General features: G+C 38.6%; 1 protein-coding gene across 1 annotated transcript; it reads left to right on the top strand.

Annotated features, from left to right (window-relative positions):
- Positions 1-20329: 20329 nt before the first annotated feature.
- On the top strand, positions 20330-102011 carry stxbp6 (syntaxin binding protein 6 (amisyn)). The gene is made up of 6 exons (XM_084742438.1): positions 20330-20645; positions 34594-34814; positions 85339-85469; positions 85615-85780; positions 99928-100085; positions 101827-102011. The coding sequence occupies exons 2-6, from the start codon at positions 34661-34663 to the stop codon at positions 101848-101850; spliced, it is 633 nt and encodes a 210-aa protein (XP_084598564.1). The 5' UTR covers positions 20330-20645; positions 34594-34660; the 3' UTR covers positions 101851-102011.
- The last annotated feature ends 25899 nt before the right edge of the window (positions 102012-127910 follow it).

Genomic DNA, 127910 nt, shown 5'->3' with positions numbered 1-127910 from the left:
ACACACCAGCAAAAGGTCACAGAGTTTGAAGAATGAATATGCAACGTTTTTTTTTTCTTCTGTCCTCAGTATGAAGGATCAGTAAATGAAGTATTATTTTTTGTAACTAATGTAAAAACACAAACGTTTTATAGAATTGTACAGTTTTTTTTTTTTTCTGCTTTTTGGGAAAGAGGGGGGAAGCCATCTGTCAACATGTGTAGTATTCAGATTTGTGCCTGCTTATGTTGTGGTCTTACTGAGTTTCCAGATGAAGATATATATGAATATATATGAAGATAACACTAGTCTCAAACTCCAGGTTTGATTAAGATATTTGTCGAGTACATATTATAATTTTTTTTTTTAAATACAGATACGTATGCCTTCTTAATGTGCTCTTTTTTTCTTGCATTTGTTTCATTTTATTGATTTTCTTCTTTCTCTTCTGCCACTCGTGGATCATGATATCCATTTGTGTGTTTTTAGCTCGTTCTTTAGACTGACAGTGATACTTAACGTGATGCAAATTTGATTTGCTCAGCGTCTTTTTGAAATACTCCACTTATTTGTCTGGTTTTGTCACAGCTGAAGTGTGCCATTTAATAATGTCCATATGAAGGAGACCCACATTGTTTTAGACCCTGGAGTTTGAGACAAATCAGCAAAAGTTAACAGAGGTAAGAGAAAACCAAGCCTAGTCTGTGTTTATTTTCTCTGATGTTGTTTTTGTTTGCCTCCAGTGTCGGGAGCAGCAGTGCATGTCCTGCTGCTCTGTTTTCTGACTGTAAAAAATGCATTTATTTTAAAAAATAAAGTAATTTTTATTTAAAGATAATGTCCCCTGTCTTATATTTGTCCTACAGCAGAATGTCTTAAGGGATGAGACTGGTGTGATTCTTTATTTTACCTTTTGTCTACAAATCCCATGAAAAGGCCAGAGCCAACAGTGCATTGGGGTTGGGATGTTGGAGCTGATCCCCAAGAACATCTGTAGATATAAATCTGCAAAAACTGGTCTCAAATATATCTTTTGGGTTTTTTTAAGTATCATTAATTTTCTAAAACAGCATGTCTGGACTGCAGTTTTCAACAAATGTTACCTAAACAGGAGTGAAATGTGCCTTTGATGGATCTGTTTTCAGTTCAATACACACTCTGTATGCCAGTGAGTATTTACAGCAGCAGGATGCAGTTGGGCTCGGCCCGTGTTTATGGTAATGAAGGAATATGTCACTTAGATTAAGGCTGTGGCTCACTGATTTGTGTTTTTGTCAGTGGAGGTCTATTGCACAGAGGAATAAATGTTATCAGGCTTTGGCTGCACAGCTTTTAGGATCAATTTATTGTTGGGTTTGGTCTTTTCATGGGATTTGTTGGCTATAAGAACAACGTAGATTGTTATAAAATATGCCATCAGTCATTAAAATACGAATCAGTCTCAGAGGCATTTTTAGTAGAGAACACATAAAACTTGAGGGGAAAAAGTTTCTGCTCATGTCTCCTTAGGGTCTCCATATTTTAGTCCTCTTTACAGGTGCGTCATCAGATCAGATCGTCAAAGACCAGTGATACTTTTTAAAACTTTTAAGTACATTTTGCTGATAATACTTAGTGGTTTTGAAGGCAGGGCTTTTACTTGAGGTGGAGTATTTTCCCAGTGTGGTATTGTCACTTCTACCTAAAATTGAAAATGCAAAAATGCAGATGTAGACTTTATGATTGTGCAGCATTACATTGAGTCAGCATCAAGCAAAGTAAAATGAAACCACAGCAGGTTAGAGATAAGAAAAAATGTAATAAACAGTAAAAGAGAGCAAGGATTGCTGGGCAGACAGATTTTTCCCAAGGTTATGTTTTAAAATAAGTCAAATTAAAGACTTGAGGCTGTACCAAAGGCATGTAACATTGTTACTTTCTTTTATTCATCGACTACTTATAGCAAACAGTGAGAAAGCAGGACTTCAAATTCAAAAAAATATTTAGGCCCAGTAAGACTTTATTTTTCAATATTTCCACTTTCATACAGAGGTGATGTGATAAATAGTAGCTTACATCAGTGTGAACAGACTGGTATAAAATTATACCATGCATATCTTACATACTTTCTGCAGGTGCATTGGTTATGTTATCCCACTAGAGGGCAGTGCACAACCATCAGCAGACTCCTCCCCACCTCTGCCTCCACTGCAGTCTCCATGCTCTGTGTATTCCAAACTTCTCCAAAGGTTTCTTTGCCCAAAATCTGACATGTTTACCTGGCATCCCGGCAGAACACCGAGTGCCAGATTGAGGAGAAGATTAGATCAGAGAACGCCTGCAGACAGTCTGTCTATTTGCAGGCTTTTTGGCCACAGTGGATGCGGCACATGTCCGTCTGTCACCTGCTGAGCAGCTGGGATACGGAGGTGTTGGTGGCCATGATGACTAGGAGCTGCTCACACCACCTGATGTCCACAGTAGTATCGTGTAGATTGGCAGAGTGGGAAGGTTTTAGAAAAGATGCTGATGATTGTGAGCACAGGTGACAGTTTAAAGGTTGAACAATTTGCTAATGTGAGATCAGATGAGGTCAGATAAACAGTCTGGAAAGGAGGATAATCACTGAACACAGGACCTCAAACTGGACCATCATCAAAAGCTATTAATTTTACTTTTTCATGAAGTGTTAGTACTATAGCAGTGATTGTGGAGCACACATGTATGAAGGATTTCACTGCAATCAAAAAACTACAATACTAATCTTGTCCTCTGTGGTTGATGTGATAAAAACCTGCAGACTTTTCAGCCTTGTCGGCACCTTATATAAAACCTAAAATGTACATTAGGCACATTTCATCTAATAATTTAGCTTTACAGTAGATTCAGCCCTAAAGTATCGTATCATTAATAGCTGACACTACATTTCACCAGCCCATGAGCTTGTATCCACCCTCTGGTCAATTGTGCGATTAGATGAGGTGTGCAGCATCGCAGTGGAAACAGTGAATTGAATTATGCAAGAACATCCTGTTCTTGTGCAAGACAGGTCTCAATACAACACTTAAACTGGCAGTTTTGACAGCAGTAAATTCCAAAAAAAGCTTTCCAGGCACACACAGCAAATCAAGAATCATTTGTAGATAGGATTTAGAGTTGGAAGCCCCAAGGGGCATGTGAGAAAAACAAGTCCGGACTTCAATTTTCTGATCAAAATTGTTTTCTCTCCTGTGTTTAGAACTTGAGAGGAGGTGAAAAAAAAAGGTTGTGCCAGAATATGATCCTTAAATTGTAATTTTTTGAGCCGCAAAACAGGTGGGAAGGAAAGTTTTTTAATCTGTGCCAAAAAATTAAGAGCCAAAGGAAAGACATGACCGTTCTACAAGGATACAAGGATATTTATCATTTATAACAAAGTTGCATAATGTGATGTAGTTTTCTGTTTGAGTGATTGAATTGGATTGAAGTGATTATATAAAAAAAAATCTAGAAAAAATAATGTTGGATATGTAGGGGATATACAGACATATGTGCAGGAGAATGTTGTACTGCTGTGGTCCATATTTTGAGCTGTAAACAAAGGGAATATGACAAATTGTCATCACTGATCAGCAATTTAAAAGGCAATGGATAGTGAACGTCTGAATCTGAAGAGACATTGGGCCATATAACCCAGGCTCAGGATGCTAAGCAACTAAAGAGGTAACTGGTATGTTAGCTTAGGACAAACAGTCAGATCTTACACTTCTCCTTATCATACTCAAAATGCTTTTGTGTTTGATATAATCTGTGTGAACACTACACAGAAATATGTGTTCCAGTGAGCATAATGTCACATAACATTACTGATTTAACCAGAATTTTTCTGAGGTCGAGTGAAGAGACAACAAGCTTGATTACATCCTGCATGTTTTACTTCCAGGCTCATAGCGTTTAAATAAATGTGTCCAAGATGTATGTTAACATTTCAGAGATAATTTACACCTTTCCTATTATATCATGTAACACTATCAAATGCTACTGTTAGCTAGGAAGCGGTTATATGCTAATGTTAGTGGTTATGTACAGGTAGCTAATTGGTTATCAAATATGTTGTTTTAGCTTTAAATATGGTCAGATGTCCCTCCAGATTTTCACTATCCATTGTCTCTTATGTTGCAGATCAGTCGGGAGGTGATGAAAAGATAAAATTTTGTCTGATTCTCAACTTTCCACCTGGAGCACAGCTGCCCGCCGCACCCTGTGTGTGACCTCAGAGGAACCTTAAGAATATGGTGAATTCCTTTTTTGTAACTATTCTATTCTTTAATGTTCCTTAAATAGCCCATATTCAAGTGGTCCATTGTGTTCACAGTGTGTATGGGAAGTAATGTCTCAACGATGGCTTGGCCCACTGACGTGGAATTCCTCAGACCCTTTGGGAGGACGGGGTGGATGGCTGCCTCGATGTGACCAAAAAGAAAAGCAGGAGGAGACTTGAGGATGACATTTATAGATCGTGCTCCTAACAAACAATTAAAATACAGGAAGTCACAACATAAAAGAGGTAACACAATGCAGGGAGCAGAGTCGCACCTGTTGCCATTCAGCGTGGCAGCTTCCTGGTTGTTGAATCAAGTGCAGAGTTCAGTTTGAAGGAAGTGCTGCTCTGTTTTCCTCATTCCTGAAGTTCACAGCCTGTTAAAGTCATTGTTAATGTCACGGGCATCTCTTTCTAGGAAAGTGTTTCTGACATTCTCCCCTTCCTCCTGAAGCGAACGCAGCGCGATAGATAATGTCAGCCATGACAGCAGATGTGCTGATTAGCTGCTTTCAGGTAAGCCTTGAAATTTCCTTGAAGAGAATTCTGTCTCTTCTCTTCAGACCAGCGTTTTGACCTTGTCTAGATCAATTGTTCTTTACCCTCTTTTTCTCACTGCTGTCGCCAAGTGTCAAGAAGTACATTTCATGATGGCTGGAGATAAAATACTTGCTGCCAACATGATAGGAAGTGAAGACATCTTGCAGGTTTTTAATCATGCATGGCCCAAAAAAGAATGAATCTTGCCAACTTTGATGATCCCAGATTTTTCATCATCAGAAGGCTGATATTTTTGTTGGTTTTATTGACATTTCTTGACAACTATTCTATGGATTCCATGTAGTTTTGCACAGACATTCATCGTTCCCAGAGGATGAACCCTGATAACTTTGGTGAACTCCTGAGTTTTTCTCTAACACCATTAGGTTTTGGATGACATGTCTCTACAGCTATTGGATGGATAATGATGATATTTAGTACAGACATTCATCTCCCTCTCAAGGTGAATCAACCCTTTATAAGTCCCACCTCTTTTTGCTCTGTGCTCCAATAACAAGTTTGGCACCCAGCATAACCCATAGACGTATTACACAAACTACAGTCTGACTCACCGGATGCTCATTGGTGGCTTGTGTCAAATGACATCACAGTGTCCACTATCTATGTTTTCAAAGCCATGGGGAAGCATGAAAAAACTCCAAACTTTAATCTATGCACTGAGCCAAGCAAATTAGCACATGAGATGCTAAAAGTATGAACGTAAACAAGCAGCAATTACCTTTTCTTTTGCAGAAATAGTCCACCAAAATAAGAGGAGTGACATTCCATCAGCCTCAACTGAACTTTGTGTTTAGTGCTAATAAGCTAAAGCTATCATGATAGCATGCTAAACTAAGATGGTGAACATGCCACCTCACTGAGCCAATGTTCAGCCTCACATGGCTGCAAGTCAGGCTGCAGCCTTGTGGTCTTGTTAGGTTTTTATGACATTTCCCTTTAATTTGCTTTGGAAACAAAATGCAGCACTTCATATTTTCTTAATCAATGTCATTACTTCATTTTGCAAAGTAAATATTTTTTCAGCATAATTGAGCGCCCTGCATATTTTGGTTTGTGAATCAAAAACAAATGTCATAAACTTTAATCACTAAGTAGTCTGATGTGTTTCCAGCGTGTGTGCCGCATTAATTCCCTTATGTGATTTTTGCAAGCCAAACCATTTTGGAAGCCTAAGCTGCACAGAAACACACATTTTTCTCTCTTTGCTGGAAAAATTAATGTAATGCTCTTTCAGCATACTGAAAAGTCCTACTTGATAAAAGGCAAATGCCATGTAAACAATGCATGATTCATTCTTTTTGTCTGGTCTCTTCCTATTTCTTTTCAGCTTTCAGTCCTCTCGATATGTAAAATGACAACGGACTGTTTGTGGGCTTGACCTCTTGGATTCACACATTAAAGCATTAAAAAATCCACCCAAAAAAGAACTCACATGTGTTATTCCCATTATGTTGGACAGTTCTGTCTAGATATGTTTCCATGGAAAAGCCCCGGTCTGGGCTAAACACTGGAGGGTGCCAAGACTCTTATCTTGATGTCATCAATTACACTCTGGAGCTGCTAAAGGCTCTAGAAAACATATGTTCAAGTCAAAGCTCTGTGAGGTTCAAAGGCTAAATCAATTCTATAAGCTCATCCATTTCTGCCAATGAGTTAATCCATATCAAGTCTGTCAGATTGTTATTAGTGTATTCCAGCTGTTGACAGATGTAACAAGTCTTCCAAATACCGTGGGGGGATTCTATTTCAGGGAGATTTTATGAAGGGAAGTTTACATGTTGGTCATTGTGCTGAAGTCTTGGCGGCTGACTCATACTGTTGTATGAAACTGTTTCATTTATTGCTACGGGAGACTTTATCCATCTCCTTGTCTTAATATAAACATTAAAACAGTTCTATATCCATAAACAACATTTGACACGACCACATCTCATCTGCTGGATGCTTACTGGAAGCCTGAGGTCATCCACCTTGTTAGTGTTTCCTTGAAGTCCAGGACATCACGCGTGCAGTTGCAGAAATTACAGGCATGTCATTAAGGTCTCTGAGCTGATCCGGAGGGTGTCCTCTCAGCTGATGAAGTCATGTCACATGGTGTTTATAGAGATGAGATGGGTCTGTTGTGAGCCAAGACGCTTGCATCATCACTTTCTGCAGCACGCGAGAATTTTATGGGTCATGCATATATACATAGGCATACACAAACTGTGTGCAACAAATTGCAGCTAAAGCTACAGATGTCGTGCATTACAGCTCACGTAACATTTCAAGTTGAATCCTCTCTCAGGCTGTTTGCTGTAGGAGTCTTTTCTAAAGCAATCCACTTCTCCCCCAGGGACCTTTTGGCTTTAAGCACTGTTGCACGAAATTGGGTAATTTGCATCGCCTCACTCACTAAAACCTGTTTTGTTTTGCTACAACTTTTTTTTTCAGCCCAGTTAATGCAATTTAAAGGGCTGTTGTTGTTGTTAGGGAATACATTTGGAACAAACAGACAAGTGTCGGATTTCATTTTTTTTCTGTCGGAGGCGGTGGAAGAACCTGTCTTTGCCTGAGGCATGATGGGAGCGCAACTCTGCTGACTTGTCTGACAAGGTAGAAACAGATGTATCCTGGGAGATATTTTGTCAAAATCATAACATGGCAAGAATCAATAGGAATCTTGCTTTTGAAAAAAAGACAAAATATAAGAAAATGGGGTGAATAAAAAGGCTCAATTAGGTCATTGGAGACATTTTTTCAATAGAGGCATTTTATTTAGCATGAACTATTCCTCAGTGCAACATGTTGAGATAAATCGGGCGTTTTTAAATTGATCCCCTTTGATCAGTAGTGTTAAAAAGGCTTCTAAAGCCATTACCTTTTGGGACCTCATTGATGCCTTCTCCCTCAATTTCATCTCTCTGTTTATTAGCAGTTTTTCTTCAATTGTTCCCAGATATCAAGACAATAATAAGAAATAAGTCTGTGTTAATCCCAAAGTCTCAGCGCACCAAGTGTCCATCTCTGTATCTCTACATTATCTCCCTGTGGTGTTATGACCAAGACAGTGTGTGACACCAGTTGTCCTGCCAACAATAAAAGACCAAATGAAACTTGCAAAATGAAATTGGATCCTTGGCTCTTTGTGTTACCCAGAGGGCTCTGCTCATTGATCGGCTAAATTAGCTGATTTTGACTGCTATCTGGCAGTGAAATGATAAAGGATGGAGAGTGAGTGGGTTACTGGCAGACAAAGACAGAATACAGAGGACTTGTGGTTGGGTCAGACTGAGCAAAACCTTAAAGGGACAGTTCATAGTTTTTGAAGTGGGGTCGTATGAGGTATTTATCTATGGTCAGTGTAATATCTACAGTAGATGGCGGTTGGCATGCCCACTTTTGGAGAAGCAAGGAAGTAACAGTCCTGCTGTAGGAATATAAGCAATGTGCAGTAAAGCTAAACTAAACTTTAACTGCCTAAAAAAATGACTCCCCAAAAGAATTAATATCAGTTTGAGCATGTGCTCTGTTTAGAATATATATAACGCTCTCCTGCCACTTCTACAAACTGGGGGTGACCGCCATCCATAGGCAGATAACACACCGATCTGAATTATCCCTTTAAAACTGAATAAACTAAGACAAGAATGTAGAAATACTTTTAATGAATGAGTTGCTACACAATAAAATTATGTCTAAGACACACAACAGGTCATATTGAAGGATTTTTTCAACATAATGTGGATTGAGAGACTCATTGAGGCTTCCAGATGCCTGAATTGTTCATAATGACAAAGGTGACTTAGTATGTTGAAGAATACCACACACAACCACAGCAGCCACAAATGCACACACTTCACATGCCCATCATTCAACTGTCTGCCTGCCGTGATGGAGATGGATTTAGTTTGCGTTGTTTAATGGTGTGTGGCTCCATTACAGAATCTTTTGCCCGTGCAAGTTGCTCTGAAATCTGACTTCAGCGCACCCCGGAGAATCAACTTTGATTCAGGATGGCTTCTCCTTCTGAAAATCCTGTCTTCACTCCTGAGTTAAGCTGCTGCCTGTGGGCAAAGGGAGCTTAACTGTTTCTCCAGTGTTGGCATGATGATAGCAGACGAGGGAAAACTGAGAACTGACTGACTGAAACACACCTCACATTTACAAAGTCTTTTGCTTTCCACTTTGTGTTTCCTTTGTACTCTGTTGTGAAGCAGCTGTAGGGTAAGGGTTTACTGCACAATTAGTATTTCCTCCTACTAACTATCTTCCTATTCATACCACCCCACATGTAGAAAATGAGCAATTACAATCAACAATGCTGATGTAATGTTAATGTCTTTCATTTTATGAGGTGATCTGATATGAAAAAAATACAAAATGAAGATTTCTTTGTCATTATACAACAGGGTTGTAAAGCAACATTTAGTTGTAGTTCTCTTTGCTCTCTCTCTTTGCAACTCATAAAACAACATTACAACATTACAAAAATTATATGGATTGGTTGCAGAGATAAAAATAAAACAAACTATTTCAAATGGAGGAGGATAAATTAAGCAGTCTCTCAGCCTTTTGTTCAGATGCGCTGTTGTCTGGTGGTATTGCAGTGGACACTTCTGTAACTCTTTCCAGATGGAGGTGAACAGGGTGTGGCTGGAGTGAGTAAAGTCTTTTCATATGGTTTGAGCTCTGTGTAGGTGCCTCACCTCCCTACCTATGCTCTGTACAGGGGTACCAATGCTTGTTCTGGGGTTCAATCACCTGCTGTAGGGTGTTTTTTCTGACCTGGTCCGTGCACATCCCATGCCACTTTGTGATGTTTCCAGTCAGCAGTGGTGAGGGACCTGAGTCCCATGACTTGACTTGAGTCAGATTTAAGTCACAAACTTGAGGACTTGAGACTTGCTTGACTAACACTGATAAAAGACTTGGGATGCATGACTTGAGTTTTGAGACAGACTTGAAATAGATGACTCGAAAGGACCTGATCTTTTAATTAGATGTTTGCATTTTCCTAGATATTGAGAGGTTTGATTTTTGAAACATAATTGACTGATTTCTAGTGCAAAGTGCACAAACCTGGCAACCTGCCAGCTCAAAAATCAGTGACACAGTCACCACAACATCCGACTTCATCCATCAAAAAAACAGCAAAGAAGGGTACATGGACGTGATATAACCAGACACAGCTAACATAACTGTGCTCATCTTGCTCCTGTGTGCAATTCTTGTAATCGAACTCTCCATTATTGTTCATTTTGGAGGCTTGTTATTGACACAAAATGTCAAATATCAGTAACATTTATAAGGTGTAAGGTGTATTGTTGAAAATGAAGCTCAACTTTTTATAACCACTGTCTTTTAACTGATTTAACACATGGAAACTGGAGAGGATCATGACAATTCTGTAGGAGTTGACTTGAAACTTGCTTGACCTGAGCATGACTTGACTTTATTTGCTTGACTAATAGCAGAGACTCAACTTGACTTGCTTGCTTCACAACACGATAACTTGTTCCTTGCTTGAAACATGAAGTTTAAGTTTGCAATGTTGTTTTTTTATGTGCAGGAGAACCAGTTTTTCAAAGCACAAGTTCTGGTCCTTTCATACGTCTTTCACAAAGTCCCCCGATCTTTTTGGCTTTAAGGTTGAGGTGATACAGTGCAACCATTGATCCGTGAAAAAGAGAGCTGAATGCAGCATTCTTTGGTTCAAGAGAAAGAAAATCTCCATCTCACTGTAGGTTAAAAATAGAGTCTTGTCCAACCAGTTATGTTAAAGGTAAATTGAATAATATTACAAGATTAGACCTCCCTCTTTCCCTAATCAACCTAGTCTGAATTTAATTAGGTATTGATTTTTTTGTATTAAAACCAAATGTGTAATTGATTGAACAACCAGCTTTTATTAGTAATGCAGAGACCAGAACAGGGATTAAAAGCAAATTTCTTTGGTGTGTTTTATAAAGCGACAAAGCAGCTAAGATTGATCCGAGCATGAAAGTCATTACTTGCGGCTGGTCGGGCATTCACATGATGGATGGTTGATATCTTGCTTCAGATCTAATTAAAGCGGCTGTTTTTGGCAAAGGAATATTCCAATGACAGGTCCCAAACTTCTCACTTTAAAAAAAAGAGTTGTCAAAAGATGATGTCAGTGTGAGCGGTTATGAATAGTTTTAAAGAAGTGACAGGTCTTTGTGTTCCAGCAGTGCCTGAAAGGTCATATGGATAATTCCTGTAATCTGACAGATCTCCTGGCCTTTTGACAACCACCGACCATGAATGACTCATTGTGAAAGAAATACAGATATGACATAGACAGTATGTAATAGTCATAAAAAGTGGTTCTGCTCAACACAGAGTTCCCTCTGAAAAGACAAAACATGACATAAGTTGGCTTCTTGTTGTGTATCTAATGTGATTTGTAGGGACCACATGTGAGAGATATTCTATCAGGCACTAGCAGGTATAATCAATACCAGATCCGAGTTCTTAATATTTTCTTATTTCACACCACTTAAAGATGATCAGAGTGGATTGTCACACTTGACCTGGTTAGATGATGTGCATGAAGAGTACAGCAAAGACACACAGGGCACCACATGTGAGAGGGGGCACCAAAACAGCGTCACACCGCTCTACCTACTGCATGAATAAACCCTGCAGGGACACACTCGTCCTTGGCTCACACTGCTGTCTTTCAGAGGCTGAAGTGGGCTCAGCCAGAGTGGAGATACTGGTATCATGTGAAAGCAGAAGATCAAAGAAATCCATTGGTACCATTGGCTAAATTTTCATCAGGTAAAAACTGGCATGAGCTTTTTTTTTTTTTTTTTTTTTAAAAAAGGGGGATCCTTGACCTCTCCTCAAGATGTCTGAATGAAAATGGTCTCCCTGTGTGGCAAAAACCACACAGTTTTTTGTATGCAGTATAGATTTGTGACTTTTGTCTATTCTAAAAATGGTACTTGAATATTTTTGCATGGGGTCTGGTGGTCCTAAACAGTGTTGGAATATCATAAATTGGGTCTGACTGGAAAGCTGAGACTTGTGTGGATTCAGTGAGTCCAATGTGTTCATGGGTGATGACATTAATTGTATCATTGTAGCCACTTCATTATAGTGAGACCAGTTTTTGAAATTTGACCTCACTGTATAAAATTATCTGTCCATTTTGCTCTGTGCTTCAGTTGAGCAAGCTTGGTAGTAAGTTGACTAATGTTTGCAAAGCGCTGCTCAACTAGCTAATGACTGATGTGGATTAGCAAGCTAGTTAGCCAGCATTTTGTTAAAGACCAGAACACTAGCTAGGTAATGATTGATGTGGATAGAGGTCTGTGGTGATTAACACAAGTTTCATTCAAAAAAAACCCAATAACACTGACTTCAAGACAAGGGAAGGGATATGCTAGTATGTTAACTCATTTCTGGGTTTTAGGACTGATTCCTGCAGCTATCTAGCTAGCCAGCATCTTGCTAAAGAGCACGACACTAGCAAACTAGCTAGTTAACAATTGATGTAGATTAACCAACTAGTCAGCTAGCATTTTGCTGGCATAAGTTAACTTAAAATTAGTTTTTCTTTTCAACGTAGATAACCCTAGCAGATAGCAAAGTACAGGAAATAGGAAATGAGAAAGTTGAGTGAGGTTCCAAAAGGGATTTAGTGAGGGTCAAATGCAGTGGCATTGCACACTCAAAAAGAAACTGTCCACCTCCCTAAATGTAGCGAGTTCTACGAAGTTACCAAGAACCACAAAACTACTCTGATGAAAGAAAACCAAACATAAACTGTCTGATATTCTCTGCTTGGAACTAAGACATAAGATCTCAAATGAAAGCATGCAACAACTCACACACTGTGCACCCACACACACGCTTTTTGATGTAATGTATGCATGTCAGCTCGACCACAATGAGACATGTTTTTCTCGCTAGTGAGCTCTCTCATGCAGCTCTGTAAGCACTGTCTGATGTGTGTGTTTCATGCCGCACACTGTGAGGAGTAAACAACAAACCACATGAATTCAGTGTTTGATTAGTGCAGCAGGCAGACAGAGAAAAAAAAAGAACATAGAGACTAATAGAGAGCGTATTGGGGAGTGTGTGTGAGTGTATGGAAGCCATCTGGCCATGTGGGGAGATGAGAGGCAGCCGGTGGTTGGAGCAAAGGATCCCTCGCACCGTTCCATTCCTCTATCGTCAGATCTCCATGTTTACCCTACTCTCCACAGGGACTGAGGCACCTCGTTCTCCCTAATCCAGCCAGCCTGCACAGCTCCTCATCTATAACGTCACATGCTGGAGGGATGTTTATGTTTTCCAGGATTTTGGGAGGAGGGATGGAGGGTGTGTAGGGAGAGAGGGGGGAATGAAAGGGGATGGAGCCAAGGGAGAAGGAGTGCCAGGTAGAGAGCTCTGACAGTTGCCTCGGTCTCCTGTGGGAGTGCTTTTAATGGGGAAAAAGTACTGATTGTACTTGAGGAGAGGAAGCACAACGCCGATTAACTTCTCAACCCCACGGATTATTTGGCGGGTCCATTATTAGGAGATCTCTACTCGAGCCCACACTAGCACTTTTTAAATTCCAGACAAGACTCCAAGGTTTCGACTGATGCCAAGTACGTCATACTGAGTTACAAGGAAATATCTATAAAGTGATGCAGAAGGCATAATTTTCCATTTCATGTAAAGGGGCAACTTCAGCTTCTTGGATATAAATATTTCACTGACTGTAAGTGTGAAATATTTGGTTTAAAATGTGTATAAATAATGCATGAGTCATTTAAAATGTTTCTAATATAGTGGTGCAGTGGAGCCTAAAAAGTGTAACTTAGATTTTACTAATATATAAGTGATGAAACACTGCAGCAAGTAGGTACAGAACACAATGTTAAAGAACAGCATGAAAACAATTCTTTAAAGCAGAGGTGGGAGACAGGCCTCCCCAGGCAGGCTTTAAACTGTTTCATGGGAAGCTCAGCGAATGGAAGTGAAAAAAAATATTGCATTAGTTATCAAAAGGAGACACATAGAGTAGCCTAAATGTGTGGGATTTGGTTAAAAAGAAAAGAAGATACAGCAACCTTTCTAAAACAAATCTTGAGTAGACTCATACAAAATAATTCCTGTCAGTCATCACTTATGACCCATAAGAAGTGTGTGGTGGTGTTATTTTGCTGTGTTCAGGACATGTCGGGGGATAAGTCTTTCTTTCAGCGGTGTGTAGCCCCCAGCCAATAACAGCACAAATGGTGTGAGGTCAGAGCTCAATAAAAACTTAGCGACCAATGAATACATTGTTGTCTCACTCCTTCTCCTCTGCTGACTGTTTGTGAGAGCTGGATGAATGTCCACAGGATGAAGGATGATTTTGGCTGCACTCACTCAAAATCCAGAGGTGTTTTTATTTGTGCTTTAGAACGTAACCTCTGTGAAACAGTGCCTACTCGCTAATGTCAGTCCCTCACTTTATTTGCTGAGGGCTTTTCCACTGCAACTTAGCGACCATGCCACACTGATTTTTTATTGCCATGACAAAATACACAAAGCTGTGCCAAGTTGCACCTGAGCTGGACTGTCTCCAGATTGGGGCCAAAGTGTGTCTGACCTGCCTCCAACTGGGTTATTGTGACATCTCTTGTAATGACACGCCTTTCTCCCCCTCACAAAAGTGTATGTGGGAACACTCAATTCATGTCTGTGCAGGAGACCAGAGAGAAAGACATTTTGAAGTGAAGCTGTTTGTACTTCCAGGTATCTGCTTTAGTTTACAGCATCGTGTTTGCTTTTAGCTGCATAGGAATCGTGTTACTACTGAGTTACTGCTGGTGAAAACCCAACATTTCCTGATTTTGCTGCCTCATAATAAAAGCTTTTGAGTAATGAGATAACAGGCAACATTTAATGTGAAGAATTTATGGGAAATACAATATATTTAGCCACTGGTATCAGTTAAAAGACACACCTTCTTGTGGGTAGCCCTGTTGTAATAGTGATGCAAATCCCTGCCATGCTTGGCTGGTATGCTGAGTCAAACTGAGTCAAGCCGAGTCAAGTCACGTCTGCTTTTCTTCTCTCTCTCTTGTGAATTGAACTGGGGAGTAGGGGCCAACTCTGAATGGTGTATTTACAAACAGAAACTGACAAATCCTGCATATTCTACCTTTAAAGCTACTGTACTTAATAGAAAATACATGGAAAATCTTAGGAACATTAGTTTTAAGTGGATAAAAACTGCACTCAGGTCAGTGAAGCACAGCTGCTCCATAAAATGACTCATGGAAAACTAAACAAATAACTCCTCGTTAATTCCAAAGTTGGACTAAACATTAAACCACTCTGCAAATTTGGTCTGGTGCTGAAAGAGAGAAATCAGACAGTATTTAGTATCTGCAGTTGGTTACTTTTCCACCACCATTTCCTTCCCACAGATTCCAGTCCTATAACACATCGGGGAAACTTTGAGCCACGTGGGCAAACCTGAAGGATGTTTTCAGTCTCTGCGGTGTGTCATGCATCCAAAAGTTAACCTCAGCAATCAATTGAGCAATGAGCAGTGTCAAGCTTTCAACATATTTGTTGGGCAATCGTTTTTCAGACTGTTATTGAGAGTGGTAGTGCCGTACACCAAACCTGCAAACAAACCTTGACTCGGTTCAGTGTTTTGCCTCTTTCATCAGAGCAAATCACTGGCCAGTGTTTCCCCAGAGAGACTTAGCTGCCTGAATTCCCAAACTCACAAGCAGGAAACAGCTAATGCCCTTTTAACCCTCTCTGCTTGTGTGCATCTGTGTGTGAATGCATCACTTTTCCCTCTCTGGTCTCTTTTTCCCTCAACCTGGAAAAAGTGACTCATTACAGTGAAAGTGTTTGCTCATGTGGGGGAGCACAGAGGTACACTTCGGTGTCACAGTCCAGAGAGTCTATCCAATCCTTTCTTGTTGCTGTCCCAATGGCTTCGCAGCAGCAAAACACAATCCCCATCCTGATCCAAATTTACACTCAGCAGAAGAGCCTGTGTAAATCAAAGTGGATTGTCTGAAGGTAAGCATAAAAAAATAGTCTCAGAAGAGTCAGAAAACATTTTTCAATCCTAAAATCTTGAAATGAACTATTTCCACATGCTCCACCAGATGGTTGCGCAGCTTGCTGTAGCGTGGAATCACAAAGCCAGACAAACTGTAATGTGATCCCAAGGAAGCGTCAAAGCCTGGGCGAAAAAGAAACATCCATATTTGATTACTGGTTTGCCAACTGCCAAGTATGATTTTGTACCATTTCTTTTGGATTAGGAAGTAATTTGTCTTGGAGCTTTAGCTGGTAAATAAATTGTATTCATAAGTGTAAAACTGAATTGCATCTGGCATTAATACTGTTCACAATGACACCTTACAAGAGCTTAGGTGTTGCAGCGGATTTGTAAAGCCAGACAAATTCCTGCAAAGTGCTTTCAATAAAATCAGAAACATGCATTTTTGATTACAGGATAGTTGTCTGAAAGTCACAAATAGATTTGTTTATCTTTTATAATGTACTTGATATCATGGTTTCAGAGGCGGCAAAAGTACACACAGTCTTTAGTAGAAGTTTAATTACTTTTGTAAAAATAACTGGTAAAACAAGAAGTACTGATTCAACTTTTTTACTCAAGTAAAAGTGAAAAAGTACAGGTTCTGAAATGTACTTGAAGCATAAAAGTAAAAGACTCGCCCTTTGAAGAACATTTTTGCCAGCTTTTTCTCTGTGAACTGAACCTCCCATTTTCTCCACAGTCAGGCTTGTCTGTCTTTTTCACCTTGTTACGTCCTTTACATAGTCATCTTGTTACGTCTTTTGTCTTTATATCTTTGATGTTGTTTTTCATCTCGTTACGTCTTTGTATTGTTGCGTCCTTTGCATCTTTAATTAATACTTATTTTTACTTTGGTTTTTTGTCTTTCGTGTTGTTCTTGTGCTTTTATGTCTTTAATTACCAGGTGGCCACTAGGCCACACACTCTATGTAATTTTTAAAAATTGCTTTACGTAATTTATGTTGCTATGTTGTTGCTTTGTCTTTTCAGCCTTTGTCTTGTTGCATCTCTTTTCATTTTATGTCTCTTATGTTCTCTTTTGTCTTGTTACATCTTTTGTATCTTGACAGATTTTTAAGTAGGTTTATTTTCTTGTTGAATCTTTTATGTTGTTTTTGTCTTTTAGTCTTTTGTCATTAAGTCTTTTATGTTGTCTTTTTACCTCTTTTACATCATTTTACATTTTGTTGTGTCTTTTTTTGTCTTGTTATTACTTTTACATTGTTTTACATCTTGTTATGTCTCTCTTGTCTCATATCTTTTTGTCTTCTTACATCTTTTGTATCTTGTTACATCTGTTTTGTCTTGTTACATATTTAATGTAGTTTTTGTCTTGTGTCTTTTTTTTTATGTCTTATTATGACTTGTGACCTCTTTAACATCTTTATCATCTTACTTCTTTTCAGTCCTTTACATTGATTTCATAATATTATATCTTCTACATGATTTTTCATCCTTTTACATTGTTTAGCATTGTTCATCATTGTTAATTCATACTGTAACATCCCTGTTTTGTGTTGTTATATCTGTCATGCATAATATGCACTGATGGATAAACCAAGGAATCATCTTTTCTATACGTTATTGTGCCATCAATTTAGGTTGCAATCTATCTTGATGTTGGAAAAGTGATAATAAAATAAATCAATAATCTTCCTCAGACTCACTAAAACTAAAGTAATTAACCTGTTCTGAAAATGTAAAAAGTGGAAAATACAGATATTTGTGTTAAAATGTAATGTGTAAAAATCAAAAAATGTCAGAAAAATAAATATTCAAGTAAAGTACAGATACCTGAAAACTCTAAAAAACAGATTTCTACTTACTCACACATCCCACCTTTGCATGACTTTCTCCACTGACCCATACACATCTGCTTCAGTACAACTGGCCCTCTGCTTAGCATGACAAATAAAGATGGCTCAAAAGCTCATCATATCCCTCTGCAACATGTTAATGATCAGCTGCAAGGACCCAGAGGCAAAGAAACAGAAGCGCATAAAACTTGAACTATCTCAGACGAGCCAGCGGTGTCCAAGTCTCTTCAAAATGAAGACAGAGCTTATAAAAGAAGCCAAATCAACGAGGGGAGGAATTAGAGCTCTGTAGGGAATTTGGATGTCTCACGAAGAGCCAAGCAAAACATCAGACAGACACAGTCACACACACAGACAGCTCCACTGCCTCTGTGTGTGTGAATTCCCCGGGAACAGATTTCTGTTGGCATGGCTGTCGAAACAAAAGCTGGTAGTCAACAGCTGCTGGTAGTTTAGGACAGTCTTGAACATTGACACCTCCCACGCATCCAGCAGTGAGCTATTGGAAGATGTTCAAGCAGTGTGGGCCTGTCTAAACAGGCAATTCAAAAAAGTTAAGCTACTTTTTTTTATGGTGATCCTGGGGAATGCCCTCGTCACTATTCATTAAGTCACATTGTGGGACGCCTACTATAATGTGAGATATTTAAGGTTTGAGTCACACAGACAGGGTGATAAAAACTTTTACTTTAGCCACCATTATTTTTCATTTTCATTACATTGTATGCTCATAAGGTTGGATGAAGGAGGAAGTCACTGTTATGAGGTCAGTAACCTCATCAGGTGAGCTACTTTCATTTTTTCAAGTGACCTGGGGAAATGACCCAGTTGTTGTTTATTCAGTCACACAGCGGGAAGCTAGATATGTGACGCTATTTATGGTTTGATTCATGGAGATAAGCTAATGAAACCATAAAATATGATTACTTTACACCAGTTTCATGCTATAATACCCCTATAAAGGATCCTATTCAGTTACATTGGTAGTGTAAAACTGTCTAAACAAGTGATTACAATAAGTTCATAATGAACATGTTTACTGATTCATTGTGTGGGACACCCACTATAATCAGAGATACTTAATGTTTGAGTCACAGAGACAAGGCAATAAAAACATTTTAGTCCACTAGCTAATATTCCCATAGGGGTTGGGAGTGTCACTGTTAATATAAGTCTAAAAACCCTGTTAATCAGTAAGCAAACAGGATTTTTCAACTGCTATTCTTATCACGTACCTGTTGGGACATACAGTTGTAATGCAGTTAATACAATATTTGTATAGTGTACATACATAGCTTAAATCCTCTGGAAATGAGCCTCTTCAGTTAGGGGAAACTGGGGGCAATTGTACCACACCCAGTTCCTCCAATCACAAATAAGCAGAGTGATGACACTTCATGACATGCTCAGTAGCATTCTCTCTCTGCCTGTGGAACAGCAGCAGGATCAGTCCACCGCCGCAAAAAAATCATTTTAGGTATTAAGTTACTTCTCCTGTAGATGACTATTAATTTATACTTACATCAATTTTATAGGTTATTCATTAAAAATGAACATGAACAACCTATGCTAACAAAGGTATAGCTATAGCTAGCATCTTATATAATTTGGGAAGAAATCATATTCATGGATGAAATAATGTTTTCTTCATCTTTAGTCACGTTCATTGACTCCCTCCCTAACCCTCTGTTGTATGCGATGTAAACCATCTTTTACAGGAAGTTACAGCAATTAGCTAGCAACGGCTAGCAGGAAGACCACCGTTATCTTAAATGAATAATGGATTTCCCTGGGTTAGAACATTGTTGGGAACATTTAGGATCATGCAAGTACACAGACTAGTGTTTTTAGACATTTTAATGCAGAAATGTACACATTATAGGTTTAATTAGTGCACATACTACATCAAAGATGACCAGTAAATATTTGTGTCTGATTAAAACAAAAAGAAAAATTGGGTGGTGCTTTCTCTGTCAGTGCTATTCTGCAGAATAGGCATTGCATGTTATCTGTATTGTAAGATGCAGTGAAGTGTAAGTTGAAGGATAGTAAATGTGCTTATGAATCACATTGCTTGAGACATGCATGGTTCAGCAAAATGTTTCAGTTTAGATTTGTTAATTAATTGGTTTGGATATGTATATGTATGTATGTAAGTGTGAGTACGTGAGTAAACGTATGTGAATATGTATATATATGTGTATCTGTATTTTTGTTGTTATGTATTTTGTGAGTCAATAAAATTGGCCAAAAAGATGACTAGTCTGTGAATTATGAAATAATATTTTTATTTAAAAAGTTATAATTGCCTCTGGTCACTCCTTTTGTAGCTCATGTGACAGCTTTTTATAACTCTTAGCTTGAATCATCTGGAAACCAGCCTCTTTAAGTACACTTGCTTTGAGTTTTAAGTCTTAAAAACCCTACACAGGCTGCTGGCAAAGCGTCATAGATAGACAGTTGTGCTAAATATGTTTTTATGACTTTACTATACTACATAAACATCCACGCAACGCCTCCATTTACACCATTTAGCTTGGGTATTTTCTTCTTCGTGCCTTCTTCACACTTCAAAGAGACTCCCAGTGCTACGTGGTGGTGTGACACTGTACGTGATTGGCGGGAGGGTTTGTGTGTCTGGGAACCTGCTACTGGTTCCACATACACACTCACACAACCGCAGTCACCAGTCAGACAGACGGTCTGTCCTCCGCGGAAAACGGCAGCAGGGAAAACAAACTCTCCTCCCGCCGCTCGCACACCAACAACTGTCGCAGAAGAAGTGAAGTCGACGATGTTATACGCGAAATGCTACCGTTTATAGTGAGCGGCAGACAGCTAACAGTGAGGAAGAGACTGGTGAAAGTGGGCGAACTGTGACAGCGGCTGGAGAAATTAACTGAAGGATCTGTGGACTACACGTGGAAAACGCAACGCTGAAAACACATCGGTGAGTAACGTTAACTCCAGACTGCACTTCTGTTTTAGACAGTTTGAGTTTTTCGCGTTAAAAAAAAGTTTAATTGAGGCTTTGTAGTCACAGAAGAACACTTGTTTTCGTGATATTGATGAGTGATTGGCACTAAAATGCGTCACAAGCAATCACAGCAAGTGCACGCGTGCGTTTGTCTCATTAAGTGCGCGTGCTGGTCTTGTACTATAAAACTTAACGTGTCCTGAAGTTAGTGTCCTCTTTCAAGATTTTATGGTCTAAACGTTTTATTGTTAAATATTTCTTCTGCGCTTTCTGAAGCAAGCTTGATGATTCAAGTATTATTGTCTTTGACAAAATCAGGATAAATCAAGATGGCTTACTGCACAAAATATGTCATTTTTGTGTTTTAAGGTGTCCGCAGAGTGGGGCTGGGCAATACGAGACCAGTTAGTCATAGATTTTGGATATGGCATAGGTGTTGTCTTTTTCTGGCTTTAAGGTCTAAATAACAGTAAATCATTGCAATTTTATAAACTTCCCAGACTGTACAAGCCTGTACCCATTATTTTGGCTCCTATACCAATATCAGAGTAAAAAAAAAAAAAAGTTATTGATATACGAACTGATGTTCCTCATATAGAATATAACATATAGAATATATACGTAAACACATTTTGCAGTGATCCCTCAAACATGATTAACACTCGTGACAAAGATAACTAAAGGAAGCAGGATATTTTACAGTTTAACATGTAAACGTTATCTAAGGTGATATCAGGGCATTGAAATGAAACCTGTATTTTTAGTAATTAGAAATAAAAAAAAAACACAAATAGAGAAAATATATGTGTATAATAAACCTGAATTGAGGAAAATGTTTGAATATGCATAAAAAGCTGCTTATACAGCTAACAAATTAAAATAATCTGCATTATGTTTTTGGGGAAAAAAAGTTTTCATATCGATGCGTATGAGACAACGTAAATGCTGATACTGATATAGACAGATATAGTTATAATATGTCAGTATCGGGGCAATTATGTTGGTCAACCTATATGTCAGTCGGGCTCTAACCTTATTTTCCTTTTGTCAGGTTTTATTAACTAAAGTGCTGTTTTTCTAAATGTCTCTACTGGACTTTTGGAAGCAAATTTGGTGATGAAATGTGCTTCCTTTTGCTTTGACAAAATTTGGATAATTCAAGGTGATTTACTGCACAACATTAGTCATATTTGTGTTTTATGGTGTCCACTGAGGTGAACTGCGCCTCCCTGTTTTGGATCTGTCTTTATGAACTAACTGAAGCTGTAGTCACAGTGTGCTGAACTAAGTGCATTCTTGTGTCAGGCCTTAAATTGTCCAATATTTGATCAAAGTAAGCTTGGCCCCTGCCCTGTAAATGACTTGGAAGTGTAAATATTCCAGTGAAATTCCTGTCAGTCCAGACAAGTCAATTTGTGTGTTGTCCAACTTGAAGAGTGATGTTATTACTGTAGGCTGTGCCTCTGTATCATCAGTCTGTTTGCTCATGTGATCACAATATTAGTCATAAGATAATATAATCCTCCTAATCCTTAATGCTTCAAAACATTATTTAAAGCTCTAAAGTAATCTGATGATGGTGTTTTGAACTGGTGCTAATGAACCATATGGAGTGAAGTATTTATCATCCCTGATGCCAGCGGTTTCTCCAACAGAAATAATCAATATGTTTGATTAACATTAAATCTTAAATGTTAAATACATCGTTTGAATCAGCATTTGCGGGTGTTTTTCTCTAGCGCTGCACAATGAGTCCAATTTTTTGATAAAGGAAAAATGTGTGACCAAAGAAACATTATAATGAAGGAGTGTAGTGCTGCAGAGATGCCCTGGCATAAAAATCCTGTTCTCCAGACGTAAGAAAACATGGTAGACCCTAACAAATGTCACATCATCATGAATTAAATTTTTTCAAAGAAAACGAAAACTGTGATGCAATTTTTTTTAACCATATTGTACAGCCCTACTTTACTCTTAGTGAAACAACACATCGTGACCATATATCTCGGCTAAAAGCAGGTTTTTGGTGCTGTGTTTTGAAATAAATCTTTGGTGTACGTACTTGTGTGTGCTAAAGTAGACCTGACCCAAGGCAAGTGCAAACTTAGCAGATGCTTAGCCCCCAGGGGCTGCTTAAGGACTACAAAAGAAGCTGATCACAAGTTGATGTTCTTATATAAAACCATTTCATATCCAAACATCAGAAACATCCTTATTTTGGCTGGTATGGTTTGGTCTTCTTGGACTTATCACTATTTTCTGACATTTTATAGTCCAAACACTGAATCAGTTAATCAAAAAAACTAATCAACAGGTTAATCAACAGTGAAAAGAATTGTTAGTTGCAGCCACTTCACAGTAAGCTAATGTTGGAGCTTGTTTTTGTTAGAGAAAGAAACCACGTTTGCATTTTCTTTGAATAATTTTGTTATCTTTCTAAAGTTTTACTTTATTATTGATTATTCTGAGGCTTTATAAATGCTTGGGCTGTTTCTTTCTTAAACCCAAAGATAGAAAAAGCTAGTTGCATTTAAATGCCAGTATCTCTGAAGACCAATTACCACTTGTCTCCGCTGCTGTATCTCTGTGACAGGTTGGGACCTAGAAGGCTGTTTGGTTCAGATTAGCTATGAGGCTCCTAATCTTACCCTTGTGTCTCCCAGTAGCCTTAAGTAACCCACTTACATTAAAATATGTCTTCTTTCTTTGCAAGAGTTCAGGGCCTAATTTGCTCTGACACACCATAAAAGATAAGCTTATACCTTTGCCCATACTTCAGTGTCCAATTACAGTCAGCATTGTGTAAACTGTCGAGCTGGCTCCCTCCCTGAGTGTCCACCACCTCAGCTTGTTCGGTTGCCAAAGAGGACACATATCCTTGAAAGCAGACATAAAGACATGAAGAGCGCTGTTTCTTTAGTGGATTGTATAATGAAAAGAGGAACAGATACCAGCCTGTCAGTGTTTCTGACAAAATGGCACTAAGATTTGGAGTCCCTGAGGAGTCTGAATCACTGACATTGTGGTTGCTCCCAGGATTACAGAAACGATGATTTCTGTATGACAATCATGCAACACCTCTGTTTTGCAATACACTTAATGGAGAAGTAGAAAAATAGTCTGCCTACCTCAGACTTTTTGCTGATTTTGCTCTGTGTAAATCATCTAAATCTATTATACTGGCCATGCACGCTGACACAGGGCTGTTGCTTTTAGCTTATCCTTATGCAAACGAATTGTACATTCACTTTTGTATTGTTAATGCCGCAAACCATTGCCTCAGCACATACAGTAATTGAGCCGTTGTGGTAATGGTCCCTGCAGTTGTATTCAAGACATCTATTTGTAAGTGCTCTATGTTTGCTTTTCTGCTGGTGCTGTTTACCCACCACAATCTCTTCCAAATGTTATATTGCCATAAGGTACTGGGCTATAAAAGATGACCTCATTTGGGGGCCTGGCATGTCACTCATTGATTCGTGGTTAGCCCATGCCTCCTTGGCACTATATAACCTTCAGTAGCAGCTCAATCACACAGTAAATTGAATGGGTCCTTTTCTGTCTTTCCTTTTTGAGGCAAAAGAGTAAGATCCTATTCAACAAGCTGCTTCGATGGAAAAATATTATTTTTTTGTGATATTAATAAAATCGGCATGTGTAGTAGGTGTGGAAAAAAAAAATCTTATTGACCATGAATCTTTCTTTTATGATTCTTGAATATTTTTTTTTTTGATTGCCTGGCATTTTAATACATATAAATAACTAGTCCTTAATCTGTTAGCTCAGTGCTAATGCACAATAGGAATTGCCATTAATTTGCTAGCGTAAATTAGCTTTGTGATTGTGGTAATATTAACAAATGATCCATTTAAGTTCACATGTACAACATAAAAAGATTTGTGCATTACTTTTACTTTTAAGGCATTTAACATGCTCTGTGGAAACAAATTAACAGTTGCTGACTTAATTTTGTTAATTCAGTCTGTTACTCTGCAGCTTCAACATACCACACTAACGAGCTACGGCAATCTCAAAAGGTCAAAATTAAAACTCAAAATTCCCAACTGATTTTAAATGTACAGCCGCTACTGGGTGGCACATATAGCCTGTCTGTCTACATTTATATTTTCTAATTCATTATTCTTACAGCACTAGCTTTATGAGCGGGAACAGCTAAATGCAACAGTGAACTTCAAAAAGTATTTTATTTACCCCTTTTATATGCAATATAGCGATGATGCTGCTGAAATAAAACTGTAATGTGCATTGTTTGTTTCTCCACAACTGTATGATTCAACATTTTCCCTTGGGTTAGTGTTACAAAAGCAAACAAAAATTGCAATAAATTGTGATATCAAATTGTAATAGTTTAGAATAGCAATGCATATCGAATCAGCACCCAAGTATCCTGATGATGATCTTAAGTCAGAAATGGTTTTCATCCTCTCTCATGCTCCTCTTCGAAAGTGCACCCCTGTCTAAGAGCATTCCAGACAAACTGCTGCACTGCTCCCTCAAGAATAAAGTGGCCTACAAATTACAGTAGTAGCATCTCTCTGAATAGCCAATTATAGATGCTTAAATGGGTTCCCCCCGGTCATTATCTGAAAATCAGTTTGATCCCTATGCTGAGCGCAAACTTTTTAACCATGCAAAACCTAGAATCTCTCTACTGCTCAATTAGACGATGTTCTGTCCTGTAATTTCTTGTCTCGCCAGTATTTTCATGCACATAGTAAACTGTTTGATTCACATGAAAAGAGGAAAAACTGACTGTTTTTCACCTGAGTGCGCTAAAATAAAGCATTTGGAGAGAGCAGCTCTGAAAGCAGTGTATCTGAGTGTCAACAAAGAAAACACAGCACTAGATGCTGAATTTGGAGAACAGAATGGTTGAGTTGCAGCATTGCTTGTCATTTCTGTTTGGATAGTTTGAGTTAAGTTAGAAAGTGGTGATATTGTTAAGTATTGTAGTTTCCAGTGCCTCAGCCCTGTTTACTTGTTTTCAAACCCTGTCTTTACATACCACGATGGCAGATTTGACTAAATCAAACAGATTTGAAGATTTCTGGATGTCTGAGATGGCACAAGTGTTAATGAGCTTTGCTGTCTGGCATGCATGATGAGTTGGTTCTGATGGAGGGATTTGGTCTTAGATTTTAAATCTTGGACAAATAAATCAGGCCTGAAGTTTTTCCCCCATCTTGAATGAGCTATCCTGTTCTTTTGCTTGTTTAAGCCTAGTATTCACAAAAATGGGCAACTGCTATTTCTATTGTGCACTCTTCTTAAGGTTAGTTCACGTAACAAATTCTTTGATTTAATGTTTCACAATCCAGCCCCAAAGTTCTGTATAGCTACCATACAGGGAGAGTGCAGGAAGTGCAGCTTTAGAGTTCTACAATGTAGAAATACTGCAAAAACTGTGGGCTCTTTATTACTGACTTTTTCTTTTCTTTTCTTTTTCTTGTCTAATGAAATGCCAGAGAGAGTTCTTCCTCAGCATGAGTTGGAAAGTGTAGTTGTACAACATAATAATTCTTGGTTTTATTGGCCCTTATCAAGCAACGTGACTTGTAAGTGACCTGTGGCTGAAATATTTTTACTGCGCATGGCAAGTCTGAGTTTTGTCGCTTATTTGTAGCTCCGATTGGATTTTAATACATCACAAGCTGGCGTTGACACCACAAAAGCAGCAGGGTAGACGGTGTAATCTCTCAATTATTTTATGAGAGGTAACATTCACCATCTGTTCATGTGGTGATGTTGGATGCTGCCTGCTCAAAGTGACACTGTCGTGTGACATCACTCTCTAAAGATGTAATCTATGAAGATGTGTGCACTGTGGGAGGTTTTTCTGTAAAATCAAGGCCTTGTACAGAGCCATGAGTCAACATGAAAGACATGCATGCATGAGAGGCTGCAGATGAGCCAAAGTGTTTCATTTCTTTTATACATCTTTGAGAGTGCAGCGAGGAATGAAAGAAACTACTTTGTCTTTGAAAGTTTCCAAAGTCAGTCAAATGTGAGTGGGAGGAGTAGATACAGGGGAATTGCTTCTAGAAGAGGATTATATTATCTGTTTGAGTTGGTTATCTTGCCAGATATCATTATGTTCCAAATTTTGAAATGTCGTTCTTTTGTACATCATATTCATTCAGCTAAGGTTTAGTCTACACCCCCATCTGCAAATCATATCTCTAGCATTGCTTTCCCTCTTGTTCTCTGCCTTGTTGCTGTCTTACAAGCAAAAATGCTTGTTGACACTGCAGTGCACCTGTGTGTGTTTGCTGAACGTGTGGATTTTCCGTATACTACTGAGAATCACTCAAATACTGCGGGCCTCCAGAAATATGTTGTGAAATATGTTTAGACATGTACAGTGACATGTTTGATTTTTGTGTGCTTAACCCTTGCTCTCACCTTAACCTTAAAGGGTAGCATCAGTATTTTTCAACCTAGACCCTTTTTTTCCCACTTTTTGAAACTGGTCCAGTATTGCGAGAGAGTGCTGAAAAAGCAAAATGTGATCCAAACAATGTGATCCCTTTGGGCAACTGCACACTGTCAAAGTGTGCAGTTGTGTTTGCTACTGACAGGCCCAGATTGTTATATGAAGTGTCTGACAACATGATGAAAAGGATCAGTATAAAAAGAGAACTTTTTACAGAACTTTTTATGTTTTATTTAACTAGAAACAGCTGTTTTATTGCCTTTGCCAAACTACCAGCCTCCCTTTGCAAAACTGTAATTTCAACATTGTCATCCTCATTCAAATTTGACAGAACCAAACTAAAACTCACCAAAAACATATTGGCTCTTCTTTCCACTGTTTCAACAATCCTAAAGTCCGGTCTGATCTAAATAAACCCTTCATTCATGGTGTTAGATGTAAAAATATTGCAAAAGGGTCGGTGTGTACTGCCAGAATATTTTCACATGTACCTCTGTTAATTGTTTATTTCTACCAAACCACCAGAGTTGGTGATTGTTGGAACCATAGAAAGATGAACCAAGATGTATTTAGTGAGGTTTTTTTTTCTGTTAAGTTTGAATGAAGATAACCGTTAAAATGTTTTAACAATAAGTTGTTTCCAATTGAAGCCATAATATGAAACATTTCCATATTAAAATGTCTAAAAACACCAGTTACAAATTTTGTTGAGTTGTGCATTTTTCAATATGCCAAATGTTTCCAGCAATGTTCAAACGCAGAAAAATGTGTAATTTATTCAAGGTAACTTCCTGCTAGCTGTTGCAAGCCAGTTGCTAGTTGTTATATCTTTTGGGAATACACACAATAAGTTGGATTTGTCAAAGAGTGAAGGCAGTCAGCACATGTGACTAAACGTAACATGAAAAAACTTTAATGTTAGCTCACCCATGAAGATTAGTCATGTCAGGTAAATTTTCACCAGCAGTGGTGGTTGTTTAAAACTGAAGGTAACTCCCGTGATCCCATGCCATTTCACAACATCATCAAGACCCCCTAGAATCGGAATTTACATATTGTGTGTTTAAACAAAACTTACCTTAATCTTTTTAAAAAAAAGTCTAGAGAACCTTTCCATAATGATGTCAGACACTTAGGAGGTTGTCAGTAAAAAAAACAAGCTCTCTTAGACAGCTGAAGTGAGCAGTCATATGAAGCAAAGGGTTGGAATTGAACCCACAGCCACTGTAGAGGACTGAGTACATGGGGTGCACAAGCACAGATTCAAAAATTGCTGTCCCTCTTAGTCACTGAGACACATAGTTTGAAAAGTACCAAAGTTAACTTTTAACATGATTCAAGATTCTGTTGTCGATCTCACAGTCCAAAAATTGTTGGTCCTCACAAAGGTAGGACAAGCTCCCACACATACACACAAAACCTACATGTCACTGCCACACCGGTTTTCAGTTGTCCTTAAGTCAGCCTTAGCTCGCTGGTCTACAGCCATACTGTATCGCATTACTTCATATCTATGTGAAAGATTTCTTATGACTCACTTTCTAAATATTTCTCACACCAGCTGCCAGCATTTTAATTACATGAGGAGCAGAATAAATGTACTCAGTAATTCCTTCCTAGATGGATTTTTAGCCTGTGCCGAGTGAAGGTTTGGCTCTTAGATTTTATGTCTCTCTGAAGGAAATTGAAGACACCTTGAATTCAGCATGATAAGCCCTGTATCATCCACCTGTCTTTTGGGCCCCTCTCCTTTGCTTTTGCAACCGTGGCAGTTTCCCATGGGCTTGTGAACACAATCTGGAGAACAGCGCTGTGTTGATGCTGTAAGAAGTGGCTGTGCAGCTAACTCAAAGGCCGCACTCCAATGAGGTCCCAGGAGAGCTGTGAGCACGGACTGAACAGATTTCACATTAACACACTGGGCAAAGGGGGACCAAGGGAATGAGCAGGAACAGTGCTGCTCCTCTGACTGCTTGGCAATACACAGCCACAGTTAATGAAGTGTTTTTGAAAGGGGTTCTACTTGGAAATGGGGTGATAAGCAGCCGTAAAATATATGTACGTCGTTTTCACTGCCACAGCAGCTCCTTGGCTCCCTCCAGTATGACTGCTCAGCCCAGCACTCTGAGCATTGCATAAGACTGCTCAAAGTCAAACCATAAGCTATGCATTGTAGCTGGCCACATTTCACTGCCTAGAGGCTCCTGTCTGCCTCCTCCTCCTCTTCTTCCTCCTCCTTGTTTTCTTCCTCGCATCCCCCATCCTCTTATCCCTCCTTCCCGTCATGCTTCAGTGGGCCACCTGAGGGGGGATATGTGCTCCCCTTTGCCTGGTGACAGCTTGCAGGGAGATGTGGGCAGCCTTCACAGCTGGAGGAAGCAGGAGAAGAGGGAGATATGCTACGGATTAGGGCTTCCACAGAGAAGAACTCCGCTGGGCTGATTTGCTACTAGAGAGCAACAAGACCAGTGACTATTCAACAATTAACCTTGATTTTCTGTTTTTTGTTTTCTTAATTATACCATCCAGTAATTAAGAAGGAAAGGAGGCATAAGAGGATAAAATACCAAGAGGAGGGGGTGAGCAGTTACTATATATGTAAATGAATATGAATACAGATGTATATAGTATTATAATGCATGTTTAGGTTGGTTGATGCACAAAATTATGATAGATCTCACAACTGTGCAATAGTTTTGCCGCTTAGCAAGGAAATACAAAATTCCTAATCAGAAAAAAACTATTAGTCTCTAATGTTTGTTGTGTAAAAGCATTGAAAGCTCAGCTAACATTACTGCTGAAAATGTAAATGCTGAATACATTCTGAGCTGGTCTCAGATACTCATTGTTATATTCAGATGTCAGGTCTTTTTAGTTCATCTGTACTGTTTGTGCACTTTGAGGCTAGACTGGCATAGTACAGGTTTTGCAGTCTTTATCGGAGCTCAGTGTGACATGCACACACAGCTCGAGGCACAGTTTTGAACAGTTTTTATATGCTGCCTTCCTGGCCAGCTTAAAAGGCCCTGATTGACCAAGCTTTCCTGCCTTTGACGGAGTATTCAGTGAAAAACAACTTTTGCAAAATCCACACCCTTTGATCAAGGGTGTTGTATTTTTTTATGAAAGTTTAGGCCTGTTTCCGAGAAGTGATGGATGTTGGACATGTTTTAAATTCCAATGAAAGGCATATATATATTAGCCTCTCTAATTACTCTCCACAAAATCTTGGCCCTGGTTTTGTTTACTGTGAAGTCTTTCATTGCTGAGCAGAGAGGAAGGGAGATGGATAGAAATGGATGACACTGGATAAGAAAGTACTTGTAACAGGAAAAAAGTGCATGAAACAAAGTTTGTAAGTGTAGAACTAACTCAGTGAGCCTTTCAGATGTCAATGTTTGTCTTTCACAGATCTACACAATAAAATCTTTACAACATAATGCAGTATCATACCGTGGCCTTATAATACGTTCTACCTTTGCGAATCTTGTAATGACGATTTTTGTGGGTGACTGTGTCAGAGAGGTGATGATTTAACTTCTTTTGTCGACCTCCTCTACACATTACCCACATTATCTTTGCCTGTGATGCTATTCAATATGAAACCACCACTAAATGCTGTCTTAGAAATTACCACATAGCTGACACACTCAACAAAAGCTGAAGAATAATAGCTTCACAAAAGTACTACTTACAGGAGGGCTATTTATTAGATTACAATATATTGTAGCCGTGGTATTGTTTCCAAAGCTTTTATGTTCCACTGCTGTTGAAGAGTTCCTTCTGGCCTGACGTAATCCTGCTGCAACAATGACCACCAGTCGACAATGGCAGCCTTTCAGTGTCTAAGTTTGGGGGAGGAGAAGTCGGCTTGTGCATTTTTTTGTTTTTTTGCAAGTCTATGTAAACCGTGTTCTTTGCTTGTTTTGCTTTTACAACCCCAGTTCCATAAAAGTTTGGGCACTGTGTAAAACATTAATAAAATCGGAATGCAATGCAACGTAGTCTGGATGGAAGCACATATTGCTCCAAAACCTGTATGTATCTTTCAGCATTAATAGAGCCTTCATAGATGTGACAATCAGCCATGCCATGGCCACTAACACACACACATCCATACCATCACAGATGCTGGCTTCTGAAGCTTGCACTGGTATCTTGATGGTCCTTTTCTTCTTCAGGACACAATGTCTATTTTTTCTGAAAACAATCTGAAATGTGGACCTGACAGACCACGGCACACTTTTCCACTTTGCTTCAGTCTGTCTCAGATGAGCTTGAGTCCCAAAGACGTCTGTAGTGTTTCTCGATGTTGCTGAAAAGACAACATCTTACTTTCACGTTGCATGGCCTTAACTCGCATTTGTAGATGCAGCATTCCACAACTGTCCCAGTCTTTTGTTGCCTTTTTGAAATGTTTTGCAGGCATCAAATTGAGAGTAATTGTACATTTACAAAAAAAAAACCAATAAATTTATCAGTCAGAACATTAAATACCTTGTCTTTGTTCTTTATTCAATTGAATACAAGTCGAAAATGATTTGCAAATCATTACATTCTGTTTTAATTTAGGCCCCCAACTATTTTGGAACTGGACTTGTATCATAATCAGGGAATGAAACTTTGACTCAACTCATTTTAAAGCTTGCTGCACTGTTAGTAAACAAGTTTGTGGTCTGTTGTTTATTTGCGAGCCAGTTTGATTAAGGCATTGTTTTGCAGTTTGGCCTGCCTCTCCTCGTAGTAAAAGTAATTCATCGACTGGTTGAAACTGACAGATAGATTGGGTGCATCATGGTGGCCTGTGTGGTATGTGTTTGTGAGTGCTTGAGCATGTGGCTGAGAAAATGATTAAGCTCCGTAGTCCTCATGAGAGCATTTGGACCTAATTAACCCACTTCTTTATGACTGCATTCTACATTTAAGCACAGTTAGCCCAACTAAGCACAGTATTTCCCTGACATACTGCTGTGTCTCTCTTGTGGTATATTCCCAGTCACCAAGATATAACTTCACTTGTAGACATCAGTTTGTAATAATAGAAACATGATTGCTGCTCTGTATCAGTGAGACTTAGCAGTACTGTGAACAGCTTCAGCTGAAGTCATTTCATCTCTACAAGTGGCAGGGCTTCCAGGGAGAACATTGGCAAAGCATTTAGAGAGATGGAGCGTGCAGACTGGCTGCAACACAGAGAGATGCAACCATTCTGAGTCTGTCATTACTTAAATGTTCCATACACTGTGAGCAGTAGAGAGTGTACAAATTCAGATTAGTTGTGTGTATGCGTACTTTTAGAGGCTGAGGGGACTGATTGGCCCAAGGCTAAGCTGTAAAATTTTGCTTGTGTCTTGGATCGGAGGAAACATGTTCCTGTTATGTTGTTGTTAGGGGTGTGTATCTCACCGACTGAGACCGATTTGATAAGTATCTCGATACATGTTCAACGATTCGATATGTCTTACAGTGTTTCCTCTAGGATTTTTCAGCAGCAGGGGCAGGCGTTCCGTTTCTCTTCTTAGAGAAATATTTCAATAAACTCATCTGAAAAATGCAGCGGGCCACCACTCCTAAATGAATGTAGAGGAAACACTGTCTTATAAATCTTTAAATGGCCAACGATTTGGTTTTATATGATTCACCTCTTTCACAATACAATGCAATACAAGACAATACAGTGTGTCAGTCTTTACATTTTGATTCAATTAATGCTACATTTGTAGAGTGCTGTTAGTTGCAAAAAAATCCTGATAGTTTTACTAAATGTAGTAACAGTAGAGACAGAAAGAAGGAGACTTTGCTGTGGTGTTAACATATTGTTATGAGTCTCATGTGTAAATGAGGTCCTGTAGCCTAAATGACAATCTGTGAACAAACTTTAAAACTGTTTAAAATATCCGTATTTCTGCAGTAAGATGATCTGCTGCTCTGTTTCATATGAAGAGTGCTGTGGTTTTGATTAGTGTGGAGGAACAGAAAAGTCTCTGTGGGTCAGACTTGTGGCTCTGTTCTCCGCTGTCAGACACGTTTTGCATAAATGATCTGCAGCAGTATTTCTCACCTTTCTTATAAAACCCAAACTTATTCTACACTTGCACGTTATGAAAGTTTGGTGGTGCGACGCGGTACAATGTCACTTCTGTCGCTGTTTTCAGCGCCGTCTGTTTTAAGTAAATGAAGAGGAGACACAGGAGAGGGTGGGTGGGAGCGCTTGTTTTTGTGAGCGCGGCAGCAGGTGTCCAGCGAGAGAGGTGCAGGCAGACACAGTGGGAGAGAGAAGATGGAGGAAAGTTAACAGTGGCAGCTCCCTGATGCCAAAAATGAAACGTATGCACATCCTAATGAGATGTATCAATACGCTAGTGTTGCATCAATTTGTTTCTGATTCGTGTTCAGCTTTTTACTGATATAGGCCGTCTGAACCGATGCGCTCATATCTTACACATTAAAGTCTGATGCATCGGATGCATGAGTGAATCGTTACACCCCTAGTTGTTGTTGTCATGTTGGCTTCATACTAAGCTTTCAGGCATACAATAGTATGTTGGTAAGGAACTTCTGAACCAGGCAGTGGCTGTGTGTTGGCTAACTCTGGTAAAAATGCTAAGACAGCTTCAAGCAAGACAGTGGAAAAGCCCTGTTTTCTCCAACAGCAACTTAACCAGCTAGCTAATGAATCACCTGAAGATGTCAATGAAGTTGTCGATGCGTCACTTAAGATTTTGTTATTCATGTAGAGGTGGCCGCAGGTATGCTATTATTAGCTGTACCATCATCCAACTATTAGATGTAGCACTTTTTAGTGTTTGGTTAGATGTTTGGTTAGACTTGCCAGTTTTGCATTTTGCTATACAAATATTTGAGCAGGTTGTTTGGGACATGTTTCAAGACGTGTAAACACACTTATAACTGCTTTTGTCTTGCCAGTGTCCTGACTCCCTGTGACTTACACTCCCAGGTACCAAAATTTGGTACTGTTTGATTGAACGTGGATCGGTACTTGGGAGTACGGATGTAATTTGGTTGGTATCCTTAACAGTACAAACTTTGGAAATGTTTTCATACTTTTCTCTATTTTTTTCTTTAATCTAGCTAAAATGCCAGCAACTAGTTTTGTGCTGCCTCATTTGAATGAACGTCCCACCTGTTTGTACCTCTCCTCCTACCTGTGCACTGCTCTGGGCACTAAAGACCCACACAGATGCTCAAAGTGGATTTCAAAGTCATTGCACCAACATAAAAATAGGGCCTTACATATTAAGGCACAAACAGTCGTATATCTCAAAACATGGGCAAATAAAACCAAATCTGGAGGCAGAGGCAAGTGGGAAAGTGTGTTTTTTTTGTAATGTAAGTGACTTTTGGAGAGTGAGAAACTGAGCCTTTTGTGTACTTTTAGACATTAGCCTGGTCCATCTTTTCATTTTAATGTGTGTTCTGTTTTCCTTCCTTTCTTCTCCTCTTCAGTGAAGAGTGGATCTTGTCCTCTCCACTTTAACTGTTTGCCAGCTGCTCACTCCTGCCTGCTTCAGAGATGAGTGCCAAGTCAGCCATCAACAAGGAGGTCTTCATACCCCATGATGAGAAGATGCTTGCTGCCGTGCAGGTGAAGCGGAGGACCAAGAAGAAGATCCCCTTCTTGGCTACTGGTGGTCAGGGAGACTACATGACCTTCATCTGCCTCTCAGGTCAGTCTTCTCTTCTCTTCTGCATCTCTTCTCTTCTCTTCTCTTCTCTTCTCTTCTCTTCTCTTCTCTTCTCTTCTCTTCTCTTCTCTTCTCTTCTGTGTTTGCCTATATTTAAGTGTCTGTGTCAGTTGTGTAGTTGCGACCCAAAGTCACATTTCAACACGTCTCCCTTAATTCTCCTACTAATGTTCACACTGATGAGCATGTTTACGTTTCCTCTGCCAAAAGGATGACACGGTAACTTAATTTACTTCTGGGCTTTAGGTCAATCCTTTTTAAATAGATTAGATTTAAGCTGAAATTGAATAATTGTTTCAGCAGAAATTGAGGTTTAAATTATTTTGTTTTTTTCCTGTTTTAACGTCGGCTGAGATATTGCTTGTTAATTGAATTAGCCATGCGTATTATTCATGAGGAGAATAGCTAGAGCCCATTAATTTCAGTATTTTAGTGCCAGCAAAAGTGCTTATGAAGATCAATGACATTTCTTAATCCTACCATTTTAATGTGTATTAGGCTCTGCGTTGGCAGCAGTGGATCACATCACTTCAGGTTCAAAGTTACTTAATGGTGACTAAGAGGAATTTATCAGTATATCAACATATCAGTTTAGCACAAAGGCCAGTACAGTCTCTCTCTGTGGGAGATTCAAATTCAAGGTTGTCTTCTTATTCTAGCCTCTCAACACCGAGCTTCTGTGTTTACACTTTGAGGTACAAACACATAAAAGCCAGTTATGTTGAGTACAAGTCATGACTTAACCTCAGGTTTCTGAAAAGGATCAATGTTCTTCTGGAAGGTTTATGATAACTCATTTCTCCTTTGATGTGGAAATGAGTGTTGGTTGATATTCACTTGTTGTAATGTCAGTCTCATCACGTCCCTAGCAGCAGCCTTCACCTCTGTGCCCCGTTTGAGCTCCGCTGCTCCAATCCGTCAAGTCACTGGACGTCCTAATTGCTTAGGCCGCATGGCATAATTGAAATGCATGAATGATCTGATCTTATAGCTTCCTTGATTTTTTTTTTTTTAATGATTAAACGGAATACATGACATGATGTAGACAGATTAGAGATTGGTCTTGAGTGGAAAGCTACTGGTTTGAATCCTAAACATGGCTGGGAAAATTGGGTAATCAGCAGGATTTTTTCCTACTTTTGAGCCCTGCTGTCTTTGTATATTGTAACTCAATCTTTACTTACTTTTGTGTGTCTGTAGTCTTGACATTGATAGTCTGGGCGTCTGCTTTTCATCAACAGTATAACATAGCAAATAATACATTTTTCACATCATTGGATATCAACACTGGCCAAGGCCATCCTGAAGACTGTAGAGAGGCATTTGAGTGTTTTTCTGCAGAGCATTCATGTGTGAACATAGAGGACCTGTGTGTGTGACCCTGTGTTAGCAAGCAGTCCCCTGCTGATGTTTTTCACCCAGACACCATACCAGCTTTGTTTACTATTGATTAAACTAGTGATTTTAGGACCAGAGCCCACATGGATGTCTTCAAATCAGTTTTCATTTATATGAAAAAGAGGAAAGAAGTAAATTCACCCATTTGAGAAGTTGAAATCAAAATTTCCCTGTCTTGTTTGTGCCATTGCACTCAACTAATTGATTAATTGAGAAGTTTTCATCACTACCAGTGACAAAAAGTAAAGTTCATTTTCTTAAGTACTGTACTTAAGTATACATTTGAGGTACTTGTACTCAACTTGAATATTTTCATTTTATGCAGCTTTATACTTCAATTGCATCTCAGAGGCAACTATTGTACTTTATACTACACTTGTCTGTCAGCTTTAGTTACTAGTTACTTTTCAGATTACAATTTTTCATACCCTTCCTGTCCAGTTAATATATCTCTAAATTTTGTGATTTTGAATGTAAGTGATTGTGATAAACTGAAGGATGAAGTGTTCCTTATGGTTTGAGAAAATCCCCCTACTTCTTAAGCTAAATAAACTATTTAAAAACCCTCTTGGATTAGCTGAAAAATGTATTGCCACAAAGCTGAAAACACATGAAAACTTGGCTTTCTAGAGTTTTGTGGTTCTCACAGGACAGTGACCCTACAAATATATGATGACCTTATAGAGTATAATGCATTACTGTAAATGAAATTACCCAACAGTATATAAAGTAGTTGAAATTATTTCCTCCTTAAACATTTACAGCAGCAAAACACAACATGCACATTAAGGCCTGAGTGATATTAATCCAAAAGCCTGATATATAAAAAGCTGCAGACTGAAAACAGTCCTTTCAGTCAGCTGATATTGAAAGGTATGGCTGAATATCTCCACTCTGTCAGAGACGGGAAACAGAGACTGATCCTCACCAAATACAGGCTGAGTGACCACCACCTGGCCATAGAAACAGGATGACATCGACATGGCCGCCCAGAGAGGAGCTGGTATGTGTTCACTGCTCAAAAGGATAAATAGAAACAGAGATGCACTTCCTCCTCCACTGTGAGAAATTCTCTTCACTAAAAGACTTCCACTGTGGAGAAATAACCAAGATTAAACCTGTCTTTGAAATATTAACCCCTGAAGAGAAACCGGCTGTTCTCCTGGGTGAAGGGACAATGGCTCCTCAGGCAGCTAAATATGTTTCTGCCTGCCACAGCTTGAGGGACTCACAACCAGTGTGAGTTAAACTGTAATATACTGCAGTATAGAACTCACACACAATAATGACACCTATGTCATTAATATATATATATATATATATATATATATGTATATATATATATATATATATATATATATATATATTTATATATATATATATATATATATATATATATATATATATATATATATATATATGTATATGTATATATATATATATATATATATGTATATATGTATATATATATGTATATATATATGTATATATATATATGTATATATATATATATATATATATATATATATATATATATGTATGTAAGTAATATGGAATTTTGTGTAAACTGCTTGGCAACAACGTTTTTTTGTTCATGCCAATAAAGCTATCTGATTTGTGATTTTATAATAATAAAACATTGACTTGCACTTGTAAGTATTTTTAAAAGTGGGGTATTAGTACATTTATTTAAGTAAAGGATCTTAATAATTCTTACACCACTAAACACTACTTTAGAAGACTCTCAGCAGCACATATCAAAGTAAACTTTGCTATACAAGATCAAACAAAAACACACCCAAACTTAGGCAAATGGCAGATTTAGAGCTGCAACGAATAATCAATGAATTGATTATAAATCGATTATTAAATTAATTGGAAACTATTTTGATAATCAATTAAGCGGTTTGAGTGAGTAAAAGTTCTTTGAAAATTCTGATATTCTGATTCCAGCTTCATAAATATGAATATTTTTCTGTTTTGTTTTGTTTTTTTCTTTACTCCTTTGCGATGTTAAACTGAATATCTGTGGGTTGTGGGGAAAACAAATCATTTGAGGATGTCATCTTGAGATTAGAACAGATTACTCAACAATGAAAATAACTGTGAGCTGCAGCCCTACTGGATTTGCCCATTCATTACGCACTTAACCTCAGGTTATCTTATTGGGGCTGCTCATTTTTAACACTGCAAAGCTTTGGCGATGCTGGAATGTTTGTTTTCTATGTTGTGTGTGTCTGTGTCAGTGTAACCTGGACAGAGAGACAGAACAACTGAAGCAGTGTCAGTCTCAAATCCTTAGTGGTGCATTGTAGGATAGCCAATGTAAACTAAAGTTGCTATCAGTGGAGGATTTCTATCCTGTGTCTCTGCTTCATCTGGTTGGAGCAAGATAAGTTTCAATCAGTAACTCCAACCTTACAGATGGAGAGGTTTGTTGTTGTTGTTGTTGTTGTTGGACTGTGTGACTAAAGCAACTGTGGGCTGTTGGCTTCTTACTTCATTTACTTTTTATATAACACCACTGAATAGGTGCATCTTCTGTTTTGCTCCACGGGGGATGTAAGTGGGAGTCAAGGTTCTGTGCTATTGCATAGGACTGAGAAAACTAAATGCCATTCATTCGCTGCCATCTTTGCTTATTATGAGCAGAGACATCAGGCAGGTTCATCCTTGTGTTGAAAAGCCTTTTGTTGACTCAATGTCATTCATCACTTTTAAAGGAAGAAAATTTTGTGTCCTTTTATCTTTGAAAGCACAATATTGTGTATGTGTGAATAGTTGTTACATAATGTTCTAAAACAAATAAATAATTAAGACAGTTTAAGGTCACTTCTACCACCGCCACCATCAAATTTATATCTTGTCATTGTTGGCCTATTAAAAGTTTTGTGCTGTCTGCTCTATGCTAACAGTTGCTTGACTAAGCTGCTGTTTTGTATCACATGTGGGAGCACAGTAGTGAAAACCAGCACTGTTATGTAGTTCACTTAGTCATGTGGCATTTCTTAAGCCAGCCAAGGATTGTTCGAGTTGTGTGTGTGTATGTGTGTGTGTGTGTTTTTGTTCCTGTGCATGCACTGTATAGCCAAACCATGAGTGTGAAACCAGGCTTAGCCTCCCAGCACATTGGAGATACAACAAGGCTGGTGTGTGTGACGTTTGAGTGTTCAGCTTGTGTGTGGAAGCACTGTGTATGTATTTAAGGGTGGGGGAAGGGGGGTCGCTGACAGTCTCATGGCTACAGTAGCAGATAGTTGAGGCCTGAGGGCCATACAGTGGCAGAGTTATGTAATCTGTGGTATGTCACGGCTAAAGGAAGCCTGCAGTATGAGGAGCTGTATAGACAGCCATAGGCACTTCACTCTCTAGTTGAGCAGGGTGCCAGGATGAAATACCAGACCATCATGGCTGCTCTTATTATGCTGTAATACGGTCATAAAATCTGACTGAAAACAAAAAACAAGATTCTTTAAACTAATATGAGTCAAAATGTCTTTACTTGTAGTTTCAAAGTAATGACTTGTGAAGTGTCTTATCTGTCTGGAATGAATAACTGGCTTGTAATATGGATGTTATGCAATTGACCTCATAACCACAGCAGTCAGTTTTAGCTGTCTTTTCATGTGTGGGTGAGTCTGAGTATTTGAATTGGCTGTTTGTAGAACACATGGCTTTTTGTCTTAGGTAGAGAGCTACATCTATCAGTGGAACAACAAGACCTGGACAGCTGCCACTTGAAGAGCAATGCTTCTGGTTTCAGAATTGCATGTGGCTCCAGGAAAACAAGACAGGTTTAGCACACATTGCCAACAGTTGTTTGGCTTCAGATTGAAATCATCAGTTGTATGTCAGCAAAGCGGAACAATAATATTCTCAAATTCCCTGTAGCAATAAACAGTTTTTTGTTTTTTTTTACACAAGGCCTGAATCAGTAGTATGTGAATTTGCTAACAAGATTAGATGTTTTTGGATTTGATTAAGCTCGTGTTTATTTTTTTTTTACATTTTTGGTGTGGTTTGGACAAACAAGTGCATTTTGTCCACTTTGCTTTCCAGTTTGCTGTCAGTCTGATGGATTTCAGTCTGAGTCTAGATCTTAGTCTATATCCTTGTGATGTCTGTCATGGCTTGATTGTGGTGAGAGCACCACACAGATCATTCACAAGGCTATGTGACATATGTGGTACACATATAAAGCTAAACAAATCTGATTTTCCTGATTTCTTTGCTGATCATGGTAACCATTTTCAGCATCGTGTTGCAGAATGGAGATGGGATGCATTATTTCTTAGGCATTATTTCTGTCTTGCTCTGGCTTCACTTCACCTCTGTGACCAGTACATGCCCCTCGCCTGTGTTATGATGAGATTTCTAAAGATGTCTTTGATCTTCTATACATACATGTTCACACAGAGTTGCTTGACTGCACACAGAAACGTACGTTAACGCTTTCATAACAACATCATGAGTCTAGATGACATAGGAGTGTATTGGAGTGAAGCCAGAGGCTTAACATGGACCAAGTTGGGTAGAGAGCTCTCTCTTTGATCACTGGGCTTCATGCGGTGCCTTTATGGCTGGACCTCGGGGATGAAACACAGGACCGCCCACAGAATGTTTGGCAGGAGAGATGTGAGGCCAGTTGAGCTAGATAAGACACAGTGAAGGTTCACTGGAGCAGCCTATTAGTCTACGTGGTTTTCATTCCATTTCTTTCTCATCTGAGAGGAAAACATATTTTCTTCCTTTCCCAGCACATTTCTCCTTCCAGCAATCGTCATGATTCGAAACATCACTTTTTGCCCTTCTTGTTTATATCTGTTTATGTGTTTGCATGTGTAAATGCTAAAGGTTGGTGGCTTGTGGGGGGGGTGGGGGGGGGTGGGGGGTGGGGGGGGGGGGTTACTCAAGGAAGTGAGGAACCATCTCTTGATTTTCATATTGGGAATGTCATACTTTTTATTTCCATCAACTTTGGGATACGATGTTTTTCAAGAATGAGAAAGGTGACTGTTCGTATCCCTGTGTACATGGCTCTAGCTACTGGATTCCACCAGACACTGCTTCATTGCATTCCAGCTGTGATGTGGCTGCTGGAGCTGATCCTGGCCATTCTTGACGACGTTTGCGATTCCACCAGAGGCGCCACAGCAAGTCCCAGAAACAGCTTTTCGCTCTTCTCCTCACATTATATGCGCCAAGTCTGTTTTTGACAAAAGCTGCATGCTAGGGGTGAAAACATAATTGGTTTCACAGTAAGCTGAGATAAAATTCCCAATTATTGTTATTTCCGTTTCAGTTTTTAATTATCATGATAAATGTATTTGATTACTGTACTGTGGTTTTCAAAATAATAGTTGATGAAATGATTTTGGTGTATGTATCAGTACCTTTCGAACATTTTCAGCTCAATTTAACAATACCTCAGTTCTAACGGTAACCATGATAATTTTGGTCATTATAATTAAGTTTCAACTTACCCATGGTAGATGCATGGTAGATGACCAGATCAACAAAATCTGAGCACGTTAACCAAATCAGCTGGGCAAAACACTTTGCTTCTGAAACGCTCTTGGCGTGGGCATGAAGCTGATAGCTCAAAGCCATGGCCTAACAGTGTCCAGGCTTCTGATCATTTGTGTGCAGTTGTGCCTTGGAGTACTTCAGGTAGCATATTCAGGTTTCTAAAAATTAGGATACTCCTGATCATAACTATGATAGTTGTGCACAACTGAATACACTTATTGTTGCTTCATGTTAACATGTGAATTTCCATGTGGGAAGCATGTGGGCATCCATATTTATGGGTGTATTCATGCACAATGTGTTTATGCAGGCATGTCATTTTGTGGGTGGGTTTACTGTACATGTTTAATTTTCTGCGTAGGCTGTGTGTTACGTATGTCATGCTGAGAACCTGGTGTTTTGGTTGGTGTGAGGTTTGATGTTGTGTTTTTTTATCTTTGTTTTTGATATTTAAGCTTCCTCAGTATGACACCTGACACACTGAAATTAAAAATAATACTCTTCTTTGCCCGCTTTGTTGGTGGGACAGGATCTGTTACTTTCTGTCAAAGAAACACATTCACTAACACAGCCCAGTATCAGTGTTTTCTCCAAGGCCATGTAGAATATAGATCCCTCAGTTACCACTCCAGTTTGTGTATTGCACTTTCCACTTCACTCCATTCATCATCAGCGGTCTCGAGGCTATTGATTACAATGTTAGATGGATGGGCAAGCAGATCGTGTAGCTCACTGGTATATTAAGCTGCTTGGGCCAATCAGAAAGTCAGATCAGTTATGACCTTGGCAGCTCAGTCCAAAACACATCAGTTTGACTTTTTGTACTGACATACATATATCTTAGATTGTCGGTGTGTTTGTCAAGGTTAGCTCATCCTAATAAGTATAGATAGAATAAGAAATGAGAGACCATGGATACATATTTATAAGAATCTGGGAGGTGTTAACGCCGCACCATAAAATAGATTTAATGTTTATGCAGTATGGTGTGAAGTTCAAGGTTAGAATAAATCTTTGTCAGTTAGATCCCCTCAAACATGAACAAAGGGACAACTTGTCCACCTGTAACAGCGGTATTGCTGTTGAAACACTAAGCACCTGATAGATGTTAACAGTAAAATCCAAACACCTTGAAAAAACAGGTATAAAGTGTTTCTAAAATGACCTTGTTACCTTTGGGCTTGACCAGCTGTAATGGCTCCTACTGGCCATTTTGATGGTAGAGAAGATGAAAATTTTTCCAGTGAAGATGGCAATTATGAATTTTTAAGTTCAGCTCACTGTTGGCCCACGCTCTTTCCAGCATTTTCTGATTTGGTTTTAGTTTCACATTGCATATAACTGATAGAAGTTTTTTGAACATCTCAGGGAGTCTGGACAAATGTTTGTTAACGAGGGTCTGCCTGGGCGTGGGTGTGTGGGTGGTCTGTGTTCTGTTGCGAAGAATGTTGCCTTCTGTGGGTTTCTCACAGGGCCAGTGTAGCTGCACTGACTGATGCTGGCCTCCCAGTATTTACTGAGAGCAGAGACTACAGCCCACTCACACAGGACCAGATACATCAGCATGACACTAATACCACATTACCCGTTAAGGTATGTGTGTGTGTGTGTGTGCATTAATCTGCGCGTGCATGCCATCCATACCAAAACCTCTTTGTATCAGTGTGCTATGGCAGTCTTTATCTAGACTAATTAGGTTCTTGCAGCAGCTCAGCTCATTTTTGTACCAGACCACTTTCTAAAACATGACCTGTCTTCACCCCTGACTCTCGCCCCCTCTTATCATGTCTGTCTCCGCCTGAACCCCTCTTGCCTCCAGTCTCCTCTTGGACAAGATGAGGTTCTTTACAAGTCTCAGGAGAGGCTTCGGTTCTGAGTGACCTGAGCTTAGCCCGGGAGAGGAGAGCTAAGACAGAAGGAAGAAGCAAAGAGAAGTGAAAGGCAGATGGTAAAGTGAAAAGAAAAGAGATGGAATGGAAATCTTTAGAAAGCCGTAGAACAGTATGCTGGAAAGGGTGTACACTAGGACTGTCAATATTTATTCAACTGTGTCGAGTAATTTTCCTTAGACTACATGGTTTTACTTAACATCAACAAATTACATGTTAGTATGAATTTCTTTGAGCTTTCTGAAAAAGTGACAGCCCTACCATACACTCATAGGCATGTTTTAGAAGAAGTGTTAATTAAGTGAAACTTAAATATAGCACTTTTCACAGACCAAGGTTACAAAGTGCTTCACAAAAGTGAAATAGTTTAAAACAAGATATTAAAAATGGGAAAATTAAATAAGCAATTAAACATCAGCAGCAACAGACCTCAAAGGACAAATATGTAATATATGTACTGTACTAAATACTGACATGACCATCATAGGTCATAAGAGATTAAGGATACATAGTAAGTTGAAATACTGTCTCCTCAACAATGCTACAGCCAGTATGTTCTCCTACATCTGCTTTTGTTTTGTCCACACTGCCCGTTTTACAGTTATTCACTTTAGGTGGAGCTAAAATTAATACCGAATGTTCGCCACTGAGTTAGTGTCTCTTTATGAGTTGTAAGAAATTATTAATAGTGTAGTAGACGTTTATAACAGTTAAATTGAGCAATATGTTAATGGAGTCTTATAGTACTAAGGCAGGCAGCCATTGAACTTAAAGTGTGTACTTTTGGAGCAATGGCTTTTTTTTCTGCCATAACAGACTTAGCTTTACATTGACAGACAATTGACAAAATTTTAAACAGATGACTGACTTACAGTGTAAGACTTGTTGGCGCTTGTCATTGTCGAAGTATAATGTTGTACTCATCCTTCACTCATGTAGATTTGGTGCCCCTGCTGCCTGCAGTATCAGACTGCAGTATTAAGACTGCAGTATTTATTTTATTTCATCTTATAAACATTAGACAGCACGAGGTGAGACAAAGACCTTTTTGGAAATCTGTTACTGAACCTCATTAATTAACCTTAAGCTTTCATGCAAATAAATATTGTGTGGTCCTTTGATATTTTTTATATTTTGTCATTTTAAAAGTTGTTTATTGGTAAAAGGAAAACAAGTGTTGTTGGATATTACAAGACCTTAACTTTTGGCCTACTAGAAAAACAGCTGACAGAATGTTTTTGGGTTTGTCACAACATACCTGATCTTGACGCTTGAATGCCCACAGATGTTGAGTTGTTATCCATTCCTATCTCTCTCCAATGGCACTCCAGCGTCCGATTATGGTTACAATGTGCTCATCCATTTCAGTTGTTTGGGAACTATCTGTCCTCTCCTGTGGCCCTAACACCACGCCTGCTAGCAGACAGACATTAAAAATAAGGGTTAGGGTTTTTTTTATAATAGTTGTTGGGCTACAGTATAATGTGAGCTCAAATTGAAACGTTTCAACATGGGTACAAACACATTAGTCATTTGCGCTTGTTTTTTATTCAGACATTATTCCTATTATTGAATTTATATAATTTTAAGGTGGGAAAATAGAAAAATATTTGTGACAGTGGGCCATTGACTTGACAGTCAGGCAACTGCATAATCCGGTATTCATGGTCTCTGATATCTCTTTCACTTGCTCAATCATTGAGCACACACACATACACACACACAGCAGGTGGAGCGGGATAGATGAAAGGCTCAGGTGCTCTGCAGGTGGACAGAGGTGTGTGTGTGCTGCTGTGCATACAAAAGCCTCCCTCTGTAGAGACGGCCAGCGTGTTTCATCCACTCTACAGAGAATGAGCGTGTGTATGTGCATGTTGGGAAATCAGGACATGCCCCAGTGGTTATGACAGCTCTCTTCTCAGTGCTTTCCTCTACCAGAGCCAAACTGTCTATCATCCTCCTCCCATCTACCCCTCCTCTGTCCTTTACCGTCCAACTCAGTCTGCTTGCCTTCTATCCAAACAGCACTCTGGCTCATAGAGCAAACCTACAATTTGGCTTCCTGATCTCAGTCCTGTGAGCGCTTCAGCCGCCACTGCTTTTGTCTTGGGTGTGAGTCTTGTTTACCAGGAGGAACAGCAGGGCGCTTTCTCTCTAGCAGGAATCTGATGATTGGGGTGGTGGTTTGGAAGACTCCCCTCAGCTCCCTCTAACTCTTCATTCACTCTTTGGTGCGGCTCCATTCCTTTTTTAGGACCCTGTGTTTAGAACAGGAGGGTTCCTGCTTACACTGGAGACACAGAGGAGATGGAGATGAAAGAAATGAAACTAGGGAGTGGGGATTTTCTTTCTTTGCACCTGCTTCAAGAATATATTTGACTTTGGGGAGCTATTTGTGGTTAGCTCTGGTTTGGAGCTGATAGTTTTATTTTGTTTACTGTTGTTTATAGTTGTTGTGGTGTTGCAATGGATTTGCTATCCTTATATAAATCTAAATGTAGTTAGTCTTTAGGGAAATTGTTCTAGACCTCAGAATGTATATGTACTGCAATCATTGGGGTGAGATTTGTTTCAATAGTGCATTATTTTTTAAATGAGGAATTGATAGAGCACACTATTTAATCCACAGGACTGATAAAGAAATGCTCTAAATCCAATTTTACACTGGACAAAAAAAAAAACCTCACTAACACCCACTAACATCTGGCCTTTGTCTTCAGTGAGAAAGGGGGAAAGGGTACAACTGGCGTTCATTCCTGGGTCAGATGACTCTGTAGTAGTCATGAGTATTTATTGGCTCTAGGTCTGATCAGCAGTGATGGTGCCCAACACAGCGTCATACCTACATTACAGAAGGGGTTGATTGTCAGACACGCCCAAAACAACATATATTCCAGTGGAGGGTACAGGCAGAGACACGGGACCTTAACTACATTAAGTAAGTCATATGACATTTCTCTCTGCTCTCCTCCACAGATGTTTCTCTAGTACATCAGGAAAATAAACAGAAAGGGTAAATTGTCTACTGGCACTGGGAAAGTATTCAATCACCTATTTTTAGCAAGTTTAGCCGTGATAAAAAAAAACAAAAAAAAACAAAACATGCATATACCATAATAGAATTTTGGTGTAAAAATGGCGTATTTGTAAGAAGAATATTTGAAGTGATACATTCAGAGTTGGTTCCCTCATGGGGGTCCTCCCACAGTCCCAGCTGGTCATTACAAAAACAGAAGTAGGTGTGGTTCTTAACCTGAAGACCTCATGACTATTCTCAGAAATGTTTAGAGAAAAGAGGTTTTGTTTCTAGGATGTGCCGTCGAGGTTCTGGATGTTGTGGAAGTGTTGATGGCACACGGCAGCAAGGAATGGCCCAGGGAGATGAGGTGATGTGGCCACTTAGGGATCATTGAGGAGGTAATTTCTCCAGAAGAGGACCACGCCACACATGTTTTTGATACTGTGTACTCTGACCATATGTATTGGCTCACTAATAGAGCAGAGACCATGTCAACACAATTCCCTGTGTACCTGGAAAAAGACATCCTGTGTTCTCAGCTTTTGTTTTGTGCAAACAAACTTGTACCCCAAACCCTTCCTCTGATCTGTGTAGTGTGAAATGAAAAAGGGGAAAAAAGGGGAGTGGAGGAGTAAAGAAGAGAGAGCTGTAATAAAAGAGCGAAGAGCCCTGGCCTTATGAAAGTCAGCCATCCATATAATTAGCTGATACTCTGTTCTTGTCAAACTGAGTTCACAACTAAACATTTAACAAGCAAGTTTAGTTACTCAATCCAACTGACTTTCCAGCACATTTCATTTGGCTGTAGTAAAACTGTCTCTGAAGATACTGAATGTACAAATGACTAAAGTGAAGAAAAATATTTTTATTGGTTGAAAAACAGGGCTTCATTCTAATTTCACAATGTATTGACATTCCTAGGTTATTATGAAATGTCCCGCCAGTGCATTATAATTCTAGGCCTTCTGCAAAGCTTTTTTCTTACTCTATCACAGCAATTTAGAGGCAATAACAGGCTTCTTTTGGGTCAAGGAGTCGCCTGATAAATGGTAAAAGTAGCCACGTACTGTCGGGCAAATTGGTCCTGTGGGGATACATTTTTTTATCCTTTTGAGGTCTGAACAACATTAATGTTTGTGTAATCCATCATGGAGCTATTTAATGTGTGGGGTAATCTTAGAATAAGGGAATGAAACTAGGTCTTTTCCTTTGTTTTGAGGCCTGGCCTGAGAAATGACAGTCTAAGATTGTGTCCTTAACACTCTTTAGCCCATTATTTCAAGTCCTCAATCTTGTCTGAAGCCTCTTTGCTGCACTTGGCCCTCTTTCAACAACTGCATTTGACATAGATTTGGATAGGCAAACTTTTGCCATCACAACAATGAAGTCGGAGTCAATGTTCTGGACTGCTTGCTCTCTAACAACTCTCTTCTGTTAACTTCAACAATGTTTGCAAGACAGAATCCTCTTGCAGTATATTGCTTCCCATTCAACTGACATATATTGTCTCTACTCTGTGCAAGGGTCTGTTCTTCAAGCAGTAATTGAAAAACAGGACTTATATTGCTTCTCTGGACTTGTGGAATCAGGGTATGAATGGAATATTTGGTCTATATTCTTCTCCAGCTTAGCCATATCCCCTTCCACATTTATTTTTTTACTTAGCTGTATTGGACTTTTCAAGTTTAACATTGTTGTAGTATGTGGTTTTGCTAAAATGCTCAGGCCAACTGCTCAAATGAGGCAAAACATTAACTGGCAGTGGTTCACTTACAAACAGAGTGGTTCAGTGTTAAGTGTTTGCCAGCTGCAGTTGCAACACATTTCTTAAATATGCTGCAGAAGGAATCATTTTGTCTCACAAGCCACAGCCCTCCCTGATGGAAACACTTAAAAAATGGAACTTGGTAATGTTCCTCCCCAGCGGCCAGTGCCATCTGTCTTTCAAGCCTTTTCAAAGGCACAAACAAAACGCTTTGGGTATTCAAGTAATTTATTTACCTGTCTCTGTTTGACTGCAGTGGCTATAGTGTAGTTGATTGGGTCATTTGTTTGTTTGCAAGCAGGAGAAAGTAAATGAATAAAACAGTGAACTTCATCATTAGAATACATAGCTTCTTCCCTTCTCTCAATTAAAATGTTTACCAAGTTGAGAGAGGGAATAGGTCAGAATAAAAGAACCAGTGTAGGGGGATAGTGGGAGTTTTGTAAACAGTAGCAGCTTATTTCTAACAGTAGCAACTGATTTGAAAATGTTTTGTTGTTAAAGGTGAATTCCTATTGTGTTGACCTTAACTCTGCTGTTCAACCTGCTCTCTGTTGGATGAAAATCAGCATACAGGGACTTACCAAAGTATCTTTTGGCTGGAAAACTGACACTACACAATCATTCTGGCTTCATGCCTCAAGTACAATTTATCATCGGTTTGGCTGACAAAACTTTGGTACATCTGCAAAAAATGTCCAGCTGTGTAAAAGCATATGGTGAGAATGCTGCCAGATGGCATATTTTCAGACTCTGGGTACAGCAAGTTGTTTTTATTACTATATACAGTTCAAAAGGTGAAATGTACAATGACTTTTTGTCCTGTTTTGTGCTTCAGTGGGATGTGCACTTGAATAAATACCCACCACAAGAGTTTATTCAACTAAGTAATTCTTCTTTATCTGTATGAAATTTTCTTGGAAATAGTTACAGGATTTGTCTACCTGTCACACCTTGCAAAGAAATACCTATTTGGAAGAGATTTCAGTGAATAAAAGTGATTTATTTTAATGGATAGGACTGAGTTTGGCTGCATCTCGCTCGTGTTAATCTACAGGTGCAGTCTGTAAATCTGTTCAGTGAAGGGTCCCTCTGTGACTCTGCTTGTCATGGAAGACTTAAGTGATTATTAGAGACTATCTGAGATGCACGAAACTATCAACCACACGGAAAGGAGGGCTGTCCAGAACAGTATACAGTTATATACCCGCTCAGACTGGGATAGGAGGAGACAAGTGGATAGTGAAAGAGACAGTAGGGGGAGAAAGGGAGGGAAATATCTCAAGGGTCCTAACCTCTGATAGTCTTTACTGGAAAGGAGGGTTTGAAATGGAAAGTTAAAAGTTGGAAAGATATTACTGTTATTTATCTACTATGCATGAGTTTTTGAAATGTAACACGAATCAGAAATGCTTTTGTCTTGTGGTGTGGGGTGGAAAGACAAATAAATGGCCTTGTATGTTACTTGTCATACAATGATGGTCTTTCTATGAACTCTGGATCTGTGGTTCAGTGCATACTGAAGTGTTTATGTTTCACTTTATTCTTCTGTTTTAAAACTGATAAAATTATAAGGTTTAGTTTATTAAGATCCCCATTAGCTACAGCACTGCAGCAGCTATTCTTCTTGGGGTCCACAAAAACTTTACATTGCACCAGCAATTTACATCGTAACACATATCGTTACAAAATACCTAGGACAAAAGTCCAATAGATGACATTTCATGACTTAATAAAAGATTGTATCCACCACTTATCTGACTATAAGTATACTATATTCGTACCCTCATAACTTATCAATTAATGAAAATATTTGTAACCTCCTACTAAGAGTGTGATTTGAGCCAAGTAAAATTTGTGTTAGAAACATTGAGTACCAGTGAATTAATCCTTATCTATTTGACCAATGATTGCAATTCTAAATTTAAAACTGTTTAACTCATTGGCTGTAAATGTTGACGTGTATACAGTTGAATCATCCTAATACATACAAATATTGGCCTTATTTATCAGGTGTTAACATAATTAGGGTGAAGTAAAAGCTTTATCATTTATGTGCACCACAGTGAAAATATATCATCTATAATGTATTTCTGCTTCTAGCTCTTATCTCTGGAGTCATCATTTGTTGAGGTTAAGAGACACTTTTCTTCTGCACCCTCCTGTGTGTCTTGCCTTGATTTACAATTCCTTTGATGGCCAGAAAGGTGTCTCATACCTCAAGTGCTGCATAATAAAATGTCTGACTGGGCCAAAAAGAGCTGATCAATTTATGCATGTCCTTTATAAACTGTCAGCTTCTCCTTTGTCCATGTCTGCACACAGATACACACATCCATGTTTCTCAGTGCTCAGTATCTCCATCCTTTCCTCCTTTTTTTTCCTCCACTGAGAGAGAGATGGGGAGAAATATAGTTGGGAGGTAGACATTTTATCTCAAACCTTGTTTTTAAATATTTCTTTTACAGTATTATTCATCCTCTCTTTATTCGCCCACCTTGAGATGTGGCCGTGTCTTGTCAGCTCTGTGTAAACCTGTATTATGCAGCTAATAAAGCTGAAAGCATACTGTGTCAGAGCCAGCACCACAGATAAACACTTATTTACAAAACATTAAAAGACTCCATGCATTAACCTTGGGGACTCATCTGCCTATGGCTGGAAAACTTTTAGAAACATCCTATTCTTTTCAAATTCAGCAGCCCCCCTCTGTCTAGCTGTCCAATTAGCTCCTGTTTGAATATCTTTACTGTATGATACTTATTGCTAAAGGGTGGGTGTGTTTCATAATATGAGTGTGATAGTGCCACTATCACTCTGGCAGAGCTGACTTCAGGATTTCAGGAACAAAAATGAACACGGCTTATTCATGGCACATTAAATTTAAAGTACTGCCAAGTGAAGATCAAAGTTTTTTTTTTGAGTCACTGAATGTTGCCTAATTTAACATTACTTTATTCAAGTTAACAGTGCACTAGGGCTGTGGCAGTAACTACTATTCTGAAATACTACGCTATTAATAAGCCAGCTGCAGTAGATGGTAAACAACCACAACTACTATGCTCGTGTTTTTCCCTTTTTTCAAGAGGCTAGGCCTTTCTTGTTCACACTTCAATGGGTGTTCAATGAATTGATTAATGCTACAAAAAATTGCCAAGCAACATGAGGATCAATAACAGTTCAAGCTTAAGGATGGGTAGATACTGACTGTCTGTGGTATGCCTTCAAACTTGGAAGCTGTATATTTTGCTGAGTTTTATGTTGTTTTACTGTTTATTTTATGGGTAAACTTGACGTTGGCTTGTTGCATGGCTAATGTGGCTGCTGCAATAGGTTGGGGTGATGTTGGACTAATGTTGTAATATTTAGGAACAGTCAAGATAAACTGTGTGAATGTTTGGCTTCGAAGTTGACCTGTAGATGGCATCAAATGAGGCTATTTTTTTTTTTTTTAAAGACCTTAAAATGTGTTCAGTGCAGTTTTGACAGGTCTTGAAATGGATTGAATTATGAAATTTGTGTTACTTTTTTAAAGGTGCATTTTAAAATGTGTTTCTGGGGAAAAGAATCATATTGATGAACCACTAATGCAAACTGTATATGTACTTTTTTGCCAATATGGATGTGAAATAGGTCTTAAATTGCATTCATTATGGTCTTAAAATGTTATTAAAAAGTCTTTAATTCAACTGGTTGAAACATGTAGAAACCCTCAGACCATAAAGTTACCTACTGGGCAGTGAGGAGAGATTCAAATAATCGAATGAAAATTGGGTTACTTTAATAGAATAAAACACTGGCATCTGGGGCAAAAACATTGCAAAGATGAGAAATATCAGAATCTGGGTGGTTTACCATCTCAGCTGAATAATTCCCTGGGGTAAACCCTGCAAGTTCATCTTCCTGCTGCCAACAATCTTAATCAGGAAAAGTTAATATCAGCCCCAATTTTCCCACCTTATCATTCTCCATGAATCTGCAGAATAGAGAAATAAAATGGCATTGTTATCTTTTTTAAAAAAAAACAAGTTTCTGCTGCAAAATGGTGTTTCCATTGCTCAGGGAGAGGAACTGGCTTGTTAACTGCCTGTAAGTGATTGAGGCAAGGACTAAGAATTATCGATCAGGCTCTTTTGCAGAAAAGCCATTGCAGCTCTCACAGTAAATATTTGTTTGGCTCTTTCCCTCCTGCCCTGAAGTTAGAGAACAATGCAGCCAGTATATGCTGAATATATATACTTTGGGAAAGCAGACACTCATAAATAAAGAGTCTAAGTAGAACTGCTGATCCATTCATTCCATCTATGCGATTCATGAGCATTGTCTGGCAGGACCGAGTTGTAGCCATACATTTGACTCAAAAAACCCCCCCAACACATTAGTCACTTTACAAACTGATATCTTGGCAGGATCCTATTGCTGGCTTGGTTCATTTATCATGAATTTTAAGATACTATCATTTCATTTTATTATTGAACATTTAATCTATTTGCAAACCGTGCAGTCACTACAATTCCAAGTTGTATGAAGGCCGATCTTGATACACATAGCCTATATGCTTTGTTCACAAATCATGCGGCTACATACCAACTGACAGAGGTGAATTTCCCCAAACATGCAGCCTCTGAATGCCCTTACATGATGCTTCAGTTATTTCTAATATATCTTCTCAGTGCATTATAAATTAAAGATGCATCCTCCTTTTATCCTGTTGGCTTTGAGCACAGCTCTAATGGGCTAGTTTAACAGAATGCATGTAGAAGGCTAGTAGCATTCATTTGTTATAGATTGTGAATGGAGGATATGATAATATTTCATATACTTTCCTGCCCTAACACACAAAAGGGCAAATAGTTTTTATAAAAGTAGCATGCTATACATACTGAGGACAGATGATGTGTTGTATATTTTATTAAATGTTTATATCCCTCTAGTCAGTAGTAAATTTAATGAAGTCAGTTTAAAATCAAGTCTGTTTGAATATATTTCCATCAAAGCTGCCCTCAGGTGACTATGATGTAAGGATTCATTCATTATTCACTAAGTCTTGTGATGTATCCCAACCAATATTCACTTTTTACCTCTTAGTCTGGGCAGAAATGTTCTCTGCCTCTGTCCAAGACAGAACGCGGAAGATTTAAAAGGTATATAGTTAGAAAAGCCTCTCTGTGAGGGTTTCTAATAAGGCGTGGAAGGATTGATACCATCACATGTAATGAATTCAGAGTCGTATCTGATTCCACGGTTATATGCTTGCTGAGCCTGATGATTCTTATATCATTTTAAAGCCACTGGTATTGATTTTGAAGTGAGGCACATGGATTTGCTGAGCCAGTGCATCTGGAGTTAACTCTATCAGTCTCTTTAAAGGCAGAGTGGATTTATCTACAGCACCAAAATGGAGAAGAATTCTGCCTTCCAAGCAGATCTGAGTCCAGCTGCAGTTTACAAGACAAGGTGCAGAGAGCTGGATTTGATACCACACATTAATACATTGTATTAATCTATTTTGCATGTTATTTTATTGGAAATGAGGAGTAAGAAATTACTTTTCAGTCAACAGACCCATAATAACTTTAATTTTGCACTTCCTTCAATCAGTAGAGAGAACACAGTGAATGATTTATGCTCCCTGAGCAACATGCGCTCATAGCCAAATCTACATGCACCAACTTTAGTTCTTAACAGTGCATGCAGCTTATGCTAAAGACTGGGACAAGGTCCAAAACAGTCTCCTGGATCCCTGACTTAGTCTTCTTCTAATCCTTTCCCCCTCAGAGGCCACAAGCGAGTGAGCGATGGAGAGAGTGAGAACTGAAAGTAAGCTCTGGAGTGAGTGAGTGACAGTGTGGAGCTCTTGGAGAACACCAGTGCAGCATTCAAGCAGCACCAAGAGACACATGCGCAGTTTTGCAAGACATTTGTCCAATGTGCTGCTGGTTTCAAGTCTGGAAGGCAGGCTAGAGTCCATTTTAGTGCAGGCTGGATTTGTACAGGTTAAATATGCAAACCACCCCATGGTGGTGGTCCTTTACTGATTGCTGTTTTGTTTGGGTGGTGGGAGTGTGTTTGCTTGTTTAGGAACGCAGCCCTGTGTGTTTGGTTAGATCAGGCCATTAGATGTGGATCAGCTTTGATGCAAACAGACAGCACTGAATCTACTGAGCTTGGGTAATTGGACCTTGTGGGTAACATCAGACCCATTTTTGGAAAATACACACTCCCACACACACACACACACACACACACACACACACACACACACACACACACACACACACACACATAAACACACTGCTTTCTATAATATAATTTATTGTTACAGTTATCAGATAAAAGCCTGCCTTTGGTGAGGTTAGAATAAATGGCTTTTTTGGACAAAGAATTTCCTCTTTGCTAGTAACAAATCTTGTCCAGCGCCGGGGTCAAGTCTGACACCACTCAGGTAATCAGAGAGAGAGGTTGGTTGGTTAAGGCACAGTCTGACTATAGAGTGTGTTATTGTCACAGAAGGGGAAGCAACATTTTGCAAACAGCTTCTACTCGTAACTTTAAACCCAGTGAAGAATTTGACAAAAGCATGTTAGATGCTTTAAATTCTCTGGACTGACTTTTTTTTCAAAATATGTGATTTGCAACTCTTTGAGAGCCCCAGATGTACTCTCAGGCTTGTCAAGACGACTACTTTTGTGGGACAATTTATGGTTTCAGAAATAATTGCGATAAACAATGTTATTGTCATTTTAAGACAATTTTATGCCGCTGATAGAATAATGTAATAGCATAATAATACAAGTACACCCTTTCAAAGAACAATGTTTTAATTCTGTAGAATATAGAGCAGAATGTGTCTCAGCATTGTTTTTTTCCTGTTCATTTGAATTATGCACTTTGAAAAAATGCTTAGACGCTCTGCCTATGCCTTATAATTGTAATACTTTTTATGCTGGCATCAATGCTGCTTTCTTATGTAAACAAACATGCATGTAAACACAGCAAGAAATATTTGAAGAATTAAGAAATTATTGAAGTCATGTCTATGTATTGTACAATAAGTTGAGAGTGAAATTTTCATGACAGGCGTATGTACTTGATCTTATTTCTTTTATATATCTAAATCTAAAATCTAAGATCTAAAATTTCTTTCTAAAACGTAAGTATTTACTGTGATTATCACAAAAGTCTCTGTCTCTTGAAAAGGAGAAGCCTACAGTAGCCTAATTTGTATGTACTGCTCATCATCAACATTAAAGGTTGAATAGATCATGATTTTATTGGAAGTTTTTAATGCATAGAGGGCAGTGGGTCAAGTTAATTATTTATTTAACATTTATTTGTATACAGTATGGCATAAACCAATGCCACACACCAAAGCAATTATAGCCTAAGCTATAATTTGCAATGCCCGTCCAATTATTTTTCTGGATGTCTTTTTAAATTAAACTATAGTGTATATGTAGGCTGTGTGTGGGTTTGTCTTCATGATGTAGAGATGCTGTAATAACTTGTGTGTACCAACTTGTGCTTGGTAGCTCACTACTCACTGCGATGATCCATTTCTGTACCTACAGGTTCTACTCTAGGCTCTACTGACTGAACTCCAGTCTTGGCGCCATGCTGTTTCTTTTAAGCAAATAGTTGAAGTTGCTAGAGGGTGGGAAGGATCTGGAACAGCGTCTGTTTATTTTAATTGTGCATGTTAATACATTTTGAAAGCTTTAAAATGCGTGTTTCCAACATCACATATGAGTGAGTCAACATGCAGGGGGTTTTTTTTATATAAAAAGGGAAAACCATTTTTATTCGCTCCTGTCCTCATAATTGGCAGGCGTTATCATGTCTGTTTAGTGCTATCAGCCATGCTGTGCTCTTTCTGAACAAGATGTTCTTTAATCATGATATCTCTCCGTGGTCATGGTATGAACCAACAGGCTGCAAGTCTTGCCAAAAGAAAGAATATGTAATTGAATTTGGCCTTTTCTGATAAACTTATCAGATTTGTGAAATGAAATAATCAAAACAAAGCAGTTTGATTATAATCCCAGAAAAACTGACAAGGAAGAATGTTCTGGATCAAATGTACATCTATTCTCCAAAGTAACACTGCTGCACAAATACTTTTTAATTACCAAGTAAATGACATCATGTTGATTTTCTGTTTTTATATGTACTCACTTCACTGTTGACATATGAATTCAAGGAATTGCGATGACATTTTTCCAGAGAAAATCTTGAGATGGGCTTCATCCAGCTGTTGTGAGGCTTTATTCTGACCTAATTTTTCCTGCTCTGTGACCTTTTAATAAATTGATAAAAGTTAAGATGGAGTCTCAACTTTCCATTATTCTCTCCTCCCATGCAGCCAATAACTCTGAACAACAACGGGAGGCTAAAAAGATATGACTGTTTCTGCCTGTAACTTTAATCTGTTCATCTTTCTCTGTCCCGAGATGGCTCTTTTATCTATTCCATCATCTCTTCCTCCCCCGCTTTCATTGTTTCCATCCCTTCTCACTTTCCTCACATTTATATCTTTGACCTTCTCCTTGTTATGTTCAACATCTGTTAGTCTTCATCTCCTGCATCTCATCCATACAGTACTTCCTCAGTTTGTTTCTTATCTATTGTAACTACAACCCCAGACTACTTGGATTTGAAGCAAAGGAAGACAAACACTGGCCTTCCTGTGAGGCCCAGCTAAAACACCAGCAAACTTTTATCTATACTTATGTAGAATTTATATTATTTAGAGTGGGTAAGTCTTAGGTGGTCCGGTTCCTGAATCAAACCAGTGTGAGGATGATGCATTGTTTCCGTTTTCCAACTGGTGGGATTTGCGTTCATAAAGGCAAAACTCAAATGGTCCAGACACAAGTCATGTGGTGTAAATGCTGTTCCATTGTTGGTCATATAGATTGTGAATAAAAAGTCAAGAAACGGCCCAATTTCTACCAAATGGCCCAGTTTTGAATAATTTATTAATGCTGGTATCCTCACTTTGTCATGAGTCCAGGTTTGACCCCTGCCAGTCCACATATTGGTAGAAAACCCACTACTAGTTCACCATACACCAAAACAGGAGGAGAAAACATTTTTAACCAGTGAAATGACACATAGAATGGTTTACTTCTGTGGTTGGTTTGAATGGTGTTCACTAGGAGCAGGGGAAATGCTTGATTCTTAGATGCATAAATGCCAAAAATTGATTTTCTAAATGTCAATTAATGTGATGTTGATGGAGTGAAAAAGCCAGAACTTGACAGTGTGACAGTCTACAGTGTGCACACGCTAGTGTTATCAGCAGTTAACAGGGAGGGATTTACTTCATCTTCTGAAAAGGCAGCGATTGAAAGCATACTTTGATTCAGTGTCTAAATAATTGGGTTTGAAATGTGAACGTGAAATGTATTGTAAATACTTTTAATGCCATTAGCGAGAGACTTGATGTCAAGACGTGAATGGAGCGGAGCAACCCTGAGCTGTAACAAACAAAAGTGGCTGAGCAACACACATTATACATGCATTAAACAACGTGAATCAACTCTGGTGAAGAAAGTAGCTCTCTGCTCAGTCTATTTCATCTGAAAAACTCTGCACCTGCTCTGTATCCTGCACAGTGATGTTTTTACCTGGAGCTAACGGTGCAGCAGAAAAGGTGCTCGCCACCGCCACTAATGTTACCACAGTGGAGCACTCTGCCTCCCCCTTGTGTTATTCTCATACAAGCAGAAGACGGTATGATACTTTCAAATTGATTAATTCATTAATTAATGCAGTTAACTTTTAAAAATCAAGAGGCTACTGACCATTTCATTGCCAGTTAAGTTTCATATTTTATTAGCAGCATGAGCAGCTACAAATAATTACGATCTAGGGGCAATCACCCCCTAACTTAAAAGCTTAAATTTTTGATTCGTCAAGATGCATCAAGAGTCGTTTATCATCACATCTTAGCACTCTGAATCGAATTGAATCAAATTGTGAGGTACCGAGAGATTCCCACCCCTAGTGTTCATAGCAGAAATGAACCGCTCCAGAGTTCACTCGACAGTAGGCCGAGACCACCCCTTTGAGACGGACTGGTTCGCACCAGGGTCTGAGCCCGGTGTCAAGTGGACTAAACTAAAAGGCGAAAAGGCTAGGGTGAACTAGGTTTGAGTGATGTCCACTAAATTGATGGTGTCCACAGTGAAACATTGTGATGACAGATGATAACGTTGCTGGGTCTAAAAGTGTCTCTGTATTGGCACCACATGTCCGCAATTTAGTTGTGTAGTGCAATGAACAGCAAGAAAACCTTTTTTTTTTTTTTTTTACCTCTCCCACGTTTTAAGGCTATGGCAATTCGATGGATGCGCCACCTCAGATACAGAAGGCTGTATTTGGTTGATGGTAGAGGGCTCAGTGGTCGATAGCAGTCAGACATCGTGATGGATGATTGCATCGGCCCAGCCCTATTGTGAACCCACCCTTAAACTGAGACGTGTGAGGAGTGTTTCATACTGAAAACACTTACAGTATATGAAGGACAAGCTGTTTTTCTCCTATATGTCATGATGTAAGTATTTCCTTTTTTGTTTTATGAGCATCCTCTTTTGATCATCATCTAGTGAAGACTGATGCTTGATACTTTAATAATGGTTTGACCTGAAGTGCTAGTTCACGTGTCTTCATCACTTACAGCTTTATGAAGAAACCATGGTGGTGTTGAGCCCTTAAGACTTTTAAGTGGTCTTATTGACAGGAAGCCAAAGTCACGTCAGAGAATAACACCACTGCAGTTTCACTTTGGCTCGGGTGCTAGTTGCACGTCAATAAAAGTCTATGAGTCTGGGGCAGTGGCCAGTAGAATATGAACTAGCAGTATGTTTAAAGAATGTGTCATCTGACCTTATGTCACTATTTATATATTGTGCTCCACCAAAAAAAATCAATTGTAATTTGCGTAAGTGTGGTGTACAACCCACAAATCTACATTTGCATTGAACAATCCAGCATTATAAAATTATGTCAATACTATTTTTCACCATTATAGTCCAGTTTTATATGCTTCTGATTAGGGCTGTTTGATATGACAGGAAAAATCACACTGCAGTTATTTTGACAGATATTGCGATTTTGATTTGATATACAATCAGTGGAAGTTATTATTTTTGCATCATATTTTTAAAGTTATTATGAGAACGTTATTGTCTTTACTAAACAAATGTGTTTTTTTTAATCTGGAGAACAGAATTTGTAGGCCAGGGCATCTCTTCAACACTACAGCACTTAATTGTAATGGTGTTTTGTCACATTTTTCTTATATGCCTCTGCAATTTGAATATTGCACTTTGCCATATTACGATTTTGATACCATTACAATTAGTCGTGCAGCCCTACTTCTGATAAGTGAAAATTATTTTGAAACAGTTCCCAATAGCTCCTTCACATCACAAATATTTTCTTCAGATCATTGTTGCTTTAAGGATCAACTTTAATATGTTATGATCACATTTTCACAGATACTGTGGACTTGTTTTCATTAGCTTTCCACGATAATCTCTGAACATCAGACAGGCTGATCAATAAAATATTTGGGAGGTCTTCTGTCTAATCAGGACAACAGTCTCATGCCGTTCTGTTCTTCTGTCATTACAAATCAGAGCCTCCCACTGACTAATGAAGCATTGTTGTTGTTGGCCATGCCTCCGTCCTGAGGGACCTGATCAGGCATGTAAATTAATGTGTCTGTGTTGAGAAACAGTGGAAAGTAGGAGGTAATGGTCTCTATGTTCACCTTGTTTGGCCTCTTTGTTCTTTGATCGATCAGCTTCAGAACAACAACAAAAGTTCCTGAATAAAGTGCCCATTAGCTGTTGTGCAATAAGCTGATCGTTTTTCTGTATTGATTTGGTTTTTGATAGAAAGCAGAAGAGTGTTTGAGTAAGAGTAGGATTATACTCTTGGATGATCTAAACTTTCTTTTCTCTTTTAAGTCTGGGCTGCATCAGACTGTTGAATGGCGATGACAGATTTGTGAAGAGACATTTAAGCTTGATGTCAGTGAGGTCAATGCATGTGTAATTGATTAGTAGCTCCATAAAGTGGTTTACTTCATTTCTTTGAAGGTCAAAGAGAGAGCATTAATTTATTTCATTGAGTGATAAAGATTTTTTAGGGTTGTTGACCTGCCCTTCTGTGGATGATTTGGAGAAAATTAGCTGTTTAATTTCATCCCATATCATTGTCACAATATCCAACAAATTATTTAAAACTACTAACTGAAATTTTTAATTTGTCATAAAACATCATTTCAAAACTGATGCCTTTATGTGACCTTCAGAAGCAAATGAGACCATCAGCGAGAAGATTTTTGTCTAGTTACTCTTCATGCCTGCCACTGGGTCAAATTCTCTGTGAAATCAGATCATACAAGCCTGTGTTTACATTTTCCCAGGCAAACTTACAGTGAGTAATATATTAGCTAACTGAAAAGAAGCAGGAGAAGATCCATATTTAGATAATTATATGTGGTTATTACGGTGGAAAGCTACCACTATTGTCCATAGGGGCCTCCAAAATAATTTTAAAAAGTCTAAAAGGGCACTAGGGCTCACAGTTATTCCCATAAAGTGCAAATCAGATGTTGATGATTGAAAAATATGTCTGAAACGTGCAAACTTGCAAAATGAGTGGCATCCCTCCCCTTCTGGTAGACCACCATGAGCCTATATTTTGGGAAAAAAATATATACGGTAGTTATTGGTGAGAGAAAAATGATGTTTTGATCACATTTGAATTGTGCCACGGATTACACACAATGTTTGTAATTTAAAAGGTAGTTTTGCGAATCAAGGAAATCACAGTTTGTCATAAAACTGTTGAAGTTTAAGAAAATAAGTATTAGACCTTTTTCACAGCAGCCATTTCGACATGAAATAATAGTATAAACACGGGTGTTAGCAGTGATACTAATTAAGGTTGCGTTACATTCAGATCAAACAGAGTCAGGCTGCTGCTGTTGCGCATGTTGGCTCTGCAACACTAAACACAGTGGAGTCAATCCAAGCTTTAACATGAACAACTTTATTTCACTGAGCGATATTGCGGCTCCAGTTTTTTGGACCAAGGTCTTTTCATATAGCTGCTTCATTGCACCTCTGTGGTTCATGTCTGTCTTTTTCCCGAAATAATGAAACTGTCACTTGATAAAAGTTGTTCTGCATCTATATTATTACATCCCTCAGTGTTTCTTTTGTTGGCAGTTAAGTTTGGGATTGAAGGCTGGACTTTATTACATCAGGAAGGCTTGGGGGAGTAAGAGATGCCAGCTTTATGAGTCTCTGCATTGATATGGTTGCCCTTTGCAATATGTTTTTTGTGGAAATTCATATTGCAACAACATTAAAAAGGCAACATAGTTCTGCAATTTAGCCTTCTTAGTGTCATGGGTCTTACGTAACAAAGCATCAGTGAGGGATGTGCCCACTTGGTAACACCAGTGACTCACTCACTCTGAGAGCTCAAGTGGGAAAGTGAGAAAGATATCTGCCTGTCATGTAGCATCACAGATACATGACGGTGAAGCCTGATGTTTTCTACTGTTTCCATTTGCATGGTAGCCCATTATTATATTAAATGCTGATTGCTCAAGGCAATATATCCTGTGTATTGATTTATGCTCAACCATGGCCTCATTTGTCTAAGTAAGCACAGTACAATACAAAATTTAAATTTGGCAATGAAAAATATTATAAAAACTAAAAATTTCTCTGCATACCACTTTGAATAGCCTAGTATTTAGCATAAAAATGAATCATTATCTTTTTATTAATTTGATTCCCACTTTAAAGCTTCAGGGAAATCATTTCATTAACATCCTTCCTGTAGTTTTGTCTCACTGGCCAACCGTGTCACGCCCCTTGCTCTTCTCCTCTGCCCATGCTTACACTGCAGCATCCATCCCAGCTTAGTGTGCCTGTGACTGGCATGCATGTTAATTGTAGTAATGAAGGTCACCCAGAGGAGCAGCTGGAGTCCTTATCTGTATCTACAACACTCCCTGTAGGGAAGTTGCTGCCTGGCGTGAACCTCACCAGGACACAGAAAAACACCATATGCTCCCCACCCACCACCTCACACCTTTCTCAGGGCTGCTGCTGAGAAATCCAATCACAGAGCCTGGGGCCATGTAAGATATGTGAGATACTATGAGGTCCACTGTACAAACTGGAATCAAGTGAGACACAACTAACTACACTAAAATGAACTCCAAGAAGAAGATATACTGTATTTAAATTTGCATTTAGTGATTTTTGACCAATAAGGCTTTGAAGGACTCTAACGTTAACTTAAAGAAACACAGCCCAGAGATACTTAAGTGGTTATCAGACAAGTATGTCTGGATTGCTAAGATTATTTTTATTTTTAGGTAAAATTTGAAAAAAGATTATGTATATCTTGTAAGTACAAAAGACAGACAAACTGACAGGGTATCATGCTGAGTACATTATACTCTTGCATTATACTGCAGCACATTTTTCACTGTCAGAGTAACAGTTTTATTATCTCTGAGTCTGAACACAGTGTAGAAACAAAGTAGAAAAAAGATGTGCATGTAAAAGTTTCCAGCAGCGAAGATGCATGAGTTTGACATCATTGTTTTGCAATGCGCAACTGTCAGAAAAATATGCTGGCATTGAGAAAAGAAATTTGTAAGCTCGGAGGCCATGGAAGCCACATGTTGCATGGAAATGTTTCTACAGCAGCCCAGAACAGACAAACTGAACATTGGCGCTAGCTGGCTTTTTGGGTTCTTCACAATGTCTGCGGACACCATAGTTTTTTTCCTTTATTTGGAAGGGGAGGGTGAGGCATAGTGATTGCAGTTTGTGAGCTCACTGCCACAAAATCCTACACACAGGCACTTTGATAATATAGCAGTTGACAACACATTTACTTAACAGAGTCAGGATCAATATTCATAACGCAGTCACTACTACAAAACTGTTTGCGAGAACTCAGATGGCTTAAGTGCTCTTCTTATCATCGTCCTTTTAATGGTACTCTAATGCTGTTTTCAGTTAAGTGACAGATGCAGTGATGATGAAAATGTTCATCAGAATAACCCAGAATGGTTACTTACAAGTAAAAAAAATAATATTGTAGTTGATCAAGCTTAGGACAGACTCTTCCTTCCAGGCATTCTTGTCATAAACCCATTGAATAACTATTTTTGCTGTGGATCCTAATACAACTACTTCAGCATCCTCTACCGTCAGCTCATGCATTTGAGCATTTCCATTATGGCTGCTGGTTGAGTGACTACCTTTGCAATGTAGGTATGTTCTGGGTTGACTCTCAGTGCTAAGTGACAATGAAATATTCAGTTTTCACCAAAAGACCAAGACCTTGTCCTGTGCTTCCTCATTTCAATGCGACACCTGTCTCATTCCGCCTGTTCTCTAAGACCGCAAAGCTGGGGGTGCAACTGTGTGTGGCGCACATCCATTATAGGTCTCTCAGATGCCTGTTGTTGCTGTCTGAAAACCATTTATCTTTGAAATGCCAACTTTTCAGGAAGTAAAAAAAACAACCCTGTTTTGAGTAAGGTGGACATGCATTTTTGAGATAAGCCAAAGGATTTTGAAACCGTTTTATTGGACTTAGAGTATGGAGATTTTTCTCCACCTGTAATCCCTCTACTTAATCTGAAAATGCAAGGATTATGAAACTCTTGCATGGATTTACTGGACAGCAACACCCTGTAACAATGTGTGGATGAATTATAGGTGGGAAATTGTTTTCCTAATTCCTTTTTAAATGTCATCACAGTAGCTGAGAAAAGATCGGTGAGATGTATAATCTCATACAGAATATCTTTCCTGAAATGCAAAGGAAGATCGAATGATTATGCATAAAGGTGAACACTCAAGTACACATCTGGCCCGCCAGATCAAGTTTGCACTCTCCTGTAATTGGTAGTACCCTTAAGGCTCTACGATTAAGATTGTATAAAGTTTAATTACCAAATACCAGCAGCTGATATTTAATGTTAATTTCTGTTTGGACTGTGTATGATTGGTGTATTTTATGTGCCTCAGAACTGCCTTACTGCATATTGGCCCCTGATGCTTGTTGAGTTTAACACAGTTAGTTTTGGGGTCCATTTAAGTGCAGCTTTTTCACCTTATAAAAATGTGGTGTGCATTTAGAGTAAAGTGCGTATAAAATTAACCAAATGCAATGCTACTAGCATAAAGACACATAGTGGCAAATGGGCTGTATGCTATAAGACATACAGTGGGAGAAGAGAGTAGAAATTAAGTACAAAGTTCTAGGTGTCATATTTACACTGGTAAGTCCAGTATAGTGTTGTCTTAATCTTCACAAACCATTGCTGATGCATTGCAGAGACTATACATATTTTACAAAAGTTACTCTTAAAAGAAGAGCTGAATTTATAATGAGTTGGAATGCTGCATCAAATGTAAATAAAAAAAGAATGCATCAGATTTAGGGCTGGGATGATTTGTTGATGTAATCAGCATCACTGATTATGAAAATATGCCAATTTGTATTATATGCGTCAATGCGTCGCTATGACCTGAAGCACAGATTAACCCAGAGAGCAAACTGTAGAGAGCCTCACCGCAAACATCTAAAGTTTGGCAGTGTTTCAGACTGACATGCAACAGTTTGGTTCTTCTTAGCTCCACAAACTGGACATGATTTATCACAGCAGGACAAACTGCTCTGCATGAGTGCTGGAAGTGAAGCACTGAGCGTCCTGTCCTCCTGTAGCAGCAGCAGCAGCAGCGACGCAACAGCATCGTCCTGTTTACTGTCTGTCAGCACCGAAGCATGATATATCAGGGTTATCAACATGAGGAACGTGTCTCTGTTAGTAGAAGTCACTAAAGATAGATCATCACCCCCCTGTTAAAAGTAATGTCTAACGGAGTTATTTGGCAATTTTATAGATTGACTTTATCAGCCACATTTGAGTCAGAAATGGCTAAATATAACATCATACACTGTCTGTAAGTAATTTCAGTTATCACACTGATGCAAAATACACTGCCAGTGATCATCATACCTGCATATGACTTCAGTGATGAAATTACTTCATGTGATAACTAGTTTTTATGTCAAAACACTGATTGTACATTTCGGTGAAGGGTTGACAGTAAGTAATGATTAAATTAACATGTGTCACAGCTCCTTTTGAATTTGAGGTGCGGTATTTTTCTGATCAGGCATCTGACACGGAGTCTGTTAAGTAGGGTAGAAATTAGACTAACCCCAAACCATGCCACTGTTATCATTATTCTAATGTGCTTTATGTGTCTATTTTTTGAGGATTATGATTGAATAATAAAAAAATAATAGTTAATTGATAATTTAGTCGATAGATTAATTGAAAAAATAATCATTAGATTAACTGATTAAAAATAATCGTTAGGTGCAGCTCTATTTAAATTTAGCACGAGTAAGTTAATTAACAATAGCAAAAAAAATTAATATAGATCGAAAAGGATTTGCAAATCACTGTGTTCGGTTTTTATTCAAGTTTTTCCAACTTTTTTGGAATCAGGTCATATAAATGAGGATCATATCTCTATGCATAACTTTTTCGTAGCAGGTGTTCAGGACAACACCAGGCAGTTTAGTGTTCATCAGGATTTAAAGGTTAGACAGGATGTGGAGTGGCACATTGGCATCTCACTCTCTCCAGGCAGCTGTGTGGCTGAACAACCGGGTGACAGCAGACTGCAGGGACTCCACTGGTCTACTGTTGAGACTTCCTCTGTCAGGCGCTGGGTGGGATGTGCTCTGGTATTTCACATTAAGGGCATGGCTTAGCACCCCTGCAGGCTCCTTGACAGTCCTGTATTTGCACACTCTGTGTAGTAGCGGGATGCCAAACACACAGATACACTCAGAAAATGTCCGCCAGATACACGTTTTCTTCTAAGTGGAAGATGTTGTCAAAACAACAGAGGATCAGTTTTAAAACATTTTCCTTTTTCCTTTTAGCTGGTGGAAAGTTTTCATGTCACTTGTTAGTGAATTCCACAAGATGAACTGAACTGAGGTTCTCATTTTTTCCCCTCGTGTTTAACATTATGCTAAAGACGGAAGGAAAGGAAGAATGATATCATAGTTTAATATCATTCTCACAGCCCCCCAGCTGTTTTCCTGCCACATGGAACATCATTCATGGCAAGACCAGATGGAAATTCGTTGACTGAGGGAACAAATGAAACTTTTCCTGCATGTTTGTGATCCATCCTGGCAGAGCAGCAATCTGTGCCCCTCAATGACACTGATTGTGTGTGTGTGTGTTTGTGTGTAAAGAACCCCCAGGGTACACATTTGCTGTTTTTTCTCAGTGGAGACATATATTCACTGCACTGCAACTCCTTCTGATCCATCAGAAGTGAGCTTAAGCTCAAGATATGGCACATTACGGGAAAACTCTGACTTTTCGAGACATGCTTGTTTGCCCTCAAACTCAGATGTGAGGATCAATATCAGTTTCATTTCTGTGCATGCCATGCAGAGATTGGTCTGGGATGTGTTTAGCATTTTGTAGTTCAAAGATGTGAGCAGGAGTAAACACCTGCCCTCCGACAAATTGAAAACTTGTTATATCAAAAAGTAGCATACAACCAAGAGTAGCCTGGGTTGTGATGTTGTTGACTGAACTGAGGTGTAAAAGCAAAGTGTAATTCCTAAATTGCCTGACTATTGATTAAAAAAGGAGTTACTGTGTGGTACAGTTGTGTGTAGTGTTTGTCAAGATGTAGTTTTACGACAGGGGTCTTCAACTACATTTGTCCAAGAGCCAGAATTTCTCTAAGCAGAGATTGAGGGCTGGAATTACAAATAAAAGAAATTCAATTTATTTGGACCTAATTAGTCCACTATCGCTTAATATTTTAAATTTCTTAAAAGAATGTTATTTTTCTTTTTGTATCAGTGTGAGCAGACACATGGGAAATGCGTAATGATAACTAGATACTTAACTAGAAAATGCTCTCAAACCACTCAACCACCAGCCCGTAACCTTAAGGGAGACCTTAAAATACAACTTGCGACGCACATAGCGCTACGAAGGTTCTGGGAAATGGGGCCCAGATTTTGCGCTGCACATGGCATAAGTTTGCAAACAGCAAAAGTAAAAGGGGAGAAGTTGGTGTGCAGCATGTCACCTGCTACTCTTCATCAAACAGCTCACTGTGGCTGCTCTTTCTTGTCCCATTACTCCCTGTGATATTCATCTGCTGTCCAAATATGCAGAAAATGACTGTTGTCTTGTTTTGTAGACACATTTTTGATGAATGATAGTGCTAAGAGATAAGGTCACTGACAAACATTGCATTGCGTTACCTGTGGCATCTTCATAATAATGTCAACCTATGTTTTGCCAGGCAAATGCTTTTAATGTGAAGCTACAGGAGTAGCGGTTTGCATTAGCAGTAACATAGTACAGCATTTTTGCTGTGAATTCTTGCCACAGACACCCAGTTTGTAATACTGCAAATATATAAATATTGCAGTACTTTCAGATGTGTATGATCCATGTGCTGCACCAGATTCCTGTGTCATGTTTGTGTTTTCTGGTGACTATGTCTTTAAAATCTGAGTTGAGTCTACTTCTGCAAGAATATATCATTCTTCTTTCTTTCTGTAAAAGTTTTTGAAGATGAATTAGAGATTAAATCAGCCACAGAGGAGTCCCCAATGAGGGGAGTGACTGAAAACCAATATAAATATCCAGCGAGTGAGGCAGCAGGACACTAATTGGACACTTGAAAAAAGTATTGATCTGGTTTTCAGGTTTGTTAATGTTGACATGGTGAGATTTTCCAATTTCCACTTTGTTAGGGCCATAACTTTTATTTTTATCTGCTTAATGTACTTTAATAGCTCAAAACCATACAACACTACATTGCACATGATTACATCATACATTAATCAATGTACAGATTGTGTATAACCAAACGAGCCTCAGTTACCCAGGTGTCTTTTGGATTTACAGTACTGTTTGCTCATAGATACAGGTCCTAGACTTCGTTTATTCTCTAGATACATCTGCTGTGACAGTGATCATAAACTCCATGGGGCAGATCAAGGTTGTGTTACTGAGCAAATGTGTCACACTGAACCGTTATTTAATATATCACTGCACAACTGTGTTCTTCTGTGTACAATTGTATATGTTTATATGGGTCAAATCACCCTCTCTTTGTTCTGTCCCATGACCCCTTTGTAATGAGTACTGAATAATTCATCCTCCTCTCCACTCCTGCTTTGACCAAATGTCCCTGAGAGCAGGACTAATGGGTTTAAAACGAGAGTAAAGGCAAAAAGCGATGGACATCTTGGTGCAGTAGAGTGTTTATAACATTGTAAATTAAGTGAATTTCGTAACTTTTATGTTTGGAATAACTCTCTACAATTCACTAGATTTTACTACTGAACAAATCATTGTGGGAGCTACCCCTCAGTTAATCACCAATTTCCAGTTTAATGCTGTACACATGTGTCTTACAAGCCCTGTAACTGCTCACATCTGTCAACGTTGCGTCATGTTTGAGATCACGTTATGTCATTTGTGTTATCTTTTAGACTGTGAATATTAGAGTGATGTGCAGCTATTGTGAATGTGAACAGCAAATGAGGGAAAATGAGGTAAAAATGTATCCAGCAGAGGCGTAGAACGATATCCCCATGGGCTCCCATTATAGTCATAATTTTAGTTGTGTAGCCACAGTTGGTGTAAGAGAAAATAATCCAGGTTGCTGTGATTATAAATGCTATTATAATAACTCCCGGGCTTTGTTGTTGTTCCTTGAGGAGCATAAATGATGGAGCCTTTTGTGCAAAGGGATGTTTTTGTAAATGTCATTTGTGGATCAGCTGATTATCTGAATGACCTTGATCTTTCTGTCTAGATTTCTGGAGGAGGTTCTTGCTGAGGACTCCTTACGGGCACCTGTCACTGGTTGGGAAGACTAATGAACATTCTTTACTGTCCATCCCTCTTTGGTGACATGGCACATCTATCATGTACCCTAAAACTTAGCATAAGTCACAGGCTTGAATAGTTTCTGGTGCTGTGAATCCACATGCTTCAACTGGAGCTTTTGGGTTGTGAACATAGAGATGAAACTGTATGAAACTTTCATAGGGATGCATGATATGGATTCTTTTTCTGTGGATGTCAAATTTTCTACAGAAATGCATTGCCTTCAGCTTATGGGAAAGTTTCCCCATTTAGGCTAAAGGTAAAAAGATCAGGGCATGTCTGGGATCAGTTACAAATCCTTAAAGTGTATTTCCACTGTCCTAGCCTCCTCTCTGCCTCTGGACTGGCCAATGCAGCAGTGCTGATAACACAGTCTCTGTCTCACAGTGCGCAAGGCCATAGGATAGGAGGATGTGTTTGTACCTTAGACCAGAGGTTTTCAAAGCTCCAGGGAGGCTCCAAACAGTTTCAGGGGAGGCTCAGTGAATGGAAGTGAAAAATTATTACATTAGTTATCAAAATGAGATCACAGAGTAACCTAAATGTATGTGATTTAGTTAGAGATTGTTCAGAGATACATTAGTTTGGGGGGATTTTACTGTTGCTTTATAATGAGAAACTAATAAATGCATTTGGACAGAACTTGTTATGTATTTGGTGTAGTCTGAAGTTATGTAAAACATCAATACTAAGCTATATTGGCTCCATTGTTTTGTGTCTGTTGTAAGTATAAACCCCTGCCTTAGACCAAAACAGACTGAAAAGGCACTGCATGTGACATGCAAAGATGACTTAGGTCAACTCAGGCGGAGCATAGTTTAATATACTGGGGTTAAATGATCTTAGACAGGTTCCACAACAGGAGGTCTGTTGAACTATAATGCCGAGTTGGTGAAGGCTTCAACTAAGGGGAGAAAAATTGGTGACCACAGGAGGCTACCTACATGGAATATTTGGGTGCCATGGTTAATGTCGAACCCTGCAGATATTTATTAGCTATAATGTCATCATTGGAATAATACATAGAAATTTCCCTGATATTTATCATGCATCCCTAAAATGTTATATCCTCACTTTAGTGAACAAAATTATCATGGTTATCAGAGCCATCATGAGGCCAGTTTTTAAGTGTTAAGTTTATCATATTTATCCCTGCTGTTCATGGAGCAGGGGTCCTAACCTGACCATGGCAAAATGTTTAGTGGAACTCAGACATTTTGTGTAGATTTATATTTCTTAGTGTGTGAACTTGTATTTACCCCAGATGAAATATTGACCTTACTCTGTAATCCTGTGAAAACATTTCAGGTGTGGCCATAATCCTGTCTGAATATAGTACGTGATAGGAATTGTGAACATAACCCTCAGCTAATCCCCGACATATCTTAACACACACAGACACTCATAACTACAAGATGTAACTGTTTTTCAAAACATAATAAGATATGTTTTCCCTTTTGACAAAAGCTACAGCACGTCATTTGAAACAGAAAACAACAAACAAATGCCAATGCTTTTTTTTTTTTAGCTTTAATCTTATGAGAAGTAGACAGTGTATGAAAGCTGAAAGAGCAAAGTGCCCTGCAGCATAGTACGTCATGGTGCAATCGTTTTCCTCGCTATTCAAAAAATGTCTTGTGCTGCTGTAGTCCCAAAAATAGCTTTTTTCTGATTGACCTAACAGGAACATGACAGTGAAACCTGTCAATTTTCTTAAGACTTTCTTACACACTATAAGCAGTATGTATTCTTGGATAGTTGAGGCCAATTGTGCAATATTAATCTCCGTCTCTCCCTCGATATTAGATACAGACAGTGCTTTGCTAAACCTTGTCTAAAAGGGAACAGATGGGCCAGGAAATTAGATCTGGAAACAAGCCTGAACTGCAATGCTTTGATTCATCATTTGATTTCACTTTCTAGGGCTTAAGGTAGAATTCACTGGAAGGACTCTCCAGTATTCAGTCCAACTCCACCAGACGTTTCAGTAATAGCTGTGAATAATTTCAGATATTTGGATAATAGATTAATTAGAAGACTGTTAAAACAGTGTATTTAAATTCACAGATTTATAACATCACAGACCCAAAAAAGCCAGACCACCCAGACAAGTAATAAGTACTCCTGTACCTCGAAAGTGATGGAGGATTGTTAGGAGGATAAAATTGCAGCAAGTTGGATTTAGTTTAAAAGGAAGAATGACAGAATGAATGAGCAATTTAGTGATATTTCCTAAAGAGATGTTTCAGGATTATGGTGAGACAGGGAGTGTACAGAATGCTTCTGTGATAAATAACACATTTGACTTCTTTTGGATTAACTAAAAGTACCATCCATCTCTGGCTCACAAACAGGTTGTCAGTAACCATTTCTGTCTAATACTACAGTATGTGACCCAGGTTTGACACACAGGTTGTTTTTGGTTTAAGGATTTCTCTTCCAGGCACATGAGTTTAGGTCATCCTGAAGAAGTAAGTGTTGAGGAATGCGCTTTGTTTTGACTGTTTGAAATACCGGCACATGCTATTGCGTGATGATATCCAGATTAGGTTGCTATGAGGTCTCCTTGTATTAACACTCACCAGAGATTTGGCACGCACAAGACGTTTCATATGCGTTTCATCTCTTTCCAAACTAAGCTGAGGGATTGTACTCTGAAATGTTATCAATGACCTGAGACCATCTCTTTGCGTTTTTCTGCCCGTATCCCTTACTTTTTCTTTAATATACATGTTATCTTTTTAATAAAGATTGCGTTACCATTACTCACTTTTTCTTCTAAAGAAATTTAGAAATGACATCCAGTAAACAAACATTTTAACTTTGAGCCTGTTGGAGCCACGGAAATAGAGTCATTTTAGGATTTGTATGGTCAGTAGGAAGCCACTGATAGGCTGATCCCATAGCATCACAGTAGGGGAGAAGCCTCAGGTTGGTGCCTCAGCATAATTAAATATTTCCTTGTATCCATGTGCTCTGGCTCTAGAAGAATGTCTACTATGCGAGCAGAGGCCTAGCCTTGAATAGCTGTGTTATTAAGTGGTCCTTGGAGCTCTGGGTGATGGACGAGCTCGGGGGTCCTAATGTGGAATACGGGCCTCACAAGGGACCTTGTGTTTTCTCTCTGGATGTGCACAGGAGCAGGAAACAAGATGAGAAAGAGAAATGCAATGACCTGCCTCTGTGGAAAGTGTGATTGGTTTCTTTGCCTCTGTATTTCCTGATGATGGCTTTCCTTGGTTTCTGGTCATAGGATTCCAAGATGTAATGCTTATCCTTCATCATGATTAGTGCTGTAGGTCTGAGGCCATTTATCACTTCCTAAAGGCAAAAATATGTTGTGTATGTGCTTTTAAATTTATTTTAGCCTCAATTATTGCGAAGTAACAATATTATCACTCCGACTTGGTTGCACCAACAAAAATTGTTTGAATCTCATTTTATTTGTAATCACTTATTAAAACTAGTTTTAAAATGAGTAAATTCAGATTTAAAATTATGTAGAGCCCTATTGCACAATTAAAACCTAAAATCCAAGTTTACTGATTTAAACCAAAATTAAATAGTTTAATAAATATGGAGATACTTTCTTTTTTCATTACATTATTTGCTGGCTATCTGTAGCAAAAAGGGACATTATTTGTTAACTAGCCATGAAGTAAAAAAAAAAAAAAAAAACAACAAAAAAATCCAACAAATAAAGAAAACTATTATATTGGTTGTTAGCTAAAAAGTTAGGTAGCCTACTTAGCCTACTCATGACAGCTTGGCAGAGAAGCTCTAAATTATACTCTTATCCTGCGAAGAACTTGCAATTATCAACTGGAGCGAAGGAAAGAAGTGGTACATCATAAAACTCAGTTGGACTGAGTCTGACCCTTAACTTCATTTCAGTATTCGGTTATTTTGTTCTGGTAGTCATTTCAAACGTCAACCCTCCTCAGTTTAGAGTAATAACTAAAATTTAAGCTAGTTTAATAGTCTGACCACAACATAATTAAAAATTTTGGGTTAAAAAGTAATGCTTATTGGTAGAACCCAACCTATGAGTTTATCAGTAGGCACTTCCGCGAGCAAACTGATTCAACATATGCTCTTACCACTTTGTGCCCCAGGTTTTCTAATGGTTTCTATCCCTCTTTAAACTTATCTCCTGCCTGAACTTAATAGTTTTTTCATCTTCATTTTACCCCGAACTGACTGCTGCCCTGATTATTGCACTCTGTGATAACTTTAGTTGTCATGTTACTTAATTAATCAACTCCTCAGGCTGCACTCCTCACCTCAGACATCAAGGGGAAATGTCACAGTGATCAGTAGAGTGTTTGCACTGTATCATCATAAGCTGTCAACAGGGCATCTCATCACCCCATAACCAAAAGTGTTGCTGTCTTAACATGTTACAGCTTAGTTGCGAAGATTGAAGTTTGAAGCCAAATCAAGTGTAGTGTAAGAGATGAGGTCACATTTGAATTGCAATTGATTGCAATATATAGCATGGCCACAAATGTTAAGTGATAATGTACAGAAGCTATTTATAAATTTGAATTGAGGGATTCTTATGATGTATATTATTTCCTTTGGTGTGACTGCCACATAGTGTCATATTATTGCTTACATACATATATTTTAAATCCCATACCTATTTTAAAAAAATGATAACATAGTTGATAGATAACTAAAAGGAAAATTCACTTCAACCTCATTCTTCAACTAAATCATTTCTGAGCTGTTTTGATTTGAACTGAACTTAAAGAAGCTCTGGAGCCTCAAATGAGAGTTTTCATTTTGAATGGCTGACGCACATGATTTGTCAAGCCTCCAGAATCCTTTTAATGTGTTGTCCTTGGGTGAGTGTTATAATTGGATGGATAACAGATGTGACTGGAGGCAAAAGGCAGCTATGTTTTTAAAAAGCTCATTTGGGTTTTTGAATTCTTACTGTTTAAAGGAGCTTGGATAAAAGAAATGACTTTGAAAAGATTGTTAAAGACACAAACTAGTTTTATTCGTAACATGTGGGTTGACAATCCGTACATGAGGTCATATCAGTTCCATCATGTCAGTCATAGTTGGGTTAATTAAAGTGCAATCATGCAAATGCATTATTTAATGTGAGAATTACATTAATTTCTACAAAAATAATTCCTTGTCTCCTGGTGGTGCAGTCATTTCAACAGCCATTAGCAGTACCCCATGCTTGTTTCCCACTGTGGAGGTTTACAGCTATTAGCAGTGGTGCGTGATTGTTGTTTTTAGGGTTATTAGTCACTACATTAAGAAATACAAAATCAAAGTTTAAACACTCAACAATGCAGCATAATAACAATATTTATTTATATATTTGGATTTGTCAGTTATACAGATATTATTCTCTCTTGAGATTTTCCAAAACATGTCATTTAAAGATTCGCTTAAATTTGGTCTTGATTAGAGTGGTAAAAGCAGTTACTGTCTGCTGATCGCTAATTACAGATCCTTTCATGGAATCAAAAATATGTTGAGGCATTTTGGATTAATTTGAGCATGATGAAAATCAAATTAAAAGTTCATATAAATCATGCAACAAACAAATTTTATAGCAACTCAGAATTAATACAACTGCTCTGTTACAGCCTTTAATAAATGTTTCATTGTTGTGTGAGGACGTATGACTGCACGGCTCCATTGTTTCTGTGCTGTCGCATTAATCTAATGGTGTTTGTATCTGCTTTGTGAGTAACTTGTCCCTCCCATGGGTCGAATGAAGCTGATCTGTATTTTATAGCTATTATTCGCCATGGTATATGCACTCTGTTACTATTGGTGCCTTGCCACTGCATGACCACCATCCTGTCTGAGGAGGCCCTGTACACAGCAGTCGCTGTGTTTTCTTACCCATGAATAGACTGTAGAGGCCTTTGTTCCGGGGTGTTGTCGCAGGTCTAGCCAGTGCTGTGGTTCATTCCAGTGACAGCTTCTTTCTGAAGATAACAGTGTGTTCCAGCTCAAGCAGAGTGGGGGCAGCTCTAAAATAGACCTGTAATCATAGACCCAGACAGAGAAAAGTGTTAGACGTGCCCTCAGACGACAGCTCTAATAACAAGCCGCAAAATTCAACCTGAGAGGCAAACTGCTTGAGTGTTTACCTTGCAGGATAGTGTCCTTGCTACTACAGATGCTAGACGGTTCTCTTGTCCATTAATGTAGCAGGCTATCATTTCAGGCTGTTGTTGTTGTTTTTACCTCAAGAGATGGGCTCGTGAAGCATGCAGTATTTATGTAGTTTGACTCAAGCTGTATTACAGTTTTCAACTGTGTCCTGTTTTTAGCATCACTATTTGTTCCATAAGGCTGATAATTATAATGATTCATGTGAATTCTGTTTAGTCTGTCCATTCCATCCTTTTAGATAATTTCTGGTCCACAGCCAAGCCAAACAAACAACAGTACTCAGTACTTTGTAGCCCAACCCTTCAATGATATCCAAATGACTTTCTGTTAACTGTGATCCAGCCCACAGTCAAAATTGCATATGAACCATCCTAGCTGACTGTCCCCATATGAACCTGGTCAGGTGCCAGCCCCTGCTTCTCAGGTGTCTTTTGTGCCATGCAAATGAGATTGCCATGGCAACCGTGTCTACTTAATGTCAGAGCACAGAGCCGCTTGACTGCAAACTGAGGGGGTCTGATTTGTCAAGAGATGTTCGGCCCACCTGGCTGAGACAGAGGCTGTGAAATGCGTCTTTGAAGTACGACAGATCGGAGTCAAATGATTAAAAATATATTTCTGTCTTTTAAGACTCATTAACAGTTTATCCCTAAACTGTAATCAGAAATAGTTTAGTATAAATTTGTTTAGCAGCACAATCACAGATTGCAGTTATAAAGTTATTTTAGTTTATATTTGCTGTAATGCTATTCCAAACATCTGGAGTCACATTATTCTTGCTGCTGAATATCTACTACTTCTTAAGCAAAAAAAGTGACTCATTTGCTATCACTTCATTTTAATACTCCCTATTTAGCATTTTTAAACTCTACATAAATAGCTGAGATATATAAAACAATTGTTTATTCATGGTTTTGTCTACTGTAACTCGTAAACTTAAGTGGTGTATAAACAGATGACAAAAGATAACAGGATACAATATCATAACAGCTGACTTATCATATTTAATGATATGTGGTTTTAGATGTCAAAAATGTTAATTAACAGTTTATACAGGCTTTCTGCAGGTCTTTCAAAAGTCTGAAAAAGTCTAAACTCCAATCATATGAAATAAAGGCCTCGAAATGTCTTAAATGTCTTTGACAGGTCTGAAAATTGACTATATTATGAAGTGAATATTTCAATAACTTCAGTCTTGCTTTTAAATGTGTTTGGGGAAGAATTTGTATCACACTGTAGCAAGTTGGGAGTAGCTTGCTTCATACTCCACCTTCAAGTATGGAAAGGACAAGGTCTTACATTATGATCTGTATTTGTTTTCAATTTCATGAATCATTTAATGAATAAGTGTTGCTGCTACTTTTTTGTAAATAAAATAGTTTTAAACCCAAACGGCTGTTGAGCAGTCGCATATACTTTAAGCAGTTCTGTGATTTCTAAAGTGTTCAAAATGTTAACGTGTCTGTTAGGGTTGGACTAATGGATGATATCACTGTCTGGTGTGATGGCTGGCAGCCATCGACCACTGAGTCTTCTACCATCGTGATTTAAAAGCCCTCTGTATTGTTGCAGGAGAGACAATAAAAAAGAACCAGTTGCTGCTGTTTATTGCACTACATCTCCATGTTTATTTATTATTTTCATATTTAACCTGCCCAGTTAGGTGAACCCGAGACACTCAGCTACCTGGTCGGTGGCAGAGATGTCTCTGTTTTGCGGGCAGTTGTTGGTGTGTTTCAACATTACCATCGTCCATCACAGTGTTTCACTGTCGACATTTTTATATGCCACTTAGGTAGAAATTACCCAACCCTAGTGTGTGAATGTGTACTCTATATAATCCTCCACACCTTTATGTTTTGAATTAGTTAGCCTCTTGGTGGGTGATTCTTGGAACAACCAGTCGTTCCAAAGGCAACACGGTGCCTCACTGACTGTACCGTTACACATTATCTTCCATATCTGATGTGATCTTTGTTATTCTGTGGATTTGGATTTTCATATCTCTTCTCGGATGGCCCAAAATGCTGATGCTTATCATATTTCTGGCATGTGGAAGGAGATTTTTGAGAAGCATCAGTGTTGACACGAGGATTAAGTTGTGTTACATAAGGGAGAGGAAGTTATTAATGTTATGCCCGAGCGGGTGGTCCGAGCTCCAATATTTCTTCATGAATTCCAGAGTTGTTCCATACCAGCTATGAAATTGGTTTTACTGGATTATGATTGTTTTCATAGTGCTTTTTCAACATAACCACAAATGCTTGTATGCAGTCATAATTGACAACCTGCTCACTTCTCACATAGTCATTTATGTCATTACTACTTTTGTTAAAGCCCTTCCAACTACTCTCATTTCTCTCTTAACAACCGCAACTATGATAATATTTCCTTGAGGGAAAGCTGATCTTGAGAACGTTTCCTCTGTGATGTCCGCAGTCTGTGAGCGTTACGGTACGAGCTTCCCTTCGGGCCGCAGAGCCGCACAGCCAAGCACAACAAGGGACTGATCCACTGGAGGAAGTGAGAGCATGTCACCATCGGAGCATGAGAAAGGATCAGGGCAGGAACCCGGCATGGCCTTCCTCTGACAGCACACATGGAAACAATGGCTTTGGCAGCCTCTCATGAGTTGTGGGTTTTCCTTATTTCTAGATATATTGTGCAGCCATGTGGTGTTTGCTCATTCTCATCAAGTTTATTATGGTTTAACATTGTGTTCAGGGTGTGATTGGATTATTATTTTTGCTTTGAGTGAAGCATGTCAGGAAAGCATGTTACATTAATCCAGTGGTTCTCGAACTGTGTGGCATAGAGCTATTGCAGGTGAACCATGGATGACCAAGGAAAAACTATGGAGTGAAAAAGCTGAATGATCTTGAGAAGCTGCAGCTTTTATTTACTGACACATTGTAACCTGTACTATACTTTTACTGCCAGATTTACAACTTTAGTACTCAACTTTTCTCGGCTCTGCAAGCAGAACAGTCATTCTCAGTCTGCTGCTCACTTTCCATCTCGGGCTTGTTGTGCACATATTACGTGCTCCCCTAGTCCTTAAAGGAGCTATGCCACTTGCATGACTGTATCCCTCAATGAAGTCAACTAATGTAATTGTTTGGGCAGTGAGATAAAATCCCTGCCATCACAGTTGTGATGTGGAGTTTTCTGAAGTCATTGTTTCCAATGAAAAACAAGCTAGTTGAGAAACCCGGCCTCAGACCACAATACATTGCCGCCTTAGATGTGTCATATTTAAACTTAAACTTCTGCTTCCATTCACTTGAAATTTTTTGTTGCCGTTTTGTTTTTTCATAATCAGATTCATAGTTTTCTGGTTCTTTTGTAAAGATCGTGTGAACGGTTTGAGTAGGCTAAGTAAACCCATATTCAGTAGCCCCAGCACACTGATAGCTAGCCATTGCGTTCTGTTCAATGTTTTCGTAGAATTTTGAACTAAAAGGCACAAAAGAATCAGGACATTTATGGAACTGTAATGTTATATTGGTGACGGTTTGCAGTATGTGGAAAAAACTTGGTGGCCACAGGGGGCACCTACATGGAATATTTGGTGACCACAGAGTAACTTTATGTGGCCACAGTTAATGTCAAACCCTGATAGTCGTCTAGCTGCACAAAGTTACAAAAGACAGTCTAGACATGAAGTTTACTAGGACTCTGGATATCAAGCACTGATAAAATTAGGTATAATTTCAACATGCCTACTGACATTGTGTCCCAGCTTGCTCCTAATTACTCTTCTAAATGATTTCTCCAAACTCAGAGCATCACCCGGTTGTTAAATTTATCATCGGAGCAATTTGAGGTTTCATTCTAGTTGAAGGACCTGAGTATACATTCTCTCACACAGTCCTCCCCTTGATTGCTGTTTGAATAAAACCGGCTCCTCTAACTTTCAGTAATTGTTTAATATGCAAGGGAGCAGCTCAGACAAGGTGGGAGTCAGCAGCTGAATATGAAATTGATTTGAGAGGCTCAAAGGTGTCTGGCAGTTTGATTAAGACCTCAGTGATGATGTGTTGACGATTCAGCTCCGTGGCCTTGAGACAACGGGTCTCTTTAACATATTCATTGATTCATTTCAGTAGTCAAGTCACAGTGTAATATCACAGTTTTATTTAAAAATAAAAAAAACAGCAAACACAAATAACCAGACAGCGAATGCGACTGAATGTGCAGTGAATTCTTCTCCCCATGTGAGCCATGGATCATTTAGTATTCAGTTCTCACGTGTTTCATGCCTTTGCTCCACTATTATGCAACTCGTATTCTAATCCTGGAGTCAATGTGATTGTTTTGAAAGCAGGCTCAACACAAAGCGTATGATATGACAAGTGAATATGCTAATGCAAGAATGTGTCAGTCAAAGCTTTCCTGGCTCAGGGGGTCGCATTCATTCATGATTGTTTCTTTTCATCAGTTATACAGTGTGCTGTAGGCACAAAGATTACAACACTTTGAGCTGTGACATGCATGCTTGTTACAGTATATTTTAAAACTATTGTTTCTGTATTTAAACTATTCTCCTATTGTTACTGATTGCTCTGCTTTGAGTCACTGTACATTTTAAAATAAGCAGACATAGTTCATGCTTGTGTACAGCTTGGCATATTCTGCTTGATTGGAGGGAAGGTCACATTTTTCACATAGGGCTGTGCTGAAATAATTTAAGTTCATTTGTTCATTTAAAGGCTCCCCATTAGCTGATGGTATGGTAATCTGCTAACCTTCCTGAGGTGTACACATAACATACAATACATAAGACATTACATGATGAACATTAATGGCATTAATATACATAAAATTTCATCAATATACATTAACACATTAAAGCCAGTTAATGCAGTATATAAATTTAGTTAGAATAGTAAAAGCCAATACATAAATGTCTAAGATTCTTATAAAGAACTGATATAAAGTGAAACATGAACATTGAAAACAAGATTTTGGCCTCTCTCCAGCCAACAGACCAAAACCCAAAGACTCTTTACTTCCATCATAAATAATAAAGAAAAGCAGCAAATTCTTACATTGAAGAAGCCGGAACCAGCAAATGGTTGACATTTCTGCTTGAAAAATTACTGATACTATTAATTGATTATCAAAATAGTTGGCAACAAATTTTTGTTTTGATCAACCAATCAATTTATTGACCGTTATGGTTCTAAAACAATCATCAGTGTCAGCCCCATACAGAGGGATCAGTTGTATAGTCTTGAATAATCTGGTGCTCCTTGTTTTATGGTGATGTAATACATTATAGTTTGTGTCTTTATTGTTCTGTACTTTCTAGTTGAGCTCTGAGTTTTGTGTTTTTAATGTATGTAATTATTGTTGGGGTTGTGTTTTGTACTGTGTCTTGTTTTTGTTGTTGAGTTTTATGTGTTTTAAATGTCTGATTTGGGACAGGCTTTGCAAATTAACTTAACTATAAATGTTTTGGTATGTGGCATTGGTTTATGTTACTTTAGTGTCCCCATACAAATAAACGTCAGACAAATAAACAGATATTGGATGTTTCTGGTAGGATAAGATGGAGGCGAGGTTTCCTTCTAAGAGAGAAAGCTGATTTCTAGTTGAATTCATACCATCTTGTGGCAGTCTTGTATATCTCAGCTACTAGCCCTCCACTTACCAAGTGAGAGCAATAAAACCCCATTTTTACTTTATCAGTTTTTGGAAAGTAGAGAGTTTGTGCTATGGTCTGTCATCTGCAACGACTGTAGCACAGAGACAAATTATTCTTGCTGCGAATTGGATGACCTGAGTTTCTAGACTCCTACCCTTCAACACACTGGTTCATTACATCCAGCTGCCGTTGTCTTTATGAAATTTTCTGCTTTCTGGAGCTTCTATTAGCCTTGCGTGTGACCCGAGACAGATCTGATCAATCACTTCATCTGTTTGTCATGGCAGTGGCTGTCTGTTTGAATAAAAATAAATCCTCAAAGAAAAGATTAGAAAGAAATGACTGCCAGTCAACCTGTATTCTGTCTGTCTCCCTCTGTCTGTCTCCCTCTGTCTGTCTGTTCCACCCTGTAGCCACAGGTCAGCACCTCAAGTATTAACTGCAGCTGTCTAAATGGATGCACAAAAAAATATCCAAACATCGCTCCTCTCTGGGGAGTTTGCTTACCGAATGTATCACCTGATGTAACATCCAGGCCTACCTAGATTTCTCATAATAATTCCAGGGAAAAGTATGGTAGATCTTTCAGAATGCTAATTTGAGCAGAACACGCAAATAGCTCGACAACCAGCAGAGATCCTAGTAATTTTTGGACGTAAGAAAAGCAGAGTAAAGAGCAACAGCAGTGACAGTGACCCGAACACTTTTCCTCTTTTGGAGATGATGACATAATGGAGAACATGGGAGAGCGGAAGCAGAGGTTCACTGCCGGGGTTAAACAAGCAACACAGGAGCACATTGCCCCTGAGAAGTACAAAGTCCAGCAGCAGTACAGACACATGATACGACTGTGAGCCTCAGTGATCTGTAAACATATGGTGCGTGTTGATTTCTATACGGAAAGACTCAAACACAGATATCCATGGGAACAGAAGTGAACGTACTGTAATTTTGTGGCGAGTGCAGCCAAGCTGAGGACAAAATTATGATGCCATTGGACAGGAGGTGAAAACTTGTGACTGTACTTAAGTGGCTTTTCTCTATATTTTGACACAATTATCGGTTCTTTCTACTCATTACATTTTCAAAACAGACTTGACAGTTTAGTTTAAATGCATTTGAGGGGAATTATTGATTATTTTTATTTTGCATCATTGTGCGCTGCCTTCCCAACATCAAGATTAATTTCACCCTAAATGGTGAAATTTCACCCTAATTCCTTGGTGTATCCATCAGTGCATCTCATGCACAAGCATAACAGATATAACATGATGAAAACCATGTAAAAGACATAACAAAATGACACAGACAGAGAGGAAGGCCAGCTGCCTGTGAGAGGCTTTTTAGCACTGCAGGAATTTGAAAACCAGCTTCTGTTGTGGCTTAACAAAAGACTTTGGTAGTCCTGTAGAGATAAAGGTATTTTTAACAAAGGAAGGAGGGTTAATTAAACCTTTATTGTGTTCTCATGTTGATCGTAATGTTTCAGGTTTTGTTGCTGACATTGAGAACTGATTTGCACATCTAACATCTTAATGTAGCCTAAACATTTAACTTTGCAAACATACTTTTTCTACTCTAACAAAACAATACTAGTTAGCTTGCCTTGTAACCTATTAAAATAATGGTGTGGTTGCTGGGATGGTACCTTTTTAGGTGATGGAAAACACGTTTTGTGTTACCTGTCTTGGTTGGCACATATTTTGCAGACTGTCTTAATCTACGCTTTATTGATCTCCAAACCACTTCCATATAATTGACATTGTGAGTGGCGTGTCTGTGCTGTGGCGTTGAATTACCATGTTTCACTATGAAAGAGGAAGTTGTTGTGGCCTAAATAGAAATTTTCCAGTCTTCTCCAAACTAATTTTTTTGCTGAAACTCCAGCCTTAAGACATCTACATTACAATATTCAGTCATAGTCATAGCGCCACCTGTTGGCAACAGGAAATGACAGATTTAGATTGAATGAAACAGAATTCTCTCCTTTGATCTGTTCCTATGTTGACCAGATCAATCTCAAATCTGGTCTGGAAAACTTAAAGACCTTGACCATTATGCTATATTGTGAAGTATATGACTTTTGACTGTTGCATTGCATTGAATTTCATTGTTTCCCCATGAAACAGGGAGTTGTTGTGTTTTGATGTCACTTCTTTTCCAAGTTCACCCTTAATGAAAGTTTTGTTCTGAAAACATGTACAGAGCAATATTGAAAATTCTGAGCCGTGTCAGTGTTCTTCTGGCAATAACACCACGGCTGCAGCCTCAAGACATACGCAATGTGCAACTTTAGAGGATAACACTCAGCACTTTATCATAACATACTTCATATGGCTGCGTATGGAGATTGTTTTATCGACCAGCCCTAACTTACAGTGATGTTTTGGCATCTTACAACACCTTTGTTGGTTATTCAGAAATATTAGATTTTATTAGCATATTGCTAAGTTTTTTCTCTAGATTGTACAAATGGTATGATTCAACCAAGCATGATTGTTATAGGACCAACTAATGAAACTTCACTCAGTGCCTAATAATTGTAATAGATGCACAATATAATACCAGTGTTGGATTGTGTTATCAGTATGTTCATTTTTCTCTTGTGAATTGTTTAAAAGGCAATAGCTCCATGCTTTTATGTAGGATAATTTATTATCCGTGTAGATTTAGTCAGCAGTGTGGTGGAAGAAATGCATCACTTTCGTCAAGAGAAATGAATTGTGTCCAGCACAGTGTAAAAAATACTCAGCAATTTGTACTTTGACAGGAACAATATAGCCAAGTGTTTATGTTCCTCAAAGCAGTAATGTGGAAAAATGTTGCTCATGTAACTGGAGCACAACAGAAACTCATTGCACAGCATACTTTATAAAAGATTATTGCAAGTTGGCAGGATGGATATAAAAGCCAAATCATTGTTGACAAGGTTTTTGCCTGTTCATGGTTAGGCTGTCTTCTCATAGGAAATTTTATGATGGTTTCTGTCGCTGTTTGCTCCAAAAGTGAAATATCCATTGGTAATGGATCCCTTTGTTTCTGCCGTCCACAAAAGGAAGCTTGTTCTTCTGCTTGACTCTAATATTCCTCATCTTGTGACCTAAACTGTTATTTATCCTATTATACACTTTCTCACTGTGTTATAAACTTAAAGGGCTACAAACAGGGGTGAAAGTAGGACGGTGTGACCCTTACTCCATACAACTAAAAGTTTCAGTGCCTGTAGTAAAGAGAGGGCAGCAGCTGCCTGCCAAAAACCCACATACAGTGATCCATCACAATCACATATCCAACAAAAAAACACATCTGATAATGTCAAGTCATTATAAACAACAGTTGGATTTCAAATAAACTGCCTCTAAATTGTGCCAGTGTGTTTGTGCCCAGCACAGACCTGTGGGTATTTAAACTGTGCTGGAGGGAACCCCGCTGCCTTTCAAAAACTATTCAGTTACTGCTGGCTAACGTCAACTTCTGCTGCAGCTGACTGTCTGATATGGAGTGGCACACAGTCATTTCTTGCAAAAATCTCCCAAGTAAAATGACAGACCAAACAGTTTGTGATGTTCCATGATATGCAGTTTTATTCTAACAACAGGGACAGCAGGTCAAGCGTGTGACTTCAGACACCAGAATGTTTTGCTTTGATGGAAAATGCTTAGAAAATATTTTAATTTGTACACAAGAGACATTTTAAGGCCTTTTACTGATGATCATCCTTTAATTTATATTCTCAATCTTGTGAAAATGAAAGACAGACACTCAGTTGTTGTTGATTAAATAAAGTTTCACTTTCACAAATTATTTTGTGGCTCTTACACCATTTTAATCAATCATTTGCTCTACATTATGATCTTTGTACACCATTCTGGTTTTAAAAAATTGAATGCATTTGTGCAGGGATTCATGAAGCTGGGGGTGGAGGAGAACAATAAAACACGAAGGTTGGAGTAGTAGTACCAGCAAGAATTTCATTTTACTTTCACACCAACTGACAGAAACCTCATACTCTGGTATTAAATGCTGCTGTTAATAATTTTGCAACAATCTTATCTGACGTTTTTTATCATTTTTATTTCCACAGTGACGAACAAGAAACCATCCTTTGTATCCATCACTAAGGTGAAGCAGTTCCAAGGATCTTCTGCCTTCATAAAAAGGTCACAGTGGACAATCGATCAGCTACGGCAGGTCAACGGCATTGACCCAAACAAAGTATGTCATGTCTAGTCCTTCAAGCACTGCATTTTATTTTATTAATTTTGACAGGGGACATTTTTGGGTTATAATGAGTATTGTTGATATGTTCCCCTGATTACATGCACTTACCTCTCACCCATGTTTCTTACTTCTCTTTAAGGACTGTCCAGAGTTCGACCTGATGTTTGAAAATGCTTTTGACCAGTGGGTTGCTGGTTCAGCAGGAGAGAAGTGCACCTTTATCCAGATTCTTCACCACACCTGCCAGCGCTACAGCTCAGCGCGAAAACCTGAGTTCGTCAACTGCCAGTCCAAACTACTGGGGGGTAAGACAGTTAAAAAAACAAACACTATTAACTGACCTTTGTTAATATTTCTGTTCAAAACACAGTGGCTCTGCAGTGCCAGACCCGCTGCTGTCATACTGTGCTATAAGCCAGTCTGAATCTGATTATGTATGATGACACCCAGCACCTGCTGTGTATGAAAATGCATGTTTATTCCTCGTACACAGCATCTGTTGAGTGCTCTGCTGAAGTGAGGTCAATGAGGATGTCCAACAAAATGTATCGGCTGTGACTCAAAAAGCATCTGACACAGATCAGCTGGCTTAAAGCACAGAGAAATACTCAATGCAACACTAAATAATAATTTCCCCAAATTTATGTGATGTTGACACATTTCATTGTGTGCCTGGAGTGTGAGACTCATTATTTTCAATTGGTTTCCAGCTTTGATAATAACAATAAACATGACAGTAAGAACTCTAACAGTCCCTTAATTATTGACACTGTTATTAAATCTGTGAGGCTGTGGAAAAACAGTTGAAAGCTAACTTTTCCTTTCTGAAAATATTCATTTCACGCCAAACTAATAAGTGAAGACAGGCCGATCAAACAAATCAAAGCAGGACCAATTCCCAGTTGTTTTCTACATTTAAAATGTAAATGTAAAACTGCATAATTGGTCATTTCCTAACTGCAAATTGTGTGTTTGTTACCAGAGAGGTGAAATGTTCTGGTGTTGGTAGATGGCTTCCTCTGCATTGAAACTCAGTAGAGAATGCAGCGTCCTGAGTGGTTTAATCAGATATTGATCTGTTTACCCCAAGCCTCATCTTTGAGCACCGTTCAACCTGTTGTATTATTCATGGACGTATTTATGGAAACAGATCCTGAATGTGCCTCCTGCAGGGTGTCCATCTGCCCCACATATACAAGAATTGATTACCAGAAATAGATGTTTTGTAAAACAAACAACAAAAACAATTTGTTTACTTTGCTGGATTTTAAGGGTGAAATATGTAAGACCCTACCATTCAAAAATGAGTATTACAGTTACAGTAAAGTGAATAAACTTGAAAATGGCAGTGTGGCCAAAACAAAAATAGATGTTCCACACCGAAATTGAAATTTAAAAGGAGAACATGTAAGCTGTAGTGCTGTTGTCAGAGAAGCCAGTATTTCATCTTAGGGTGTTTCCTTATCTCTGATGACATATCTTCTGTCATTATATGATTTAATAAGTAAATAAATTACATATCTGTCCTTTAAACCTCAAACTGTTGCTCTGCAAATCTTCCTGTGAGCCAGACACAGAATGACTATAGACAACCCAGAGTCTCCTGTAATTGGTAACATGCGCTTTGTGAAAGCTTTCATTGATGATGCACAAAAAGAGATTTTTGGGGGATTTCTGTGTGGCTGCAACCTTGCAAACTATTATAGAACATACAGTGCAATGTGGAGAATACAGCCAATGTGAAATATGTCTATAAAGTCACTACAGTTACTGTAAAATTACTTTTTTTCTTACTCAGTGTGTGTGGGAACCCACTCTCTATTCATTGATGATACAGCTGCCCATTCTCTTCAATATTCTGTTACGTTGACATGACCTTCCTCCTACTCTGAAAACTATGTCCATATTTAACTCGCTTAAAGTGACCCTGATGCATACTATAGTCTCTGTATGTGTAGGTGGGAAGGTAGTGGTGTCCCAGAGAGCACTGACCCAGGGGTCTTTAGAGTAGGATGGATTATGAAATGCAAATGTTGTGTCAACGCCTCCAGTAGATTGCACTTAGAAGCCCTCTAGCATTGTTTTAACTACACAAAATCAAAGAAGATCATGGATGATTCGAAGACTGCCCTTGATATAGATGCTTTTAATATGAATCAATTTACCCACCAAAACTAATTTAAAATACACTTTCAAGAGCCAGACCTGTGGTTTTGTTGAAACAGTAGCAGTATTGATCCAGCTATTGACACCATGCTGTAAGTCCATCCTGTCCAAATGATCTGATAATAAACTCCTGGCTGCTGGAGAGTCGAAGATGCTGTGTGTGATAGATGGAAAAAGTTGACAGCTCACCATGCACATTATGACAGGAGGAGCAGAGAAGATGTCAGCCTGCTGCCAACTCTGTCCACTCCAGTTTAAGTCTCACACCAGTGCAAAACAAAAATCATGACGCTGCTCAGGTGTGGGACCATAACTGTGGGAGACTCTTATCTGCAGAATCCTCTGGGATGGCAGCCCTCAGTAAACACAAAAAGTTCGTAGTTAATGTACCACCAGTATTAAGCAATGTAGAACAGCGGTTCTCAACCTTTTTCCTTAAGGGATGGCTTTTCAATCATTGAGAAAACGTATAATCCCTGACATATTAAGTGACATATTTTATAATATTTCATATTATATTTAATGCATAACAATAACAGTAGATGACAATTTAAAACCTGTACAATAGTGAACACAGTAACTGCAGTTGTGCAGATTATTTCCTGTGGATATTGCATCAGAGATGAGTTTTCCTGATATTTTTAGGGACTTTCAAGAATACATACTTAATAAGCTTAATTTTTTACAGCTTGGCCATTATTCTATTAACTCTTTTATTGTTTTAACTGCTCATCTTTCTAATGCAGGACAAGTCTATTTTTAAGTTTTTATCCTGAATAATAATCTAAACTTTAAAAATAACAAATTCATTTAGTTCATGGAAATGAATGAAATGCTGATATAGAGACCTGCTCTGTATTAAAAGAAAGTTTTCATTCACCCCATAAAATCAAGACGGCCACAGTTATTACTGAGTCTCATAATGTAATTGGAGTGATTGAGGGAGTTGATATTTTGATGCTGAACCATTTCAATCAATTTATGTCTCTGTCCATATCCAAGTGCCTTGGACCTGTAATTATGTTAACAGAGAGTTCTCTAAGTGAAACTGCTCCAGTTTTACAGGCGGATGTTTTTGTTCCTTGATGGGGCATGTAATTGGTCTAGAAGTAAAAACAGCTAATTTGCTAATTGCCTCGATATCAGTGCCGACTTGGGCTGTTGGCCATACTGTTATATAACCTGTTATACTCCAATTCCCACCTGAGCTTTTCAATCTCACTGGCATGCACTCATGACTTGACTGTAAAGTGTTACATGTGTTAGCCTAAAGTGGATGCTTTTAAAACCTCGGCATTAGGCAAACTTGTCTCCCTGCAGTTTATGCAGCTCTGTGTGAAGTTTACAATCAGTGGGTGGATGAATGATTAAACAGTAACCAGTTGCACAGTTTATTTGCATGACATTTACAAAGAACTGAACCCATAACTCGTGATCTAATAAACCAAAAATGGTAACCCCTCTGGACTAATTTCAAACCTAAATCATGTTTTGAACATCAGTGCTGACTGTTGATGTTTTCTCATCACAGAAGACCAAGCTGTAGATTCAGTCTTTTTCCGTTGCAAGGTCTATTTGAACAAAAAAAGGAAAGAATTTGTGGCACACATCAGTCGTCTACTACACCAAGGTAAGCCGGTGCTACAGTATACAAAACTACTTGGATTAAATTTAAAAAGTTGTATTCCTCATTAAAAAAAGGTTTGAGTTCCTCCAGAAGTTAAGGTGGTATACAAAGTTTCTTAGGCTAAGTTACGCAAGTATATACCCTACTAACAAGGGATAAATTCCAATAGTAGTTAGTACGGATGTCACAATTTAAACATCAAATCGAAAATCAATTGAATTCAGTTTTCAATTTCAGTACTTCAAATGCCGAATTAATATGCAGATGTTCCATGATTACCATTATTATTAATCATGATTTAACGCACCAAGATTATTCCATTCATTTGTTCCCTATTTCTGTATTCTTGTATATCTTTACTGTAGAATTTCTATTTCAGATGCAAAACAATCTTTGGATTTATAAAACTTTTTCATTTAGTTTATAATACCCCCCAGTTAAAGGGGAGGTGGGGTTAGGCTTCAGAAAGTTCATAACACTTAGTTCAGCTAAAAATAAAAAGAGAGAGCTGTTAGCTGAATAGGTACAGATGCAAATAATGATGACTTTGTGCATCTCTAGTTGATAAGGCTTAAATCCAATTATCTGTTAATCTTTAAAATCAAGACCCAATAGTCTTAACAATGGACTAGCCATTAGTGCTAAAAATGTTTGAATCAAAAAATCTAATTGTAACCTTAAATTTGAAAGTCAGATCGAGTATTTGGAGAATTGTGCCACCCCGGTAGTCAGGTTTGATGAGACCACAGAGCAAATCTATTGTACTTCAAAAAGTTTAAACTGAAGCCTGTCCCCTGCCTTCTGAGCCGAGGGCTCTGCTCCTGGATTTTGCAGACCTAAGTGACCTGTACTGTAATTTTTAGGCCTTTACTGTAGTCAACATTTACAAACACAGAGCTTTCCTCTGTTTGCTCCCAGTGAGCACAAGGTCAGCATTACTCTGGTTTGTGTTGCCATTGTGTGGGGGGCTGAGTGCACGCTGAGAGGGATTTTAAGTTTACGTCCACAGGTTATGTGAGTTATGTCCACTGTCCCTGCCCCTCACTGTCAGACTGTGTGTGCAGAGTCACTGACTAATACTGTGCAGAGGTAAATCACTTTGTGACGTCCAAGGGCAGTACAGTGATGGAGCGTCTCTTCCTTAATTGTTTACTCAGTATTCTGTACTTCAGTATAACATTTCACAAATTAACAATTAAGCTTCGTCAAGACTACAATGATGGGAAATTATGGCTGTTTAATACATTGTGTGATGCTGACATTTATCTTCTGATTAAAGTCACTGAGAGTGGGCTGTTCATGAATACCTAGTAGCTATTTTTCCTGTCAGTGTCGACACAACTCTCTGGTACATTCAGGACAGGATGTACATTTTTGCCCTCATTGGCATCCTTTGTCATGCCAGTTAAAAAGGCTTCAGCAAGGCAATGTGACTAAAAGTAAAGGCCAACTGAGCAAGCAAGGTCAAGCCTTTCTTCTTATGATACAATGACACGGGCAGAGTGATCTCTCTGCTTTTTTTTCTGAGCAGTTAATCAGGAGTCATTCAGGCTTCACATCCACCTCACTCCAAAGTGAATGTGAGTATCTGTAGTATGGATACTGTATATATGTGCATTAAAAATGAGTAGGCCTGGATATCATTTAAAAAACTTTGGTACCAGAACCAGCTTCAAAACCAGTCCCAGACAATACTTTTTTCCATACCAAATCTGTTTTAACTCAAAGAAAATCACATTACACATTATAGTACAATTAGTAGGGCTGGGGCGATTCGTCAGTGTAATCTGTGTCATTGATTGCAAAAATATGTTGATTTGCATATCATATGTCGACGCGTCACAATGAACTGCTGGGCATGGTCAGAGCACGGATTTACCCGGAGAACAAGCTGCAGAGAACGTGACTCACCGCGATTATCCAAAGTGCGGTTGTGTTTTAGACAGAGATGCAACAGTTTGGCTCTCTTTAGCTCCACAAACTGGATATGACTTATCACAGCGGGCAAACTAAAATACTGATTGTCCAGTTCAGTGAAGGGTTGACATTGATTAGTGATGAAATTAATATGAATCACAGCTCATTTTAAATTTGAGGCCCAGTACTTTTCCGATCGAAGTCTATTGAATAAGGTGGGAATTGGCCAATTTTTAAAACATGTCACTATTATAATATCATTTAATGTTCTTTATGTGTTTTTCAGGATTATGATCGAATAAAATGTTGAAATATTAATGAGACAAGTTTTTGATGTGTATTTTATGTAAATTAATTGTTGTATAATTTAATAATAATATTACTAAGATAATTCCTAGATAAATAGATAAATTAATCGATTGTCGTTTAAAAAATAACTGTTAGCTGCAGCCCTAACAATTAATAATCACTAAAACTATTAGATCAATTTTCATGAAAAGTGATGGAAGGGTGTAGCCTTGGTCAAAGATGAACCCATTCAAATTTGGAGCAAATTCAAATCACAGGACTTGTCAAGCTGTGGTTTATAAAATCCTGTGCATGATTACAGGGATCACAGTTTGACTTGACAGTACTGATATATGAATTGTTTTTTACTTTTATTAAAATTACCAAATAAGTCAATTGTAACCCTGCTTTCTAGCAAAATGAACTGAATTCATCCAACATGTGCAAACCAGTCGTATTGAGATTGAATGGTTTGCTGCAGTTAAACATAAAACAAAACATAACCCTAACTTCACTGTGGAAACAAATACAGCAGATACGTAGAAAGAAATAAGCAATATCTAAACTATCTTTAGTGTTTATTCCAAGTCAGTACAACCAAAATTAGCCTAAACATTAACATTAAACATTATTGTGAGCAATTATAATTTGCGTATCACAGAAGACTGGACTATTTGCCTTGGTTACTATTTATAACAGGATCATTTGTTATAGACCTCTGCACTGGATCATACATTTTACATGTACAATTGAGTTATAGTGCAACTGAATTTATGTAGGTCGAACTGAAGGTCGCCTGTGACTGCTGATGTTAAGAAAGTCGATGTCCTGGATGTCGGTGGTGGAGATGGGAGGATCAGCATTGTGATGGTTGAAAGACAATGATAGGCATATACAGTAGGGTATATATACAGCATATATTTCATAGTGAGGGAGTGGTATCGGAAAAAACGAGGGAAATGAACAGATGGTTAAATCATTTGGAACATAGCAGAGCAAAGAGGAAGTGAGAAATGCCCTTTATAAACTGTTTGGAGTGACCATTAAAAGAGAGAATTAACTGTTTAGGGGATAACTGCAGGAAGAAAAGTGATTGGATAAAAGGTTATAGAGAAATAATATGCGTGTGTCAGGAGTGCCGGGGGGAGGTGCCCTTCCTGGTTGAACCTCTGCTACAGTTTCATTATGCTGCTGCGGATAATGTCAAGATTTGCATTAATTAAACTGCAACGGGGTTTATCTTGCAGCAGGAGCTACATAACTCTGTCTTTAGGCCCCTATGATGTAGATTACATTCACCATTTCTTGTTGTTTTTTTTTTCTCATTTTATACATCATTCTTTCATGCAAAGAGGAGAAATGATACTTAATTACTGTGCTTTATTTAATGTAAACTTGCCTTTCTAGTTTGTAATGTATAGGAAACTATAAATTAGGGCTGCACAATTAATCCCAGTATTATAAAAGTTGCAATATGGCCAAGTGCGCAATATCCAAATTGCAGAAGCTGCAATTTTTTTGATGAATGTGTGACAAAACAACATTATAATGAAGTACTGTAGCGCTGCAGAAATGCCCTGACCTACAAATCTTGCTCCCTGGGTATAAGAAAACATGTTTGTTTGTTACAGGCCCCAGCCAAATGTCTGTGTTGGTTTTTTTTAAAGTGAAAATGAAAATTGTGAGGCAAAAATTACCATTCCCACTAATTGTGTATCTTATCTCGAACGCAATGTGATTTTTTTCTACCGTATCGTGCAGCCCTGTGACTAAACTAGAAGAGTGCACTCAGTAGAGTGCTAATTCCCAGCATGCAATTGATGGTGAAGCACCTACTGCAGTGCCACCAAAACTGCCAGATACATCCAGCAGAGATTTGCAAAGCTCCAACAACATTAACATGACCCCCTCATACATTATCCCTAGTTGAAATGAGATTTCAAGCGCAAGCAGTTGATCACTTGTGCCCTAAGCAGCTGGTTCAAAAAAGTGGAAAGTCAGCTCACTGGTCATATATACACAATTAGTCAAAAAAAAAAAATTACTGCCTTGCTGTTGTATACCCCTACCAGCCAGTCAAGTTACAGGTTGCCAAGTCTGTTCAAACGCATATATATTGTAATATTGAAGTAATCACTATAGACGTATGACTCTAGTGAATTATCTAGCTGAACATTATGATGTCACAGTGAAGTTGACCTTTGACCATTTGGATTTATGCTGCATAATCTCATCACCTCAACATTTTATGTAATTAGATATTTGCGTGGAATTTATCTTATAAAGTCTTGAGTTTATGGCCAAAAATGTGTTTACTGAGGTCACTGCGACCTTAACCTTAGACCACCAAAATTTATCAGTTCATCTTTGAGTTCATGTAGTCATTTTTGACAAATCCGAAAAATTTCCGTCAATGCGTTCCTGAGATATTTCACAAGTTCACAGGAACAGGATGACCTGAAGACATGATGCCTGTAGGCACAGCTGTCGTTAGTATGGAGCCATCAAGGAAGGTTTTTCAACAATTGTGAGTCACAGAGGTCCTTCAGCATACAGTCATGAGTGTGCACGAAAAGAAAAAATTGATTGCATGGGGGTAATAAAAGTACTTTAAAGTAAAATATAAATAAGAAGAATCTAAAACACGTTCTTTAACCTTGAATTAAATAGGAATAAATAAGAATAAATAAGAAAACTTGTGAAATTACCAGACCACAGACGCATTAAAGGAGGAATGTTTTACTGTTTGTTCAGCCTTGGCCTTCAGGCTTATTTATTGTGTTCAATTTATTTACCTCTTCACTTTAGAGCTGTTTACCTGCACTTCTCAGAAAGTGCCGCTGTCAAACACACAAAAACAAAATAAACTTTCATCTGTTCAATTTAAAAGCAAATTAAAAGATGTTCTTTTATCACAGTAACACTGAAATTGTGAGTGCAGTTGTGGTTTGGGTGGAATTCATCACAGAACTGCAGCTAAAATACAGAAATATATTTGATACTGTTTTAGTATTCCTCTCACACGTCCGTGTTTACTTTTCTGGCTGCCAGTTCCCTACTTTGTGATAACTTCTAGGAGCAGGAGAATAGGACTTTTGTTGATTTAGGTTGAAAATATTCTTAATATTTAACACATTGGAGGAGCTGCATTTGACACAATGGTATATTTATGCATTTAAAATCAACCATGAATTGCTATAAAATATATTTTTCTCTATTTTTTTTAGTCCACTTAACTGTATTAGTTTGAATTGATCAGTCTTGATTTTTAAAACCTTACACTTTTCCTGCTGTTTACTGCAGTCTTTTGTACTTGTAATTAACATTAAGAAAATCTAATCAAGTTGTATGTCTTCCCTGTGAATTGGAAGTACATAAATCAGCAGTGAAACAGATTATGAAATGTTTTAATATTGCCCGTCTCATAATTGCATAAACTGGTAAATGAGGGCCCAGGTTGAAAATAACAGCAATTACTGGGCACTTCAGAGTCAAGAGGCTCTGGTATGTAGGTAACTCTATGGTTTGGGATCATTTAACAGAAATCCTTGACAGGATGTTTCATATGTTTCTTTGGGTGAAAAACTGCAGCCTGAAGCCCTCTGGCAATATCAGGGTATTAGGGAGAATTTTTGATGGTACTTGCTGAAGTGCAGATAAGTGTGTCCTCCCTAATACTTAAAAGAAATTACTGTAAGACACTCGCTCCCTTCAAACACCCACACATATTATACCCCACGGCGTTATCCCAGCACAGTGATCATATGATCATGTATGCTGGCAGAGTGAAAATACTAAAAGCACTGTAGCGTGTATTGTTTGAACGGATCTTGTGTAGGTGTGTTTTGTTCTAGACGTTCGGTGTAATCAATCCCATATGCTTTGAGAGTAAATGTGACTTGGCTGTCAGCATCTCGTGAAGTGTATCTGACATGTTCCCGTTGATAACTGTCAGCTTAGTTTCTTTAGCGTTACTGCAGTGCTGCCTGTAATCTACGTCTGGAAAAGGAGGAGCTGAATGAACTTTCCGCTCCTTGTTATGTTTGCCTTTACCCATAGTTCCTATTTTCTGGAATATTTTGTTGCCAGAAAACAAAAGGCTGTTTTGCTCATTCTTCATTGTTTAAGAAATCCTGGTTTATTGTGATATCATGGGGTATAGCAACAAAATTCCTCCTGCATTGTTGAGAGAGGCGTGTCATGGATGTACTAGGCTTGGCCCTGTATTGTTATTGTAGGACATACAATGTAGGTCATTCTCAGTCAGAAGTTGACAAAATCTTCACAAAAGCTCCTCTTTTGCACCCCATTTACACCTTATTAAAACATGATCTGTATCTATGTTATTCAGATAAGAAAAATAGCATGTAAATGCCAGGTGTAAATATGTCATAGACAGCATTTCACAATTTGTATAAAGTTTCCGTTAACCCAGTAGCTCATAAAACTATTTAAAGGGAGTCTGGAGCTTATTTCTGCCACCTGTCTGCACACTAGATCATGCGCCCTTTTTCAGTGCCTGAGTCACATGGTGGTATATTAATAAATGTTCATTGGGGCCTTATCCAGTGTGCTTGCTCTATTTCTCGTTTTTTGACATGTAATTCTGTCCAGCACGTTGTATTTATGGCATTAGATTTACAAGCGCAACATTAACATCAATAAAATGCAGACTGCATTAATACCCGTGAACCTCCTAAGTAACATGAAAGAACCGCTGTTATCCCCACTGATAACAGTGATGGCTGGTCAGCTCCCACTTGAATTTAAGAGCCACTGAAGCTGAGAGTTTGGATCATAACGATATCACCACATGACATAATCTACTCCTACACATGTTTCATTCAGTTCCTGATGCTGCAGCCTCCTTCCAAAGCTGGCTCCCAGAATGTCTCCACCCTGTCTTCTCTGTAATTATATTCTCCACTGGGGGAGCCCACGCTGCAGCCCGCCACTGATCTCTGAGAATGGAGAAGAGAAAAGGCACCAGAGAAAAGGGGGAAAAAAAAGGTGTGCAGACAAATAAAGGGAGATGTTCTCTGAGTGCATGGTGTGGAGGGGTTGTAAGGGTGGGGGGTTATATTGAGGATGATGGGAGTATTACTCTCCGGGCTTCTCCAGAGAAGGAGGGGATTAAGAGGAATCTGTCTGAAGGTGAAAAGGTCTTCTCCTTTCTAGTGAAGCTTCACAGAGAAAGGTCTTTTTTTCTCTCAAATAGAGGCAGAGCAGAAATGTGTTTTAGCTAAAGTAAACCACAGTGTATGAGAATTACATTTGAACTTTGCTTTGTTAATGGCCACAAGGTTCCTTGTTAACAAAGTAAACATTACATTTACATCGTGACTGTAGGCTGTGCAGCTCTTGTATGCTCAAAGCACATTCTAATTCTTTAAACTTCTGACTTATAAAAAGGGATTCTGACAGGTATGAAATTAATTTCATCAGTGGCCCAGATGTGTTTGTCATGTGCAATGTGGTCTGCAGTCTGTGGTTCATTTACTCTAATCTCTGGAAAAACTGAGTGAAGGAGGGTCTTGTGTTTGTGCATGTGTTTTCATTTCCTTTTGTGTGTGTTGGAGTGGGAATGAACATCCATACATCCCATCTGTGTATGTCTGCAGCACAGGTGTGTCTCGACACAAACTACATTGACTTTATCAAGTTAACTTCTTTTGAGGGAACACCAGCTGTCCTCGCCGTCTGCTTTTGGGTTGTCATATAACCCACTGCAGTAGAGCCGTCCCAATTATCCGTCACTCAGCCTACCTGCCTTGATGCCACGGGACGTACACTCGCTATATTGCAGTTTCCTGAGGGAGGAGATAGAATCGGGCTTGTCAAGTCTTAATACAGTCAGTACCTTCAAGCTTTGCTTGGTCTGTTTCTTCCCCTCAAACTCATTTACTGTATATCAGAGGAAACAGACCAGAAGATCAAATCTGGCTTATCTTTTCTCTTGGTGTTTGTTGTGTTATTGTTTATTATTTTTCACTTTTCCACTTCCTAAAGGTAGGTACAGGGGTAGACAGTGTACTTGTGAAATATTTGGTATAACTTGACCATATGTATAACCACCATTACCACATCAATACCTTAGGCAACATACCATATTGTGCTCCTCATTCTATCATTATATATCATTGTAATATATCTAATGATATATAAGTATATCATTATAGCGCGATATAGGTAATTTCATATCCAGATAACAGTACATATGATACTATAGCACATATTCTGTGAATTCAGTGAATAAGTAGTTAATACAAAATGACCACATGGAAATGCTGTTTTCTTATTGCATTAGTTATATAGTTGCAAACGCTACCTTGCTCATTTGGTTATTTTTTCATCCTTTTATTTAGGGCCTTCATGCAAATTTTCAGTTAAGCATGTAACAAAATATAATATCTAAAAGTAAATCAAATCTGTTGTGGGGACTGGTCTGCTGCATAAGTAGCAAAGTACAGTTTTCTGATCCCTGTGAGACTTTTCATATCCATGTCCATTTGACAGACCCTGCTGTAAGTACGAGCTCCTCCTTTTGTCTTAGCTAGTTGGAGTCCTTTTCCTGTTCGAATTATCTCATACATCAGATCAGCAATACGTCATCAAGTCCCAGTTGCCAAGGCAGCATCCCCTTTTGGGGGAAAGATCACGCTTTCAAATAATTAGAGAATGAGGAAAATGGGAACATGCAGAAAAGGTGCTTTGTAGCAGGTTGTAAAACTAATAAACATACGAATCCATCGCGATTTCCAGTTCCCCATCCTTCCCGGAAAGGAAGGGGATCCTAAAAGCAACAGTAAGAATGTCTGCCTCCAGAAAACAGAAGTTCTGAATTTTGGCAGCAAGAAATTAGAAACAACTGAACTACAACCAAAGCTTTCACACTGACATTTGAAGCACATACAGTCAGATTCATGGATATTCGCTGTCAGTGTGGTAAATAGCTAAACGATGCTGGTGAGAGTAACTACTGATTGGTAACTGATGTTATCTTGAATGGGAAGCTGCTGGAACACAGTAATAATGTTACACAATAGCAGCATCAGACTGTCATGTCTTAGTAAATTTCAGCTTAGCTTAGATCAAACTGTTGGTTAGTAATAGGTTGATTATTTATAGACAACTATAAGCAGTATAAGCAATATCTAGCCACTTGTGTCTCTGATCCACTTGAACATGGGAGACTGAAGTAGCATGACAGCTGACTGATCAACCTTAACAATAATTTATTAAGGTATTGAGAATGTTCAGGTTCAGGCAAGATCAAAATCATTATTAGATATAGGCTATATATAAAACAAAGATTTGTTTAAAACATGAATGCATACAAACTTCAAGTACCCATATGTGCTGGTCTGATGTCGCGTTTACTCTCCTCCATGTTTGTTTGTGTTGCCTTTCGTGGAAAATTTCCTGTCTACATCTTTGCAGTGTGTGAGAGTGCAAATCGTCATCCAAATGACATCAAATATTGTTGTAAAGAGTGTGATTCATGACATAACAAAATAAATGTGATATCCCACATCCTTAGTGATGCTGCACTGGCATTGTAATTAAAATACTTTGTCAGGACTTTGCCACCCCAGACTGAAAGTCTTTGTCTCTTTTTGGGTAAAGAAAAGTAGCAGTTTTAAAACGGGTGACAACTTCAAAGACAGTGCAGATTTTTTTTTCCCTCCTAAATGTGACATGCTGATATTAGATGCATCTACATAAAATGACAGATTGTACCCACTGGAACAATGCAGCTATGTTGCCGACTAAGAGAAAGCAGCAGGAAGATTACTGCTCCTTGTCTGGTTGCAGCACTCTCGATGTGCGGTAGATTAATGGCTTGTCAGAGGAAACATCCACAGGGCTGCCACGGCAATCGGAAGATGTGTTCTCTGTCTTATATCCACTCCTGGGTCTCCAGGGTTGCCCATGCAGCCAAGCACATATCCTCTCTTTATTACACCACAGTTTAGAAAAGAGGATAGCAATCGCAGAGCTGGCAACACAAGTTCAAAACTGAAGAAAAGCAGTGGTGAATGTCACTAGGAATGACATGGTTTCTTAAAAAGAGACATTAAATCAGGCGTTGCATGTGTTGCTGTGGCACACTTTGAAGTTTGAAAAGGTTAATTTCACTTGATCTTTGCTTGAAAGTAAATCAGCTTTGAAGAAAACTCATTAGCCACCTTCCCACATCCACCTGATGGATGCCTTTTACTTTTTGATGTTTTTGTCTCCCACCATAAACACTGATGCTCAGGGTCTCAGATTAACTACACCCATCTAATGCCACAGGTTCATTTATCACAGCTGGTCTCCTACACTCTGTTGTTGATATAATGAATGAAAATTCCTTTTCCCTTTTGTTTTTTCTCCTTGTCTGTCCCACTTTGCTTTTCTTCTTTGCCTCTCTGCTCTGTCTCGCTTCTTTCCTCCCATCCTTATCTGCAGGTAACAGTATACTACATTCGGCTGCAGACAGCGTGACTAGTGCTGTACAGAAGGCCAGCCAGGCTCTGAATGAGCGCGGCGAGCGATTAGGTCGGGCTGAAGAGAGGACTGCAGACATGATGAACAGTGCCGAACAGTTTGCTGTCACTGCACACAAGGTGAGGCAATATGTTAGCAAGATTCATTACAATGCATCACCTCAGGGTGGGTTTACTGTATGCATTTTAATACAGTACACTGAAATTCTCACTTTGAGTGTCACCTCATGTGACATAGAATATTTAGTCATGATTTTAGAATCATTATTGCTGCAGCCAGTAGATCAAACATTTTACTTAAATCTGAGGATATTTGTAAGAATAGCTTGACTGTGCTTCATCCTCGCTGCAGTGATAGTCTCAGCTCTGGGAAAATAATGTTTTTTTTCCCTTCTTCCCTCATTTACTCTCTCTTGTAGTTCTCTATAGGGTGTTCCCTCATCCTCCATCTATCCCATATCTGTTGTTTGCCATGAAAACTAATTGCATGCTGTTTAATGAGCCTATTAGCATAAAAAAATTTTTTTTACTGCAAAACACAAGGAAAAAATCTTTCGCTTTATTACAAGCGCACCTGATTATGATCATCTTAACTGTCTTTCTAATAGCACACAGTATATCACACATGCCTGGGTTTGCAGCTTGGCCTCTTGTGTGAAATTAAGCAGCCCCACTTCATTGCCATGCTTTTAGTGTGCTGATAGACATGTGCCATCTTAAGAGCGATGCATAATGCCGTACCAGTGATGGTGGGATAATTGAAAGACATTTCAAAAGCCATGCACGGCCCTCTTAGTGCTCGCAGATGAGCTTCCCTGCCGTGATGAATTACAGAAACTGTGATAAGCAGAGAAAAATGTCTTGGCTCTGCTGGTTTGAGGAGAGAATGACTGCAGAGCCCCCGTGAAGAATCAGTCATTTTCCGACATTTCTCATTTCACTTGCTGCTATTAGCTTTTATATTATTCGTTTTATAACTTGTCATTTGTCTTGCGCTTTATTATCAAGACTCATACTGTTGCTTGTCTGAAGCCCTCTGTTAAAGGCAGCTGGTGGTCTTACAGATGGATAAAGAAATCATCCCTGCATTTTATCTGTTTAATTTCTGTCTGCGGATGAGTTTTACCATGGCTTTATAGGCTGAAATGTGAAAGATTTGAGTTTTCCTACTTTCCAAGTCATCTGCATGTGTTGTAACCTCTGCACACAGTGTATCTTCAAATTATAGCCAAGTGCAGCACTGAGAGAGGGTCACCTTGACTCTTTTTCTCATCGTTCACTTCTGCAATCTCATTTCTGCTCCTCACTTTGTGACAGCCGCGGATTCAGCTGCGCTGCTCAGTTTTAATCAAAACCTCTCATTTCTGCATGATACTCTACTGCCCCCACTTGTTCGATCTGTGTAATTCAGTTCTTCTCATTCTATAGCATCATACTCCAAACTCCGTCTGTAGTCTCTGAGTGTGTGTGCATGTTTGTGTTAATGTGTGCATCTTCCGTCCTCACGTCTGCATTCCCTGCAGCTTTTTGTATTAGTTTGGTGGCCCTGATCATTTCTCAACAAGCCTCCAGCCGAGCCTATTAGAACCCTTGATAATGAGATAAATGAAGTCGCCTTGTCTTTGCCTGAACCAAACACACCAGGATCCCTGGCTGCCTTCCAGCACCTGTATAATAAACCACCCCTAACATCTTTGTCTCTTTTAAAATGGCCAGATCAGTACTTTGTTTCCTCATTTCACTCACTCTGCTTGCTATTACATTTTATTGAAGACAGAAAATGTTACATTTTGCCGATAGGATTACCACAAGCAGTTTCTCACTGTATCATCCCTCAACCCTCACCCCAATTTTTCTACAGCTTGCCATGAAGCACAAGTGTTAAACCACTGCCAAAACCAACTGGGGGGTGGGGATCAACAATCGCCAGTCGCTGTACAGGAGAAGGATTCCAGATTTTATTCTTTTTAAAGATTTTAATATGATTCCTCTTTGTTAACAATGTTAACATTTTAACATTTTGGGTTGTTGTATTCTGGTATTCATGCTGACACATGGAGCAGGGAGTGAGGAAACGAGCAGGTAAACAATGCTACTTCAGACTGTCAGCAGAATGTTTCATGCTTCCGTTTGCCAAAAGAAAAAATCCACGTCACATCCATGACTGTACAGTATTTGATAACCATGGTCACTCAAAACACTTCCCCTCTTCATATGCTCAGACGCTAATGCGAGCACACACATGCTGACAAGTCATTATCAGCAATCACTCCGAGACAAGGAACCGCTTGTCTCACAGGTTATTAATTGTTGAGAGTTATTTATGAGCGCTGCAGTGATTATGCAGTCTGATTTATGAGTGACGGACCCTCACATTAAATATATAACACGTGCATACCTTAAGATAGCCTTGATTTTCTTACCTGAGCTTATTAGGCTGTACCCACATAAATATTTTAGGGAGAGTAGGATGTGAGATGAAAAGAAATTATCACATCTGTGGAGAAAGTGTTAAAGGGATAGTTGAAGTGGGACTGTATGAGGCACATATCAATAGTCAGTGAATTACCTGCAATGGATGTAGGTTGAGAAGCAGCTGGAGTACTGGTGTAGGAAGCTAAGCAATGTACTGCTGTGATCAGGGTCAGCAAAAGGTATTTAGCCACTTGTTTCATCCAAAAGTTCCACTCAAAATTCCATTTAAAAAAAAAACAATATTGGTTTAAGTGTATGCTATATTCAGAATATTTTCACAGCTTTACTTTGCATAAGACAGACTTTTCTGACAGGAAATGAACATTTCTTGAGCCAAATATTGCTCTCTCCAAACCAACCAAACTCCATAGGCAAATTCAGTTATTTAACCTCACAGAACAGTGGAGTTGCTTGTCTACTGCTGCCTCAATCTATTAGTTTTTTTGTGTTATTTGTGACTTTTAAAATTCCCAAGTCATACAATAACGCAAACAAACTGAACAATCAAGGCAGCAGGTAGACAAGCAGCCCCTGTTTTATGCAAGGTAAAACTGATTTGTCTGTGGAGTTTGGTTGGTTTGGAGAGAGCAATATCTGCCCTATATTATCCTGGTTTCCCATCAGAAAAGTCTGTCTGACCATAAAGTAGAAGAGAAAATATTCTTAATGGTGTAGACTATAGTAATAGTATTCTTATAGCATAGACTTAAATTGATATTGATATTTTAGGAGGGCCTTTTTTTAAGCGGCCAAAATACCTTTTGTTGCTCACCCTGTACACAGCAGTACATCTCTTAGGTTGCATGCAGACTGGCATCTATTGTAGCTAATACACTGACTATTGAAGGGCACATCATACAACCTCACATCAGATAATCTGATCTCTGAACTGTACCCCTGAACATCAATATGTCCAAAAGTATTTATTTTCACTTAAACTTCTCCGTCTCTCCTTTGACTCATGGACATTACAGTCTTTCAATTTGTTTTCTATCCATCATTTCAAAATGTATAAAAACAGTGTTAGTCTAAATGTTTTCAATATTGTTTCATAAACTGCATATGAGACTGACTAGAGTGCTTTTAGTGACAGAATACATAACAACAGTGAAATATTTCAATTCATCGTTAGACTTGTTTAACAACCAAAACTACATGGAATACAGTTACCAACATTTTTGGAAGTGTACTTGAAGAACTGTGTTTTAAAAAGCTTTTCAGCTTTAAGCTTTTTAAGTATAATAATTTATGTTAAAGGGGAGGGTGGGGGCAATTCAGTAAACCAGCTTCTGCATTGTAAAAAGCAAAACATGTAATTCTTCTAGTACTATTATCTCAATGTCTGTAGAGCTACTTTGTCCCACGGACATGGGATGTTTTAAAAGGACTCCCAGCTGTATTTCAACTTTAAACATTCAGTAATCACACTTGCAATGCTTTTGTATAGTTTGGGTTGGTCGTTGATGTGTATACTGATAGAAAAGGGACAAAATGTCTCAAATAGCAGCAGCAGCAGCAGCAGTGTGTAGTAGTTTATTTTCCGTGTCATTGCTCTCACACTGACTGTAACTTTGGCTTCCTCACCCTCACAATCGAGATGTATTTGATTCTTTTTATATTTTGAATTTTATAATTCATGATGTTACGATGCACCGACAACCTTATCTTGCAGAGCACTGTTGAGTTCATACTGAAACGTTCCAGTTGCCTAATTGTTATTGTGCTTGTATTCCTCTCTCTTAACACTTTGGATGTTTATTGTTTTAATAAAGAAATGTATATATAAATAGTGTCATTTTTATAACCAGCTTTAACAGTTCCATCAAACAATGGAATCAGAAGTTGTACATTTATTTTATTGGGTGTTTGCTATCACTGTTATTGCATTTGTGTGTTTTACTCACATGGATTTTCTCTACGCATTAATAATAAGCTACCAAAAGCTAAAAGGGTTGTTTCATTTTCTGTCTGATGTGTTCACTTTCAATTTATGCTTCAACAATGCTCATATCACACTGATCTCAATTCTCTATAGTACTGTAAGATGTAAAATAAAGTCAGATCCACAATCAAAATAAAATGGTTCTTTATTAGTGCCTTTTGCTGTTAACGTCTCACTTCACTTTGTAAAGGATTGTTATTGTCTTGCTTAATGTGGCAACACAGGGTAACACTGCCTCAGAGGATCAATGAAGAAAAGGTGCTTTTAGGTTTTGGCTACAATTGGTCGCCTCTCTGTGCCCTGCGCTCCAATAACAGTTGAGCAAACTTAGTTCCCTGCAGAACCTCTGTCAACTTTCTCCTTTCCTGTTTTCTCAACATAGATATGCTATGTGCTGGGTTAGTCTATGTTGAAAAGAAAACCTGATTTTAAGCGTTGTTGTAAAGATGTTGCTGGAGGACCTGTAAAAGCCACATAGTCATATCTCAAACTTTAACATTTTAAGTTTTTGCAAATGTTAGCAGACGATTGATGTCTGTAGTTGGCTCCCATTCATCAGATGTAAGTAACTAGCTAACAAACTGAATAGATTTACATGTCCTCCAGAGAGAAAGTTAACAAAGGTTCAGCGGGGTACCAAGCTTGCTAAACTGTTATCGGAGAACAGAGCAAAAAGGGGCGGGACTTAGGAAGGGTCAGTTGAATGAAATTCTGGGTGTGTACAGAGGTCACACTGTGTTGAAGTAAAATGGTGCAGGTCATTCTTGGTCAAATCTTGCACATTTAAATATGACTACTTGTATCTTTTTTATCTAATTTGAACTGTTTCTAAATATTTGACAACTTCAAATGGTTAAAGGGTAACTTTGGTTCTGGACCCTATTTTCCCATGTTTCTTGTGTTTAAGTGTCAAATGGGGAAATAATCTTTGAAACTGGTCCAGTATTTGAGTGAGAAACGGGGTGCAATATAATCTGTCTAATTACGTCCACTGAAAGTGTTTGTTTTTGCCACTAACGGGCTCGGATAGTGTCTGACATGACAAGGATCTCTACAGAGACCTTTTTGTGAAGGATTAAGATCCTTTTTGTTTAACCAGAAACAGCCAGTTATCGCTCTCCACCCCATGTACACCAACTAATTTTGTCATCGTAAAACACACTTCACTCAAACTCGACAGAAACAATAAAACTCACCAAAACCATCCTGATTCATTTTTCTACTGTTCGGAACAATCAACAGCCCTGGTTTGGTTGAAATAAACATTTAATTTACTATGTTAAAAGTGAAAAGATCAAGAGAGAGAAACGAGAAGAAGGTTGCTAGAATACATGGGAAAACATGGGAAAATAGGGTTTGAGTTAAAAAAAATATATATACCAAAGCTACCCTTTAAATATTATTTGCATGCTTACCTTTGCTGTCTTCTTTCAGCAGGTTTAAATTCAGCTACTAGTTCTACATTGTGTGTGTATTTGAATTATTTATTGTAGATGACAAACATTTTTGACAAGTAGGAATATTGAAACTTTTATATGTGAGTTTTGTGAACCTCCCATAGAAGATTTCTGTGTATCACAAAAAAAAGTAATAAACATCATACTTCTTCAAGTTGTGAAAAAAAATTCCTCGGTACTGTTTCTTCTACAAAAGGGTGAATTATAGTAGTGCCAAGTAACTACAGTAGTGCATTTACTCTTATACATTATTTAAGTATAGTTTTTAGGTACTTGTGTAATTTCCATTTTGTGCTATTTTATACCTCTGCCCCACTAGATTTCAAAGGATTTTTTACTCCACTACATTCAACTGATAACTTTAGTCAGTGGTTACTTTGCAGATTCAGATTAATAATACAAAATATAATTGACAAATAAATTTTGCTGTATTATTATGTGTTAAAATAATTGCAGATAAGACTGTATTCATCCCAGAGGTGAAATCCAAAAGCCACCTGACAGTATATAAAACAATTAAAATTGCCTCCACCTTTTACCAGCTGCAACATTAAAGTGATTTACATATTAATGCACCAATAATTATAATCCAATAATAGAGATTATTCTGAAGTGTAACTTTCTGATTAATGAGTACTTTTACTATATTAGCACTATTACTTTGTGCTTACTACTACTTAAATGAAAATTGTGAATGCTTGACTCATACTTAAACAGTATTTCTACACTGTTATAGCTATTTACTGGAGTAAAAGATCTCTGTACTTTTTCCACAACCGGTAAATTACAGGACTTGTACAGGATTTCTTTGCGTGTATTATATTGACCAAAATATTCAGACCAGAATGTAACAAATGGTTGCACTGCCTTCAAACTCAGGATGTGTACAGCTGTTTTATTTGAAGTGGTTCTTTTTGCCCCTGCAGAGGGCAATGACAGCACAATTTTGTAAGATGGCAAGCCTTAAAGCTCACTACTGACAAGACTTAAGTTTTAGGTAAAAAGTGTGTGTTTGTGTTTGTGTGTGTGTGTGTGTGTGTGTGTGTGTGTGTGTGTGTGTGTGTGTGTGTGTGTGTGTGTGTGTGTGTGTGTGTATGTGTGTGTGTGTGTGTGTGTGTGCGTGTGTGTGCGTGTGTGTGTGCGCTCGCGCAAGTGTGCAATATGTACATGTGTATCCCAGTCCAAGCTATAATGTGCCATAAAGCCCCACCACACAAAAAAAATATGGACTGAACCTCCCAAATCATTTGCTACTGCAAAGGAGTGATAACTGATACAATTAGGTTTTGTTTCTACCTTAGTAATGTTTTTAAAGGAAAAAAAACAATCCTTTTATTACTGAGTGTTTGTGAAATTTAATGTATGACCTTATGGGGTCATAGTAATATACAGTGTATGTGATCAAATATGCTTTGTTTCATTAAAATCTGTTGTGTCAAAATTATGACAGTGCCCATAGTCATGTACAGGTACTGCAATATCTTAAGTGCTTCCATTGTTCAAGAGTACAGCAGTGCTAAAGTTTAATCTTTATCACACAGAGATTTGGCTCATCAAAACTGTAGAATTCTTCTTTAAAAGACTTAAAATATATCCAAGTTATTTAATTGTGCACTTTAAAGTTAAGGGACTGGCTCAATGTTCGAAATTGATGCCACAAAGGCTCATTTTTAAGATAAGATATACTTTAGATATGCTAAAGATTGTCCCAGAGGGGGGAGCTGTTTATTCCCTAATATGGCTTTAGCTCCAAAACTGCTTGCTTCACAGTGACTATATTGCATCTCAATTTCATCTCTTTGTTAGTCCCTCAATAAATGGTAAATACCCATATCTTTCAAGCCACATGACCCCACTTTGTAATGTGTTTATTTTTGTTTTTATTTTTATTTTTATTTTTTTAAGAAATGTTTAGCCTCTAAAGCCAATCCATCATAACCCTGAAGTTTTCAGAGTTTTCAGCCACAGAGGACATTATACAACTGTTTTCAAAGGCTGTTTTTCCCCAACTTTTAATGAATATCCAACCATAAAACATCTTTAACAACTTCAGTTTTTGGATGTAGTTTTTGGACTAAAGCTTTTTACATCAGATGGTTTTACTGACTCCTTGTTTAATATCAGGTTGTTTTAGGTTTAGTTCCAAGCCTTAGTCTGCTCATGCAGTTGGCTTAGTTTAAAGGGACAGTTCACCACGAAAATTAAAAATGTTTTTCTTTTTTTCTTTTTTTTTTTCTTTTGTTTTTTTGTTGTCCTTTGTCTGCTTTTTTCAAATGTGTATTTTTTGGTGCTTTGATTTATGTGCTTTATGATTTATGTTTGATTTTGGGATGAACTCTCCTTTTAAATGGCAACGAGCTTATGACTGTTTGCCAAAAATGAAAACCTTGGGGTTAAGTAAATAGCAGATTGGCAGAGATGATTTTATAGTGATGGAAGAGGTTAAATACACTTCAACCAACTCACAAGAACTGCTAGCCTGTCCAGTGCTGCTAACCTTGTCACAAGAGAAACTTGGATTACTCCAAAGTACGCTGTAAAACACAGATTCAAGGCCACAGACTTTTATTTAAAGACTAAGCAACAACAACACTAGAAGTGGCTTCATCAGAGTCAAAATTGATTTATTTTTTCCCCAGCTTTCAAAGAATATCCAACCATAAAACAACTTTTAACAGCTTTGGCTCACTGACGTCCAGTCTTGTTCGATGCCAGGTTGAGTAATGATTTGCAGCTCTACCACTAATGAGTGCCGTCATCAGAAATTAGTACAAAAAGTCCACTAATAACATTGAAAGGTCCAAGTCAGATTCTGTTTATGCAGTTTGCTTATTTGAAATAACCTCATTTTTTCCTCAGTCTTTTTTTTTTTGGACTGTGAATTTATAACGATATCCATATCCAAGATAATCCATCATTTTGTATAAACACACCTCCTGTTTCCTGAATCTTAATTAAAAACCATGTATAGTCTAGATAATGTCTCTTTGTAGAACTCAGTCATACAGTATCACTGTAAGACCCTGAGGGTTGAATCTATTCACTGTTATCATGGATTAAAAGGAGGAACTGCTAAGCCTCATCGTTGATAAAGACTTATGAAGGTGCAGCAGAGTCAAGTGAGCAGAAATGAATCTTATCAAAACATCTATGTTACCGTCTCCCTCCTTGCCACCTCTTAATAGCATTTTAATCTTCCAATTAATGATGCGGACCAATCTGACAAGCAGAAGGGCAGTTACTGTGGTAGCAGTGCTTAAATACGTGATCTACAGCTTTTAGTGCTGCAGAGGAGGAGGGAGGGGGAGTAAGTACCTCATAAAAGCCCCGGTGCAGGACTCTGCTGCCATTACTCACTCTGCCAAATCTTGTGAATCATTCCTGGCCCCTTCTTAAAACCCACCTCTAATCGTTCAGCCCTCCTCTCTCTTTCCCTCACAGCTCAAGCAACACTGAGGTACCAGGCACCGCACACACACACCCTGGCTCATGTCTTGACCCCTGGAAGTGATTATTTGTCTCTAAAACTGTAGTCTGATTCATTAGAGCACAGGAATAAATTTCTACCTTTTACATTTTAACATGTACACCAATCACAGTTTTATTACCTCTTGTACACCACTGGAGGGCGCACTAGCCTTATACAAAGACCTGTCGGTGAGCTTTATTGCCTGATACTTTATTGATTAGTTGAACTGATTATTAGTGTGTGATTTGAGTGTAATGTATACATTGATCGCAGGTTGAAGGCGTGAATTAAGGGCTGATTGAAAGCTGTTCAATACCAGTAATTGCTACAGTGAGCGTCTTGACAGGAGCTTGAGTTACAGAGGGACACAGTGAAGCCATCAAACATTTTCCCAACCTGCAGATGGAACACAACAGATAAAGCCAGAAGAATCCTTGAAGATAAAGGATGTTGTATAGATTCCTAAATGAATTTCTTTTCCAGAGAAATACCTGCCAGCAGTTTGTTTGTGATATAATTGTTGCATTATCTATGGTGTAAGAAACCTTGGTGTAAGAGACCTTTACCTATGTAATCCTACATAATACTAGTAATAATACTACACTATAAAGTGACTCCTACACAAGTCCAGCATTCAAAATTTTACTGGTAAAAATACTTAAATATTATAAGTAACATGTATCTCATGTATTCAAAAGAAACATATTCTTTATACAGGGCTGCTAATGTAGACCTTTTTCACTGAGAAAAAGAAGGGAAGATGGATAACAACACTGCCATCTAGCAGTCAGGGGTTTAATCACAACACACAATAACCACTGCAACAAATCTTTGCATGTATCACAATATTACAATACATCTTTTTTGAGATATGATTGCAGTGCAGCAATCGACACACCATAAAACATATTGCAATATTCTAGTGTGCCAGTATTTCCTTACACCCCTAGTGTAAACATTTTTTAAATGTTATACGTGGTCAAAGTACAGCTAATTTTGTGCATTTTATATACTGCTGGGTAGTTTGAGTGATTTCAAAACAGCACTATTTTTGATAAATTCATCATTTTTAATGCAATCTTCATCTTCAAAGTAACCACTAACTATCATTCTCAAATAAATGAAGCTGAGTGAAAAATAATCTCTTAATGAAATACTGTAGTATACAGAGACAAAAATGGAAATACTCAAGTACACATCTTAGATTAATGCACTTAGTTACATACCAATGCTGCATATTGTATAGTAGGCAGTTTGAGCAGGATACTATCCCCGTTTGTAAACCATCCCCTTCTCCATGCCCTAGTAGCAGAGACAAAGGCAGAGGGGTTGTTTAGTTTAATGATAGTCTAATTAATTGATTCCGTTATCTGAGTGGGGTTTGTGCATGTTAGAATCTATGGCCCCGACCATGGCTTTGAAATACAAGCAGCCTAACTCTGCTGTGTATTGATAAATCCATGGCTCTGTCCATGGTGCTGAAGCAACAGACAGATTTGTAATTGCGATTTTTTCTCTCAGTCCGCCCTTCTGTTCTTTTTTCCTTGGATCTGTAGTACTCTTTAAACTGTATACAGTGGCTTACACTATAGCAGGTTACTGAAAAGAATTGGTTTCCTCATCACTAGGCTGCTCCCTTTAGGTCAACCGCGCCCACCCCCAAAAAAATGACCAAATCGCCTACTGGTTATAACTTTTAATTTAGATTTACGCTTTGTTTTCACTTGCAGAGTGAACGCTGGCGTGGATCACATACTGTAGGTACTTACATTACTTCTTGAGTGATTTTAAGATGAGACTGGAGAATGTGTCCAGCCAGGTGTCACCTTGAGAGGTTCATTGACATTCCTGTCAGCCAGGGAAGTCTGTGCCACGTCAGGAGGGGCTCGTTGGCTGCCTTACTAACTACAGTAACTGGCTGGCCGGCCACCCGCCTCGGGGCAACTCCTTTTTAATCTGCCAGCTTCCCAAAAGCTCCACAGGAGTAATTACAAGTTACACCCAGGGGTGAGGAGGCCGAATGAATTGGGACAGTACCTCTATTTCTCATTATCACATACAAATCTCTGCAATGATTCCTGAGTAGTCCTATTAGTCAGGACTGGATTTTACCCCAAAGTCAAAAGTTTAATAACTGCAGCAGGATATTGCATGTGTCCCTTTGGGTATTCCTGAAAGTAGGATACAGAGAAATGTGTTTGGACAGGAGTTCTACAAACTATTTCCACTAAGAGAATGTGCTACAAAACTTTTTCAGAGTTTTAGAAACTACTTGTGTAAATTAAATCTCTGCAGCCATTAAACAGGAGAGTGCTCTCAGATAACCTTTTCTATTAATATTTCAAGTAAATCATTGTATTTAAAAGGGTAAATTAAGCACAGAACTATTAGTACTATATGAATAAAATTAATCTTATACTTTAAGTCCGCATAGGTTTAGTTTTCCACTAATCTTACTTTGGAAGAGAGGTCCCACAAGCACTTATGTATTTAAGTGTAATACAGTGATTAGAAGACGGAGTGCCAACCAGACAGTTCCACAGGAAATTTTATCCAGTAAAATAATTTTCAGAATTCATAAGAGCTAGATGTTTTATTTATTTACTTTAATTAACCAAAGCCTGTGAGTTTCTGCACTTCAGACAGAAAAACTCGCCCTCTAAACTAACACAGCATACTCGATTTATTTAAACTGTTAAACCTCTGCCCAGTCCTCTGCTCTGCTGTGTTGCTGCACTGCTAAATTGCTAACTCAACTGCTCCTTCTTTCAGCATTTCATATGCAAGCTCACCTGCCAGCAGTCTGATCTTGTTGTCCCAGGTTGGCTTTCTGGAAGCAACACCCATGTCTCAAATGTTTCCCTCAGCTTAGAGAACAACTCACTGCATGTTTTACTTCACAATAAAACCAATTATTTGCACTTCATTTGTGCGAAATTATGAAATGAGTTGATACATTTTTGTGGTTTGCTACTGCTGCTGCTGTTTTCCTGCTCTCCTGCTGATCTGCTTGTGGTTGACATCATGGTGTCTGCTGGCGATTCCTGCTTTTTATGCTGCTGCTGCTGCTGCTTTTTTTTTTTTTCCTTTGTGTAATATTTATTTGTTGCAAATTTCTTCTGTCTTCATCTGTGCATATTTTTCCTTGGTTCATGTGCATTATGATTCTTTTGCAATACTGATTCATATGAGTTACTTCTTTCCAAATTATTTTTAAATACTGCTGCAAATGCTCGCTGGTGTGCTGCTTTATGAGCTGGTTTCTGCCAGTAAACTGTGAATCTTAGTTCTACTTGGGGGTGCTTGTTGTTGTCACTCCCCAATGTGCTGTGTAGAGCGTTGTGCATGCTTGCAGGATGCGTCGAGATCGGAGGCTAAAAACCAAATATCAACTTTGGCAAACGCTGGAGTTTAATTAGTCTCAAAACCTGCGCATATAAAAACCAGGCGTGCTAATGAGCTTTGAGACTAATTAACCATGAAACAGGTTCAAAAATACATACGGATATAACTGCAGAAATTTTGAAAAAAAAAAAGAAGAAGAAAAAAAGACAAACACAAGTGTAAAGCTAAAGTGGGAACAAGTACAATAAAGTGGGTTTTGGAGAGACAGACAATAGACTGTCAAAACAATCCATCCATCCACTAACTTATGAAGTAAAAACTCCAAGCATTCTGTTTCCGGCTCCTAATGTGGCTTTGGGTTTTGGAGTGTTAACAAAACAAGCTTGAAGACAACTTCTTCATTATTTCCTGCCATTTTATAGACTAATCAATTGATGAAATAAATGCATAAATAGAAAAAAAAACACTTGAAAGACCAGTGTGTAGGATTTAATGGCATCTAGCAGTGAGCTTGCAGATTGCAAATGTCTCATGTCAGCCATCCCGTCCAAGTGCGTAGGTTAAGCTATGATGGCTGCAAAACTCACAAAATGCATGTATGTAGAACCAGTGTTTGTTTGGTCCATTCTGGGCTACTGTAGGAACATGGTGTCAAACATGGCGAGGACCTGTAACTTTTGTACATATGAACGGTTCATTCTAAAGTAACAACAACACAGCAATTGTTATTTTCAGGTAATTATACACTAATGAAAACATATTTATAGATTATATTCCACATTATATTCTCACAGATCTGCCCAAATATAAGTGTAATGTAAATTACAGTTTGTTGCATCCATACAGGTGGATAATAGCAGAAATTGCTTAGAATAGGCAATACCAGTTGGTTCTACATAGTGGGATTTATCGTGAACACTAAAATCCAAAATAGTAGCAAAGCATATAGGTGAAATAGCATTGTGACAAAGACCACTGCCTGATCTTATGCGACGTAGCGTTTACCTCGGCAGAGTAATGACACACTGTTTACTTTGGCTGACCTGAGCTCTGTGCAGTCACATGGCCCCAACAAGCAAGAGCTGCAGCTCACAGAGTCAGCACATCTGAGGTGTATTCACACAGAGTTTTACACACCTTTTCAATACTGCAGTGAAAACTTGTTAATTACTAGAGCTCCCCCTCAATTACGCAAGTGACCAAGGTATAACCAGTGAGCTTGTGTTTGTGATGTTAGTCTTCTAGCAGAGAGGATTTGAGTTTTACGTAATAAAGAGGCAGAGATTCACTGGTGGGGCTTGGGAAGTCACCTCAGTGCCCTGCCCACAGTGACTTGGCAGATGTGTAGCGAGGCGAAGTGCACAACAGCTGCTTGCTCTAAATCGGGCCTCCCATTCTCCCCTCTGCCTTTGAGTTCCTGTGGAGTGCAATGTCAGCCGTGCTGGAATCATCATTCATTACCCTCATATGTATCTACTCACACACTTCTCTCTTTCACACTTTTATCTTCATTAGAACTGTTCCTCTCTTTGTGGAAGTAGGTCAGAATTTACTGACTTTACTCTCTTTGTATGAGGAACTGTTTTTATTTCTTACTCTAGCTTTGTGTAATGTGTAATTGTACACCAGGTTAGGAAAAAACACCAAACATAGTTTCTGGTGTTTATTAATAAACCCAAAGGGATATTTTTGAGCTCAGGGGAAAGGCATAGAGAGGCATCTTCTCTTCTTACACGGCGTATAAATACCACCTTAAGCTCCTGCTGGAAATGAGACTAGTTTCAGTAGACAAATGGGGGTGGAGGGAAAAGATCTGCAGTGGCCCACTTCCTTGTGGACCTTTTTATGCCATTTATGTTCACAATACAGTATACATGGGATTATTGTTGTTGTACAAGGTGCAAAACATTAGGGATGCTTGCTGTTGCTGCGAAATTGAAAGAGAAAACAATGCTGGAGCCTTACAGGAACACTGTGTCTCTTGATGTGTGTACCAACTTTATACCTTGAGAACACACAAAAAGGAAAGGATTTTGTACAGTATGTGGTTGTTTGTGTGCATGAGTCTCATGGTATGATGTGGCATCATTATTGATCCAGCAGCCCACTCCTCTCCAGCTGTTACATTATTGACTTGACTCAAGAAACAGATTGGCTTCAAACAAGCAGTGACATGCAATCTTTCCCTCATGTGGGAGCACTCAGTGCTCTCACACCATCACATGGACGAGGTGATCATGTGAGTCAGTCTGCCCTGCTTTTGAAGACGTATATCAAACAAGGTGTTTCTGTTTCTCTGCTCCAGTGCAGATACGTGCAGCTGTTTCACACCCAAAGGTGCAGACCTGGGCAGAATGTGGGTTTCTTTTCATGTTTACTGTCTGGTGGCTTCAGTGGGGGATTCAGATAGACCTCTTTACCTGTAGTTTAGAACAACAGTACAAAATGACCCAAGACATCATTCACAAAGTTACAGCAGAGGCAGAAACCTATCACCTAGTTTTTCTAAAACCTTACTGTCCAAAGTTTCCAAATTCTAGACCAGACACAACTGAATCCCATTTAATTTGAACTCAGCTAATCTACATAATATTCAGTGTGTAATCAATAGCATCATCTAGTGCAGGGGTCTACAATGTGTTTCAAGCCATGGACCCCTTAGTTGGTAGAAAGAAGGATAAGAGACCCCCACCACATATAATTTAGTGAATAGTTTGGGGTCTTCTCTCATTTATGTTTACCTGTACTGTAGCTGCCAAGACAGCAACATGGCTAAAGTTAGCTGCGTTAACGTCCACCTCTGCATTTTCACTTGTGGTTTTTGAGATGGCGGGTATGTCAGCGGCTTTTGGGTGTGAAGTTATGATCTATTATCATTACTCATGAGATTGTCTGAAGGCTTCAATTGGGTTAATACTACAGTACAATAAAATTGGCCAAAATATTTCAATAATACATAGCTAACTAGCCATGATGGATAGGTGCCGCACACTGTAGGTAGCTAATGTTTGTCAGTGTTGTGTGAATTAAATGTTTGGGGTTTTCTTAATGAATAGTCTGATTTATCTTTGCTAATAATATGTTGGATTTTCAAACACTTTTTAATTTTTTGCAGCACCCCCTATAGTAACTCTGAGGACCCCCTGCAGAACAGCAATAATCAAGTATGTTTTGAATGAAAAAACAGTATGAGGTGTCTTCCAAAACACGTTATGTTTTTGTGCAGATGTAGTTGCTGGCAGCAAGCCATACTCCTCTTGTGCAAATGTCATTATAGAGTCCTACTTTTCCTGTCACGTAATTGTTTTGTTTTTGTTTGATTTGATCAAGTTCAAGCTTCCAAAGAAAAAATATTCTATGATTATATTCTTTAGGGATGTAGGATAATATCAGCACATCATCTGTATCAGCCAAAAAAAAAGCTTTAAAGTCAAGTTTTAGTATTGGCCTGAAATGAACATTTTTGCCAATATGACAAGCCAATAAGATGATTTTAATAATGTGCACTGCAGTGAGAGTCTGTCTGCAGTGTGGAGGTTATTTGAAGCCTCAGAAACAGATAGCGAAGTTGCTATTTGCAATGATTGCTCAGTGTCGGTGCTTCAAGGAAGAACCAAATCACATTCCTTCAACACTACGAATTTAATTGCCCATTTTTAGAGCTGTCATCCTGATCATTAAGACTAATTTATGAAGAACAAAGAGAAACAGGCACCAGCGAATTATACCTGTCTGCAGTCGTTTTCTTATTTTGCCCAGTGAATATGTGTATTTTGAAAAGCTTTGTATTTCAAATCTGCACCTGTCAGTGGGCCATCATGATAAAAGTAGGCATAGTAAAATGTAAATTCCACTAAGGGAGAGATTTAATGTTTTCTGCAATTAGGTGGAAAAAATATGTGCACATATCGGCTGCCGGCAATCCAATCAGTCAAAATGAGTTGGAAAATAGCGTATACTACTACTGGCAAAAATCCAATATTGTGCATCCTAATGTTCATCTATCCATCCCAAACGTAGTAAATGAGGCCTTTGGTTTTGACCTAAATACCTGAATGAGGATGAGCAGCAGTAATAATATTCACATGCATCTTAAAATCATGTCACTCGGTTTGACTGATTGCAGGACATTAATCATCCTTGCATATCAGCTCCAGTTAGTCTCTGTTTACATTGATCTGTTACCAGAGGAGGTATCGGCTGATTCAAATTCTGACCCGCAGTGTGTGTGTGTGTGTGTGTGTGTGTGTGTGTGTGTGTGTGTGTGTGTGTGTTTTAGAAGGAGGGTAAAGAATCATTTCAAACATGACCAACCTTGATTTTATCCTCGCCTGAACCTTTGCCTCATTTGTTATCTGTGTGTGTATGTGTGTGTGTGTGTGTGTTGCAGATATTGTGCCTTTTGATAGCTCAGTTTACTTTCGGAGGAATGTTTATGATTCCCTCTAAGATCTTTGTTTGCTGTGAGAGGGATAGCCTCTGATCCTCACAGTGAGCAGGACATCAGTATGCAGACAACGCCCTACAGTTTTGCAGTGCAGGCTGCGTGAAGCCTCTAAATCACGATGGAATATGCAGGCGGGAGAATTCATAACAAAATCTGTCACTTCCTGTTTGTCTTTGATACATCACCACAGCCTTGTTAATATTCTCCAAATTTCCACCAGAGGATTGGAGAGGGGGTTATTGTGAGAAGTCTAGTTTTCTTCTTTTTTTTCCCTCTCTCGTTTGCTGTGTCTGGGCCGGAGGTAACCGCAGTGTGAAGCTGTGGAGCAGCAGGAGTTTGTATCTGTCTCTCTATCGACGTGGGAGATTCATCTCCTGGGCAAAGAGGCGGTGCCCGAAACCGTGTGTATCAGCAAAGTAACAACAACTGCGGCACTGACACCAGGGGGCAGCAATTAACATGAATTAATCACATTGATTTAGGCTTCATCTCCTCCTGGTTAGAGCTCTGTCTTTCTCTGCTGCACAATGAGACACTCACACACAGTCCTAACCTGTTATTCATACAGGACACTGGTTCTGTCTAAGGTAATGGGCTGATAATGGCTTCTTTTCACATGTCCCCAAACATTATTACACTGAAGGAGGAGTAAGAGGTCAAAACAGGACAAATAATGCAAATAAAGGACTGTCACGTAACTACAAAAAATGAAAACTATCATAATTCAGAGAGAAGTAATCATAGGTTTTAAGTTTTAAGCCAAAATGAAGTCAATAATATTTATATATTTTATGATTAAGGTCCTGTGCAGTCGTTCTTGTCCTTTCCATGCCCTCGTGTCTCCTCTTTTGGACCATATATCATGCTCAGAGGTTCAGTACCCATGCCTATATTTCACCACTAAGGGGCACTGCAGCTTAAGCTGAGTCCTGTGGAGCAGAAGAACCTGGCTGAACTTTTAGGAGCGAGGACCGGCCGCGACAGCCAGCGTCAGATGCTCACTTCAGTGCCAGCCTCTAAAAGTTACCCAGGATACCTAAATCTGCTGAGCTGTCTACCCCTTCCGCTCCTCTCTCTACCGCAATACGACTTTTCCACCCAACTCCCAAAAGAAACTTCTTTACATCTTACTCTTTTGGGCTATCCTCCTTTCCTTTCCTTGTCCACCCTCCCTCTTTCTTTCGTTTGCTGTTCTGCACTCCCTCCTTTGCTCTCTCTTTTTCCCCTTTTCTTAGAGGCATCAGGTCCAATCCAGCTGTAGTCAATCTAATCCCTCTAATTCAGTTAATCTAATTTTCTGGATATGGTCACACTGCTGATCTCCACTACTGGTCCTCTACAATCTCTCTCTCCGCTCTCTGATTTCTGCCCAAATCCCCCGGAGCCTACACTTTCCCACTTCTCCTCCACATTACTTATAAGAACTAACTGATTGGCACTAATTTGATCTGTTGACAGTTTATAAAATATGAAAAATGAATGAAAATAAGAAAAAGTATAAGTCACTCCCTTGGTTTGTTGTGTTTTAATCACAGAAAAAATAAATGTAGCAGAGCTGGGCAGATTAACATTCAGGTTGTTTTATGTATGACGCAGTGATTTGCAAAGAGCCCTGGATGATTCATCCTTATGTTGCTCTTTGTTTGCTGATGATTAGTGATTTTCATTTTCCCAAGTCAGCTGTCTTTGTCAGCAGCAGTTGATGCTACAGAGGTCATGATTTATGTAATTCATTCTAATCTGGCTGAACCATACTCAAGGATGCACTAATACAGACTGCAATGTACGTTTTATCTTGGAAATTAAACTGAGCTATGGACTAGGACTGGGAGTCTAAATTAGGATTTTTTTCCAATTCGGTATCACAGACGCAAATCCTGACAAACTTTAGGAATCCTATTTGATCTTACTTTTTCCTATCTTATGCCAGATTAGGAAATCCTAAATACTCGATCCAACATTGCTTATCAAATTTTATGTCTGTTACCTAGCAATTGGCACTATTTTTCTCGTCTTGAGGCACCTAACTTCAAGACAAATAAGTTTTTCGTATCTGTGGAGAAAATCAAAGATGTTCCTTTTTTTGAAATTTACAACAATGCTAACTCTATAAAGGAAAGAGAACGGATTAAGATAGCAGATACAGTCTGCCAAGCCCAACATCTATTGTGTAAAGGAGCAGTCATACAATATCTGTATGCCTGTTTGTATGTTTACAAGTTAGTTAGTCAACTCAACTGTTAGCTAGGGTTAGCAAATACTACTGTTGATTGCTGTTATTGAGCACGACCATTAGCCACTGTTAACGAACTGTTCCTTTGCCCACTGTTAGCGAAGACTACAGTTAGCTGCTGTTATTGAACACAGCAGGTATTTACTGTTAGCTAACACTATGCTTTCTGCGTCCGCAAGAAAGTGAGGGACTGCTGGGGTCTGTGTGGCATAGTTTTTGTGTGTGTGCTCTGTGCGTATGTGTGTGTACCTGACCATTTGTTGTTTCCCCATGGACTCATCCACAGATTTTCCTACCACTAGGAAGGCTTGTCTACCATTAGCTACTGTTAGCTATTTAGTAAGTTAGCTACGACTACAGGTGAAAAGTTCAAGTTAGGACAAATTATCAATTAACCTACATTTAGGAGGAGCATTGGGGAAGTTAGCATGCTTGTGTCATACACTTTTCCTATCTTAAAGTAGGATAGGGACATTAATTTAGGAAATTTTAATCTGTAATGTTTTTTTCTTAAATCAGATCCTAACCATAATTACCATAGTTACAAAACAGTAATGATAGGATCTGCAATTTAGCAAGTTCCTGTTGCATGGGCCCTGAACTTTAATGGAGTAAGGGAACATATGATTGGCTGTGGACAGTCCTGCAATCTGAGCTTCAGATCGGTTGCCAGTGTGTCAGTGTTCTTCAGCAGTAAAGAGTCATTGATAAACCATTTGGTTTGCTGTAGTGTATCCTGACTGACTCGAGCAAACCTGGATCTCGCCTTTCCATGAAGTCTTAACAGTAAGACCCTCTACACGTCTGTTAGTTTCTAGCAGACTCATTCAGTATTCATTAAAAGCTGCCACTGTGCACTACATGCGTGTTTGAGGGATTACCAAGGTCTATTAGCAGATAAGAGGGACTTTCTCGGTGGAAATCGCTGGAGATAGGGAATGTAGGTTAAACATTATGTGTCCCAACACTCACTTTTTAATCACATTCACAGATAAGCTCACTGTTATTTGCATCTTGCGGTCTATTTAAACACATGCTCACAGCATCACACTATATCACTTCTTTCATCGTGCTTTCCTGCTGCCACTCTTTACTTTTGTCTCCTTGTTTCACTCACTAGCCCTCGTCTATCAGTGGCTCCTGGCTGCGGCAAATCTCTGCAGTGATTGTCAAAGGAATGAAAGCATTTTATCCGCATGGAAAATCATCTTCTTTACACGTCCTCCTTTAACCTGTTGTCATGTAAAAACTACAGAAGAGATGACAAAAAAAATCCAGTGTGCGTAGGGGGGAGGCAGGAATGGTGTCAGTCTCAGAGAGAGGATTAGGGCCAGGACAGTCAGACATTCACAGGAACTGCTGGGGGAAAGTGGGCCGAACAAGACACACCCTTCTCTCATATCTCACCGTCTGGGTGTGTTCGTCCGGTCTGACAGCTGACGGAAATAAGCACATAATATTCTTATATGTGTCTCTCTTTTTTTCCACTCCTGTCACCTTCTATTTTTTTCCTCCCTCTCTTCGGACCTATCTTTTGATCTTTTCCCCTCTATCGCCCTCTTCCTTCAGCTGTTCCTCTCTGTCCGCTCCCCTGGCCCCTGGTAGCCCACTTGTGGATTTATAGGTCAACTGTCTGTCGACTTCAGGTCCGTCTTATTTAACTCGCTCCCAGTGGGTGTCAGGAAAATGAGTTACCTGCAGCAGCTCAGTTAGCAGAAATACAGTAAGTTACTGCCTGCTGTCTGCTCAACTGATGGACTGCAGGAGTGTAATTTGTGAAGCTATGAGTTCTGAATGTCATGAATACTAAGAGGGAGACATCTAATGAATTTGTGAGTGGTAAGGAAACTTATATCCTCAAATTTTTTAAATATTAACTTCTGTATTTTTCCACCCGAGCCCTTTTTCCCCATGTTTTGTGTATAAGACACTTATGGAGACAGAAATTTTTGAAATTGGTCCAGTATTGAGGAAGAACGCTGCAGTCGACAAAGCAAAATTATGCTACAAAGTAATCTACACAGGCAACTGCACACCATCAAAGTAAATCCACTGAAAGTGCTTGTTTTTCCACCACAGGCTCAGAAAGTTATAAGTGTCTGACAACATGATAGAAAGGATCGCTACAGAGAGAGACTTTTTTTGAAGAATATAAGATGTTTTGTATCACCAGTGTTAGTGTTTTATAAGTGTTTTATTGCACAAATTAACTAGACTCTATTTGCAAAACTGTAATGTTAACATTGTCATCATCATCTTCATTAAAACTTGACAGAAACACAATAAAACTTGAAAAACATGAGTATCAATATTTTCTTACACCCCTACTTATTAGTCACCCTACTTATTAGACACAAATTTGTGGGAAAAACAGGGTCCAGGCTGAAAAATACCAAAGTTACCCTTTAATTAGTGAGAGCTGATTGGAGCTGAGCAACATACTGATGTGTTTTTTCAGTGGCCTGTGTAACGACAGTTGAGACAAGTTATGACCCACTCATGACTCATGGATTGATAGGACTTGTCAAAAACCTTTATGTCGCGTTTGTTCATCAGTCCTTTTCTCTTTCTCGTTACTTTTTGTTGTCTCTCTCTCATACTTTTCTATCTTTTCTTTTTAAACTCAGCTCTGGCGCTGTCCTCAGCTGCCTTTTCTTCTTCGATCTATCTTCTTCCCCCCGGTGAAATATGGACGTGTTCGAGATGACTGCAATGCAGCTGAAACAACAGCAACGGTCTTACTCCCACATCAGACAAAAGGGAGGGTGGCCTGTCATCCAGGCCCATGTGGAGGTTTAAAGAGACCCTGTGCTTTCGGGATCTGGATTGGACTGGGTCAGCTGAGCTGGCGGGTCGTCTGGCCCGGCCAACAGATCCTCAAAGGCGGGGAGAAGAGAAACATGTCGCTCCTGTCTCAGCATGGGTACACTAACACTACAGAGAGACAGAGATAAAAGAAGAGATAAAAAGAAAACAGACAGAGAGATAGAGATTGAGAAATGAAAAGAAAGATGTGAAAAATCAAAAATGTGGAGAAAAGTTAATACACCTAAAAAACAATAAGCCTTCACTCTAAAGTTAGACCTTCAGACATTCACAAAGAAAGATATTGATGATATTGATACGCAGATGTGCACAAATTAGGCTATAACTTGTGAAGAGCTGTGCTGTATACACCTGAGAGCCTCTCAGTGTCGACTCAGCCTCCTGTGGTCTGCGCAAGCAAGTCAGACAGGTGTTTTCCATTCTGCCTTATCCTTTTGTTCAGTACCGCTCTCACACCTCAGCCAGGCCCCACGCCAGCACAGCAGGTGAACCAGTGTCATCCAATGCTCACCATGCGTCAGCGAGGTAAATATAACCCTGACTTTGGGGCTTTAGAGTTAATTTAAATGCCATAGGCAGCGTTCTGTCTCCTATACCTGGAATTATATACAGCACAGAGGGTGAGAGTGGGGGCAGCAATGACAGGACAACAAGGCATGTGTGAACATGTGTTGAACACATGTGTGGTGGTGTGACTTGTCTGCATATATTTAAAGAGCATAATAAAAATGTTAGCAGACAAAGCAGTACAGAAAAGCTACATGTAATTTGTCTATGGCAAATGATTGAAATATTTGAACTTCTAGACCCAGAATCAAGGGATGTGATGTTATTATCATATAATCTAATTTCTTCTGATTTTTTAATTTATATTAAATGAGAATTTTCTGTATATGAATGGCAGAAAGTCAGTTTACCGTACTTTGTGTCAAATGAGCCAAAAAAAAAGTTTCCAGAGAGGAACCGCTTGTTTTCTCTGACCAATAGCCTAAAGACATTTAGTTTAGAGTTATAAATCAGATCAAAGCAGCAAATCTTCACATATGACAAGCCTGAATCAGAGCGTCTGTCATTTAGTCATCAAGGGGAAATTCTTCTCCACATCATCGTACACATCAGACAACAGACAATACACAGTAACAACTTATAATAGACAACAGTATTATTATTGTAGTATTAAATATTACTATTATTTAAGGTGCCTGTGGCTGCAGAGATTAGCCTTTTTCCAAAAGTGAGCCCTTCTGCTCCTCAGATTGAAAATGCCTGAGAACAACAACTATTAATCATTTGTCAAAATACTTGCAGATTAATTTTCTGTCTGTCAACTAATCAATGAATGGACTAATCAATTCAGAGCTTGGTGTCATGTCTTTGAGTTGTACACTTCATGGTAGTGGTCTGTATTATGTCACAAGATACACGGTTTATCTTAGGGGATAGGATGAGCACTGTTTTGTGATTTAGTCCAATAACCAGTGGTGGACAATAATTAAGTACAATAAATACTGATCTCCTCTAAATTTCTGAGATTTTATTTTTTAAATAACTGTTCAAGGCTCAGAGAGGTACTAAATGGCACTTAATCTTGCTCCAGCCCTGTGTGTGGATACATCTGTGATTCCCAAAGTGTGGGCCACTGGTGGGCTGTGAAAGCCCTTTTATAGGTCATGATGAATAAAACATTTTTAAGTTTTAGTTTTATAAGTTTGAAATCACCATAAAATACTTAAGGTCCATTTAAAAAAGTAACCAATAAAACAAAGTCATCTGATTTAAATTACATGTTATTCTTCATTTATCTGTTGTAGTTTAATAGGTGTTTGGTAACCTGTTACATAAAAAACAGGATGTGTTTGTGGCTGTGATCCTATATGTCATCATCATTGGTACAATTAGTCTCATGTATTGATCAGAGTCGTGATTAAAGGTTTGGTGGCTCCAGAAGATTTACAGATTTCAAACTGAGACGTGGCATTCTTGAGTTTGAAAATAGCTGGGATATGTTGTTAATGTAATGTTAAAATGGACTGAAACTCGCTCTAGTCAGGCTAAGTTGGAAGTGTTTACTCCTTTCTTCTGAAAGGTTCATTGTCATCATCTTCATACCATTTTATTAGCAGAGCTGTTGCTGCAGTGGCACTTGTTGCCACATCAATATGTTGTTGTTGATTGATCGGGAAGAAGAGCAGGTGTTCTTCTTCTTCTCTTCTTCCTTTGGCCTTTAATGGAAAACTAGAACACTTGTACATGTACATGCTGTCCCTGGCAGGTCTGGAAGAATTGCATCCCTGGTACATACGGTACTGTAGAAAAACAAGTACCGTCATTGTTTCTAGAATTTTTGAATGGACTACTGAAGTATTGGTTCTCATGACATCCCTACTTCTGACTCTTTGGAGGGGTCTTGACCACTAGTTTGGAAACTCCTTTGGAAACATTTAGTAGTTAATACTTGCTCCACTTCGACCTGCCACAACCGTAGAATATCTTCAGTATTAACAAATCAATCACAGGGGGCTTTCTCTGTGCAAGGAGTACTTTTACTTTTTACACTTCAAGTTCTGGCTGCACAATTAATTTGAACTTTATCGAAATCACAATATTTATTTTTGCAGTTTTCAAATTGCAGGAGGTTCAATGTTTGTTTAAGGCAAAATGTGCATCAAAAAAGAGGCAGAGATATCCTGTCCTACACATCAGATCCTACAACCTTAAAAAAAACACATTTGGCACAGTTTCCTGCAAAAACATCACACCATAGTCATTTTAACATGTTTTTCAATCAAATTAAGAATAATGGTGTAAAAAATTATCATTACCCCTAATATCACAAATCATATAGCAACTGTAATATCAGTCAAAATAATTGAATAATTCTTTTCAAAATCATTCAGCCCTACTTCAAATGCATTTTGCTGATATTTTTGTACTTTGATTGAAGCAAGAGTTTGAGAGCAGGAGTTTTACTCGTGATGGAGTGTTTTTACATTGTTGCTCTGGCACTTTTATTTAATTACAAGAATATGAATACTGAATACCTCTTCCACCACTGCCAACAGCTTGCGTAGGTGTAGACTTACATAAAAATCTTGTGTAATGCAACCCCGACTTTCACTCAGCTCAGGCATTTAGACGGTCTCCCTCTTGCAGAATCCAATTGTGTCCCGTCTCAGTGATCAGCTCTGTCTGTCAGCGTCCTACTGCCTATCAGCTCGGGATGACAGACAATTAGTGGCAGTCGAAATGGCTTTTGAAGCAGACCCATTCCCCCTGAATTCCCTTGTCACAGCTCATTGCGATAAGACAGTGACTGCAGAACCACTGCAAGTGGGATAGCAGGGCAGTTACACCAAGCATTCATATTTCAACAGCCACTTGGGCTGAGACTGACTTAGAAAGGAGTACACACTCTCATGCACATGTACACACATAAATATGAACCATAGCACTCAGAAGACTGGTCTTGCTGCGAACGCACACACACAATTTCACTCTAGAGTCTGTGTGTGTTTGTGTGTTGTGATGAGCCTCAGCTTTAAACAGCACAGTTTTTTTTTACCCACTTGATGAAGGAAAAAAAAAAGCTGAATGTCATATTGAGAGTCAAGATGCACTCTGCCCCAGCATGCCTAAAAACTACTCACTTATTCAATGCACAGAAGCAATTAGGAGAAAATGAAATCTCTGCATTCGTGTGCAGAGTTGATGTTTATTGCCTTGGCTGTGGAGCTAATTATTTTCTGCTGGCACCTTTACAGCCAGAAGAAAAGAGAGTCCCAATACGTCTTGAGGAAAATAATCTGTTTTGCTCACTTTACTATCCGTGAGCTGAGATGTTAATGTGTTTTTGGGTGTCTTTGGTTATAGCCTGGAAATGGATGCTGGTCAGACTCTCCTACAGTAAACCTGTGGTGTGGGTTAGCATCATTGCGGTTGACACATGTAACATGTTCGGCCTCATTAACCTTAGGCCATTTATTACTGGAAATGAGGTTGAGTAAAATTCACGGAGAGGGTGTGACTCATGCTGCCGTATAATTGTGTATGTGCCTGTATTACTCATCAGTTTAAATTACTACTTTGCAGTCACGTTTAGGATAGTGAACTGAGTTTTACAGAATAACTTTTACAAACACCTGCTCTGTTAACCATAATTTTAAGCACACAATATGTAAATTCTGCTGCCATGGTTTCACAATAGCAAAAAATACACTTTAATGATGTTGTGAAGAAATGCGGGATCATGGGAGTCGTTATTTTCACTGTTAAACAACCACTATAGCTGTTGAAAATCTATCTGACATGACTCAGTCAGAAGTTATGTTCATTGTTATGTAATATTAATGTTTTATTCACATAACGTTTAGTCATGTGTGCTGACTTACCTCCTCACTCCAGTGTGTCCAACAAATCTTGTGTTTATCAAGTTACAGTTATAGCATCTAGCTAGGAACAGTTAGCAGGACACACCCTGTTACCTTGAATAAATTATGGATTTCATTTTGTTTGAACAGTCTTAGAAATATTTGGGATAATATACTGTAAGAACACAATTCAACAAGATATATAACATTTATCTAGCACTTTTAGACATGTTAATGCTGAAACTTTTCATCAGTGCATTAATTTATTCAAGAAGGTCCATTAACCTTTCTGTAGGAACAGTTAAAGTGTTTTGTATTATTAGCAATTCACATGCCGTACCATTAACCCATTAACCTGAAACCAACCTCACATTAAAAACCCATTAATATCCAATAAATCCAACAAGAAAATAAACATTTCAACAAATAACTTCTTAATTTACAGCAAAATACAGTTCTGATTTGTTTATTTGTAAAGAAAATATCAAGTGTTAGTGGAATGAAAATTATTGAGTGTCGGGGGTAGATAGGGTTGTCTGCTGGGTAAATTACTGAGCCCCAAATTGTTTGAGTATTTGTGTGAATGTTGTGTGAGTTTTTTGTTTCCATAGGTGAGCTCCTGATGAGCAGTTGGCATCAATGCCATTAGTGTACAGTTGTGTGTGTGAATGGGTGAATGTTGACAGGCGCTTTGAGTGGTCAGATGTCTAGAGAGGCGCTAAACAAATGCAGTCCAAAAATATTTTAGGTTCATCAGCTATTTAGAAGCCATTATTGGTATAATTCTTTATATAGAAACATGATATTTGAGTCTATTTAGTTTTATACTGGCTCAAATAGGTACATTTTGTAATTGTGTAACAAAAAGATAAGTAATACAGGTTCATTTTTACAGCACAAATAAAATTACATAATATACTTTTAATTTACAATCATAATCAGTCACTTATGAAAAAGAGAACAGACAAATGTGTGTATATATGTTCGTATGTGTATATATATGTGTGTGTGTGTGTGTGTGTGTGTGTGTGTGTGTGTGTGTGTGTGTGTGTGTGTGTGTATGTGTATACATATTTATATGTTTTTAGACTAAGTTTTAGAGCATAGAATCAAGAAACAAGAAACAATCAAACAGACCAACATATATACCACTGTAGGACTTCATTGGAGTCTGATCCTGATGATTACTCAAGCAAGACTTCCTAGACTTCCTCTTCAGCTGTAAACTAATATTTTAGCTTACCTGTATTTTGAAGTATGAAGAACTTTCCAATTTACATTTTCACTTTATCAAGTAAGACAATTGGATTTCTTCTTAGATAGATCAAATGTGGATTAGAGTAGTATCTTTTTTTTTTTTACGTAACACTGAGATTAATTATCT

This window comes from Lutjanus erythropterus, chromosome 18, assembly GCF_056507025.1.
Source record: "Lutjanus erythropterus isolate fLutEry1 chromosome 18, fLutEry1.hap2, whole genome shotgun sequence".
NCBI classification, from domain to species: domain Eukaryota; kingdom Metazoa; phylum Chordata; class Actinopteri; order Lutjaniformes; family Lutjanidae; genus Lutjanus; species Lutjanus erythropterus.
This window is presented reverse-complemented; position numbering and strand designations above follow the sequence as displayed.

Bases quoted from the DNA above. Each gene is read 5' to 3' on its own strand.
- stxbp6 (XM_084742438.1), top strand. From the start codon at position 34,661: ATGAGTGCCAAGTCAGCCATCAACAAGGAGGTCTTCATACCCCATGAT. The intron at 85,470-85,614 runs GTATGTCATGTC...CTTCTCTTTAAG, and splicing joins ACGGCATTGACCCAAACAAA to GACTGTCCAGAGTTCGACCT. The intron at 100,086-101,826 runs GTGAGGCAATAT...ATTTTTCTACAG, and splicing joins TTGCTGTCACTGCACACAAG to CTTGCCATGAAGCACAAGTG.